The 142,928-nt window shown below is 42.1% G+C and overlaps 2 protein-coding genes and 1 long non-coding RNA gene across 3 annotated transcripts; 2 read left to right on the plus strand and 1 right to left on the minus strand.

Annotated features, from left to right (window-relative positions):
• Window positions 1-29,003: 29,003 nt before the first annotated feature.
• LOC121279118 (antizyme inhibitor 1-like) lies at window positions 29,004-70,859 on the plus strand. The gene is made up of 12 exons (XM_041190067.1): window positions 29,004-29,204; window positions 45,518-45,658; window positions 47,839-48,043; window positions 55,906-56,082; window positions 56,235-56,407; window positions 62,248-62,382; window positions 66,476-66,557; window positions 67,128-67,208; window positions 67,754-67,919; window positions 69,133-69,251; window positions 69,664-69,875; window positions 70,146-70,859. The coding sequence occupies exons 3-12, from the start codon at window positions 47,936-47,938 to the stop codon at window positions 70,273-70,275; spliced, it is 1,383 nt and encodes a 460-aa protein (XP_041046001.1). The 5' UTR covers window positions 29,004-29,204; window positions 45,518-45,658; window positions 47,839-47,935; the 3' UTR covers window positions 70,276-70,859.
• A 29,072-nt stretch (window positions 70,860-99,931) lies between these two features.
• On the minus strand, window positions 99,932-109,795 carry LOC121279285. Its single transcript, XR_005943356.1, has 3 exons — window positions 109,764-109,795; window positions 100,797-100,855; window positions 99,932-100,032 (listed from the first exon to the last, which is right to left on the minus strand). It is a non-coding gene; the product is annotated as an uncharacterized LOC121279285 (long non-coding RNA).
• On the plus strand, window positions 108,174-119,068 carry LOC121279284 (Krueppel-like factor 10). Its single transcript, XM_041190407.1, has 4 exons — window positions 108,174-108,329; window positions 114,650-114,889; window positions 115,744-116,689; window positions 117,251-119,068. The coding sequence occupies exons 2-4, from the start codon at window positions 114,659-114,661 to the stop codon at window positions 117,499-117,501; spliced, it is 1,428 nt and encodes a 475-aa protein (XP_041046341.1). The 5' UTR covers window positions 108,174-108,329; window positions 114,650-114,658; the 3' UTR covers window positions 117,502-119,068.
• The last annotated feature ends 23,860 nt before the right edge of the window (window positions 119,069-142,928 follow it).

The following is a 142,928-nucleotide window of genomic DNA, read 5'->3' on the forward strand; positions in this document are numbered from 1 at the left end:
TTAAAAATTTACTTAAACATGTCCCCTCATGTGTTTGTGTCACATGAGATGGGACGTTTTATATTTAGGAAAAATGTTTTATTGAATTAATAAAAGCTTTAGGAAACATCATCCTGCTCGTGGATGAGATTTCCTAAAGAACATGAAGGCTGTTTGGTCTTTTCGCCTGTCTGCCAACCTTAATAGGCCATTTACATATCAGCAGGCATGCAGCTGATTCCAGAGCATGCCCGGCATGTCGGGCCCGACCCTGCACGCCAACTGAAAAATCCTGCCCCTGGAGAACATTGGGATAGTCAAATCCAGAGGTAATAAAGGCATGAATGAGGGTTTTTGCAGAGAATGAGCTGAGGTAGAGGCAGTGATGAGTGATGTTACGGAGGTGGTAGTAGGCGGCCTTGTTGTTGGAGAAGATATATAGTTGGAAGCTCAACTCAGGGTCAAATAGGACGGCAAGATGGTGAACAGTCTTGTATGGCCTCAGACAGTACTTTTCCACTGAGGCAACAAGATGACGCAGCAAACGTTGAAAATGAATCTCCAACCCATTCGTATTTATCTGTGCTATATTTTCAAAATAAACACTGAAGTGCTCTGCCAACATTGCAAGATGAATAATGATCTCCTCCTTCACACACTCAACTGTTATTGTGTTTGTGTCCAGAAACTATCAAACTCCATTGCTCAGTCTAATTTTCCAAACCTCAATTTTCTTCCTAAATGTTGCAATCTTGTCACTCACTTCAAGTACGATTGTATTGCCCCCTTGTATTGATGGATTCAGTGTACTTTAACAGGTTAAAAATGGCAGAAGTTATGCAAGTTTCATAATCCATCATTGGTCTGGGAAGTTTCAGCTAATGCAGGATTGTGCACAGAAAGAAAAGCCAGTAGGTTTTTACGAATCCTTTTTTAGAACTGCTGTGAGACAGTGACTCTTAAAAGTAAGTTAGTTCTTGTGGGTGCAAGGCAATTTTTAAAAGCTTTTGAGTGTATTTATTTTTAATTTAACAAGTAACTGATTACTGTACTCCAGTATAACCAAGAAAGGTTCCTATATATTTTTTAAAACTTTTTCATAATTTAAACGACTGCGATGTTGGAAATCTGAAAGAAAATAAAGGTCATCAACTTGAAATGTGTTAACTTCCTTTCTGTCTCCAAAGATACTGCCTGATCTGCTGAGGATTTCTAACATTTTCTGTTTTATTTCAGTAACTTAAAATCGGATTACACACAGGTGATGGATTACACTGTGATAAATTTTTTTTGTTGAGCTTATTTTCAGCTGTATGCATCAAAGGCACCAAGATGCCACTCCTAAAGTAATGTTTTTTGAAGCGGAAGTACATTTTAAACACCGCCTGATTGTGTTGGTTCATGGCTGATTTTGCTTTCAGCAGAATGCAGATAAGTGAGCAGAAACTCAAGGAAAATATATTTCTCAAAATGGGCACAATTTTGGCTGTAATTTGGGTTCAGCTTGCTAATTGTGTCTAAAGTAGAAACTCCACACATATAACTTATGTACTTAAACCAGCGGTTCTGAAACTGCGGCCTTTGGATCACAGGCACTCCTTAGGAGAAGAAGTGGGGATGGGGGATGTTGGGGACGTGGCTGTGCTGAAGAGCAAGCGAATGAGCCAGAGGTAGACTTGATGCAAAGGGAGAAACCAGTAAGACTGGTACCAGGTTTGACCAATATACCATAGGATTTGGCCACCAGTTTCTACCTGGTGGAAGAGGGGGTGCAAACCAGTGGGACTGGTCTTAGATGGCTGTGGCCCAGAAGTACTGATCAGAGTCTAAGGGCATGGCACCAGTATTACTGGTCATGTCACCAGTACAGCTGGCATGGTAGGCTGGGCCACTGCCATGAATACAGCTACGAACTGGTCAGTACAGGTTATTTCCCAGTTCCCTACTGTATCGATCTAATGGTGCCCATATTATTTATTGCTTTATAATTCCATTTATAAATTTATATTTATGTTTACTTATATTTAAATGTTGTGAATATATCATAATTAAGATGGTTATATTTAATTAAAAGTGCACAAAGGTGCTTCCAGTGTTTGTGTGGGTGAAGGAGCTGAGGGCTGTGACTCTTAGTAACATATTGAGGCAGAGGAGTGATTACATTTTTAAACACTGTTTCTTCAAGGATCCTTGAAGACCTTGAAGCAAATGGGCATAATTCTTAGAAACTCCCAATGCTGATTAATCAGTTCCAGGGGTGTAGCCAGGTTCTCAAGCAATTTTTTTTTATCATGTGCAAAAAATCACGGTAACTTGAGCTAAACCAATTTTGCACTTAAAATGTGCAATCTTTCACATGGGTTACTCTGATTTTTGGTGAATTACACCAAAAGACGTATTTTCAGGAAGAACCTATACTTTTTTTATTCATATATGACACAAAATAGTTCTTCCCAATTTCAATTTCTCCCCATCTATACAATCAAAAAATCTATTATATTCCAACAAAATAAACTTCACAGAGGTACAGCCATTATGGAAATTCCATTCTAATTCTCTTGCTAAAACCAACGTTAATGGCTTTGCAATAAAATTCAACAACTCAAAATAAAACCACAAACATACCCATCAATCTTCTAGTTTCACTAACAAATTCACTCTCTTCTCAATGCACATGCCAATCACACCTTATCAGTTCCCTGGAACACTTGGTCTCAGGTAAGCTTACACCCCAGTAAACTGAGGCCAGATGTTTCAAGCCTATCCCATGCTAATGTAATGAGCACAAGATTGATGTGACACAACCAAGCAACCAGGTAACAATTTTGACACCCCAGGCCCTAGACTTCTCGACTCTCTCCCATCCCACTACAACCAAAATAATACCCAGTCTCAACCCAACCTGCTCCTAAGCCTGCTCCCTCAATTTACAGGCCTTGTTTGTTCCCTTCTCACCTCTAAATGAACTGTGCTCTCATCTTTCCTTCAAGGCACTGTTCCATCCTCAACTACAAACCTCTCTCAATTCCTAAGCTTTGCTGCCACCTCAGTCTATGGCCCCACGCCTGTCCTGAACTTTGTCATGCTCTCATTTCCTTTCTCTTCTTCCTATTCCTCTGTGTGCTTCAATTTTCCTGCTCACCTTTTCTGTCTTTTTTCTATATACAGATTGGACATAATAACAAATGCTTAATAACAAAAATTTAAGACAGTCACAATTCATATTAGCAAGATACATAATTTAAAAATAAACACAGCCAAATGCAAACTAATTTTGCACAAATAAACATTTTAAAATACAATGAGCCAAGAACAAAGAACTAGTTTGAGTTAAAAAGTAAACAGCAAGCCAAATATTAGAAAAGGAGTAAATCTTAAAAGTAATTTGTAATGGAGAGCAAGCAAAATGCAAATGATTTGGACATAATTAATAGATTTTTTTAACATTCTGTTTAATATTTTTGTCTGTAAGCATCAGCTGAGAGACAGCTACACAGACAGTTAGTGAGCCTGAGGAATTGCCAAGGGTGGCACACAGGTTAAAGTGGACAAGAGGAAATGGGGATGGAAGATGAGGCAACAGACTTTGCTGTCAGGAGATGTTCACCCTCAACTGAAAAGCCTTAGTATTCACACCTTATGGATCCCGATTTTTAAAAAAAGATACTTGTAGGGCATCAAACATTTAGAGACTGAATAAAGTGTTCCAAATGTTTTGCAGATGGTGGCTCATTTGGAGGAGTCCATGACCTATATGAGCAATACCATGATGAATGTGTGCAGCACTGCATTCAACTAGAGTATGTGCCAATTCTAGAATGATATGCACAAGAAGCCTCCCCAGCAAAGAAGTTGAGAAGTTGAACCTTTTGACATGGAATTATGGCCGTTGCCATCAATGTCTTGTTGCTGGAGTGACTCCTGGAGAAATGCTGTAGCCAGGCAGTTAATACCCTCCTGCCATTGAGGAAACAAAGAGTGGTGGGTTGTTCTGCCACAAAATTAAGGGATCATGGTAGCTGCCAGGAAAGAAAGTATTAACCTCCATGATCTGAAACAAACTGAAAATTGCACAAATAGTACCCTTTCCTGCTGGGGGTTGTTAATGGTATTATGAAAATCTGCATGTATGTTAGCCATATGCTGCAGCCTATGACACCTTAGACTTTGGGGGAATGCTGTCATACACTCAAAGCATGGAGATGTGTCATTCTGTGGTGGAAGATCATGGGGGAGCAAATGTAATTAAGAGTTTCAGCAAACTTGACTTGCTTGATCTGTGCATCATTATAGACTAATATTAGAAATATTCCCAAAGACATGCTGACATAACCTTCTAGTAAAGAAATTGATGGCAATGGTGACACTTACCACCACTGGCAGTGCAGTCAGAGCATGTGGTGGAAGCAATGACTAGATCCAGTGTTACAGCTGTCATTACTCATTTTGTTCCAAAACGGGAAGCGAAATGGAGGAGATGGATGGGTGGCTAGCACAAGCAAATAAGGTCCCTTGACAAATTTCACGTTCTTTTGCCAAGGTCTCAACCAGCTCTTACACTACCTTAAATCGATACTGGCATTGCTTGATCAGGCAAACTGAAGTTGGATTCTTAAAGCTAGGTTACTATTGCAAGGGTGCTTTTATCTTCACTGAGCATTGATATTTGGTTGTTCTTTTCTCCTTTGACTTTATTCTTGTTGCTGTGTTGTGCACCAATTTTACTATACTTAACTGCGGTATTGTTGGCTTATGTTGCAGTTCAACTTGCAGCACAGTGCAGGGAATGGGAATTGCTTTGGGGGTTCCTGTAACATTGGGTTATTTAGTTGACAAAGATGAGGTCATGAGGAGATATCAAATTTAGCTGCAATGACACGCAAGGCATTATTCCTGCACCAATCAGTATTCCTGAATCCTGCCTGTTAGAGCTACCTTTCCAACTGTTCCGATAGGAGCAAAGGCTGCCAAAACACTAAGCTTTTATGCAATTTGATTATTCCAAGCCACTGCAGGGCACATCTTTCAAATCAGACAGTTTGCAGTTCTCCAACGTATAAAATGACAGATCCAATATTTACAAAGGGGTATGCACATTACTTTCCATGTGAAAAGGAGGCATTAGCAAGATAGGCTCATGATTTAACATACATAGTATTATAAATTTGTAGCACAGGAATGGGCTATTTGGCCTGATAGGTCCTTGCTAGTGTTTGTGCCCACCAGCCTCCTCTTATCCTTTTTCATTTGACCCCATCAACTTATCCTATTATTTGTATCTTTTTCATGTGTTTCATTTAGCTTTCCTTTAAATGCATCTATGCTTTTTAGCTCAACTACTCCTTGTGGTAGTGAGTTTCACAGTCTATCTACTCAATGGGAAAATAAGTTTCCCCTGAATTCTCCAGCGGATGTATTAGTGACTATCTTCTATTTATGGTCCCTTGTTCTGGTCGCATCTGCAAGTGGAAACATCTTCTTTACATCTATCCTATCAAACCCTTTCATAATCTTAAAAACCTCTGTCAGGGCATTCCTCAGTGTTCTCTTTTCTAGAGAAAACAGCCCCAAGTCTGTTCAATTTCCATGATAGGTATATTGATGTCAGGTTAACCGGCTTATAGTTTCCTGCTTTCTCATTCCTCCTTTCTTGAACAGCAGCATTACCTTTGCTGCCTTAAAATTCACAGGATCTAAGGAATTCTAGAGGTTTGGAACCAATGCATCCACTATTTCTGCAACCCTGGGATGTAGGCCATTGGGTCCAGGGAATTTGTTAGCTTTCAGCTCAGGTTCCTCATATTCATTAGACACAATTTCCAGTATGTTCTTTTTGTCTTCTACTGTGAACACAGGTAAAAAAAATTAACGTCTCTGCTATTTCCTTATTCCCATTAAGATTTCTCCTGTCTCTACCTCTAAGGGACCCACATTTACTTCTGCTAATCTGTTCCTTTTAAAATACTTATAAGAGATCTTAGTATCTGTTTTTATATTTCTTGCAACCTACCAATCCATATCCTACAGGATCAGCCAGCATTTGGGACATGACAGGAGAAGGGACAGATCCGTCTCAGGCTGGTCAACCCTCAAAGGATTTAAGAAGCTTTCCTAATTGCTCACTGTACCTGCATAATAGCCTTTTGTGATTCATGCACCAGGACACCTGCATCTCAGAACTCTGCAATCTCTCATCGTTTAGATAATATGCTTCTTTTTTATTTTTCCAGTCAAAATGGACAATTTCACACTTTCCCACATTATTCTCCATTTGCCAGATCTTTTCCCACTCATTTAATCTATCTATATCCCTTTGTAGCCTCCTTGTATCCTCTACACATTACTATCCTAACTATCTTTGTGTCATCAGCAAATTTAGCAACCATACCTTCGGTCCCTTCATCCAAATCATTTATATAAATTGTAAAAAGTTGAGACCCCAGCGCTGATCCCTATGGCACACCACTCATTACTTCTTGCCAACCAGAAAAAGACCCATTTATGCCTACTCTCTGGTTTCTGTTACTGCATCAATCTTCCATCCATGCCAATATGATACCCCCTACACTATGAGCTTTTACTTTTTGCAATAAACTTTGATGTGGCACCTTATGAAATGCCTGTACATCTACCGGTTCCCCTTTATCAACAGCATATGTTACTTCTTCAAAGAACTCCAATAAATTGGTTGAGCATGATTTCCCTTTCACAAAACCATGTTGACTCTGCCTGATTACCCTGAATTTTTCCACGTGCCCTGTTATAACATCTTTAATAATAACTTGTAACATTTTCCCTATGACAGATGTTAAGCTAACTGGCCTTAGTTTCCTGCTTTCTGTCTCCCTCTCTTTTTGAATAAAGGAGTTACATTCACTATTTTCCAATCTATTTGAACCATCCCTGAATCTAGGGAATTTTGTACAATGAAAACCAACGCACCAACTATCTCACTAGCCACTTCTTTCAAGACTTTAGGATGAAGTCCGTCACACCTGGCGACTTGTCAGCCTGCAGCTTCAACAATTTCTCAGTGCCACTTCCCTGGTGACTGTAATCTTCCCGAGTTCTGCCCTCCCTTCCATTTCCTGATTTACAACTATTTCTGCGATGTTAATTGTATCCTCTGTGATGAAGACTGATGCAAAATATCTGTTTAATTCAACTGCCATCTCCTTATTTTCCATTATTAATGTCCCAGACTCACTTTCTATAGGACCAACACTCACTTTGTTACTTCTTTTCTTTTTAAAATATATAGAAACTCTTACTATCTGTCTTTATATTTCTAGCGAGCTTTCTCGTACTCTAATTTTTCCTTCCTTATAAATTTTTTGGTCAATCTTTGCTGTTTTTTTGTATTCTGTCCAATCTTCTGACCTGCCACCCATTCTTATGCAAGTATATACTTTTTCCTTAAGTCTGATACTTTTTTTTTAGTTATCCATGGATGGTTGGTCCTGCCTTTGGAGTTTTTCTTTCTCACTAGAACGTATCTACTCTGTGAATTTTGAAAGATCCCCTTAAATGTCCGCCACCGCATCTCTATTGACCTATCCCTTAACCTAATTTGCCAGTCCAGCTGGCTGTGCTTTCATGCCCTCATAATTGCCCGTATTTAAGTTTAAAATATTAGTCTTGGATCCACTCTTCACCCTCAAACTGAATGTAAAATTCAATCATATTATGATCACTGCTGCCTGGGGGTGCCTTCACTATGAAGTCATTAATTAATCTGATCTCATTGCACAATACCAGGTCTAGTATCTAGTCCTGCTCTCTGGTTGGTGCCAGAACATGCTGTTCTAAGAAACTATCCCAAAAGCATTCTATGAATTCCTCATCTAGGCTACCTTTGCCCATCTGATTTTCCCGGTCTACATGCAGATTAAAATCCCCCTTGATTATTGCCGTACCATTCTAACAAGCTTCCATTATTTCTTCGTTTATATACCTTCCTACTGTATGGTTACTGTTAGGGGGCCTGTACACCATTCCCACAAGTGACTTCTTGCCTTTATCATTTCTCATCTCTATCCAAACTGTTTCTACATTCTGGTTTCCTGAACTTGGGTCATCTCTCTCCAATGTGCTAATGCTATCATTAACTAACAGAGCCACCCCTCCCCTTTTTCCCAACTTTCTGTCCTTCCTAAATGTCACGTACCCTTCAATATTCAGGTCCCAATCTATGTCATCCTGCAACCATGTCTCTGTAACGACCAGCAGTTCAAACTTATTTATTTCTATTTGCACTATCAGTTCATCTGTTTTGTTTTGAATGCCACATGCAGAGCTTTTAATTTTGTCCTTGTATTATTTTTGAAACCTCTAGTTTTATCTGCTGATTTACTCTTTGATTTATACTCTCTGTCCCTTCCTGTAATGGTCTGTTTACCATTTCCCACATTAATACCTTTCTCTCTTGCCTTTCCTGTATTCTTTGATTTACCATATCTTCACAAATTTGATCACTTGCTCCCACCTATTTAGTTTAAAACTCTCTCAATTCCCTAGTCACGCAGGTTGCTAGAACACTGGTCCCAGCATGGTACAGGTGTAGAGCATCTCAAAGGTACAGCCCCTGCTTTCCCCAGTCCTGGTGCCTGTACCCCACAAACCAGAATCCACTTCTCCCACAGCAGTCTTTGAGCCACGTATTCATCTCTTTAACTTTATGTACCTTCTGCCAATGTGCACTCAGGTAATAATCCGGAGATTATTAACTTTGAGGTTCTGCTTTATAATTTAGTGCCTAGTTCCTCATACTCTCTATGCAGAACCTTTTTCCTAGTTCTACATGTGTCATTGGTACCTACATGGATCACGACAACTAGATCCTCCCCCTCCCATTGAAAGTTCCTCTCCAGCTTCAGATGTCCCAAACCCTGACACCGGGCAGGCAACACAGTTGTCTGGACTCTCGGTCTTTGCTGCAGAGCATGGTGTCAATCCCCCTACTGTCCCCTATTACCACAATATTCCTTTTTGCTCCTCCCACTTGAATGGATTCCTGTACCACCCAGCGTAGTTCATGACTCCCGTGGATAGTGAGAGTGGATGGGTAGCAGCAGGCACGCTCAGACCGCTGGGTCCAATGGCAATCCGACAGCCTGTATAAATGAAGGTCTGGCAGCCTTGGAAAGGCTGCTCACAATGGCTGGTAGAAGGGCTCAGCAGAGGGGCAACATTGGTGATGCACGTCCGGAAGATAGGCCATCGGGGCAGGCCAGGCCGGAGGGTAGGCCATCGGGTCACTGTGCCCCTCATTTTTCCGACGAGTGCCTAGCTGCTCTCCTGGAGGAGGTGGCAGCACATTGGGAGGTCCTTCTTCTGAAGGACGGAAGGCGGAGGCCTCTCTACCTGACCAAACATGCGTGGAAGGAGGTGGCTGACAATGTGAGCTCCCATGATGTGGTGCAGCGCACAAGGGTCCAGTGCCACAAAAGGTTCAATGAACTTCTGTGCTTGGGAAGGGTGAATACCATGTTGCCTCAAGTCATTTAATGCAGCCGTCACCCTTTCCCCCAAACCAACGCCACCCCACCCCCCAACTCTCGGCAAACCTGAGTACAGTAACGTCATTAAATCCCTCAAGGCATGTATCCCTCGCTGGGTGTGACAGCAGAGATTGCCCATGCCCAGTTGACCCTAAGAGAGTTGAGCTCGGATGTGTTCTGCATCCGCAGCATGTGTGACACTGACACCCAGAGTATAGAATGGGTTTGAAAGTCAAGGATCTGCACCTAGGCAGAGTGCTGGAACTGCAAAGCATATCCAAGTCAGGGTGCTAACATGCTGGGAGAGGAGCTTCCGGTTGGCGGGGCACAACTCCATCTGCTGGTCTTTACATTACATGTGTTTGTGCCTCCTAGCAAAGTGACACCTTGTGATGCCATGTGAAGGACACAGCATTTGGGCAATGGGCAGTGGGGGAGATGGTCAGCCCTGGCTTGTTTGGGTGAGTGTGCAGCAGCTGTGGGGTAACGAAGAACTGGAGTCCTGCAATGTCCCACTCTGGCTGGGGTGGCAGGGATGCGAGGGGAATTCAGGTGCAAGCTGGACTAATCAATGCTCTTCTCTCCTTTCCAGGAGCAGACTGCGCACAATGCGTCGGAACAAAGGTGGACTGGCGGAGGGCAGGCCCAGTTGGCAACCCTAATGGCTTTTGAGCAGCAAGCCATGGATCTGGAGAGGTGCCATGCCCCTAGGTCCACCAGTGGCAGTGAGGCTGGGGTGGCATGGGGAGGTATGTTTGGCGAGCACTCAGGTCACCATATGTGTCACAAAAGCCATAGCACTGCTAAATGCTCAGTGATTGAAGTTAGCAACATGGATTTAGTGTTGATTATGGAAGGATGAGCTCATAGTGATCTGGGGGAGCGGCATGCAAATTGACATCGTCTGCACTGTAACTAATCAAATGTCCTTTTTCCTCCTTTCAGCATCACCTGAGCAGAGCTGGGAGGAAGAGACAGAGGGGCCACCTCTCACCCCTAAAGCCTCTGAGCAAATGCATTCGCCAGTGTCACACCATCTCTGCCAGGCAGGCACCAGCGCAGATACTAGCACCTCGGTGGGAATTAGATCTTCAGCTAGTGTCCCGGGGCATGGCGGTGAGGGCACTTCACACTCACTTGAGGTGCGGGCAGAGACAGAGAGTGCCCAAGTCAGAAGACTGCTGGGAACCAGGTACATACTCAGTCAGTAGCTTATGATGTGCCCCTGGAGTTTTCTGTGAGGCAGCGAACGTTGGAAGTGCAGCAGCGTATGCGGGATGATCTGGTGGAGATACATGAGGCAATGCGTGCCATGGTACCTGTTCTGGATAAATCCACATGGAGCATCACCGGTGCAATGAGCCTCATGGCTGAGTGCCATGCTTCCTCCATGGAGAGAGTGGCAACTCTAATGGACAGGCACCTCCAGGAGAACAATCAGGGCCTCCTGGGGTTGCACTCGGACCTGCAAGCCCTCATAGCAGCATTGACCTCAGCTGGTCAGTGCCAGTGTAGGAGATGGTTTGGGCACCAAGTATCCCAGCTCGGTGCCAATCCATCTACAGTGAGCAGAGATGTCCAAAGCGACCTCATGTCGGTGCAGCAGCTGCCTGTCGACTCTGTGGGCTCCTCTCAGGGCACTGCGGATGAGGGCCGCAGCTCCTCTGCCCCTCTGCCAGTGACTGTGGCATCCGATGAAGCTGCGCTGACTTGGGGAGAAGCCAACTGTGGAACTGGCCACTACCTCCCAGGTGGGGTCATCAAATGCTCCGCGGGCCAGAGGACATCCGCCAAGGTCATCGAGGCCAACAGGACAGCACAGTGAGCAGGCTGTCTCAGATGCCAGTGCCAGTGAGGGGACAGCACCTAGACATAGCACCCATAAGTGCAAATTTAAGACACCTTAGGCACACCATGGGTTTCTCGCTGGTGCTTTTATGTTGGCCCATATTACTTTGTGGAAGACTTAGTGTGATGTCCAACACCGTTTTTGTTTTGCTTTATGAAGTTACATTTGTTCACTCAATAAATTTTGACATGTTGCCATGCCTCAGAGTGATTCCTTACTTCTGCATGTGCACGGGAAGCCATGATATTAGGAGTGAGTTGTTTGACATTGAGCTTTATTGACAAGGGCCTTAGTTAATGTTAGTATCCAAGCTTATTTTGCACTCAGGTATCGAGTATGGAGCCTGCAGCCATGGCGTGTGTTGAAGGTCCATCTGTGGTGGGCTAGCTAAAGGTTCTTTGGATTAAAGCCTCCCTGGTGTCCCTGCCTCCCTGGAGTGTGCCCGGGTCAGCTGCTACCCCTTCAGCGTTCTCTTGTGCATGCTCATCCTTGGACTCACTGCTGGACTCATCGTGTGCATCCGGAGCAACTGAGTCTATGTCTTCTTTGTCCATTGCATCGCTCCTTTCCAGCGCCAGATTGTGTGGAGATGCATGGAGTAAAGTTATGGATTATTGATAATATATTGAAGAGGCATCCCATTAGCCTATGCAAATAAGGCAGCTTGTTAGTGTGGGACATGTTCAGATCACAAGGCGCCTGTGAAGAAATAACATCCAAATTGCAGTTGTACCGGGGGGGTTAACATCCACAGTTCAACCTTTCGATTTGTGTCTCAAAAAGCCATTCCAGGATTGTTGTCATGCCAAATGGAATACATGGATGGTTGATGGAGAAAAGAAACCATTGATGTTTTGTGTGGTTTTGTCATCAAATCATGGGATGTTGTTAGTGCACAAACTATCATCAGATCGTTCAAAAAAATTAGGAATATCAAATTCAATAGATGGAGAGAAAGATGATTTGTTGCGGAGGGATGATTCTGGAAACTGAAAGCGCCAAATCTGATGCAGCGTGGAATCGTTACGATGATGCCATAGCCAAAGTGACTCAGAGTGAATTTGACAACCACATTGCGTTGGATGCTGAAGGCAATGAATTTGATGGTTTTAAAAATGTTTTGATTGTGGGTAAACTTTTAGTTTTATAATGAATTCAGTCAATAAATGTGTCACATTGATTTAATTTGAATTATTAGCTTTATGTTTTTTCCACATTTCAAAATGGCGACCACCTGCCCCAACACCTATGGTTCACATTTTATATGCAGCATATGTGTCGACCCCTATTTTTGGAAGGACCGTAATCTACGGTGTGTTCAATATGTCAGTCAATCAGAGGCCACTTTGAGTGGAGACGGGTATCCGTAGAAGCATATGAAGATAGCACTAAATATAAAACTACGCTTACAGCACATGCTAATTCACGGTATGTTACCAATTTTTTTTGGTAAGGTTGAGACAACACAGACTTGACTGTATACGAAACTACATATGAAAAACTGATGATAAAGGGATTTGAAAACAAGGTTGAGAATTTTAATGATGCCATTGCTGGAATGAGAGCCATTGTAGGTCTGTGAACACAGGAGTAATGGGTGAATGGGACTTGGTATCAGTTAGGATGCGAGCATCAGGGTTTTGTTTGAGCTCAAGTATACAGAGGGGGTTAGAGCCTGGCTGCAGGAAAACATTGGAATAGGTGAGGCAATTTCATTATAAAAGTGAGCATAGGAATCTTAATGGCAAAAAAAGGTGACAAACATGTGACAATAGGAAGTAAGACCAGGTTTTTAATAGAATATATTTGTACATATTTTATAGAAAGTACTATGATACAAACATGTCTGGTAGGACAAAGCTTCCATTTTCCTCACAATCAGATCCACCAAATTAACACGTAAAACAATTGTATTTTAGAATGCTAATACTCAAAGCATTATTATTCTGAACCAACGGATTTCCTGATATCAAAATTCCACTGTAATGTTATAACCACTATCACAGTTTTTAAAATACTGGGTCCTCTGTTAATACCTCGGACCAGCCAAAGATTTTGGTACATGCGGTACAGACATCATCATGTTGAGTTAATTGCTAGCAAAATTTCGCATAACACAGAAACTAATCTGAAATGGGTGTTTGCGGTCATGATCAATTATTAGTGTCTGAATCACACTGTAACCATTGTGCTATGCAATAACATTTTGAAAAAGTAGTAGCTTTCAGAAGAGAGTGTAATTAATTTTAACTATTCTACTCACCTGAAGACAAGCAGCTGTAAATTAAATGGAAGCTAGGGACATCTATCTGTAGGAGTCTCTGGAGCAGGTTCCATGCATGTCACATGGAACAATGAGAGCACATTGAAATTAAGCTTCAGTCATTGTACTTAACTACGCAAATATACATAAATAGGCTTCATCAGAAGTCATAAAATCATAAAGTAAAATGACTCAAATAAAATTCCAAAAGGTCACCTTGACACAGACAGCAATTGCATTTTATCAGTAATATGACAAATCATCAAATAAGCCATCATCTGAAGTTCAACAACCCAACAATTAAATGTAATATGCTATAACAAAAAAAGTCAAAATTATATTTAAAACAAATGTATCAACTATTTTACATGCTATAGTTACACTGGAGCAAACAGGGTGTTAATTGTTCATGTTCCAATCAAATTATAATTCAGCTATTTTAGTACTGTGGAAAGGCACATCTTTATTCATTAACTTCTGAGACACTTTGTACTCATTGACACAAGTCAGTTCTGGGTCCATTCGTTCATTTTCCACTTTTCAGATCCCATGTTGGATCTAGTACCTCTATGTCCAGTATAGCAGGGATAAGACATTCTACCTAAATTCACCCTAAATTATTCCGGTTAACCCAACTTCAGAAGGCACTCTCTAATGCATCAGTGCCATTCATTTTCCCAAATGATACTGCCAATTTACAGCCTTTGAATGTTGTAAACCTACTGAGATACTGAGAACTGGAATTAGAATTCCTTACAGCTGTTAGAAAGGCTTTTCTCTTCTATCAGTATAGGTTGGATTCAAAATTAGGTCCCAGAGATGAAAGTCCAGTGCTCTAACCCAGTGCACCACCCAATTTTCTCCACCAACACTTCATAATCATAACCTCTGCCTCTAATCACAAGCAGACCATACACTGTCCCATTCCACAACATTGGAACTGTTTCCTGTTGATAGGTCTAACATCAAACCCCAGCAGGAGAAGCATAAATCTATAACATCTACCAGCTAAGATTAAAAACTTAAAATGCAGATCTAAAATTCAATTATAGAACACCTTTGAAAGGATCCCTACTGAATAATGTTCTTTTAATGGGTCAACGTTAAAACATTCACAAGAATTAAACACAATGACCTTCGATGCAAAAGCACACGGGAACAGGTCTAGACTGATTGAGGCTCAAATAATTGAGAAGCATGCAGTCATCAATATATGCAGATAATTAATTTGCATATGTAATTGATCTTATGCTTACCAAGTTCACAATGCATAACTGTACACTCTAGTTCCAGGAGATGCTATTCAAATTAGTCACAGTATTTGGAGTAGACACAATAAACACTAATGGTAAATTTAATCTTGCAAATCATTCAGAGATCAGGTTCATTGACAGGTGAAGTGAATGGGAAGAACAATGTCAGATTGAGTTCAATGTGGGACAGTGAGAGGTAACCACTTTGGACCAAAGAAAAATAGATGAGTATTTTATAAAAAATGAGAAACTAAAAACTGTTTCAACTTTGATATCATAACTGAATCCAAGATGGCCTTTCAACCATGTATCTGCATCATCACGAAGACTACCTATTCCCACCTCTGTAATATCTCCCGACTCCACCCCTACACCTGCACTGACGCCAGGTCAAGCAGCATTTCAATGTCAAAATTCTTATCTTGTTTTCAAGTTGATTTGTGGCCTCATCCCCTCCTTATCTCTATAATCTCTTTCAACCCTACAATCCCCACCTTCCTGGATCTTTGTGCTCCACAAATTCTGGTCTGTTCAGCATTCCTAATTTTAATCATACCACCACTTGCATGAATGACTTCATCTGATAGCCTGATAGGCCTGACACTGTGTAATTCTCTCCCTAAACCTCTCTGCCTTCTTTAAGTTGCTCCTTAAAGCCTACCTCTTTTTGTAAGATTTTGGTCATCTGGCTTAATATCTCATAGGGCAGAATTTTTCGCTGATCGGGCAGGCATGCGCCCAACTCAGTTAAGCGTAAAATAGTCCATCATAACGTCGGGTGAGTGTCCTGATGTCATCACGCACTCGCACAATATTTTGGTCGGCAGGCACCAGCAGGAGTCAGAGCCGCGCCTGCCATTATTTAAGAGGCCAGTAAAGGCCATTAAAAAGGCAATTGACGCTGAATTTACATTGCCAGTGCAATTGTGCATTTGTCGCATGGGCAAAAGGGCAGGCGGCCAGTCCACAGGCAGGATAAAAAGGGTCAGCATCATTGCCAGTGTGAGTAGTGAGGAGTTTGGTAGATAGTTTGCTACTGGTGACTTGTTAGTACTTGGCAGCTTCACCTCTGTTTGGGGCTTCATTCCTAGCATTTCCAGGCTTCATTTCAGGTCTCCTTGGTGTCTCCAAGTACCCCCGGAGGATTCAGACTGTGTGGCCCCTCCCAGGTATCAGACAGCCTTCTGTAACCCGGGTATTGGGGATTATGGTCTTTGCTGGAGGCACCTCCTCTGAGGAGGAAGAGTGGAGCAGAAGGGAGAGGAGGCCAGGTGTCCCAATGCAGCTTGCAGGGGATTGACCTGTGGGAGGAGAGGTGCAGGCACAAGGGGCACAGAGCCAACAGGTAGTCCAAGGCATTAGGATCCACAGATGATGCCACCACCCTGCTGCCAGGGTTTACAGGTGGCAATGCAGCTACCTCAATATGTCAGAGGTGCAATGCCAAAGGAGCCTCTGCCTCTCAAGAGAGACAGTGACCTCCATTCGGCAGATGATTGGGCCTAAAATCACCTCCAACTGTGTGGGTGGACGCCCATGCCAGTGGCTCTGAAGGTCACAGTAGTCCTCAACTTCTATGCCTCCAGCTCTTTCCAGGAGTCAGTGAGGGATCCGTGTGGAGTGTCCCAATCAGCTGTCCACAGTTGCATCAAGCCGGTGCCATAAGCTCTGTTCAGATGGGTATTGACTTTCATTCATTTCCGTATGGACGAGGCCAGCCAGGCTGAGCGAGCCAGAGACTTTGCTGCGATTGCTGGGTTCCCCCGCATCCAAGGTGCAATCGACTGCACACATGTGGCCAGAAAGGCACCAGCAGGTCAGCCAGCTGCCTTCATTAACAAAAAGGGATTCCACTCCATGAATGTGCAGATGGTGTATGACCATGGGAAGCAGATTCTGCATGTCTGTGCAAGATACCCTGGCAGTTCCCAAGATGCTTACATCCTGAGACACTCCCAGGTATTGAGGCTTTTCAGTGCTCCAATTGGATGGATGACTGCTGAGTGACAAGGGCTATCCCTTGAAAAGGTGGCTCATGGCGCCTCTCTGTCCCTCCAGAACAGAGGCAGAGCAGCAGTATAACAGGAGCCATGCCTCCATTAAGGCAGTGATAGAGAGAACCAGAGGTCTTCTTAAGATTCGCTTCCGATGCCTGGACCGTCCAGGGGGAGCTTTACAGTACGCCCCCCCAGAGCGGGTGTCACCGATCGTGGTTGCATGCAGTGTTCTCCATAATCTGCCACTGGCAAAGGGGGGACCCACTGGAGGAAGAGGATCTTTACGCAGCTCCACAGGCCACAGATGATGAATCCAGTAGTGAGTCCAAAGAGGAGCACAGTGAGGAGAATGCTGAGGGCAGGGAGGCAGACCTCTGTAACCTCCAGGGAGGCAGGGATACTAGGGACGCCTTGGTTAGTCTGCCAGATAAGTGCTACCATCTCATGCCAAGGCTGCCTCCTCCATCCCGGATCTCTGAAATGACCCTTTCCTTTGACCCCAAAATCCACTCAGTGCCTGTACAATAAAGTTTAGAGCCACCCATGTTCAGCATTACATACCAGCATACCCTGCATCACATTAAATAAAAAAGGTGAAGCATACTCAGACCATTACGGCAAAAGAAAATTTATCTCATTTTGACAGTCCAAACAAATTAACAGAACATTCTCTGGTCTTCAACCCCAGACCAGTACACATAAACAAAACATTGCACAACAGAATATCACCCTTGACCAGTCTCTCTTGTGCTCATGGTGCCTTAAACTTACGTTTGCGAGTGCGACATCGTGGTATCCCCCATCTCGCTGGCACAAGCATTGGAGACAGCCCGCTGTCCTGTTGGCCTTGATGACCTTGGCCGTTGTCCTCTGGCCAGTGGAGCCTGTGCTGGCCCTATCTTGGAGGGAGCGGCCAGTGCCCCAGTTGGCACAGCCTCATCAGATGCCACGGTCACTGGCAGAGGGGCGGAGGAGATGCTATCATCATCCAGAATGCCCTGAAAGGAGCCCGCAGAGATGGCAGGCAGTTAATGCGCCAACGTGAGGTTGCTCTGGACCTCCCTGCTCACCATTGATGGACAGGCACCTAGCTGGGATACTGGGTGACTCATCCATCTCCCACACTGACACTGACCACCTGAGGTCAGCACCTGTGTGAAGACTTGCGGATCTGAGCACAAATCCAAGAACCCCTGATTCTGTTCCTAGAGCTGCCTCTCCATGAGAGTCACCACTCTCTCAACAGAGGAGGCAGTGCGCTTGGCCATGAGTGTCAACGGAGCGCTGATGGTCCACATCAACTCCTCCATAACTGAGACCATGACATACTCTCATGGATTTCCACCAGATCCTCCCGCACATCTTGCTGGACATCCAGCATCTGCTGCCTAATGGACGACTCCAGAGGCTCATCATCTGCCATTGACTCAGCATTGTCCTGGTCTCCTGCAGCCCTCTGACTGCCGGTGCCCTGGGAACTCTCTGTCTTCGCTTGCACCTCAAGCTAGTGTGAAGTGCCCCTGCTGCTGTGCACCAACATTTTAGCTGTCAATCTAATGCCCATCGAGGTGCTGTTATCTGCACTGAAGCCTGGTTTAGAGAGCATCTAGGTGCAGCTAGAGCCTGGCGGTCTTCTGGTGTCCAGGGTGGATCTTCGGGGTCCTGCAATTGGGTGCATGGTGGCAAATCTAGGGGAGAACAACAACATGTCATTAATTTAAGTCATCACACTGTCATTGTGCATGCCAGGCACCCTGGTGAGACAATGGAGGTCTGCATCATGGTGCCATCACCATTTAATGATCAAAGAGGAATCCAGTTTTGAGGCTCCCATCAATGATGGAACTACACAAGAATGCTTGCACTATCCGAAACTCTCACATCTGTGCACCGTACTCTTACCTTCGTCTGACACCCCAGCCTCTCTGCGGCTGGTTGACCGAGGTGCATGCCGGCTCTCCATTTCCAAGTCATCCTGCTCATACCTCATGAGGATTAGGAGGCTTTGGGGGCCTCCGCTGGTCCGTGACCTTTCAATGTTGTAATGGGCCGCCTTCTCCTGAAGGGACAGAGGCGTATTGATTAGTCCACTCTCTACCTGCAGCGCCATTGCAGCCTAACCTGAGGAGCACCACACAGGGCACATCTGAATCGTGGCCCTCAAGCCACAAGGCACTCAGTCCAAGCAGCCAGGGCTCAGCCCCTTGGCCAGCTCTGGCATCATTGTCGGTTGGCACGCAGACTCTAAAACTTCTGAGCTCCAAGGGGGGATGGCAAGACCTTAACACTTCAACACACTGATCCATGCCAACATGGTACACAGCCCTCCTGAGGACAGCAAGTCATAAAAGCTCTTGTGGCACTGGACCCAGGTGCAGCACACAACATCATGGCTGCTGACCAGCACTGTCACCTCCTCCCAAGTTCTTTTTGTAAGATGCGGTGCTCCTCCTTCCATCCCTGGGGTGTCCCTCCTGGCAGCCACCTTCTCCAGAAGGACTACAAGGCACTTATCAGAAAACAGGGGTGAGGAGGGGGGTGGGGGCAAGTGCCCACCTGACCTGCTCTCCTGCACTGGAAGACTTAATTTCCTGTTGACAACACCGTAGATGTCTTCTTCACTGGCAGCCTTCCAGCGGCTGCCTGGGTCTTTTTTAAACCAGCCGCTGGGTCACCATTGGACTCAACCGGCCAACAGGCCCCCGCCTCCACTCTGCCCTTCCAGACCTGTGAGGAGCAGCATTTCATGCTTGGCGAGCCTTAATTGGCCCGCCAGTGTGAAATTGCAGTTGAGGGCCGATTTCCGGTTTCCCCAGCTACTCCCAGGTCTGTTGAACTCAAAATTCTGCCTATGATGTGGCTTGGTGACCAATTTTGCTCCAAATGCTCCTGTGAAGCGCCTTGGGGTGTTTTATTACATTAAATGCACTATATTAATCCAAATTGTAGCTGTTGTTCCTGGGCCAATTTGCATGTGGCTCACATAACAATCCAGAGATTATTAACTGTGAGGTTCTGCATTTTAACTTTGACCCTAGCTCTTAGCATAACCTCAGTCCTAGTTCTACCTATCTTTCCCATCTATTCCAAATTCTTCTTCAGCCGCAAGGAGATGTCTTTAACCCTGGCAGGAGGCAACACAGCTTCTGGAACTCTCAGTCATGACTACAGAGAACAGTATCTATCCTTGTTATACCTTCCCTTACCACATTCTGTTTTACTCCCGCAACTTGAATGGCCTCTTGTTATCTGTTACCTCGGTGTCATGGTCAATTTGCTCATCCACCTGCAGTCATTGCCCTCATCATACTGGTAATGATAACCTCGAATAAGTTAGACCAGAGAAAAGGCATGCCTTAACCACCTACCTATCTGACCAAGCTTTTAACCATTGTCCTAATATTTCCTATGTGGCCCGTGGTCAAATTTTGTTTGATAACACTCCTGTAAAGTGCCTTGGCCTGCCACTTTATTACATTAAAGACACTGTATAGCCACAAACTGTTGAAAATCAAAATACTGCAGATGTTGGAAATCTAAAATAAAAACAGGAAATGTTGGAAATACTCAGACCCAGCTGTGGAGAGAGAAATCGAGCTAACATTTTGGGTAGATGACCTTCAGTTGGAACTGGAAACATTTAGAGATATAACAAGTTTTGAGCAAACACAGACACGGAAAGCAAGGGGGGAGGAACAAATGAAAGGGAAGGTCTGTGATCGGGTGGAAAACATGAGAGATTAAATGACAAAAGGGATTTTTTTTGGCAAAAGTCATTGTTGCTAAACAGAAAGATTTAAGGTTCAAGCGCAAAATCACAAACAGACATGGACAAAAAAAAATTATTAAAATGACTAACAAAATATTGGACTTTACCTCAAAAAGGGTGAAAGTTATTCTTACTATACGGAGTTCTGATTAGACCCCGACTGGAATACCTCATTCAGTTCTGGACACCACATCTCAGGAAGGATATGTTGGCCATGGAAGGGGTGCAGCACAAATTCACCACAATTATAAAATGGTTAAGTTATACGGACAGGTTGCATAGACCAGGCTTGCATTTTCTTGATTATTAAGGGGTCATCTAATTGAAGTGTTTAATATGTTTAAAGGATTTCATAGGGTAGACAGAGATAAATTATTTCCTCTGATGAGACACCAGAACAAGGGGCCATAACCTTAAAACTAGGTCATTTAGGTATGAGATCAAGAAGGACCTCTTCTCACAAAATGTAGTGGAAATTTGGAACTTTCTCCTCCAAAAATCTGTTGAGGCTAGATGAATTGAAAATTTCAAAACAGAGTTTGATATGTTTTTGTTAGGTAAGGATATTCAGAGTTACAGAATTAAGTCTGGTAGACAAAACCCAGATCAGTGGCAGAGTTAGATAAATCAGCCATGATCTAACCGAATGATAGAGCATGCTTGAGGGGCTGAACAGTCAACTTCTATTGCTCCTTCCTATGGTCAAACTAAACAGACATACAGCTCTGTTAGTCTTATTCTTTAAAATTATATCAAGTAGTTATGATTAAAAACCATATCACACTTTTCTTTCTTGAATATGAACCAGTCTGGACAGCATTAGTAATTTCAAGCAATGTCCATTGCTTCCAAGTGCACTTAAAGGAGAATATCTTCAGTAAGTGAAGTAATCAAGTTTTGTTTTGTATGTAGAAAGGGTACCCATGATAAACCTGAAAAAGCCATAGACGCATTTACCTAATAAATCAGGATACTGGTGGCCAACCAGGTCCAGCCTGGACACAGCCTATGGAGGTGGTCACAATTGTTGCGTGCATTTGTTTTGCCAGCTTTGTCCACTCCTTTGAGAAGGAGCACAAGGTATGCTTGAGGACTTCTATGATCTTCCTTCAGTGGGCTCTGCAAGGACTGAAATGTACAGTGGATAAAGAGAATAAGATTATTTAATTTGCTAAGTTTCCATAGTTAGGCTTTTTAAGACTTGGATTTTATTTGTTTTTCCCATTTTTAAAAGGGGTACCTTTATTAGATTTCTTTTATTTGGATTGTTGACATTGGGAATGCCCAATGCCTCCTGTTACAAAAATGTAATATTTTCATAATATTATTCTGATTTGTTGTAAAGTAGGGTTATGGGTGTGAGTGTAGATGGTTCTGTCTGTGTGAGTTAATTACTTTTGGAGTCAAGTAAACTGCAAGCTTGAAATTATCGAAAGAAGCTATGTGTAGAAATGTTGAAATGCTAATGAGTAAACATGGGTGCCATCTTAGCAAGTAAGGAATGAAGGAAATTTGCATTTTTAGATAAGTGAAGGGATTGTTTGGATTTCAAAGGGATGTTAGTCTGTTTACAACTAGCCAGATAAGTAAGGCTAAGCAGTGTGTTTATTTTTCCCAAAGGTTATTGACAATATTGGGAACATGAAAGTTTTTATGTTATGGGAAAGGTACAGTTCCAAAGATATACGGAACAATGGAATGTACATATTAAAGAGAGAGAAACATATATAAAGGAGAATGAAAGGCTTTGTGGTGGGGACCATTTAAGATCTAACAGGAATGTGTGAAACAGCCTTGAAGAAGCCTCCAGCCATTTGTGCATAAGTTTGTTGTGTCCAGTAACTAAAGTTGGAGAAAGCCATTTGGAATTCCACTGTCAAGTGAGTAATGTGTTAACTTGCTGTTTTTTTAAATCTAAAATCTATTTTGGACTGTTGTCTAAAAGGGGGTGTGAAACTGGGAGTCGGGTTAATCAGGAATTTTCGGATTAATATAGTAGTAAGTTTAGTGGTAGTAGTAAGGTTAATATAGTAGTAGGAATTGTAGTCTTATGTATGTACTTGAAATCTTTTCTTTTGTTAATAAATATTTTAATTTAATTTTTAAAATCTCTAAAGGACTTAGTGGACTCATTGCTTTTGAATTCAGTGAACATATCTTTTTGTAATAAATATAAATTGCAAAATCATTGTGATAGTGTAGCCAAGTTTCCCTTGTGGATTTAGTCTGGCCGGCACATATCATCTGTCATGTCATTGTAAAACTGGGGGCTTTTTGCAGGGATTTTGAAATTCCTTGATTGGTTTGGAGTTGGTGAATCGGAAGGCTATGAGTACGAGAAACATATTGAAGTTACAAGTTGGTAGGAGGGATTTTATAATGGTGAGACTCCAAAAATGGCTTTATCCATAGCTAAAGCTTTGTTGGAAGTAGAAGATTTAACTCCAGTTGGGTTACAAAAAGTATCTAAGTGTCAGTTAACAGAATTGGTGGATAAGATGCAGTTGAGGTTACATAGTTGAAGTGATAGCACAGCATTTGAAGTTGAAAGGGATAGCTGACCCTAGTGAGTCATAGTTGGAGGTAGTGAACAAATAATGGAATGCAAAAAAACTGGAATTGGAGGCAGAGGAATAGGAAAGAGAAAGGACATTTCAAAGGGAGCAAGCAGAAAGGAAGGAGAGAGAGAAAGGAAACAGGAGAGGGAATTGGAACTGGAGAAATTAACAAGGGAGGAAAGAGAAAAGAAGAGAGAGAAAGAATATCAACTTAGAAAGCTGGAAGTTAAAAAAGAGATCTCAGATGCTGAGAAAGATTCTGATGTGGAAACAAATGCTACTAGTCTAAAGCCCAGTGGGGAGATGTTTAAATTTGTACAAGCTCCTCCAAAGTTTGAAGAAAGGGATGTAGAGGCATTCTTTATTTCATTTTGAGAAGGTGGCTAAGCAGAAGAAGTGGCCACAAGAAATAAGGACATTGCTTAGTCTAAGTTAGTAGGTAGAGCTCTTGAGGTTTATGCTCCACTGTCAGAAGTATTGGTGGATTATGATGCAGTAAAAAGGCTATTTTGAGTGTATATGAGTTGGTTCCTGAGGCATACAGGCAGAAGTTTAGCAATATTAGGAAAAAGCCTGGGCAAATCTGTATTGAGTTTGAGAGAGTAAAACAAAGTAATTTTGACCGGTTAATATGGACTTTGAAGGTAGAGACAACATATGCAGCTCTTAGAGAAGCAATTCTTTTGGAAGAATTTTAAGATCCAGTTCCTTCAGTAGTGAGAATTCATGTGGACGAACAGAGGGTTAAAACATCAAGCCAAGCAGCAGAGATGGCTGGTGATTATGAGTTAGTTCATAGATCTAAACCTTTTTTTCATCACCCTTTTAAATCAGAGAAGGATAGAAATTGGGAAGGCAAAAGGAAGGTAGCCAGTCAGGGAAGAGAAGGAGTAGTTGGAAATTCTCAGGAAGTATTTTCTCAGACTAAAAAGGAAGGTGCTGAGGGTAGAATTGACACTTGAAAATTGAGGTGTTTCATTGTAATAAAGTTGGGCACATGAAGTCAATGTGTTGGAAGTTACAGGGAAAATATGTTGCATTAATTGGAATGCTGAAAAGTTCTGGAAGTAAGAGTACTCTGGGTTCTGAAGTCCAGACACAGGAAAAAAACAATGGTTTGTGTAGACATAAAGCAGGAAGAATTAGTGATAGGCAAAGAAGTGGGAATGTGTTCACAATTTACCCAAGGGAGTTCTGAAGACCAGTTTGCAGAAAAGTTTCAAGATTTTGTATGCGGAGTGGGAGTACGCATCTTTCCATGCGTACAGGGTGGAGCAGGTAAAGATATTAAAATTTTAAGATACACAGGGGCTAGTCAATCCGTAATGTTATGGGATAGTGATATTTGTTGTTCAGATGGAGTATTTCAGGAAAAAGTGATAATACGTGAGGTTCATGGACATGCTAAACCATTATGGAAAGTGAATTTAAAGAGTAAGTGGAAAACAGGTGAGGTGATTGTTGGAGTAGTAGAAAATTTCCCATTGCAGGGGTTCAATTTATTTTAGGTAATGATACAGCTGGGACACAGATGTAGATGATGCCTACGGTAGTCGAGGAGCCAGTGGAGGTGCATTCAAGAAAGGTTTTGCAGAAAGAGTATCCTGGATTGTTTCTAGGTTGAGATCACAAACTTACAGGTTGAAACAGGAAGAGGAGGAAGTCAGAGGCCGGACAAAGTTGCTGAAGTTCAATTAGCTGACACTATCTTTGATAAGATTGTTCAGGGATAGAGAATGGAGGAGAATGAAGCTGAAGTGTTTAGTTCAAGGAAGTTGGTAGAATTACAACAAAATGATCCATAAGTAAAGCAGCTATACCAGACAACTTACTCAGAAACAGAGGCAGACTGCATTCCAGAATGTTAATACCTTAAAGGCAATGTGTTAATGAGGAAGTGGAAGCCATATCAGGTTTCAGCAGATGAAAAATGGATGGAAGTGCAACAGGTTGTTATTTCATCTGGATACAGAAATGAGATATTGCGAATAGCTCATGAAATTCTAATAGGGAGACATTTAGGAATTAGGTAGACTTAGGCGAAAATACAAAAAAATTTCCATTGGTCTGGATTGCATAAAGATGTAGTCAAATTCTGTATAACGTGTCACACATGTCAGGTGACAGGGAAACAACAAGCAGTGATTAAACCGGAACCTTTAATTCCAATTCAAGCATTTGAGGAACCTTTCACTAGGGTCCTGATTGATTGCGTAGGAACCCTCCCTAAGACTATAAGTGGAAATCAGTACTTGCTGACAATAATGGATGTGTCTACAAGGTTTCCGGAAGTGATACCTTTGTGAAATATTACAGCAAAGAGAATTCTGGAAGAGCAGATTAATTTTTTTACAAGATATGGTTTGCCAAGAGAAAGATAATCACATAAGGGTTCAAATTTCATTTTGCAGCTGTTTAAGGAGGTAATGAACAGACTCATAGACATTTACATCACAGAAGGAGAGCATTTGGCCCATCACGTCCATGCTGGTCAACAAAGATCTGACTACACTAAACCCATTTTCCAGCACTTGGTCCATCGCCTTGGAGGTCAAGGCAAGGCAAGTGAATATCTAAATAATTCTTAAATGTTATGAGAGTTTCTGACTCAACCACTCTTTCAGGCAGTAAGTTCCAGTCTCCCACCACCCCCTGGGTGAAAATATTCTCCTCAACTCCCCTTTTAGCCTTCTACCTCTGACCTTAAATCTATGCCACCTGGTTATTGACTCCTCTACTAATGGAAAAAGTGCTTTCCTATTCACCCTATCCATGGCCCTCATAATCTTATACACCTCATCAGGTCCCCTCTCAAATTTCGCTGCTCAATAAAACAACCCCAACCTTTCCAATCTTTCCTCGTGGTTCAGAACCTCCAGCCCAGGCAGCATCCTGGTAAATCTCCTCTGCACACTCTCAAGCTTGGGGTTAAAACAGTTTAAGTTAACAGCTTACCATCTTGAATCACAAGGTGCTTTGGAAAGGTGGCATCAAACTTTAAAAACCATGGTGAGGGCTTATAATCAAGACCATCCACAGGATTGGTCCAGGGGAATTTCATTCTTGTTATTTGCTATTAGGGATGCTCCTAATGCATTGACCAGATTTAGTCCTTCTGAGCTAGTCTATTGTCATGAAGTAAGGGGACAACTGAGGTTGATTCATGAGAAATTAGTGGGTCAAAATTCTGAAAGTACTTTCCTGGATTATGGAACAAACTTCAGAGAAAGATTGAACAGAGCATATGAGTTAGCTAAGGAGCATTTAAAGATATCACAGCAGGTGATGAAAGTGAAGGCAGATAGGAGATCCAAAGCTCATAGTTTTGTTGCTGGGGGAACTGTGTTAGTTTTGTTAACAATACTGGGTGAATCATTAAAGGCAAGGTTTAGTGGGCCTTACCAAATTGAAAAGAAACTGAGTAGAGTAAATTATTTAATAAATACTCCAGGTAAAAGAAAGAAGCAAAGGGTCTGTCGTGTAAATATGCTTAAAAAGTACTTTGACAGGAAAGATAACAAAAGGAGATATTAGAGGTGGTAGACAAGGAGAAAGAGGTAGAAATGAAGGATTCTGAAACTGATTTCCTCTAATCAAATTGGATAATGAGGGGGTACTTAAACATTTAAGTGTAATATTGAGTTACCTTCCAGACAAGTGTCAAAGTGATTTGGAGAAGCTATTGCAGACACACAAAGCTATTTGGGAGAGGACAAATTTAGCTGCACATGATGTAAATGTGGAGGATTTAGTTTCAATAAGGTAACATATCAATTAAGTCCAGCAAAATTATCACAAGTACAGAAAGAAATTGAATTCATGCTCCAAAATTGAGTCTAGTTGCAGTAACTAGAGTTCACCTATCATGATGGTACCAAAACCAGATGGAACACAAAGAGTGTGTGTGGATTATTGGAAGGTGAATGCAGTGACAAAAGTGGATTCATATCCTATGGAAGATTACATTAGAAAGTGGGACAATCAAAGTTTATCACAAAGATTGACTTGCTGAGAGGATATTGGCAAGTACCATTATCAGAGAAAGCAAAGGAGACATTGGCTTTTTTGCGCCAGATGGAGTATACCAGTTTAAAGTTATTTACACTGGTATGAAAAATGCACCAGCAACATTTCAAACACTGAGAAGGTGGTGGTGAGCTGCCTTCTTGAACAGCTGCAGTCCATGCAGTGTAGGTACACCGTCAGTGCTGTTAGGGAGGGAGTTCCAGGATCTTGACCCAGCAACAGTGAAGGAACGCCGATATATTTCCAAGTCAGGATGTGAGTGACTTGGAATGGAACTTGCATGAGGTGGTGTTCCCATCCATCTGCTGCCTTTGTCCTTCTAGGTGGACATGTATTGTTTATACAGACCAATCTTTTAAAATTTCTGGACAAATTTCAAGACAAAAGTGCAAGACATTTCTGATGGAGTTTATTACTGCAACCATTTAATTTACAGCTTACACATGTGGCTGGATGAGAAAATCTAATTGCAGATAAATTATCAAGAGTTTAAAGCTCAAAGGAAATTGGACATTTAAAACATGGACATTGGACTGAAATGACCTCTGTTGATACAAAGAATTTCTATATATAGTTACGTTAATGCATGCGCCTAGTAATGTAATGGTTTGGGTATATAGATAAGTATAGTAAGTAGTGTAAGATGGGTTGAGAAAATGATGCCATCATTTAAAATTATGATGGTTCATTTTTTCATAAGGATGGATGTGTTACAAAAATACAATAAATATAGGAAGTTGTGTGGAGGACCAAATCTAAATGAAACAGTACCAAATGCAGATTAAAATGATTGATTATGAGTTACTAAAAATTAGGCTAATCTAAAGTCTGCTGCGATGGAGGCATACATATTTACACACAGACAAAAATTACCCTCAGGTTGCTTAATCTCACTCAGAACTGTGCACGGGACAGAACCAAAAACTAATTGGCAAACAAAACAGCATCTCTTATCCTCCCCCTAACACAGAGATTTGAAGAAAGCATAAAAGCAAAATATTGCAGATGCTGGAAACCTGATAAAACATAAAATGCTGGAAAAACTCAGGTCAGACAGCATCTGTGGAGAGAGAAACAGAGTTAACGCTTCAAGTCTGTATGACTCTTCAGAGCCAAAGAGAAGTAGAAATGTGACAAAATTTATACTATTTATTGACTGATTAACATTGTCAATCTCTCCTTAGCCCCGATCTATGCTGGTCTTATATCTAGCTTCACCTGCTCCACAACCACACCGCCCCCCACCCCCGCAAACAGTATAAATTTCGTCCCATTTCTACTCTAGCTCTGAAGAAGGGTCATACGGACTTGAAGCGTTAACTCTGTTTCGCTCTCCACAGATGTTGTCAGACCTGCTGGGAGTTTCCAGCATTTTATATTTGAAGAAAGCATCTTATTTTATTATAATTAAATATCATATATTATTTATAAATCGTATTATTTTTATTCACCGTGTTAGCTGAAGCAACCTTTGCTCCATCCCCTAAATACCATCTTCAGCCCACAGATAGATGCCAACAGAGTAAACGTGATGGCGTGGGCACGCCGTGAAGACCGAGAAGGAAAGTGTTGACAGACTTAGTCATCCTGCCTTTGGCACCAATCCTGCTAAGTGAGACTCCACACAATTAAAGTTGACCGTCTCCTGCCCAGGACGGGGGCCGTGCGAGATCGACGGCTCCAGTTGTACCACCCGCTCTTCGAGCGGTTGTTGTGGTAACCAGGACCTGCCTGAGGTGGGGGGGGGGAAGGAGTGGCGGAAACATCAGCATCCGGGTCCCCGACCGAGGCTATAAAAGCGTGCGCCAGGCGGACGGCTGCTCCTTTTCTATACTGTCTGCTGCTTGTACTGGATCTTACGTGAGTGGCTCCTTCCACCTTCGACTCGGACCAGCTTTTTATGGCAAAAGGCGGTCGTCGTCTTTCTCTTGTGCGTCCCCCTATTACTTTTTAAAAATTCCGCCTAAAAAGAGAAGACGCTTTACCAAATCTTTTGGGCCGTTATCTCACGTAAGTACATTTTTTTCTCTGTCTTTTCAGCATCGAGTTGGGGGGGGGGGGTGCCATGTTGCTGAGATCTGTATCTGTAATCCGTCCATTCAATGAGATGAACAGTGGTGACAAAAAAGGTCTCGGGCTGTGATCAACGAGAGGGATTGACGTTTAAATCATGTGAGGGTGTGATGAGGAGCAGGACGCGATGGTGGTGTTTGAGGAAGCTTAGTGTGAACAGCTGGTTCCAGTCCGGCCTTCGTCCCCTCAGATCGAAGGCGAAATGGGCTATCCCAGTATTCCCTGCGGCGGGGCTCCGCCCCTTCCCCCCGCCCTGCCGATCATCCTGCACGCGGATTGGCGGAATGGGAAGTCCCACATCCTTGCCGTATGGCCGGAGCTGCTGTCAATCAAAAAGGCGTCAGCACGCTGTGACGTCTGACCGAATGCTGAATGGAAGTGACGGTTGAGGATGGAAATTTATTTCAAATTTTGAAAAAAATAACCGCCCGGGCGGGGTGAAATTTTTCTGTTTGGCGGCGCAGTGTTCACACAAAGTCTGCTGTGCTGCATTGGATATGAAGGAATGGCGCACCAACGCCTCATTGTACATTTTATATTCACCAGTTCAAACTAGAAGCTTCTAACCAAGAGGCGCGTTTTTATATTTCCTGTCCAGAATGGGGCCCAGCCGTATTTTCGCCATATATATATGTATATGATGTATAATACATTAGCTTCTGGTGATGCTGACTGCGCTGTCAGCTACGTTATAATCAGCAAGTGGTGCAATAATGGCTGCCATGCATGTGGCAGTACCTGTTCGCCGAACTTGCAGGGAAGGCAGTGAGAATTCAACCTCTTCCCCCAGGTTTTGGTGGGGGGGGGGGGGGGGGGGGGGGGAAGGCTCCAATGAGTTTGGAGCCGGCTGGCAACTCACAACCCCCCCACCCCCCACACACTATCACTTGAAAAGCAAAACACTGCGCATACTGGAAATGAAAACGAAGCGCTCAGCGAGTCTGGCAGCATCTGTGGATAGATGGAGAGACGAGAGTTTAACGTGTTTGAAGAGAAGAGCCATATTGCACTCTTGTTTCCCTGTCCACGGATGCCGCCCAGACCGGCTGAGCTTTTCCAGCGCTTTGTTTTTATTGCAAAATCCATCCTTGTCATTGCAAAGCACTGTTCCCCGCGCCCTCTTTCTCTCCCCCCCCCAAAAAAAGACCCAAAATAACTGGAAACTCTGACACGCTTCCAAAATAACGAGAATGATGTAAACTTGGAGGCGTGGTTTTTATTTGGTGGGGGGGGGGGGGGGGGGGGGGGGGCGCGTATAACTTTCCTACTCCGGTTCTGTTTGTTTTGGCCACGAGAAACTTTCCAAGGATTGTCGCCAGATCTTTAATAGGGAAAGACCAACAGATTATTTCCACCGCCGCACATCAAACTTTTGAATCCCTCACGTTGACGCGTTTCCATCCATGTTTATTTTGAAGTTAAGCTTGTTAACCCCATCGGTCCACAATGGGATCGAACACCATGCTGCCCTTTTCCCCCCCTTTTAAGTAAAGCTTTCTGCTCCAGTGAGCTGAAACAAAACAACATTATGGAGTTTTTGATTGTGTGTTTTGTCTGGATTGCCCCACCACGCCCCCCCCCGCCCATCCGTTTCTGGTTTTAAAAAGGCGCGCCGGGCCGAGGAGAAAGTGGGAAAGGTGTGTGTGTGAGCGTGCGTGCGCGGGGTGCCGGTTATTATTGTTTTTAAATAGTCGGCAGTGGTAATGTTCCGGTTGGGGCCGGCACAGGCCAGATTGATGCTATTGTTGCGTGTGGACAATAGCGCCGGCTGCGCCTGCGGTAATAAATAGAGAGTGTGAAGCGGAGACAGCTGGAGCCGGGGCATGCAGGATTGTGCAGACAGCAAATCAGACAACAGCTGATTTTAAACATTGTCGAGGAGTGAAGTCGGTCAGAGCTTTCGTAAATGTTTCAGGTAACATTGTGGGTTTTTATTTTTAAGTTCTGGCGGGTAAAGTCTTTGTGTCGTGTTGAAAGAACGTCTTGTTTACATATCACACACCCCCCCCCCCCCCCCCCCCCCCCCCACTCCGCCGTTAAATTTATCCAGTTATACCCTTCGAGGGAGATTGGATTGCCTTTGGTCGCTGGTGAAATTGGTAGATAATCTGTGTCACCAACACCGGACCTGAGGCTCAGTTAACAGCTGAAAAAGACCAACGCCAAATTCAATCTAATTCCTGCCCTAAGGGATTCTGTGTAAGAGTGAGTTTTGTATGGTGCAGCAAATAGGCACGGTGTGCTTGGAAGTTTAAAGTGCACATAATATCCACCCTGATGTTCCAGGCTGTTGGAAGCCCTGACTCCCATTGGTCCAGTTCACATATAATTGCAAACACTGATCAAAGGAAAGCTGATAATTGGGGTGTTATTGCATTTCAAATCGAGTTAATAGCTGTACAGTAGAATGTAGTACTTGAATTTCTTTGAACTATTTTCTCAATTTTATTACTGGGAATGCATGTAGAACCAACAAAAATTATTTTGAAGATATTTCTTATGTTTAGGAACCTACTGTTTCAAAACTTGACTTCCTGTTAAAAGTATCTTTATTCTAAAATGCCCTGATACTAGCACTGGCAGTGGGAATTCAATAAATGTCATCTGGTGAGCAAAGGAAATGTTCTAAAAATGTCCTTTAGAACTGTGAATAATACTCAAAGCTGTAAATGTCATTTGAGTGTATGGCAAAGCTTTTGAGTTACACAGTACAATGAATGCTGATGAGGACAAACTGGGATGGTTCTGAGTGTCAATTTTTACCTTTTTTATGGTCTGAGTTTAGCCTGATGACCAAACATGCATTATTAGAACAGCTGAGTGAAACACAGCAGGGGGTGCTGGAGGGACAAACAGTACAGTCAGTTGTGATACTCATTTGATTGTTATATATAACTGTCATAGCGCATTGCATTTCAATCAGCAGTGAGATTCACCTGTTTACTGGCACAAAAATAGATGCATATATTTTACCTAACTCTACTACCAGAAAATTACCCTAATCTTTACCATATCTTCTGTGTCCATTTTGGCAAACACGCCTTTAATTGTATTATTAAGGTTAAGCATGCATAAATGGAGAGTATGGATGGATTAAGTACCTTGAGCACATATAAAGAGAGACTTCTAGGGCACTGACCAGATAGGAGGCAGACATTTGTAATGTTGTATATAATTCTAGTATTAAGTAAAAGATTAGCACCTGGTTTCCTATTTCACTAACAGGCTTCAGAGTGAATTACCACTCTGCCCATAACTTACATTTTCCATTTTCTTCTTAATCCTCCTTTTCCCCTGCCATCATACTTCCTTTCGTTGCTTCCTCCTCTTGGGTACTCTGCCAGCTCTGCAGCTAAATCCCAACCTCAATGCTTCGCTTCTGCTCAAGTTTCCTACTCTTGTGCTGCTGTCTCAGGCTTGATTGTCTTGGGTAGTTCCACAACTTTCTTCTGAGTCTCACCATCTTCCAAAGGACCTAGCGAGGCACTCATCATGTCCTTAAATGAAGCACTCCCAGCCTCCCCTCTCTTTGACTTTCTTCTCACTGGGAGCAAGTGTCTGACCTTTTGCATGGCCACAAACATGTTGTAATTTAAAGGGGCCAGGAGGTGCACGGCCTGGGCATGGACTTTCAGGTTGCCATGTGGCCGCACAACTTAGAGAAGACATTGGCCACAACCTTGTAGATGATTGTATCATCATGGCCTTGATGAAAATTTTGTGATGCTACCTTCCCCTTTACTGAATCCTCCCTGCTTGGCTATAGCTTCCACAACCTGCCCTTGCCATACTGCAGTGATGGTGTGATCCTCATCGCTAAGTCCCATCATGTTCCCTGTGCTTACTCCCTCAATACCTTCCCCACCTTTGAAAATCTCACCCCTACTTTTAAAATACTTATTTACTGCTCACACAAGCACCAACAGCAGCTTTTTCACAGAGAGATAATCACTGCTTCCCTCCCTGTACCTCAGCATCATCTTTTCCTTGAATGTTCAATCTTCATCTCAACTCACAACGTCTTTCCTTTTCGTTCACTGCCCTTTCTTAATCTCTCTCTCTCCATATAAGCTTTCATAATGTTGTTTGGTAAGGAATTTTGGAATTGTGAACTGCTGTACATGCCTAAACCAGAATGGTGTGTGATTTGCAAGAAATGGTGTTCCTGTGCACCTGCTGCCCATGTTCTTTTTAGGTGATAGAGGTCAAGGCTTTTGGAGGTGCTGCTGAAGAAACCTTGAGCGTTTTTGTAGTCTATCCTATAGAAAGGACACACTGCAGCCACAGTGGTGGAGGGGACAGATGGTTGAGGATGTACTGTGGGTTAAGTGAACTGCTTTTTATTGAATAATGTTTATCGTCTTGAGTGTTATTACAGCTTTCCCATCCAAGTGACCAGAGGGTATTCCGTCACAATTCTGACTTTTGTCTTGTAGGTCATGGTGAAGCTTTGGGGAGTCTGAGGTTGAGCCATAGGCTGTATAATATGCAGCCTCTGACCTGATTGGGTAGCCACAACATTTATGTGACATGTTTTTCTGGTCAGTAGTAGCCCCCAAGATGTTGATGGTGGAGGATTCCATGGTAATGCCATTGAATGCTGTGGTGAGGCAATTGGACTCTGTTGGAAATGGCACAAATGCTACTTCTCATTTATCAGCCCAAGCCTCATTATTGTTTAGGCCTTTTGCATATGGGTTGCTTCATAGGATGTAGGAGCAAAAGTAGGCCAAGTCCCCCATTACCTAAGGAATGACAAATGGAGCTGAGCGCTGAAATCATCAGTAAACAGTCTCCACTTTTGACCATTTGTTAGAAGGAAAGTCATTGCAGATAACTGGGCCTATGATGCACACAGTGGAGCTGGACTGATACCATAAAACTGAGATAATTTGCCTCCAAAACCCACTGTCGCCATCTTTCATGCTAGTTAAGACCCCAGCCACTCGAGTTTCTCCCTGGTCCCCATTGACATAATTTTTAATGAACTGCACTTGATTGACTCTTGCCTTGATGTCTAGAACAGTCACTGAATGGCCCTGGTAGAACCAAAGTGAACAAGTGGCACTTGACAGCAGCACTGATGACTCCTTCCAGTATTTTGAGCGTAGGATGATGGAATGCATACTTAGCGTAGACCCATTAGCTCTTCAAGATTGTCCTGCAAGGCACAGTAACTGCCCAGCTTCTTGTGAAGGAATATACATGAGCAATTTTATACATAATTGAGTGGCTGTCAATGTTTTTGCTTTACTGGAACAGCACAGGTCTTCAGAACTGTAACCAGAAGTTATTGGGACCTGTAGCCTTGGCTATGTCTAGTCATTTTTTGAAATAACGTCGCATGCCCACATGTCCGTCCTTGGCCTGCTGCATTGTTCCAGTGAAGCTCAATGCAAACTGGAGGAACAGCATTTTATCTTCCGACTGGGCACTTTACAGCCTTCCGGACTGAATATTGAGTTCAACAATTTTAGATCATGAATTCTCTCCTCCATCCCCACCCCCTTTCCGATTTCTCCCCCCCCCCCCCCCCCCACTTTTTCCCCCAATAATTTATATAGATTTTTCCTTTCCCACCTATTTCCATTATTTTTAAATGTATTTCCATCATTGTTTTATCTCTACCTTATGGCCTATTTCGATCCCTTCCCTTCACACCACCCCACCCCCACTAAGGCTATCTGTACCTTGCTTGTGCTGCTTTCTACCCTTAATTAGCACATTCCTTAGATAATATCACCACCTTCAACACCTCTTTGTCCTTTTGTCTATGACATCTTTTGGCTATCTCCACCTATCACTGGCCCTCTATCCAGCTCTACCCCCCTACCCCAAACCAGCTTATATTTCACATTTCTATTTTTACTTAGTTCTGTTGAAGAGTCATACGGACTCGAAATGTTAACTGTATTCCTCTCTGCAAATGCTGCCAGACCTGCTGAGTTTTCCAGGTATTTTTATTTTTGTTTTGGATTTCCAGCATCTGCAGTTTTTTGCTTTTATCTTAGAGTGAATTGAATTGGCTAAAGACTGACATCTCTGATGGTGAGGACATCAGGAGGAGTTAGAGAAAGAACATCCATTCAGCACTTTTAGCAGAAGATATTTGCAAACACTTCAAACTCTCGTCTTTTGCACTGATGTGCTAAACTCTGGCATCGTTGAGGATGGGAATGTTAATTTAGCTGCCACCTCGAGTTAGTTGCTTGCTTATCTGTGTAGTCCTTTATTGTAGCTCCATCAGGTTAGCATCCCATTTTCAGGCATGCCTAAATCTCCTTGTGCTTTTCTACACTCTTCATTGAACTAGGATTGGTCATTTTATTTGGTGATGGTGGAGTGAGGGATATGTGGGGCCATGAGATGATCGATTGTGATGGAATAAAATACTGCTAAAGGCCCTCTGCCTCATAGATGTCCAGTTTTGACTGTTAAATCTGTTCTTAATCAGTAGTGTTTAACAAAAAGAATCTTACAATATATAAGGAGCCAATACTGCATGTTGTGCCTGTACCAGCTCTTTGCAAGAGCTATCCTATTTGCTTCCTCACCCCAGATTTTCCCTATAATCCTGCAAATTAGCCCACTTCAAATACACGTTCAATTGCCTTTTGAAAACTCCTTAGGAATCTGATTGCACCACCCTTTTAGGCAGTGTCTTTCAGATCTTTGACCCTCTGGAAAAATATTCTCATTTCTCCTCTTGTTCTTTTGCCAAGTGTTTTAAATCTATAACCTCTGTTTAGCAATCCACCTGCCAAAGGAAATGGTTTATCCTTCTCTGTTCTATCAAAACCCCTCAGAATTTTGCATATTTCTTTGGTCACCCCTTAGCCTTATCTAAGAACAATAATCGCAGCTTCTCAATCTCTTCACATAACTGAAGTCCCTCATCCCTGTATCACCCTAGTAAACCATTAGTATTCAATGCCCTATTTACACTGCCAAGTATCCCATATGCTTTCTAAACTGTCATATCAACTTGCTCTGTCACCTTCAAAGCTTTGTGAATATGCAGTCGCACTCGCCACAAAGACCTTTCTGGTTTTGCATCCCTTTCAGAATAGTATGATTTAGGTTATGTTGTATTTCTATATTCCTTCTGGAATGAAACACTTCACATTTATCCGAGTTAAGTTGCATCTACCATGTGTCTACTCATTTCACTAGTCTGTCTGTGTCTTCCCTGAAGATTTCTACAATCCTGTTCACTATTTACTCCATTGCCAAGTTTTGTATCATCTGAATACTTTGAAATTGTGCTCCCTACACACAGATCCAGGTCATTTATTTTTATCTTTATTCTTGTATCACAATGGCCCTAATAGCGATCTCTGGGGGAACCCACTTAATACTTCTTTCCAATCAGAAAAAAACTGCCACTCAATGTCACTCTCTGCCTCTATGCCTTAGCCAATTTTGTATCCGGTGAAGGATGTCTTGAGTGTTGACTAGACTTTGTGTCCACAAGGACTGTATCATGATTGCTCATGCAAACAGTCATGGTCAAATGAATCTGCAACGGGTAGAATGAGGATGAAATCAGTAGGTTATTCCCTCTTGATGTTTCCTCCTGCTGCAAGTATGCCCTTCAGCACGGTCAGCGGGAATACTATCGAACTGTACGTGTTGATGGACATTGAAGCCCTCACCCAGAGTAAGTTCTGTGCTCTTGCTGCCCCTCAGTGCTTCCTCCAAGTGGTATTCAATATGGAGAAATGCTGAGAGCCAGAAGGTGATAATCAACAGGAATATATCATAGGTCTTCGGGGTTAATTTTGAGGACTTTCAGTGCCGTTTCCACCTAATTCTACCACTGTACCTTGGGTACAACAGGATAACAGATATTTGCTGATTTTGTTATTCTGAGTGTATAACCATTCTTAATTAGTCTGTGGGACAGCCCTCTCAATTTTGGCACTTGATCTCGGATATTTGTGAGGGCTGGATTTGCTTTTTCATGTCCTTGGTCACATTTGTCAGATTTTATTATCCTTTTACAGGCTCTGAGATTGGCTAACAGAGCCTGTAAATTGAACTCCACTACTTGGGAAAAACAATCCACAAGTACAGCCTCTGTCATCAAGGAACCTTAACACTTGAGGAGGACAGTCAAGTCCAGACAGGACAAGTGAGTAGGTCACAAAACCATGCCTTCACCCACCCCTCCAACGGTGGCTTCAGGTGTAATTATTTGCGACCTGATCTGCAAATTAAGATTTGGTTTAACATGTGAGATGGCACCAACCTAAATATTATTATCCTTTTATGTAGCAGGCCTATACAACTGAATGGTCTGCCATGTAATTTTAAAGGGCAGTTACGAGTCAGCTACATTCGCTGTAGGAGATTATTGAACCATTTGCATTTTCCAACAATCCGACAGCCGATATCAGTTTTATATTCCAGATTTATTTAGTTTTTCTTTAACTGAATTTGACTTCACTAACTGCTTTGGTGGGATTTGAATTTATATTGTATGGATTATTGGTCTAGGCTTCCAGATTACTAATGCAGACACATATCCGCTATGCTACTGTGAGATACCAAGTTGACTAAATAGCAAATAAACCTCAGGACAATAATGGATAATAAAGAAATGTCTGACTTGCTAACTTAGTATTTTGAATTTCCTTTCATAGTTGAGGAAGAGGACAAAATACCAGAAGTACAAAGGAACCTAAAAAAAGTCACAGGAAGATTTTAGTGGATTTAATATTTTAAAAATAGTAATTGATAAAATAATATGACTTAAAATAGCTGAGTTTTCATCCCAGGTTATTAAGAAAAAAGTAGGTAAGGAAGTTGCAGATTTGTTGGTCAATAATAGATTTAAAGTGATTAGTAGAAGGATTAGAGGGGACACCAAAAGGTGGTGGGTGTTTAGAATCTGTTGCTTGGTTTGGTGGTAGAGGCAGAAACCCTCAACTCATTTAAAAGGTACTTGGATCTGCTCCTGAAGTGCTGTAACCTGCAAGGCTACGGACCGGGTGCTGGAAGGTGGGATTAGAATGGGCGGGCAGTTTGGTTTTTTTATGGCCGGCACAGACACAATGGGTTGAATGGCCTCTTTCTTTGCAGTAACTTTTCTATGATTCTGTAATTCAGGAATGGTTCCATTGGATTCAGGAATGGATCCTTTGGATTGGAAAACTACAAATTTCACCCCATTCAAGAAAGGAGAGAGGAATCGGGTAATTCCGGACTGGTCAATTTAGCAGCAATTATGGGGAAGTTAACTGGAATCCATAATCTGAGACAGTGACTGTGCATCTGGACAAGTAATAACTGATCACAATCAGCATAGATTTGTGAAGTACAGGTCATGTCTGACCAGCCTAGTTGAATTTTTTGAGGCCTTGGCATGTTGGATAGCCAAAACTCTCTGAATATTGTCTGTATGGACTTCCAGAAGGTATCTGCCCAATGCAGCACAAGAGATTATTGGAAAACTTGTGGGGGTAACCTTGTGACATTGTTTTGGAGCCGAAGGAAAGAAGGGAACCCTCTGGTTGGCCGGATGTGATTGGTCATGTTTTCCAGTGACCTCTAGGACCTGAGTTCCCCCCCCCACCCCATACATTAATTATTTGGATGAAGGAATAATGGAGTCTTATATCCAAGTTTGCAGACGATACCAAGTTAAGAGGTTCCACAAGAACGGCAGCAGGAAGTTAGAGAGACAGGGAGAGAGACAGACTTCAGTATGGCGGCAAAACTGTAGATGTAAAATATTAGAAATTGGGAGGTTATCCACTTTAGATCTGATGAAAACTAATTGGAATACTTTTTCATGGTGAGACACTGGGCTGCAAAGCAGCAGATAATTCAGGCATCATAAGATTACAGCTAGGCCATTTAGGAATAAAATCATGTTGCATTGTTTCACACACAAGGCAGTGGAAATTTTGAATTCTCTCCTCAAAAAGTTGTTGGATGCTGTGTCAGTTAACATTTTCCAGCCTGTGATTGATAGATTTTTCTTGGGTAAGGGTAGCAAGGAATATGGGACAGAAGGTTAATAAAGGAGCACATGCACAGATCAGTCATGATTTTATGAATGATAGAACAGACTTGATGGGATGAATGGCCTACTCCTGTTGAATGCTCTTTAAAAAAAAAAATTGTCACGGAGATTTTGGAAAAATTCTGTTTAGGCCAGCCCCAATTAGACCTGGGAGTTTATGGTTCTCATGGATGCCTCAAAGGCAATATTGGAACAATGCTGATTTGGGTAAAAATCCAAGTGATCTCTTACCTGACCTAGAAGCTACTGCCAATAGAAGTGGAATACCCTCTGAATACATCTGTGTTTGGGCATTACAAAGGCTCCACTTCTATTGGTATGGTTTGCATTTACAGTATATTTTGGTTGCAATTTTCTTCTCATATGGCTCAGCTGAACAATAAATAGCTGCTATGCTTACATTTCGAATGCATGTGTATAATGGTGTGGCAAATTATTCAGACAGGTTATTTCGATGAAAGAAGCACCTGTAATAAACTTAGTGATGTCACAAATGTTGAAATTTCTTGTTTCATGGATTTTAAATTTTAATAGAAAATCAAGCATCTGATCAAGTAGATCTGCGAGTTAGAAGATCCCCCTTTGACCCTGGAGCACTTAGTTTGCTGAGTATAAGCTGCTAATACATAATTCCGATTACCTGTTTTCCATAAACAGTTATTTTGTTTCATTGTAAAATTAATAACTGAGCTAAGAACTGGGTAGCCCTAGATAGCTTTGGCGATACGAATGAGCTTTTAATTGTATGGATATGGCCACCTGCAGACTCACACCAAAGGAATGTTCAGTGTCTCCTGTGCAACAAAATAATAAATTTTGCTAACAACATGAAGCTTTCTCATTATCCCTTTTTATTCTTTAGGGGATGGGAATGTTGCAGGTAAGGCCAGCACTTATTGTCCATCCCTAATTGTCTTTGAGAAACTAGTGTGCTGCCTTTTTAAACTACTGCAGTCTATGCAATGTAAATATGTGTAGAATTCAAGTATTTTGACCCAGTAACAGTGAAGGAAATTGCTATATGGTTCCAAGTCACAATGCTGCTTGACTTGGAGGGGAACTTGCAGGCGGTGGTGTTCCCAAGACCTTTTGCCCTTGTCCTTCTAGGGTAGGGTTTGGGGGATCTTGTCAATGGAGTCATAGTGAGTTGCTGGAGTACATCTTGGTGATATACATTGCAACCACAGTGCATGATGGTGGAGGGAGTAAAGGTTTTTTAAGGTGGTGGATAGGGTGTCAGCCAAGCAGGCTGCTTTGTCCTGGATAGTGTCGAGCTTCTTGAATGTTTCTGGAGCCAGGCAAGTGGCGAGTATTCCATCAGCCTTTTGATTTAGGCTTTGCAGATGGTGGAAAGTTTTTATGGAGGCAAGTGATGCCATTCAGCTCCTCAAGCCTGTTCTGCAATTCAGTAAGACAATGGCTGATCTACCTCAGCTATACTTTCCCATATCCCATGATTCCTTTAGTATCCAATATCTGTTGATCTGTCTGAGGTACTTGAAGACTAGCATCCACAATTCTCTGGAGAATTCTAAAGGTTCATAACCCTTTAAGTGAAGAAATCCTTCTTCATCTCAGTCCTGAATGACTGACCATTTATTGTGAAATGGTGACCCCTAATTCTGGACTCCCAAGCCAGGGAAGCCATGTCAAGCCCCTTAATTATTTTATGTTTAAATGAGATCCCCTCTTATTCTTCTAACCTCTAGAGAATATATGCCTAGCTCTACTTAATATTTCTCCTCCATAGAACAATCCCCTCATCCCAGTAGTCAGTCTAGTCAATCTTTGTTGCATCCCTTCTATGACAAGTGCCTCCTTCCTTGGGCAAGGAGAGAAAACCTGTACACAGTACAGGGGAGACTGTTACTGTCTTTTGGTCATAGGCTGGAATTTGTGTGGCATGAAAGTTTATTTCCACTTGTTAGCCAAAGTTGATGTCCAGATCATGCTTCATGAAGGTATCGGGTTGTTTCTGAAGGAAGCAACTTTCAATTATACAGCATCTTTCAGGATGTCTTCAAAATGTTTCACAGTTGATGAGGCAGAAGAATTCCTCAGTTTTTTTTTAAAAGAGTGCTGTTGGGTCAATTTTATGTCCCCTGAACAGGCAGATGGGCCCTCACTTTAATGTTTCACCAATTAAAAAAAAAAGGTGCTTCCAACAGTGCAGCATTCCTTCTGTACTGTCTGGACTGTGAGCTCAGGTCTCTACAGTAGCATTTGAACTCAACTTTATGACTCATCATTGCTGACACACGTGGTTGGTGTGAACCCCTTGTTGAGCTAAAATTTGCATCTGAGTATTTGAGTTTCAATCTCACCACATTTGGGTGGAATAAAAATAAATGCTAGAAATTCACAGCTGGTTCATAAGATTATGCAAAGAGTCAAGACACATGTTTCAAAGACAAAAGCAAAATACTGCAGATGCTGGAAAAATGTGGAAAAACTCAGCAGGTCCGACAGCATCTGGAGAGAGAAAAACAAAGTTAATGTTTCAAGTCCATATGACCCTTCAGAGCTGAAGAGAAGTGGAAATGTGATGAAATTTATAATTTGTAAGGGGGATGGGGCAGTTGGAGCTGGATAGAAGGCCAGCGTTAGGTGGGGGGCAAAGGAGGGACTGACAAAGATGCATGAACTAAAGGCTACCACTACCATTAACAATCCCTTTGTCCTTTAGTTCATGCCATCTTTGTCAATCCCTCCTTTGCCCCCACCTATCGCTGGCCTTCTATCCAGCTCCATCTGCCCCACCCATCTTAAACAGTGTAAATTTAATCACATTTCCACTTCTCATCAGCTCTGAAGAAGGGTCATACAGACTCGAAATGTTAACTTTGTATTTCTCTTTCCACTGATGCTGTCAGACCTGCGTTTTTTGAACATTTTCTATTTTTGTTTCAAAGACGTGTTTGTTTTAATATAGGCCCTTTGTCAGAAGTTTCATTAACAACATTTCCTGATGTTTTCAGGTTTTTATTTGTAGAGTTCAAACGGAAATATGGCTTCAGTGAAAATTAATGGAATAACATTAGGAATCTGCAATTCTGCAGCTCAAATTTGGAATCAGGGGCTTTAACATGAGGATTGCTTTATCAATGTCATCATTTAAGTCACACTGCACACTAAAGACCAAACATGCATCAGTAAAATGTGCAAACTGTTCCAACATTGAAAGCTCTGTTAATTTCGAAAGTCATTTTGTAATCAGCCAGTCATAGACTCTTTCTTGTGATGCATATCACTTGGTGTTCACTGAATTGCTTTTCATTTTATTTGTAAATGTTCTAATTTAGCATATACAAATTATGGTCTTGATTTTGAAGAGTTATATTACAGCACAAGACTTCATCTAATTTAAGAGGCAGATAGTCTCAAATAGGCTAACTGTGAATACCACAGACACGCAAATTATAAAAAAGATAGTCTTATTGATCCCAGGACAAAAATGGTCATAGTACAGTACTGTCATATGAATTGCAGTAAAACTGTTGTTGAGAGGAGTTGTGTAATTGCCCAAAATTGTAATAATGTCACACAGATATGATTAAACTTCAGTGGTCTTTGTGGGGGGAATGATCTTTCTTCGTTTGGTTAAGAGGACTGCTATGGAACAAGGTACAAGTAAGCGTGCTATTTAATAAACTAATGCAAGGTAGAAAATGGAGTGGTTTTAGTTTCTATCAAAACAGGTTTTTGTACTCTAGGATTTTTTTGTGTGTGTGTATTCTTACAGTTGTGACCACAATATTTTCCTTTCATGATCAGAGGGAAGATACTTCCTTTATCCTGAAAGTTGATTGTTCTTATACATAAAAAACATAAATATTTTTCCATAGCTTAGCTTTTTAGTAACCAAAAATTAATTTAACTTTCATTATGGTAAGCTTCATCCTAAAATGAATAAATTATTTGGAGGAGTTACCAAGCTGTGCAAAGTGACAGGCCATTAAAGATAAAATAGAGAAAATAAATTGTAATGATTGGCAGTGAAAGTCTCATCAGTACTATTACTTGCAAACTAATTGCTTAGCTTACCTTGTACATTTCTATCCTGATTAAATGAAAAGAAAAACTTGCTATTCTATTCTAGTGGTGGCTCTAAAGTTGGGATCTGTTGCTGGGTATTCAGTTATTAATGGTATACATGACAAGCACACATCATTGACAGATTTTATCCAGAACTTCAAGTACCACATTAGCTGGTAGCTTTGTTGGTGGTGTTTTAAACCAATGAGAAACGAGTTGAATGGTTATGACAGCTTTATACTGCTGCAATTTTAACACCTGATTTGTTTTGTTAAACCTGTGTATGGTGTCATTTTTCAATATAATTTGATTACTCCATTTAGAAGTCTCTTTTGTAATGGGCATGAGTGATTTACAAAATTGGGCATGGGTGATTCATGTTAAAGTAATAGGAGAATAGACTTAGAATGAAGGGTAACTTTGAGTATGCGATATTTATGTCCAATTATTCACAGGATAGATAAAGCATTTATTAAATGTAAAGTTTTCTGTACCTAATATTCGCACCTGTGAAATTTTTCACCATTTTTGTGATCCTTTTTGAATAAAATTTTCAATATATTACCGAATTGTAAGTTGTATTGTGTTGCCAAACATATTAGGATTGGGTTGAGACTACCTAAATTAATTTTGTTCAAGACAAAAAGACGACAGGAGACTTAACTGCCCAAGGACAAATGAGCAGTGAGTTAAACCACAATGCCACTATAATTACAAGAAATATCTAATAATCCATTTTCAAAGGATGACAAAATGTTTCTGGGGCCAAACCATGCTTTTTTTCCATATGAATTCCTAGTGTTACGCTTTTAATACAAATGAGACACTACTTGGTAATATTCCACCGTTGGCCATAATGAATACAACAAGAAAATTAGTTGCTAGATAACAACATTGGAATGTGTTGTTAGGAATACGAGTAGGTCATTCAAATTTTCGAGCCTGTTGGATCATGGCTGATCTATGCTGCAACTCCACTTACCATCATTACTGTCTATCCCCTGATACTCTGGCCCAACAGAAATCTTTGTACCTTGGGCAATTGACCCAGCGTATACAACCTTTTTGGGATTAAAGATTTCCAGATTTACACTATCCTCGGTGTGGAAAATAGTTTCCTTCTTAATCTAGCTCTTATTTTAAGATGATGCTCAGTTCTTGAATTCCCCACCGAGAAAAACCTTTCTCTCTAACCAATTTGAATCCCTTTATTGTTTTTAAGACCTCACCCAGATCACCCTTTAATCTTCTAAACTTGAGAATACAAATCAAGTTAATGGCATCTACCCTAGTAATTTAGTTGAGTCTGCACTGTGCATCTTCCAAAGTCAATTTGTCTTTCAGTGCCTGTTCTATACAGCTAAACTAACACTTCCTCACTTTTGAATTCCAAACCCCTTGAGTTAATGGCCAACGTTCCTTTACATTGTTTTAATTACTTAATACCTGTGTACAAGTTTTGCATACCCAAATCCCTTTGCTCCTCTGTTGCCTAAAATCTCACCATGAAGAAAATATTCAATTGTTCTTAGATGACCTTAGATGAAAATAAATTACCTCACATTTCTCACATTGAATACCATCTGCCATAGTTTTGCCTATTCAGTCTCTCGTCCTTTTTGTAATTTTCTGGTCCCATCTACACTATCTATGGTACTTCCTAACTTAATGTCACCTGCAGATATGCTAGTCCATCATTTCATTCAAGTCATTAATACGTTGAAGGTTCAGAGCCCTGGGGAACAGCATTGGTCACATTACTACCAGTCAGGTCAGCATCCTGTAGTTTACATTGTAGCTATCAGCACCCATATTTTAATCTAAGTGAATGACAACAGGTGAGTCACCAAGAAGATAAATTAAACTGCTTTCTTTATGCCAAAGCAGATTGAGTGAAAATAGATTTAACATAATGGACTTTATCTGCCTGGCAATGGAGAAGTATACTTGTTTCTCATTCTGACCAACCAACCAAAAAAAATCTGGGAGAAAAAAAAATTAAATTTAAAGTATAACAACTGTTCACTCTGTACCCATTTGTTTAATTGTGGGGATGACTAGAACTTGTAGCCTCTGTTAGGATACTGGTTTTGGACTATGGAAGGATTTTTTTTTTTTTTTTGGTAATTTCATTGTATTTAGTTGTTTGCTTCTATGTTGACATTGTTTTAAATCACTTTTACAGGGCAGAATTTCTGTTCGGGTGTATAACAATTATCCAGAAGGTCTGGGAGTAACACTCTACCGAGAGCAGTTCGACTTTAACGCCGAGCCACCTTGGGACCCCAGCTGATAGTGGTGGTGTTCCATCTCCCGACTTGTCCATGTAAGTGTAGCCTGTTAGTTGGAATATATAGAAATGGTTGCTTTTCCTTATTTGCTGTTACTGCATTGATTGACCAGAAAAATACATTTTTCTGGATCAGTAAATGAGCTACTATATGGACCACCAAAAAATAGCTAGCTAAAATAAATACTTGCCATGTGATTAGGTTGTCATCTAGCAGTGTTTGCAAAGTGCTTCATAATACATTCCATGCAGAAAGCTGGTTGAAATGGAAATAATTCATGTATTGAATAAATAGGTGAATTGTAATTCACTTATTCCACCAAAAGCTTATGCTGGTGACAAACAGCCCTACTTTGCCACCTCTTTAACTCCTCCACTGATGCTAAATTATCAGACTGCTTTTCAGACATCCAGTACTGGGCGAGTAGAAATTTCCTCCAGTTAAACATTAGGAAGACTGAAGCTATTGCTTTTGGTCCCTGCTTCAGACTCTGTTCCCTATCTGCCCTGGCAACAGTCTGATACTGAGCCATGTTGCATGCAACGTTGGTGTTAGTAACCTTGAGGTGAGCATGCAACCACATATTCACAACATCACCTTATTTCCACCTCAAAGACTTGGACTCTACCTCAGCTCATCTCTGCTGAAACCCACATTCATACCGTTGTTACCCTGAGACTTGACTATTCCAGTGCACTCTTTGATGCCCCATATTCTACCCTTTATAAACTTCAGGTCGTCCAAAGTTGCTGTACATATCCTTGCCTGCCAAGTTCCATTCATCTATTTTCCCCCTGTATTCGCTGACCTACACTGACTCCTGGTCAAGCAACAACTTCTTTTCAAATACCTCCATGGACTTGGCTCTATCTTAGTGATATCCTCCAGACCCACAACCGTCCAAGGTAATTATGCTTATCTAATTCTGATCCCTTGAGAATCCCAATTTTAATCGCTCTGCCATTGGTGGCCTTGCCTTCAGTGCCTAGTCTCTGAATTCCCTCCCTACACCTCGCTACCTCGCTTCTTTCATAAAGACACTCCTAACATACTTTGATCAAGCTTTTGGTCAGTTGACCTAGTATCCCTTTGTGACATAATGTCATACTTTATAATGCTGTGAATGGAACATTTTATATCCTTAAATGTGCTACATAAAGATAAGTTATAATTCAGGTTGTTTTAAAATAATTCAAACTTCATTACTAAAACAACTTGTTTCTTTTCAGCCAAGAGGTCATGGTAGACGTTGTCACTATAGTAATTTGCATGCAATTGGCCACCCTGTTGACAGGATAATATTTTGGGTTAAAGCTGTCTTTGCGGTTTGCCATTGAGCTGTCTTCCTCGTGCTCTTTATTCTTTTCCCTAGTCATATTGCTCATTGAAAATAGGAGGTTCTTACAAGCAGCTGAATAAGAAAGCACAAGACTACAAGGCATGAAGAAATGAACAGAGGCCATGCCATTAGGCAAATCAATACTACTACTGCTATGTTTGAGACTTGAGTCAAATCAGAATTTCAGGCACAGTGGTATTGTACCCTATATTGTCATTCAGATCTGTTGATCTGCAGATAGAGGGACTGAGTTACTATCTAATGAGTTTTAGATTGTTAGACTTTATAACATTTGAAAGCTCTTAGCTTGAGGGCTGGAAAGACCTTTTAATTTGGCGTGGCATGCCAAAGGCAAGCAGGCTGTTGGAACTCAAACATGTGAATCCTGGCTATAAGTTTCAAATGTGAGCATAAATTTTTTTTTTAAATTGGACCAATTTATATTCCATCTAGCATATGGCTGAAAATATGAAAACTCACTCTAAATTTTTGTTTTTAAAAAAGAAGCCACCAATTGTTAACGATTTGCACTTGTACATAACACACCTTGTGCAAGGTAATGTCTCTGAACAATAAGGAGGAGAAGGAAAGAGAGCAGTGGCTTTTGAGGAAAGGGGGAAGCTGTATGTGGGATTTTATAAATTGGGGAACAAGTTGATATGCTGGAAAGAACTGGACCGAGAGCAGGAGCATGGTGGCTGAACAATGGTCGGCACAGGTGTGAAGTCTGCTTTTAGAGGCATACAAGATGTATATGGGGCAGTACCGCAAGACTTGATATTTTTGTAGGTTTTCTAGAAAATTGTTTAGGTGCAGTCCCCTTGTTTGGAGAGGATATAAAATCTTTTTCTAATATAAGACTGTTTTCTTTTGCAGTTTGTTGCATATTTTAAGAACCCCGATATTGAAGGCTCTGTGAGAACCTTCACTTGGTGTTTGGTTTAGGACTGTTGGCTTTGTGGATCACTGAAAGATGAAAGGTTTTGTTGAACTAGAAGAGAGCTACCCCTTTGACCTTCTGGAGGAAAAAACTACCCTTAACGATGTTATTGACAACCATATCCGTGAGCATACGCTTGAGGTAAGCATATTTTGTTGTACATAGTTTAATAATGCTAAAGATAGCAAAGATTCATGGAGTTTGATGCTAAACTAATCTGTGATAGTTGCATGCAGCGGCAACACTACACTGCAGCTTAAAATAATCTCCCAATGGCTCTAATTTTGACATTCAATGGGAATTCATTGTTCAGGCAAACTTCAGTATGAGTATGTGCATTGACCAGGCTATCAATATTAAAACTGATAATGATCAAACAGTACAAAGTTTACCAGAGCTCCCATGCTTGAAAAATTATTGAAACTCTTAGTTTTCAGACAACTTTGTTAATTCCAGTTGCTTTTATCCCAACTATTACAAGGTCACTTCGTGAGTTAAAGTCAAACTTATTCGCTTTTGGTATATGAATTTACATGTTTTCATTTTATCTAATATGCCCAAGTAATTGCATCCTCTGTAGCTGCAACCTTAGGGTAAATTTAGTATTGAAGGATTTGTATTTACATATTACCTTATCACATCTCAGAAGTATGTCAAATTACTTCATTTTGAAGTACGCTGTTTTATTGGCTCAGCACAAGATTGCATAAGCAAAAATGAGATGTGAGCAGTTAATTTGTGTATGGTAGTGTTAGTTCTTCCCCCAGAGAGGGGTTTGAATGTGGAACTTGCTGCTAAATCGATTAGTTGAGATGAATAGCATAAATGCATTTAAGGGGAATCTAGATCACTACATGAGGGAGATAAGAATAGAAGAGCATGCTGATAAAGTTAAATTAAGTAGGTTGAGGAGCATGAACACTGCATAGCCTAGTTGGCCTGAATGGCCTATTTGTGTTATACATTCTATGTAATTTCTGGAACAGGTTGAGCCCACAACCTTGTAACTCTTAAGACGAACATACTACAGTGGTGCGAAGGGAATACTTGGTGACAAGTGGTTAAATTGAAATTTATAGGAAAAATCATTCTCCCTCATGCAAATGTTAAGAGTGCATTCAAAATAGTGTTTCTTGGAGTGCTATATTTTAGAAACAAGAGATCAGGCCATGCTCCATTTAGTAATGAGCCAGACTTGGATAAGTGTTCTCTTAGTGTTAAATTATCTCCTAATCAGGATCATAATAACAAATTCAATGCTAAGATTAAAAAGGAGAAACTTAACAGTAGCTAAGATTAATGGGATGAGTTTGAGACTGGCAACAACACACTGGTCAGTACTGTTATTGGGTAAAACTACAGACAGAGTGGAAGGTGTTCAAAAAACAATTTAGTTAAATACAGGACCAATATATAAGGGAAAAGAGCTCTATTTAATAAATAAAGCAGCTGTCATTGATCAATAGAGGTAAATGCAAATAATATTGTAAATCCAGGAATTGGGGAAGACGTAACAAAAGAGTAAAGGAAGACAAAAAAGATAGTAAGACTGCAAAAAGGGAATACCAAAAGAAACTTGAGGGCTATCAAGATTAACACTTTATCTTGGGAAAATAGTAATGCAGGGCAGTGTGGGGCCCTTTAAAAACAAATGGGGGTAATATAAGTGAAACAAGGGGGACGATAGACTTGCTGAATACTTATTTTGTGTCAGTCCTCTTGGTAGATAAAGAGAATAATATACCTGACATTCCAGGGAACCTAATAATGAACCAAGAACTGGAGCACACTAAAGCTAAACAAGAAAATAGTACAGTGAAGATATATTGGCACTAAAAACTGGCAAATCCCAGGTTCTAAAAGAAGTAGGTGAGGAAATCGCACCCGCTCGACTCAATCTCCCAAAACACTGTCAGTTCAAGTATTGTTCCATTAAAATGGAAATTGCAAATGTAAATCCATTATTTAAGGTATGAAACAGAAACTAGGAAGATATAGACCTATATACCTATTATGGGAAGTTATTGGAATCTATAATTAAGGACACTGCGCACTTGGAAATTTGAGTTGATTAGAGAACCAACGTGGATTTGTAACAAAAACAAAATGGTGGGAATAGCTCAGCAATTCTGCCAGCTTCTGTGGAGAATGTAACATTTAGAAATATACTTTTTGAGCAAGTTAAAAAGGGGAGGATGGGGAGATGAGCAAAGGGGAAGGTCTGTGATGGGGCGGAGAAATTAAACGACAAAAGATTTAATGACACAAGGCCAAAGGCTATCTAGAAAAAAGGAAATGAGAGAAAAGACTAAACTAGCAAAAGAAAGGGTTGAGGGCAGAGGTTATAACCTAAAATTGTTGAACTCAATGTTGAGTCCAGAAGGCTGCCTACCCAGGTAAGCAGCATAGTCATAAATAAGGGAGTGCCTGAGTGTAGTTTATATGAACTTCCAGAAGGCGCTCAGTAATGTTTCACACAAGACTGTTAGCTAAAAATAAAGCTCATGAAATCAAAGGCAAATTATTGGCTTGGTTAGGTGATAGAAGACAGAGTAGGGATAAAATGGGTATGTACTCAAATTGGAAGGAAGTGATTAGTGGGTATCCCAAAATGATCTTTGCTGGACTCTCAACTATTCACCCATTATTAATGACTTGGGTACCACAATAGAAAATCGCATATCCAAGTTTGGTGATGACGTAGTGATAGTAAGTAGTGCAGACTGGAACATAAAACTGCAAAGAGATGTTGATTAAGTGAGTGCGGCAAAACTGTAGCTGATGCATTTCAATGCAGCTAAGTGTGAGGTCATCCATTTTGGACCAAAAAGGGATATCTTTGAGTATTTAAATGATAAGCTAGAAACAGTGGTGGCCCAAAGAGATTTATGGGTCTGTGTATGTAGATCCCTGTGTAACAGTGTGGTATAAAAAAAATCAAAAGGGCTAATGGAATGTTCACTTTTATAACTAGAGGGCTGGAATATAAAGAGAAGGAACTTTGCCAAACTAATCAAATCACTGGTTAGCACATATCTAGAATACTGCATGTAGCTTGAGCACTGCACATTAGAAAGGGCACAATATCCTTGGAATGAGTGCTGTGCAAATTGACCAGCATGTTACCAGGGGCTTTAAGGGTTAAACTAAAAGGAAAATTTACTAGTGCACACTGCACACCGCCTATATCCAAAACATTGTGATTGATTCCAAAATGTATGCTTATGATTGCCCATTGAGTTAGCACCATCTTCAAAACTTGTACCAACAGAGTGAGTGCAGAGGCAATTTACCATCATGATAATAGGGACTTCAGTTATATGGAGAGATTAAAGAAACTGGGATTATTCAGAACAGAGGAAGAGGGAGATAAAATAAAGATGTTGAAAATTATGATGGGTTTCAGTAAATGAGAATAAATTGTTTCCACCAGTAACCAAGAGGGCTCAAAAAATTTAAGGTAATTGGCAAAAGACCCAGCAGCTTCAGTAGTAACTTTCAAAAAGGAATTGGATTTATACTTCAAGGAAAAACATCACAGAGCAGGGGAGTAAAACTAATTGTATAAATCTTTCAGAAGCAGCATAGGTATGATGGTCTGAATGCCCTCCTGTACTGAGTGTTTGGAACTGTTACTGGATCTTCTTGGCTGTTGGCTGATATAATATCAGTTTTCTTTCCATTATGTGAAAACCGCTTAATTTGTTCACTGGATGAAATGGAACCACATTAGCCCAGAATGAGGTTAAGGTAGATGGGTGTTGTCAAAATCAAAGAACTCCAGCGCTTATATGCCTTGTTTAATTTCAGCAGGCTAAATACTCTCCTCATTGGCAGGTGTACAGGTCAGACTAGGACAAATCAAACACATATTAGTTTGCCAAGATCCACTATTGGTAAATAAACCCTTCAAATATCATGGCTTTTTTTTTTACTGGTGCTGAGTTGTGCAAAATGTAACCTATCTGCTAATCATTATCATCTTAATTGCAGAATATAGAACTAAATTAACAAAAGGAGTTCTTTCTAGTACCACAGTCTCCATGGCAAGAGCATTTCACTTCTCTGAATGTGGCACTCTGAGAGCTGACCACTCTGTCAGCACTGGTGAGGCGCTGGAACAAACATCTATTAAAGATTAGTACTTGTCATGACCATGTGGATAATTGCTACCTTCCATGATGCAAACAACAGCCATAAATTTTGTGCACTGAATTGAGAGCCTGCAAGACTGATTAACCACAAAGCGCAATCTCAGTTTTCTTCCTGCTCCCCTAAAGTAGGGATTTGGCAAAGAATGAGATAGTGAGGAGAACTGTTTTTTAAAAAAAACTTAAGGATTTCAGATTAGTAAAAGGGAAAGGCGGGTAGCATATGCAAGCTAGTGTGAAGAAGTGTGAAGTTAAACATTTTGGGAGGAAAAGCAAGGAATGAGAACATAACACTCAGTGGATAGAAATCAAAGGCTGTGTATGAATGCCGGCACCTAGAAGTTTAAATATATCAATCCTTGAAATTATGAATGCAATTACATCTAAAAAAACAAAAAGACAAATAGCAATAGTTATCAAGGACCAAAGTGGAAAAATAATAGATTTCTACAGAACGTTGGTTAGGCCACAGTTTGTTTACTGGGTGCAATTTTGCATGTCCCATTATATTGCAGCATTAAAGCTGAAAAAAGTGCTTGTAGCATAGATTCAACAGGATAATGTAATGAGCCGAAACTTCAGATGAAGAGACTTGAGATACTTGGGATGATTTCCATAGGACCGAGAAGGCTGAGAAAATTTGATGATGGCTTTTAAAATAATGGCAAGTTTTAGTAAAGTGACTAGTCAAGATTATTTCCTGGTTTAAGAGTCAGTAATAAGGTTATTGATTTAAAATGATTAAAGTGAGAAGAGATGTTGCAGGAAATGCCTTCACTCAAAGTGTGTGGGATGCTTTGAGTGAGTGGGTGAGGCAGAGACCATTGCAGCCTTTGAGGGGAAAAAACTAGAATAATATTTGAAATCAAGTTTATGGGTGCAAGTGGAATTAGTTCTGAATTGCTCTACCAAAGAGCTAGCATAAAACGGTGAACTGAATTACTTCCTTCTGTGCTTTTATGGTCCTACAAAAGGACATTTGGGGGTGGGGCGGTGGTGGGAGGGAAGGGACATTCTGAATTTAGGTTCATAATGCTCCTTGGTCAGATTTTATTGTTCTATTCATATTAATGCTGTTATGACGTGGCAGATGATGTGTGCCAGGCAGACCAAATCCACAAGGGCCACTCTATCACAATGGTTTTGCAATTTGTATTACAAGAAGTGTGCAATGAATTCAGAAGTAATGAGTCCAATAAGACCTTGAAAGATTTTAAAAATTAAATTAAAATATGTATTAACAAAAGAAAAAATTCAAGCACGTACTAAAGACCACGATTACTTAATACTATAACAACTCCTAAAATTCCTAATTAACCTGACTTCCAATTACACACCCCCTTTAAGGCAACATTCCAAAATAGATTTTAGATTTTAAAAAAGCCAGGTTGTTAATACAGTACCCTCTTGACAGTGGAATTCCAAATGGTTTTCTCCTACTTTAGTTACTAGACATAACAGACTTATGCACAAATGGCTGGAGGCTTCTTCAAGGCTGTTTCAGACGCACTGTTAGATCTTACATGGCCCCCACCTCATTCTCCTTTATGTATGTTTCTCTCCCTTTGATATGTAAATTCCATTGTTCCATACCTTCCCCATAACAAAAAATTCCTTGTTGCCAATATTGTCAGTCAACTTTGGGGGACAAATAAACACACTCCTTAGCCTTGCTTATCTGGCTAGTTGTAAACAGACTAACGCCCCTTTAAAATCCAAACGATCCCCTCACTTATCTAAAAATGCAAATTCCCTTCACACCTTACATGGTAAGACTGCATCCATGTTTACTCATTAGCATTTCAAGTACATTTCTACACCTAATTTCTTTTGATTATTTCAAGTTTGCAGCCTACCTGACACCAAATGTAATTAAATCAAACAGAACAATCTTGCATTCACACCCATAAACCTACTTTACAATAAACTGGAAAAATATTATGAAAATTATTAAACTTTAGTAGCTATGCGCAGTTGACATTTACGCTTGAAATTCCAAAGACCATTGCCATTTTTTTTTTCAGTAATCAAATTTAAGGGTGAGTTCATATTGCCAGTATGTTTACTGAAGCAGATCTGAAATGTTGACTTCCATTCCTGATGCTTTAGAAACTATAACGTTTATATTATTCTAATTTGTAGATGTGATTCTTTTTTTAAAAGCATCCCTGTGATGATTAGAACATTACATACAGCCAGTAAGAGATGAGGCATTTCTAAATTCACTGCCTGACTTGAGCTTTTGATGCTTTAATAATATATAACTCCTGTCCTCCATTCTGAAAAACGCACTTACATGAGTAAATACAGTTGGACATCCAAAATTCGTTTGTCCATAAACCAGACGTTTTTGAAAATATTCCATTTTGAAATATTCAGTTAAATCACATTTGGACTACCTATCCAAATACTGGGACAGTTTGGCTAGGCGCTAGTTCTCAGTGATGCGTCAGACAAGTTTTCAGCTTCATCACTTTTACAATGGTGCACCAATCTAGTTCCCGTGCTCCAAGGCAATCCAAACGACACCACTGGATGTAGAAGTCCAAAATTGGGAAAAATTCAAAATCCAGCACTGCCTTGCTCCAGAGGGTACTGGATTTTGAAAGTCCAGCCTGTACTGTTTGTTAAAGCAAACATTTGAATTTGTTCACCCATTTAAAGTTATTTCAGTATAGGATATTTTTATGTGACAGTTATAAAAGAAACTTGTGTGCAACAGAGGAGCCCTATGTCTAGACAATGTAGTGGCATGTTGATTTGATTGTTCAGTGCTGCATTTGTGAGAACCTTGCAATGGAGATAGTATGTTTCCTCAGCCTGTTTCTAAACATGTCCATCCAAATTATTAATAGTTTATGGGTGATGTTTTATTACCTGCCACACAGTTGGAAATCTTTAAAGGTAAATTTGTATTATTTATAACTTTAACAATTAAAGTATACTTGTGTATGTTGTAACTGTTAAATTCACAAGTGAATTTGAGCTTAATTTGATTCTTGAATCAACAAGCTGTGTTCAATAATACATTGTGCCCAGGCTCATTAGTTGAGAAGATTTGTATTGTTCAGTTTTCTATTCAGAATCAGTAATTTGTTGAATATACCCAGGTTAGGAGTTTTTAAACAAGCTTCCAAATTCTGTTGATTTTGTTTTCTTTCCTCTCTTTCCTTGGATAGAAGAATAGATATTTGGAGGCTCTATTCTTTGTGCATTATTAATAGATGGAAAATTGGGAACACTCAACCTAAAACACTGACCTCCTGCTTAGTTATTTGGCTTGCACTGCTGTCAAGTGACACTGCACTGGGAGCAGTGGCTGCTCTTTAAGACTTCCTAATTGGAGGAACTTTAATGTGTAAACCACCTCATGCTTCTCTGTGAATGCTGGTGTACTATTTGACTACATGGAGGATCGTAATTTGTTCTCATCTGGCTGGCATTCATGGAATCGTAAAATGGCTATAGCACAGGAGGCTCAGCTCATCGAATCCCTTCCAGCTCTCATTAAGCATAATCCAGCTAGTGTCACTCCCAAACTTTCTCTATAACCTTGCAAATTTTTCTCCTTTGTGCATTTGTTTCCAAAGAATTGCCCGCAGTACTAAATTGGCTAGCTGAAACCAACTAATTCAGCAGATTGGACATCAAACCTATGTGGGATCTTCCTGTTTACAGCTGAGCAGCACATTACGTAGATCAGTTGAGCCATCAAAGTTTTATTTCTGTAGTCACTGTTCTAAACAGTAACCATAAAGAGTAATGTTTCAGGTAACTGAAGCCAGATTAGCATAAAGTTCTTCCTAATTTTAATTAGAAACTAATATTTTTCTTCTAATTTCTCAATTATAGCAAACTGAAAGGAATGCATTCTTTGTTGCTGATCTTGGGAATGTTGTAAAGAAGAACATTCGATGGAAGAATGTGATGACACATGTGAAACCATTTTACACTGTTAAGTGTAACAGCAGTCAATCTGTAATTGAAGTTCTGGCAGCTCTTGGAACTGGTTTTGCTTGTGCAAACAAGGTGACCATTGCTATAGTTTATATTTATGTTGTCTTGCATTAATTTTAGGGAAATTTGTATTACACAGCTCTTTAAATTCTTAACTAAAATTATGCAGAGAATTGGCGGATATTAGCTCATATGTCTGAAAACTTATGTATTTCCTCACACAGAATGAAATAACACTTGTGCAAAGCTTGGGTGTAACATCTGAAAATATCATCTACACAAACCCATGCAAGCAAGTCTCCCAGATTAAGTATGCAGCCAAAAAAGGAATAAACATCATGAGTTGTGATAACAATGTTGAACTTCTGAAAATTGCACGTAACCATCACAGTGCCAAGTAAGTGTGTAAAGCTAACAAAAATTTATGGTATAGCTTGTTTAACTGGAATATTGTTCACCTCCACTGTGGTGCTGTGATTGGACAGTATATTTCATTGTTCAAGTTATCAACTTAACTAAACTCTATTGGTTTTAACCAAAAATTAATTTGTTCATTTAAGACGTGGGCTGCCTTTGAATATGGCATGAATGGATTTGTCTGTTGAAGGGCAGTGTCACTAGAAGATATCCCCCATTTTCTCCTTCAGAGTTGTGATTCAAAGTGAAAAGACAAACCCTACCAAGCAACGTTGTTTTTTTAAAAAAAATTGGGCCCCTCCAAACATTTGCCATGCATGTACTTGCAGAATTTTTGTAGGTACTTAAAATACTGACAAAGAAGTGAAACACAAGTGGATAGTAAGTTCTTTTGCAATAAAATAATTGCCCCAAACTCATGTTTCTGGTTTTAATGTGAAAGTCTATGAATTGATGCGCTGTCTGTAGGAGTGATCATTTCATTTTTTTTAACAATAATAGGTAAAAGGATATCTAATCTTAGCTTGTGCCTTAAATTTTTAAAACCCAAACCACCTTTATATTCTGGCATGAAATTATAACAACTGAAGTTGTTATAAATTATTGTAATGCTTAGAGTAAGTAGCCTCTCTGGTAAATTATTTATACCTTGTGTAAATGCAAATGTTACCTGGTAGATTAATTAGCCATTTCGTGTTCATGAAAGAAAGCCAGAAGAGTGGACCAGGTATCGCACTAAGGCAGGTTTTGGAAAGAAGTGTAATTTCCTGTATATTCTCCAAAGTGACTGTATTCTAGCCTATTCTAGGGATGTTACCTTGCCTTCATGGTTAGTCGTGACAGGCAGTAAAAAAATAATTATGGTGTTTAGTGCCTGAGTTTGCAGAAAACCTGAACCACCTGGTGCATTACAAAGCAAAATACTGCAGATGCTGGAAACCCGAAATAACGTAAAATGCTGGAAATATTCAGACGGTCAAGCAGTATTTATAGAGAGTGAAACAGTAACCTTTTAGGCCAATGGCTTTTTTCAGTGCTAGAAAAAGTTAGAAATGTACCGGGTTCTAAGCAAGTATGAAGGCAGTGAAATTTAAGTAGGATAGAACAAAAGGGGAGGTCTGTGATAGGGTGAAAGGCTTAAGAACATAAGAAATAGGAGCAGGAGTAGACCATACAACCATGTCCTGCCATTCAAAATGATCATGGCTGATCTTTGGCTTCACCTCCACATTCCCACCCACTCCCCATATCCCTTGGTTCCCTGAGACACCAAAAATTTGTCTACCCCAGCCTTAAATGTATTGAACATTGAAGTATCCACAACCCTCAGGGGTAGAGAATTACTGAGACACTGCCCCATGTTCTTGATTCCCCAGTTGAGGAAACAACCTCTGTGTCAACTCTGTCAAGCCCCTCCAGAATCTTGTTTGTTTCAATGAGATCACCTCTCATTCTTCTGAACCCCAGAAAATATAGACCCAATTTGCTTGACCTTTCATTGGCCAACCCCCTCATCTGAGGAGCCAATCCATAATGCCTCCAATGCAAGTGAAAATTTCCTTAAATATGCATACCAAAACTGCAGTTTTCCAAGTCCCCTCCAAATGCCTGTACAACTTTAGCACAACAACTTTATTTTTATACTCCAATAAAGGCCTTGCAATAAAGGCCAACATGCCATTTGCTTTCTCTCCTGCTAGTCGTACTGAGGACAGTTGTAGCTTTCTAGCTCATGTTAAACACAGAATTTATTATTTTTGAATGGCTTAGGATGATGTGGTGGTATATTTACCCAGTAAGCCACTTGGGCATGTTTTCCTTGTTTAACTACCTTTAGGTATATATGTAGTATCCCCCGGTGATGCAATGTTGGAGAAAATGTTGGGTTTCAATGATCTTGCATTCTATTTGCTTTGGCTACATTCATGTCTGAATATGATTTCAACTCCTGAAAGAAACTGAGTTGATTTGGAAATTATTGGACCACTATTACAGTGGCAAAGTTAATCAGTGAGTTGAGTATGAAGTCTTGATAACTTGGAACATGAACAGATGTTATGCAGTATGCAGTGGAGCAATTGGTTGTGCATTTTCCTGGAAAGTTAAGCACCATAGAAGATGCCAAAGCCAGCACTGTTGCCTGAATGAGTTTTGCAAACAATTTTTGTGATATAAAATTGATATCACTCCAGCAGAAGGCAAGTTGTCAATTATTTAATAGTAATTGGGTTTGTACAGCCCTACCTTTTTGTCTTTGTTCTTAAGGATGGGATTAAGATTGCTTTTCCCCCCTCTATATGGTTGTATTCCTCTTCAGAAAAAATTGCTCTCAGGCTTGTTATACTAAAATATGTGACTAGGCATTATACAAAAAACTCCTATAAATGTAGGCTTTGGCATGCCATAAACAACTTTTCTGAGCTAACACTTGGCAACTACACTTGGGTGTTAAGCATTTGAGGACTGTAACAAGAGACAGCATATAATGTTACATCATCCACACAGTCTATATATCATATCAAATGGGAAGACTCCCTTCATTCTCTCCAGACAGGCCATAAAACTGTGGTATAGCTAAGTTCAAGTTTTACCTATAAAAACTCATGACTAGGTTCTTCAAAAATGGATGCTTGCCTGTGCATCTGTTCAAGTGAAAAGTTGTCTCTAATTTGAAATTACTTCAGTTTTAATTAGATTTTATTTGAATTTCTAAAATTCCTTTGCATTTTGTTTCCAATAATAGTAGATCTTCTAAAAAGAAGTTGGAAACATTTTCTTGTTCAGTGATATAGTCTCTTTAAATCCTTAGTGTGTATGTACCTCTCTGCTTGTCCTCTTTTATGATATTCCTTAAAGCCTATCATCTGTCCAAGCTTTTGGTCAACTATCCTCCTTTATGTAGCTCAGTGTCACATTTTGTTTAACCTTCTTTTGAAGCACTTTGGGACATGTCACTGTGTTTAAGATGCTATAAAGTAAAAGTTGCTGATACAGCACATGATCTCTTTTATGATCATTCTGTTATGTATACCATAAAATTTTTATCCAACTGCAGAAATGGAAAAGTTAAAGGATGCTCATCCCTCAAAAGAAAACATCACTGAAATGATATTTTTCAATGACAAAACTTAAAATTAAAGTCAAAAAAATTTTGGAACCCCCCCCAAAAAAAAAACACTGGTTTAAATTGAGTGTTGAAAATAAAAATTGGCCAGTTGAACCTGTAATTTTTTTAAATGTATCTCAGTTCACAACTTCTCCAAAACCACAGCCAAACAGAAAACAAAATCACCATTTGAATCTTAGACTGTGCAGCACAGTTTTGCTGTTTATCACTTCTCTTGTTACTATACTCCTTTATTGATTTGATACAATAGCTTGGGTGACAGTAAGTAGCTGTTATCTCTGTGTTGTAGAGTCTAGATTCTGTGGTTGAGATTACGCAGTCAGACAGGCTGGTCTTTGTGTTTAGCATTCAGATGTTAACTGTCCATTATAAAAATAATCCAAATGAAGAAAATGTCATAAATATTTTATTTTTAAATCACAACTTGAAAATTATTTGAACCTCATTTAAAAAATGGGTATGCTCTAAGAAACTCCTGTGCCGGTTTTACACTGGAAGGGGTTACATCCGTTTTTTTTGGTTTTCTTATTGAATGGGTGACCAATCATTGTATGTGAAACATTGCTAAATTAATAGAATGAGGACTATCCACACCTTTTGCAACACTAACTTTTTACCATTGATACCCTGTGTACAGTATTATGTCTGTATTTTAATATTTTGTTAATTCACCACTTCCTGTAAATTCTGCATTTTTAATGAGGACGAATACTCTCAGATGGTGTTAATTTAAATGAGCTGCTTAACAGAAAATGCTAGATGACATTCATTTTAATACTGTTTAAAAATAGTTTGTTGCAACATTCCAGATATGACTTGATTTTAAAAATGAATACTTTTTAACCTGATTTATTTTAAAATCTTTTCAGCAGTTTTGTTCTCTACCTCTTATTGTTACAAGAATCACATCTTCTCTAAGAATGATAAAGGTGGCAAAAACCCCATGATCTGCTCAAGACTTTGTTACACTACATGACAACCAATAGGAAAAGTTTGAAATTGCATTTGTAAGTGGACATTTGCTAGAAATGTCATGTTAGCCACAGATACCCTTGAACCTTTAATACTAGTGCTGGCATAGAATGGAGCATTCATCCTCAGGGCATACAAAGTGCAAATATATGATCCAAATTAAGGGAAGGAAAAATATCTAGAAATTGGATTTGCATTGCCTGTTTTTCAGGCAGAAAATGGCACTGCAAGTACCACTACAGCTTGCACAAGCTCAGTTTGTGCAGGAGAGTGCAGCATGCCAAGTTGATCAGAGCACCCCCAGAATCATGCAGGTTACCTGCTTGAAGCTAGACTAAGCTCATTACCTTTAGAGGGCTGAATGTTCATTTCAGGTCCCTTTAGGAAACTGGATCAGGATGCACCATGCATGCTGCACTCAGTTTTCTCCAGTTAAAGCAGCCAAACCAGCAGACCTTATGGGACCACTGGAGGCTGTCATCAAAAAGGTAAAGGTAAGCAAAAATATTTTGAACACCTGAATATGGAGCCAGGGGAGCAGGAGTCTGATTTTCTGATAATGGCTTTCTTGAAGTATTTTGATTGCACCCCAATGAAAATGTTATTTTCTTTTTCAGTTTGAAGTTAATCATTAGCGTTACTCAGTCTGCTTTATGATACCCAAAGCTGGCTGCACTGTAAAGTTCTGCAGTTTCACTGGATGTCCTTGACACTTCTTAGTAAAACTATTTGTAACTGTGGCCTGTTTGTAGCAGATAAATGTTTCAGAATTGGATAGTGAGTTGCTAGGTAATACTGAAAACCTAATGTGTATTGTAATATTGTAAAATAATTATACTTCCAAAGCCAACAAAACAATCTTGGATGAGAAGCGATCTGTCAAATTTTCTTTTAGAAGTTACATTTTGGCTAAGACTTTCAAAGCATATTCAATGAAAGTATTATAAAGAAGTGTGGAAAAGAAACGACTTGCTTTCCTCTCCTGAAGGTATGGCTTGTGCTGAGATACAGTTCTAGAAGTGAGGTACCGGAAGGCTATTAGCTACTCATTCTGTGGGTAGAGCCTGTACAATATCCATTGGCATGTTGTTCTGCCATTGGTGGGAAACCCAGAGGCTTCAGCCATGTCTATATTAGATATTCATAAAATCGCACTTTCCATCAGTTGTGTAGGCAGTTGCTAGGAACGATGGAACATTCTGTCCTGCCAAAACTTTGAGACCCTAATGACCTGTTGTCGACCCACCTCAGCTGAGATAAGCAGGAGAAGTCTTAATTGCAGGGGAGGGGTGTGAGTAATTAGTTAGCAATAATGTTACAGTATTACCAAAAAAGTGTTTGTCATAGTAGCTAGAAACAATTGTATTCCAAGCATAAGTTTTTTTTTAAATAATTGTCTAATTGAATGACTTAAATGTACCAGTGTTCTTCATTGGTCTTTTGTTACAGCACCTAGTCAACTCTATTGATGAAACAATTGAGTCTTGGCTTGCTGCATTTTTTGCTCCCCATCATGTCCTTTGCAACATATGTAGCTACACATCTAGGCCCTAATCACCAGTTTTCTCTCCTGTGCAGGATTTTCTTTTTATTTAGATTCACATTCCAAGCTTGGAAGTGGGAGCTCCTGCCACCATAATCTTCATGCTACTGACAGTCTTCAAGCTGCACATGTGATGATGATGTAAACCAACTGTGCCCCAATCATCTTCCTCTTTTAGGCTCTTGGTAGACATTGCAACTGCTGATTCATGTGAAGAAAATGAGATGAGTCTGAAGTTTGGAGCTACTTTGAAGGACTGCAGACATCTGTTGGAATCTGCAAAAGAACTAGGGGTTCAGGTGGTTGGTGTCAGGTGAGCAGCGTAATTATTTTTCTAGTTCAATAATATTAACCTTGGATGGGATGTAATAAAACTAAGCAATGTGATATGTTTCCTTACTGAAAGCTATACACTAAACTTCTACCATTAAAATTTGGTACAAGCACACATAATTGATTTTTATGATCTGTGCAACTTGCCCATTGGTGCAATTTTAGCATTTAGCTGGTGTGAAAATTCCAGTGTGTTTTTTTTTCCATTGAGCATTAAGTGCCCAGCGCACTTTTTTCAGGCAATTCAAACCTGAGAAATTGGATGGAACAGCAATGTGAGAGAGAGAAGGGGTGTACAAATGGTGACTCATAGGCTCCTGTTGAACTGTTCTTGGGCTCTTTTTCTGTTTTCCATGAAGCTCCTGATCCTGGGGGATTAGGAAGGCTGCTCTCCAATTGACCACAAACTACTTTTTCCAGTCCCAGGACCCTGAAAAGGCCGTATCTTCCAAGTTTATTGGTTTCATGGGACTGGGAAATCTGAATTTGCAGGCATGGGTATCTCCTGTAAATGTGGGTTGGCTTTTGCATTCATGCATTTTATTTTTGTGTTTATGCAGCTCTCACTATTGGGATTCACTTGTTCTGTGGAAGAAATTCTTGAATTTCTGTGTAAAGGGCATTGCATTATTGCCCACCCACTCTTGTCTCTTGCTATAAAAGATTGGATAGTCCTGCTATTTAAAACAAAAACTTGGTTTTGTGACCATGACTTCACGCAGAAGTAATTTAGCTTGAGATTGGAAAATACAAAGTGGAAGCCAAATAATTGCCCACACAAATGGAAATAGAGTGTTCTCCTTGGCCCACTTAAAAACTCCTTAGGTTCTGGTTTGAGACAGCATTGATAGAAAATGAAGAGCATGTATTCTTGATTTGGTAAATGGCCACATATCAGCAAACAGAAAATACCTAAAGTGACTTTCTGTCCAAAGGATGGAGAAAGCATAGGCTCTACATAATGTTATGATTGTTTAGAATGCTCAGTTTTGCTTCTTATGGTCCACAAAAAACATGTAATTTAAACTTACTTTTCCTGTATAGGTCAGTTGCTAAAAATGTAACACTAGAGATTTTTATTGTTGGAACTTAGACGGTCTAATTTAAACCTTTTGTCTCCTGTTAGAAAGCTGTCTTTAGCTTTTATATAAAGTGAGATGTATTTTACTTGTTTTTCCTGTCATGATTTCTTGGGTGGATGGGGGGTTGTTGAGCTAGTCAGGAAGTGATGCTTAATTATATGTCCATTAGAGAATTAATTACACATTGAAGCGTACATTAATAATGTGGTCAAATGCTATATAATTGTATTCTTCAACGCCAAAATTCTTGTTACTGTGCACCCTCTATATAAGCAGTATGAAATCTAGGATGGAAAATATTGTCAGCAATTATGTGCAATCAATTGGACATGATCTTTGGGGAAATTGATTGCACATGCTCTTTGGGGGAAAAAACAACTTTGGAAATGGTCCCTAAAGGTAATTAAATGTTGAGATTCAATTAGCTAGCAACTGTTTGTTTGAAAATTTATATTGGGATTCTTTGTCACTGGGTCCATATAGCAGCAATTTTTAAAAACATTTTAGCATTTTTGTGGTCTATTTTGAGAGATAATAGATTCTTACGTCCAAAAGAAGGCTATTCAGCCCATCATGCCTATGCTGACTCTGAAAGAGCTATGCAATTAGTCTCACACTACTGCTCTTTGACCAAAGCAATTTTTTTCCTTTTAGCTATATATCCAATTCCTGTTTGAAAATAACTATTGAGGCTGATTTCACCACCCTTTCAGGCATTGTATTTGAGATTACAAAAGAAAATTCTCATCTCTCTGTTGGTCTTTTCTTGTTAACCCAAGAAATAAGAGTAGACCAGACATCCTTCAAGCCTTTTCCACCATTCAATGTGATCGTGGGCTTCAACTCCACATTCCCACCTGCTACCCATTCCGTCTTAGATACCAAAAATCTGTCTTTCCCAGCCTTAAATATATTCAATGATGAGCATCCACAATCCTCTGGGACAGAGAATTCCAAAGATTTGCAATCCATTGCGTGAAGAAATTCCTTACTTCCCATCTCAGTTCTAATGATTGTCCCCTTACTCTGAAACTGCCCCATGTTCTAGATTCCCCAGCCAGCAGAGCCAACCTCTCAGCTACTCTTTAAAGCTACGTCATATGAATGTCTCTTTGAGATCACCTCTCATTCTTATAAACTCCAGAGAATATTGGCTTGATTTATTCGGGCTTCTCATTGTAGGATAACCCTGTCATTCCAGGGACCAATCTAGTGAACCTTTACTATTATTCTTAAATATGGAGACCAAAACCACAGACAGTATTCTAGATGTATTGTAACTGAAGCCCTGTACAATTGTAGCTAGACTTTTTTATTCCTGTACTCCAACCCTCTTGTAATAAAGGCCACATACCATTTGTCTTCTAATTACTTGCTATACCTGCATGCTAGCTTTGTGTTCCTTGTATGAGCATACTCAAGTGCCTCCTGAACATCAATATTTTGAAGATTCACAGTTTTTTTAAAACAAAAAATATTGCTTTTCTATCCTTGACTAAAGTGAACAACCTCACACTTAGCCACATTTTCTCCATCTGCCATCTTGTTTCCCAGTTACTTAACCTGCCTGTATCTCTTTGCAGCCTCTGTGTTCTCACAGCTTACAATTTCCACCTAGCTTTGTGTTGTCAGCAAACTTAGATACATTACTCTGCCTCTTCATATGAATCGTTAAACTGGTAACTAGCTGAGGCCCCAGCACTGACCCTTGCAGCACTCCACCCATCGCAGCCTGTTAACTTGAAAACACCCCACTTGTACCTACTCTTTGTCTCGGTTATATTTGTATCCTGTGATTAACTGACCCACCCATCAGTGGAAAGTTTTTCCTTAGTTACTCTTAAAACGCATCAAAATTTTCAACATTTCTATTATATCTCCCTTTAATTTCCTCTGCTGTAAATAATTCCTGCTTCTTTGTGGATAACATACAGAAACCTGTTTTTAATTTAAGGTGCCTTTTTATTTGCATTCACACCATTCCAAAATATGCTGAGGATAGAAACAAAAGCTATGGAACCTGGCATGGTGAGGGAAGTTAGAATCATTAAATGGATATTTGGAGCCTGTAGAATTGCACAGGTTGTTTTCTTCAGGTCTAGTGTACAAAAGTCTTAAAGTTACAATGGTCAAACCATTACAGAAAATCCAAATCTTACTGTTCGTAGACTGGAAAATTAAGAGACCTATAAACATTTCTACAAATCAATATTAATAACTTGTCTATCAATTAATTGTAGCTTCCACATTTAGCGCACAAATTAAAATTGTAAGCCTGTATGGTTCTGCTTTAGGTTCTGAAGGCTCTGTTTCATAATATTTGGCTTTGAGGGGTACAGTTTCGGTGTTAGCATCAATGTTCCCTCTAAGTTGCACAGTCCCACAACAGCCCAAAAGTTCTTGTGCAGGCCATGTATGAGTAAAGGGGCTGCACAATTAAAGAAATTGCCTGTGCTCTCCCCAAAAAAAAATTAAGAGGCAATGTTGCTCAGCACCTATATCATTTCTATGTAGATGACTTATGTTCTATGTTTCCAGTACCTTTTTATCTAATTATTACTAGCAGTGATAATTAAAGTGTGTCTACTCTAATCACTTAATTATTGGAGGAAATTGCTACAAATATTAAACATAAACAGCTCTTAATTTTGTTCTTTTCTCCCCACACTTGATTCTAAAATCGCTAGAAATTCTATCTGCAGTCTGCCAATGAAATTAGCTAACTTTAGATATTTTTATGATGGAATTAAACCACAATTATTCAAGATTAATAAGTTACTATGTTGAATTGCATAGAAAGTTTTGCAACATGTAAGCTGATGAATGAGTAAACTAAGTTGTAATTCTGTGAATCCACAATAAAGAAGTAGACTTGGATGTGGTTAAGTTTAGAGAAGACGGGCTTGCAAAATCTTATAGACTAGTAAATAAATAATTGATGCTAACTTATCTCAAATAGCATTTATCTTTTTTTTTAAACCTCTTTATCAGGTTTCATGTTCCAAGCTCAAACAGCAATACGGAGGCATATTTACATGCTTTGGCTGATGCTCGATGTGTCTTTGATATGGCTGTAAGTATCTTGAGCTTTAATGAAATCATGTGATTTACTATAATAGTTTGAAGTTAGAATTTGTTTGCATAAGAATACATAAATTATCCAATAGAGGGTGCTGCTCTCAAGTTGATTTCTGTTGGTTTACTGAATTTCACAATTGTCAGTTGGTGTTAATGGGTCATCTCAGATATCAAAGCCTCTGTCAATGATTACTTTGCCCAAATTAAGTGCAACATAGAGTATAGCAGGCAGGTCTTGTGATATGTTGGAATTCCTGCTGTTAACAACTGAGCATCTGTTTTGAAAGTTTTTCACTCCTAACACCGATAAACAACCTGAGCTAAATCAATGCATGATGCTGTAAACGACTGCCAAGCAACCCATGTTAAAACATGTCTTTCAGTTTTTATTGTGCTAAAAGATGTGTTAACCACCTTTCTTCACATGTTTAATTTAATAGTTTATCCATGTTTAATCTTTTACCCTTGCATGTCATTTTACAGGAAAATGCAATTCACAAAGTATGGTAATTGTTTCAGAGCAAAATTGAATAAAACTCCCTGATTTCCACTGTTCTTTGTTTAGGCAGAGCTTGGTTTCAACATGAATCTGCTTGACATTGGAGGTGGATTTTCTGGAACAGATGGGGAATTACAGCTTGAAAAGGTATGGGAAAGGCTTTGTTCTAATTTATACTAAGTATAAAGTAAAATATTCAGTGTACCATGTCAAAGAATAATAGGATGTGGGGGATTTCCCTGTAACGTGAATCTCTACTCCATGGTCAAGTGGTAAGCATAGGAGAGAATGCAATAAGAACTACTGTTGCACACACAATGGCAGGTTGCAGAGCTTCACTGGCAAAGGTCTGGCAACAAGTTGTCTCTTCTGCATTTCTTCTCACCAAATGTTCATCTGGAGGTTTATGATTTCTTTCAGAATAGGAAAGATTCATAAGCTGCTTACAAAATATACTTTTTTTCAAAAAAGATTTGATCATTTGAATTTGATTTTTAAACAATAACCTGGACATATTTGAAATGATTCATATTATTTTCACTATATGCAGATATTGGTGGGTTTGTTCTTAAATTGGACTAACTATGCGAAGTGGGCTTCTATTCCATGAGTTTAAAAAGTGTTGCTTTATATAAAAAACAAATATATGAATATGGTTGGTATTTTAGTAATGAATTTGTCTCCTATTCTAGGTTTGTGACACCATTAATCCACTGCTTGATATTTACTTCCCTTCTGAAAGTGGCATTAAAATTATTGCTGAACCTGGTAGCTACTATGTGAATTCTGCATTCACTCTTGCAGTTAACATTGTAGCCAAGAAAGCTGTTGCAAGAGATTCACAGAATCAGTCTGAAGGTAATTCCAAGTGTTCTCATTGAGTTTCATTACTAGTAGAATATTATGCTATTGATACCTATCTACAGCATTCATATGATGGCTATTCATAGGATATTTATATTGCTAGCCCAGTAATTGTTTCCAGGGTTAAATTTTAATGACTTCTTATACTTGTGTGCCTTCGCTTCTTTATAGTTGAAAAAAATTGATCTTCTCCACTTTCAATGGCTCACTGATGCCATGAAGCATTTTCTAGATCAGATGTAACAATTCGAGTTCTTTTATTCTGGCCCAGTAACATACTTATATTATCAACCTTAAAGGAATAACCCCAATTTCTATTGGTTCAGTGCCATCATCCTCATCCTCCACCCTAGATTTACATTGTTGTAGTTTCCCTGAATGAGAGTGCTACATTATAGGTGGGTTTATACCATGGATTTTTGACTCACTTGAGACTGGATTGACTACTAGAAACTCTCAAACATGATGGTGGCGATTTTGCTGATCTAGTTCATCTTGCCATAGAAACCTATGGTTTATTTTGTAACAGCATCCAGTATACCTCAAATGAGTTGGGAGTGTGTGCATCCATAAACTAATTAGAAGACAATCCAAGATATTAAGCACTCTGGTAAAAGCAGTTCCTGGCCTCATTCCAGAATTCCCCTATTACTAGTTTGTATCTCATGTCCCCTTATCATGTATTTATGGTTATCGTGAAAAAGTGCCTGGGATTAACCTTATTTTTATTCCATGTAATATCTTGCAAATCTCAAAAGTTTCTTGTACTTTTAAGGGATGGTGAGTTTTTCTAACCTTTCCTTTTAAAATTCACCTTCCATTGAATCCTTCAACTGTTGACATCCCATCAGTCTGGGCTGAAATGGACAATCTAAAATGAAATGTAAAAATCCATTGAGCATCCAGTATATTGATGGCCATTTTTATAATTATACTAAATTCTATTTAATGCGGCAAATGTGTGCTTATGCTAGGAAAGCCAGCTGACTATTATAAACAGCTCAGTAGGGCATCCCTCTTGCAAAGGCATTATGTGTGTGACAATATTTACAGGATTGGGGAAATGAGACCAATTGGACAGCTCTTTCAAAAGAGCTGGAACAAGCACAGTGGGCTGAATGGCCTGCTTCTCTGTTGCATGATTCTATAAATAGGAATTTAACAAAAACTGAATTCTGAAAAGTAATGGTTTCCTTATCCCCCTCAGTGGTTGTGTCCTCCGTGAATGATGAACCATTCTTCATGTATTACATCAGTGATGGTGTTTATGGCTCCTTTGCAAACAACTTGTATGGAACTGTGAATGCCATTCCAATTCTTCACAAGGTGAGATTATTATTGTGTGGCAGGCATTAGAGAGAGGAACTCTATTGTAAAGTCAAACTTATTTGATTTTAAGTTGCAAGTTTGTTTGGTACAGTTAAGCATTTAAATCAAGTGAAAGTGTGATTTTGCATGTCAACCTAAGAAAACCTGAACTGATGATGGGGCAATTGTTACTATAAACAAATTTATAGAAGTTGTATTTTATTCCTCAGGCAAGATATCTTGCTTTTGGAAGTGAAAACTAACACAAGCCATCTCCTCAATGTTTCTGAAACTAAAAATATGTTTGCAGATTGCTGCTATTTGAAACCCCCGAGAACTTTTTTTTTAAGATTCTTAGTTGCCTTCTCCCTGTGCAAATGTGTGAATGCAGCTGAAGAATCATTTTGACTTGTTTCTTTTTTGCCTTTAGAAACCTAATTCAGGAGAGCCTGTGTTTGCCAGCAGCCTGTGGGGACCATCCTGTGATGGGCTTGATCAAGTTGTGGAACACTGTCTCCTACCTGAACTAAGTGTTGGTGATTGGGTCATCTTTGAAAACATGGGTGCGTACACATTGGAGCAGTCTGCTTTCAGTGAGTTCCAGAGGCTACCAGTTTACTGTGTGATGTCAATCAGTGATTGGTAAGTAACCCAAAACTTAATTAGAGTGAATAAAATATAATGACTTATATAATAAAATATATATTTTATAATTAAAAATAATTATAAAATTTGGTATTCTATCTATCCTGATGAGTGCAAGACAAAAAGTTTCAACAGCATGTCTTTTTTTCAGCAATACTCAATATAATGGCTTCATTTTAATAGCCACTTGATTTGACAAAAGTAGGTGAAAAGTTAGATGCCTTTTATGCATTCATTATTTAATTGTTTTTTTTTAATTTTTGTCAGGTATTGGATGCAGGAAGTTGGTTTAACCTTGGAAACATCTGTGAAGAACTTCTCTTGTGTGCCTTCTTGTTTTCAGCTGAGCCAAGAAGGTGGCTTTCCAGCTGCAAGTTTGTCTGGCATCAGTGCTTAAGTTACTGAATTTTGCAGTTCTGTTCAATCGCATGTCTGGTTGACATTCCAACATGGAAGAAAACCAGTGGAACAATCCTGCTTTGTTTTTATTTTTTTTGGTTAAATTTTAACTCGAACACTTGAAATAGTTAATCGGGACCAGGCAGAAATCAGCTAGAATAACTACAAGTGGTCATGTGGAAAAATTAACATTTTAACCATCTGAAATGAAGCCTGCGAGTTGATGTAACTTTTTACTTTCTCTTTCTCCCTCCCCACCCCCCCGCCCCACCTTCCCCCACAAACCAACAATAAAATATGCAACAAAATGGATGACTTGGAAGAGGTGGAAACCTATCACTGGGTTCCCTGCTTAAACAGTTTACATGTTCACAATTTTTATACAGATATTCTTATTATAGATGTCTTGAGGTTTTTTTTGCCCATTTAACAGAATAACCAGAGCAGTTTGACTTGATGTGTAAAATGTTTAGGATGTGTAAAATATGTGCTTTGTTCTGTAGTTAATAAATGTAAAATTGCAGCAAACTTTATATGATCTATTGTCCCTGTTTTGATTTCCAATAAAATTATATAGCTTCATTTTGGCTTTTTACATTAATTGAGCATCACATTGAAAACAAAATGCAGAGCACACTGAAGCTTGTTAAAGATGAGATATAATACTAGTTACAGTTACACATCCATTCAAGGTAAAATATATTGCTATGCAAGGCATTACTTGATATTTGTTGTAAAATGTTGGTTGCTTCTTGTGAATATTGCTAGTCACTTAAATTTTCTTTGCAGGCAATATCAGTGTAGTTGGTTTCACTTTTAGTTACCGTACGTTTATTAGTAAATGTTAAAAGTTCAGTCGGGTAAATTTCAAGCAGTCGGAAAAGGAAGAGGAGAACACAAATTGGCTAACCCATCCTACTTGCACCAAATACTTGCAGTGACAAAGCACCATATTACATCAAAACATCTCAAAAGTGTTGTTTTTTGTAGGCAAAATAGGTTCCACTTGGTTTCAAATTGCTTTATCTGAAACTTTAATTGAATTGCAGTATTTAAAAGCTATAATTTCCATGGCTGCTTTTTCATGAAATTATTTGTTCTGTTATTCACATGCACAACTATTGAGTTGGCTGCAGATGAAGAAGAATCGACCTTCTCCATACTAAAAATCCCAGCCTCAAAACACAAATTTCTGTCCTCCACCCACACTAGAAATCTACAGCCACTCTATTTACATAATCACCCCATTCAAGATCCAAACCTCTGTACAAAAATTCTAAGCTTGACAGTGCAGTAAAACAAATGTACTAGCACAAAAACTGTACCTCACTTTTTGCTTTTCCATGCTTGGTTTGGTCCTTTTCATCTTAAGTAAACTAATCAAGGCTGGGGTGCTTGAACTGCTCAGCATACATAAACAGAAAGAAGTGGACTTTTGAGGGAATTATCAGACCGCATCCTGTACAGCACTGCATTACCCAAATGGGGAAAGAGATAAGAGACTTGGCACTTTCAAGACTTCAAGCCATGATTTTACAATTTGGGCTTGCTTCCAATACAGTTCGGCAGTAATAGACAGCTTTCATAGGCAGGGCCGCACATTCTGTGATTGAAAACTTAACTATATGTACTTCACATGAGATCTAACATGCTGTGGGGCAGGTAATTCTCCCTTTATTGTAAATTTGTTTTTGAAGTTGTATTATCAATTCAGAAGACGTGTAATATCTAATACTCCAAATACATTTTGCAGCCAGCTAAATTTCTTTACAGAACTTGAAATATTGTACTCCAAAGCAAATGGTCGTTTGTTTCTCAACAAAAATAGCTTAGAATCTTCAAATAGTTATTTAAGTGTATACAAAGTTGCATCCTATCCCTGTGCCATCTCATTGCAACTAATTCCCAGCAGTCAATCCTGATCAGATTTACAAGATGACTAAGATTTGCAAAATAATCTTGGGTAATGAGCTTTTAATCTCTCATTGAACAACATAATTTGCAATAATAGTTAACAGGAATTGTTCTAGTTTGGCATCAGCTCCAACAACTAACTGATGCTCTTGTTAACCTTTTGTCACCTTCAAAGGGCCCTTAGTCACCTTTGGTCAATGTTCTAACTATTCACATAATATTTTTAAGACAATCCTCTATGCCCTTATTATTTAACTCACTAAGAACAAAGCTGGTTCGTGGCAGCCAAGACCATGCTGTTGAGCCATGGTTTATGAAACCTGACCCTGAACTTGTTGAACTCGGGTACGATAAGGTACATGCAACTACTAGAATCCCAGAACATACCATAGGCACATTAAAGCAACATTTCAGAAACCTTGGTTGTTCACATACATCAACAACAACTTGTATTTATATGGTGCTTTTAACAGTTAAATGTTAACAAGATGCTTCGTAAGAACTTTTATCAGACAAAATTTGAACTGAGCTACAAAAGGTCTTGAGACAGATATTCAGAAACTTGGTCAAAGAGTTAGGTTTTGGGAAGCATCTTAAAGGTAGGGAATTTTCACAGCCAAAGACAGAGCTATCATAGGTGCACCGAAGGGAATCAGCCCTCAATATCCATGTTGGATATTGATGATGGAAGCCCTTCCCATTCTTAAACATCAAGGGCCATAATTGGATGAATACAGAAATCTGACTGCTGCAGGAGTTTAGTGAGATAGGGAGTGGCAGGTCCATGAAAGGATTTGAACACATGAGAATTTTTAATTTGGCAGTACAGTCCAAAGCCTTCAATTTGTAACAGCATGCTGCTGTCTTTGGCATCTAATGAAGTAACTCGTGTTTGCAGGAAGATGACCAGTAAGAGTAAACTTTGCAAGGTTCCACTCCTGTAATGACTGTCACTTGATGGTGAAAATTGGATGGAGAATTGTGCACAAGAATCAGTGTTTCATTTTGCAGTGATTATTTTTGGTGAGAATTGGGGTGCTGAGAGTTGTGTGCGTGCTGTCTTTTCTCAGATCTATGCTGCCTTTTCAACTCTGCTAGGAACAAAGCCTGACAAAAAACAAACAATCCAACACTGCCAAGTACACTTTATGGATGTATAGTCTCACTTTCCAACAGCCACATTCTATTCCCCCTAAACGTAATATGTATCTCTAACATTTTTTACCACAGTGCTTGACCTGTCTGATCATGTATAATTTGGTAGATCTAGAATCCATCATATGCTCCCTCAATGGGAAGAGGACGTGTTATAGCTGTGCTACAGGAAGTGTAGTTCAGCCTCCCTGCACCTCCTATCCCTCCCTGAGCTACCCTCTGCACCTGCTTGGATAACTGCATCATATGGCACATCATTATTATTGGAGATCTTGCTAGGGCTTCAAAGCAGGATGCTCTCCACCCTATCCTGATAGGGTTTCAGCATAACTATTGCTCTATTTGTATCTTCGTGGAGTCATGCACCTTGGATTTTATTTCTTGAATTCCATACTCAGTCATCAGCAACAACCCCAGAAGGTAATTCTGTTTGCTCGAGATTTATTAAGGACAGAAATGCCTTGAAGTAACGATGGAGCTATTGACTGGTATAAATAAGAGCATTGTAAATTCTATGGCTCCTGGCAACCACTGCCATCACATATTGGATATTGATGATGGAAGCCCATTCCATTCTTAAACATCAAGTTGCTGAAAGTTAACCATATGAGCACATGGGACGTATTAATGCAGCAATCTTGGGAAGCCAGTAACTTTAAAAAATGAGACAAGCTCCTTCGTTTTGTTGATAGTTGTCCATAGGGTGAAGTCCCTTATTCTGGCAAACAAGTGACTTGATTTATTCAGAAGTGCACTGCAGACTGGCTAATTTGATAGTTGGTACCCAAGATGGCTTGAAAGGAGCCTGCAACAGAAGTTGAATGCAGTAGTAACTTTCACCATGACTGACAAAACAGCCGGTTGTGAACAAGGTTTTGAGATCTGTTTGCAAAGTCTTGAGTCTGCTTCTCTTGGCGAAGTACGGTGGAAAAAGACCGTAATCCTTTGACCTGTCCAGAAATTGTGGCATAATCTGTACATATGAATCTGAGCATTAGCAGGTTGCTGATCCCTCTTTATGTCTGTAGAACTCCTCATCCTCAAGCTCCCTGAGACAAGAGGAATTACTGAAGGCTTAACTGTCTCATTTTGCATGGCTATTTCTGGGCAGGGGTCAGCTCCCTGGAACAGGAGAGATGGATACAAACAATAAGCAAAAACAAAAACAGCAGTAAAGTAAAACCCAGAAAGGCAGCAAGAACTAATATAAATGCTTTTCGTAAAATGTTAGCTCCCTAATACTTCGAACTGGCATAGGATTGTGCTGCAGACCAAAAAGCTCGTTTCTCTTGGTGCACCATGTAATACTAAAGTAGCCTATTTTGTTAGGCACACAGCAATTACATCATGCTGGTGCAGTGATTGAACAGGAAATGTGGGGCACGAAAGCACCTCCCTCACTTAATCGCTCTTTGAAGGTTTAATAAAACCCATTCACTCCAACAACATTGCTTTCCAGTCAGAAATAATGAGCAGCACACTGTCATCTTTCTGATGCTTGAATTCCACGCCCCATTTCCCATCTCGCCTTGCATTAACAAGAGTGCTTGAGAGCAAAATGTTTCTCATAATTTAAAACAATCCTGCTCTATGATCCTTCACATGACTTTCCCTTGTTAAGGATTTTAGTCAGTGTTATTACTGTGATAATGACTGGAACAGCATCTATTGTTTCTTGCACCAAAATTGTGGGGGGATGCCTAACTGGTGTCTCATTGCCTGTGTTGAACTTTGGACCAAGTCTCACATAATCAGCTGCCCCTGATGACAGTGGCTGGATGTGTGCAGGCTTTGCCAATGGCTGCTTGAACTTGTTTTGACCACTGTTAGTCATACCATGAGAAGTTTGCTCTTTTCCCAGTTAACACACTAAATACCTAAAGTCTTGTATCCTTCCCTTGAGTAGGTAAGACACATCAAGCACAGATGAAATGATCTTGTGCTGTATTGACAGATTGGCCGATTCATCTTCCTTTCTGCCCCTCAAGTTAATTCATGGAATCATAGATAATTACAGTACAGAAAGTGGCCATTTGGCCCATCATGTCTGCTGCCTGGAAAAACAGCTATCCCACCTAATCCTACCTTCCAGCTCTTGGTCCATAGCCCTGTAGGTTACAGCCCCTCAAGCGCATGTCCAAGTTTTTTTTTTAAATGCATTGAGGGTTTCTGCCTCTACCAACATTTCAGGTAGAGTTCCAGACTCCCACACCCTCGAGCTGAAAAAGTTTCTCCACAACTCTTATTCTACCAATTAGCTTACATCTGCGGTCTATAGTTATTGATATTTGCTAAGGGAAATGGGCCCATTCTATCTAGGCCCCTCATAATTTTATGCACCTCAATTAAATTTCCTCTCTGTTCCAAACAAAGCAACCTCAGCCTATCCAAAAGCAAAATGCTGGAACTCTGAAATAAAAGTAGAAAATGCTGGAACTATTCAGCAGGTCAGATAGCATATGTGAAACCAAGAAACCTTTTGTCATTTAATCCCTCACCCTCTGACCTATCACAGATTTTAATTTTTGACCTCCTCCCTTCAACCCTTTCATTTGCTCAAAACTTATTATATTTCTGACTTTTCTTGGTTCTGATGAAAGGTCACAGACCTGAAATGTTATCTCTGTTTTTCTCTCCACAAATGTTGCCTAACCTGCCAGATAATTCAATCAGGTTTTTATCCTAGCCTACCTGATCTTTCTTCATAGCTTAAAATTCTTTATTCCTGTCAACATGCTCCTTTGTGATCTCTGGTGTGATCACATCCTTCCTGTAATGTGATGACCAGAATTGTATACAACACTCTAGCGGTGGCCTAGATAGTGTTTTATAATGTTCTAGCCTAACCTCCCTGCTCTTTTATTCTTTGCCTCAGCTAAAAAAGGAAAGTATAATGCATGCTGCCTTAACCACCTTGTCTACCTGTCCAGTTACCTTCTAGGATCTGTAGACATACATACCAAGGTCCTACTGTTTCTTTGCACTTCCCTTGCCTGCCCTTTCCAAATACATTACCTCATACTTCTCCAATTGAATTCCATTTGCCACTTCTCTGACCTCTTGAGCAGTCCATTGGTATTTTCCTGGAGTCTACATCCCTCTTCCTCACTGTCAACCACGTAGCCAATTTTTGTAACATCTGCAAAATTTTCAATCATTCCTCCAACATTTAAGTCTAAATCATTGACACATATCACAAAAAGCAAGGGGGCTAATACTGGTCTCTGCAGAATCCCACCGGAAAACGCCTTCTAGTCTCAAAAAGACTCGTCATTACCCTTCGCTCCTGCCACTGAACCAATTTTGGATCCAGCTTGCCCTTGGATCCAATGGGCTTTTATTTTTCTGACAATTCTATTAAAAGTCTTGCTAAAATCTAAGTATACTACATCAAATGCTTCCACCCATCAACTCTCCTTGTTATCTTAAAATATTTCAATCAAGTTAGTAAGACAAGGCCTTCCACAATAAATTCTTGCTGACTCTCCTTGAGCAATCCATGCCTTTCTAAGTGAAAATGTATGCTGCCCTCAGAATTCTTTATCCTTTCCAATAATTTGCCCACTTTTGAGCGTAGGCTGACTGGCTGGCCTGCAGTCACTCAGTCTGCTTCTCTCTTTTTAAACAGTGCAGTCCTCTAGTCCTCCAGCACCACGCCTGTAGCAAGAGAGGATTAAAAATGATCAGAAACTCCACTATTTCCTCTGCTTCTTTCAACAGCCTGGGATACATTTCATTCAGACTTGATGTTTTATCTACTTTGAAAGATACTAAACCCCTTAATATTTCTACCCTCATTCTATTTACTCCTTCCAATATTTCACATTCCTCTTACTTAACTACAGTGTATCCATCTTTTATAATCACAGACTTGAAGTGTTCATAAAGGACTGTGCCTATGTTTTCCACCTCCACATACACATTACCTTTTTGACTTCAAATAGGCCCTACTCTTTCCTTAGTTATTCTTTTGCCCTTTAAGTTTGGGGTTTTACTTGCCAATATTTTTTCACACTTTCTCTTTGCTTTTCTAATTTCCTTTTTATTTCACCCCTACACTTTCTATACTTCTCTAGCTTGCTGCAGTGTTGCGCTCCAGGTACCTAAACATAAGTTTCCCTTTTGTGCCACCTCCCCCCACCCACCCCATGCTCCTTGACATCCAGAGGATCTAGATTTGGGAGTCCCTTTTTTTGTGGGAGCCTATCTTTCCTGAGTCTTCACTATCTCCACCTTGAATGCCTCCCACTGCTCTGCCAATGATTTACCTTCAAGTAGCCATTTTCAATTCACTTTTGCAAAATCACATCTCAGCTTAGTAACATTGGCTTTTTCCCAGTTGAGAACTTTTACTCCAAGTCTATCCCTGTCCTCCATAACAACACTAAATCTAATTAAATGATGATCACTGCCACTGAAAATGCTCTCCTGCAGATACTCCTTCCGCCTGCCCCATTTCATTCCTTAAAACGAACTCACTTAGGTCCACACTCTGTCTCTCTCTCTCTTTCTCTCTTTCTCTCTTACTCTTTTCCAATGATTTATATTTTCAGGGTCATCACTTCTTCTCCTGCACTGCTCAGGTCTCCTGCTCCACAATTCAATTAGTTCATGGCTGATCTGTATCTTAACTACATCTGCCTAGTTTGCTTCGTAATCCTTACCCTCGCATACCAAATTGTTTATCAACCCAGGAAGATATTTTTACCCATTCCAAATGAACTACATGACTCCAATTTGGTATAATGGTATTTTGTTAGGTTCTGAGCGCCTATATATGGCTCAACAATGGCTTACAGTCCAGAGCGAGAATTATATCGTCCGTTCTGTACAGGGTGGAGATCATGCCCACTTGGTAGGAGGCTTGAAGGAAGCATTTCACCACTTCAAGCTGCTGTTTGTTGGTCAAACCTGCTAGGATATCCTTTGTTCAGATCCAAATCCAGACCCTCTAATGTATCTGCTCACCAGTTCTCTTCCAGGGTCAGCCCTTGCTCCTGTCCTGCTGGGTCTACGGTCTAACTCTGCAACTGGTCTCTCTTTTATGCTACTTCTGAGGGCGGGTAGAAGGGTTGATATTAACACAAGTATCTACCCCATTGAAGTTTCTCAAAGGGTGTTGTGGCCAATGAAACATTGAGTACCTTCCAGTCAAAGGAAAGGGCGTCAGCCCGCCCCTTATCTCCAATGTTTCAGGGTAAGGGTGAGGCGAGGGGGTGGGCGGATCATGGCGAGGAGGCAGAGCTTGAGCGGTCTTCAAGAGGTTATACCCCTTTGGTTGACCAATCATCAGCCTACGATACTAAAAAGAGGCTGTTTCCCATCTCATCTCCTTATGCTTCTTTCAAAGCTCAAGTCAGGATCTTTGAGCCCGTTATCTCATATTCCTGGACTCAAGCCTGTTATCTCACAATTCTTGCTTGGTTTCAGGCTAATAGTTCTCAGGATACTATTGGCAGTTGAGATGGTTACTTATCTTGTGGCCGCAATTGAAGAACTTGTTAGTGTGGCTGTAGTTAAATGCGCTCTCAGGGGGTGTAGTTAATTGCATTCAGGACAGAATACTACTTTTACCTAATAGTTTTATAAAGCTTGGCAGTTTTTAGGTTATTCTCCCTCGGTGGAGTTGACCAGGCCGTACCAAATTCCTTAAGATAAAAGCAAAATACTGTGGATGCTGGAAACCTGAAACAAAAACAGAAAATGCTGGAAAAATTCAGAAGATCTGACAGCATCTGTGGAGGGAGAGAAACAGAGTTAAAATTTCGAGTCCATATGACCCTTCTTCAGAGCTGAAGAGAAGTAGAAATGTGATGGAATTTATACTGTTTTGGGGGGGGGGGGGAGCGTGGGGATGGAGCAGGTGAAGCTGGATAGAAGGTCAACGATAGGTGGGGTTAAGGAGAGATTGACAAAGATGTCATGAACAAAAGGACAAAGGGAGTGTTAATGGTGGTGGTAAAGGCTAAAAAAGGTGCTGACGGTGGCAAAGATAACAAATCAGAATGTGATAACAGCAGAACAAGGGTAAGCATTCTGAAAAGAACAACGTGAACAAGTAACTGGGGTGAGGAGAGGAAAAACGGATCGAAAGTGGGATAAAAAAGGGGGTAAAACAATGAATAAATGAATAAAAATAAGTGGATAAAAATAAGAATGAATTTTGAAAAAAAGAGGATAAAAAAGGGGTGAAGATAGAGAAGAAATTTCTTGGTCTGAAGTTGTTGAACTCAATGTTAAGTCCGGAAGGCTGTAAAGTGCCAAATCGGAAGATGAGGTGCTGTTCCTCCAGTTTGCGTTGGGCTTCACTGGAACATTACAGCAGGCCAAGGACGGACATGTGGGCATGAGGGTAGAGTGGTGTGTTGAAATGGCAAGCAACAGGAAGGTCTGGGTCACATTTGCAGACAGATCGAAGGTGTTCCGCAAAGCAGTCACCCAGTCTATGTTTGGTCTCTCCAATGTAGAGGAGACCGCATTGGGACCAACAAATGCAGTAGACTTGATTGAAGGAGGTGCAAAGTGAAGTGCTGCTTCACCCGAAAGGAGTGTCTGGGCCCTTGGAAAGTGAGGAGGGAGGAGGTAACGGGGCAGGTGTTGCACCTTCTGTGACTGCTTGGGAAGGTGCCATAGGAAGGGGATGAGGTTTTGTGGGTGATGGAGGAGTGGACCAGGGTGTCCTGGAGGGAACAGTCCCTGCGGAATGCTGAGACAGGGTGGGTGAGGGGAATGTGTTTGGCAGTGGCATCATGCTGGAGTTGACGGAAATGGCGGAGGACAATCATGTGACTGCAGAGGCTGGTGAGGTAAAAAGTGAGGACCAGGGGAACCCTATCATAGTTCTGGGAGGAAGAGGAGGAGGTGAGGGCAGAGGCATGGAAGATGGGTTGGACATGGTTGAGAGCCCTGTCAACCACAGTGAGTGGGAAACCTCAGTTAAGGAAGAAGGAAGACATGCCAGGAGTGCTGTTTTGAAAAGTGGCATCATCGGAACAGATGTGACAGAGGTGAAGGAATTAAGAGAATGGGATGGAGTCCTTGCAGGAAGCAGGGTGTGAGGAGCTGTAGTCAAGGTAGCTGCAGGAGTTGGTGGGCTTGTAATGAATATTAGTGGACAGTCTATTACCAGAAGTGAAGACAGACAGGTCAAGGAAGGGAAGGGAAGTGTCGGAGATGGACCATGTGAAGGTGATAGAGGGGTGGAAATTGGAAGCAAAATTGATAAATCTTTCCAGTTCCAGAAGAGAGCATGAAGCGGCACCGAAACAGTCATCGATGTATTGAAAAAAAGTTGCCAACTTCCTTGACTGCCTGTAGAAACAGTGGTGTCCTATGATTTCTGTTCCCAATTATACCATTTCTGCTGCTGGTCAGGCCAACTCATTTCCAAAATTTGGCAATACTCCAAAACTTTGGTTCCGATCGGCAACTTATGATCTCATCCTTGGTATTCCCTTTTTTAAAAAAAAGACAGGGTTTCCTGTGACACAATTCGTCTATTTCCTGCTGATAATCAACCTCAAGAATGCAAGCCTTTCACACCTCTGATTCTTGTATTTACACCGCATCGAAGCTGATTTCTTTCCATTGTCTTTTTTGAGGCCATTAGATATCTCTTTCCTCTTTGTAGGTGAGGGACACATATGTTTATAGTACCTTAATTCCCAATTAAGGTATGTAATTGCTCCCGTCGAAATTTGTAACTCCAGCAGAAGCTCAAACTTAATTCATTGTTATCCTTCATAGCCTCTATAGTTTTTTTGGGGACTAGGCTTCCAGATTCTTACTTTCCTTTGTGTGAAAAAGTGCTTTCTGACATCTCCCTGATAGGTATAGCTCTAACTTAATGGTTATGCTCTCTTCTCTGGACTCCCCATCATAGGAAATAGTTTCTCTCTGTCCTCCTTCAGGCACCATGTCCTTAGAGGGCGTTGGCAACCTTGGACTTTCATTGGATTGATCCATAATTACACTTGGCGAAGCACTGCAGTGGCTTGCTGTTGCCTTCTGCAGTATGGCTGACCAGGAAACTGTTCCACTCTTACCACCTGTCATCATGTATATTTGAAAGGATTTATAGGCTGATAATCAACCCATTTGGCCGCATGAATGCACCTTCCGTGACCATCAAGTTCTGAAGTGGGACTTAAACCTGGAGCTTCTGGCCCAGAGGTAGGGAAGATACCCATTGTGCCACAAGACCTCCTCTCTCTTGCTACCTTGTTAATTCTTCTAATCATCTCAAACACGTCAATTGGATCGCCTCTTACTTTCCCACACTCAAGGGAATACAAGCCTTATCTCTGTAACCTGTCCTCATAATTTAATCTTTTTAGCCCTGGTGTCATTCTAGTGAATTTGGACTGCACCACCTTCAAGGCTAATGTATCCTTCCACAGGAACATAGGAACAGGAGCCCTCAAGCCTGTTCCAGGTTCAATGAGATCGTGGCTGACCTGGGACCAAACTCCACGTACCTGCATTTAGCGAATACTCATTAATACTTTTGTCTAACAAAACCTAACAATCTCAGTTTTAAATTTAACAATTGATCTAGATCTTGCCAGTGGGGGAAGAGAGTTAAAGGCTTCCACCAGCCTTCATGTGAAGGCCAATTTCACTCCTGAAAGGCCTAACTCTAATTTTCTGACACTGCCTCCATTCCTAGCTCCTCAACCAGCAGAAATAGGGTGAATTGGGAGAACTTATTTGTTGCTCTTAATACCTTGAAAGCTTTGATCAAGTCACCCCTTAACCTTCTAAATTCCAAGGAATAAAACATTAATTTGAATAATCTTTTGTTTAGCCAGTAGTTGCGGTTTTTGGAAAACAGTAGCAGTGCATGAGCAATGGACAGCACTGCATAGCTGTCAATGACGATCAAAATGTGCAAGCCAGGCTGGTGCTACAATATCCAAATATCTTCCTCTTAATCAATATGTTGAAATGAGCAATTGAGAGGAATAGTGCACTATTGGCGTAAAAGGAGAAATTACAGGAGATTGGCCATGAGGCAAACGTCTATTACCTGTTCAGACATAGTGTTCAGAAATGGCAGATGACATCAATTCTGATAAAATAGACATTGTTTACTCTTGAAGAAATATGAATTTTTGAAATAAACTGGAGTACACCGTCAGGAGCAGAACACCTCAGTTAACAGATTGCCAACACACTTTGAGAGTGTATACAGCAGACTTGCTTTGTGAAACAGTTGTATTGCAAATCCCTTTTGAAGCTATTCTCCTGACTCTGGCAGTGGATATATCAGTCTTGATTGCTGAAAGTTTAAAACCTCAAGCCTATTTTCAAAAGACTGGGCATTTGTTTTATTAATATTGCATATATGTTTTATCACATGTTGAATATGATGACCTCGTCGCCACAAGTTTGGCGAGCACTGAAATTCTAATTAGACTACACAGGTCCAACCAGGGCTCTAAACAAGTTTAAGATAACTTCTCTGCTTTTGAATTCTATTGTATCACATTGAACTCCAGTGCTCGACCTGTATTTCTTATGGCCTTCTTAATCTGAGTTTTGTACTGCACCCATAGATCTCTTTGCATCTCTAACCCATTTAGACTCTTAGCACTGGATTTTCACTCTGAATGTGCCATGAGGTCAATGCTTTTATTTCATTTTCAGGGAGAATATGCTGACTGAACTCTACTGAGATATGTTCAGCTCACTGTGCCCAACTTGCTCCAGACAACCACGTACTGAGTCAATCCCTATTGGTAGCTTGCTGCCACTCCATGTGCCTCTGTGATTGAATTAGTTGACCAATGAATGGACTGGCCACATTACACTTTCAAGGTGAGTAAAGCATCTGCTCCTATACAATGTCATTAGCAACCATTATACCTGATGCATTGCGTGTAGCATTGGCTGGGCTGGGCTCCCTTTCCAGACCTAGTTCCCTTCTTATTAAGTAAGTTGGCCATACCCTTCCTTATGTTGAAAACCACTGCTTCTTATACCTTCATCCAGAAATGGTATTCGAGTAATACCGGGGCTAGGACATTTCTGTTAGCCCCCACCACCCCACCCCCCTAAGTCTAACCCCACAAACATGAACACAATCCTTCCCCTTCACATCCCGATCATTCCGCATCAAATACAGCAGTTTGGGCACACTGTGCTGTTGAGGTGGTCTGAACCCTTGGTGTTGATCTGTTTTTCCTTCTAACAGGCTCCTGGGTCACTTGTGCTTGCTCCGTTTTGCCAGTTTTTCATGCCACAGGCTGCTGATTCACTTTCACTCATTTTGTGCCACCTCTGAAGATCAATTTTATCCTTTTTTAAAATTTATTCATTCATGGGATGTGGGTGTCGCTGGTTAGGCCAGCATTTATTGCCCATCCTTAATTGCCCTTGAGAAGGTGATGGTGAGCTGCCTTCTTGAACCGCTGCAGTCGACGTGGTGTAGGTACACGCACAGTGCTGTAAGGAAGGGAGTTCCAGAATTTTGACTCAGCGACAGTGAAGGCATGGCAATATATTTCCAAGTCAGAATAGTGGGTTGCTTGAAGGGGAAATTGCAGTTAGTGATGTTCCCATGTATCTTCTGCTCTTGATCTTTTTGGTGGTAGAGGTCAGGGGTTTGGAAGGTGCTGTCAAAGGATCCTTGGTGAGTTGCCCTGGTGAGTTTGCATGCTTTTAGTTTGCATTTCTCATGTTCATATACCATATCCTCTATGCCCAGAGATACACCGCAGTTTCATTCAGCCTTCCTGACAATGTTGCTGACTGTGATCCAGAGCAGTGACTTACTACTTCCTTTCCCATCTTATTATTGCACATCAAACATTTAAGTTCATTAACATTGTGTCTATGTGATCTCCTTGGCCATACCAATGCAAGTACATGGTGTGCCAGGCTGAGCACTTGACTCAAAGTGTTGCTGAGGGTTGGTCAGCATGGACAATGTTGAGCCCTTTTCCTGCACTCATGATCTATGCATCCTTAAAACTTCAGAATTACTCTAGTAAATTGCCGTAACCTGGTGTTACATTTACCCCTGATAATAAAAACTTCCAAATACATTCCAGTGAAGTTACCAATTCTCTATAGACGTTGCCTGGAACTTCCTGTGACTTCTTAATATTTTTGCCTGTGTGCTTCATGGATTGTTACAAAATGTGAATGAGCATTGCTTGCTTTACAGTTTTATAGTTAGCATTGCCCAAACTTCTTTGTCCTGTTTATGTTGATTTGCCAATACTCCCAAGCACCATTATGGGTCCAATTACGTTGTTTCCTTCTATAAAATGTTGTACAAGTTTGGATTTAGTTAAATTATCCCAACCAAATGGTTAGCCAAGGCAACTGAAGCCTCACTGGACCCACTATCATTAAGTCTTATTCTGCCGTTTCAAGTGTTCATCAGTGCTGCTTATTTTACTTCGTTGCAAACTGTGGAGAGCCTTCACACGAAGTAATTTCCTTCTCTTCATGTTTTTAACATCTCTTTTCCACCTCACACTTTCGCTGCTCTTTGGCGACCTCCAGTTTAAGCACTCCTGGTTACCTCCATTTTTGACTTTTGCATCACCATACCAAGTCCTGCTCACCTAGTATTCTTGATCTAGCTAACTACCAATCCCTCAAGCCTCCTATTTAAAATTCTCATCCTCATGTTTAAAATCCCTTCAAGTTACACTCCAATCTATGTAACCTCATCTGGTCCTAAAGTCCCCGACACACCCCACAACTCTCAAGTCCTCTGATTTAGGCCTTTTCTGCTTCACCCCTCCATTTCTGCACTTCAGCTGTCCAGATCCTATGGTATAGAAATCTCTGTCTAAGCTCCTTTGCCTCTTTGCCTCCCTTAAAGCTAATCATCAAAAACCATCTCTTTAAGCCAGCATTAGTTACCCATCTTAAATAACTCCATCACTGACTCAGGGTCCATTTACTTCTGATTACACCTATGAAGCACTGAGGTACATTGTTACAGATAGGAGGAGGGTTAATTTAAACAGCGCTAATTTCTCCTCTCACCAGCCATCCGTAAACAGAAAGCTGTTTTTGATTTGCTTCCCCCTTTATAGGTGGTGGCGTCTTTCCCAACCCCTGGGTTTTGGTATAATCCAATTCTCCATTAATATCACCACACCAAACTCGAGATGGAATGAACGCAAAGGATTTGTTTATTTGTACACACTCAAAACATGGGAGGAGAGTACACAATGTCGCCTCCCTTGCATTCATACAGTAAAAAAAGGGATTGAGAAACGATAGATTTACAGTGCAGAGATTACAGAGAAAAGAAATATTGTTTCATATTGGTTCCAGAGTCCAGAATCAAAGTCCAATGAAGTATTCCTTCATGGAAGTCAATGAGCTGAAAACCAATGCTGGATAATTCACTTTTTCAGTGGTATTGACATGATGAGATAGGCATGCCAAGGTTACTCAGTCTTGGAGGTGATTGTACAGAGTTTCCAGGAGAAGCAATGTGGATGGGGCCAGGTGTCCAACCTGAGCCAGAGCTCCTTGTCTGTGAGGCTGTTAGTCAGACGATAAGAAAGCAGACTGAGACTTTGTAGTTCAGCAAGGCAATATTACCAGAGGGCCACATCAAATGACTCCCACCTCTCCATACAGTTTTTAACAAAGGATGTGTATCCCTCATCTGGGTCCATGAGATTGTTGAACGTTTCAATCATTAAGACTTGAAAGGAAGGCCCTTTGTCTTGGCAGATGAGCATACTCCTGTTGTCCAGTCTGGATTATGAAATGCTTTGTCTCGCTCTCTTTGAATTTGGTCTGTGCATCCCAAAGGGGGTTCATTAGTGGCTCTTCAGGGATAACGAGGTGGGGGGAGTGGTTTGGGTTTCCAACACTGAGGTCTGAGTGGCCCCTACATCCCAGAGTAGTGCAACGGACTCGGTCACATCCAGGGACAGGAATGGAGATGCTGCCTCTAAAAGGACAAAACTCTCGAAGCTCTTTGGCTGTTTGCCTGGCTCAGACACACAGAGTGCCATGGCCTCCAAAGGGTAAGTTTCAGTAGCAAGAATCCCTGCCCCCTCTGCTGTGCTACTTACAGGGGTAACCTTTTGGCAGCTACTTATATGGGGCCCTATTAGACCTACAGGCTTCCCTTGCATTCTCCAGTACTCAGGCCTGAGATGGCTTATTTTATTGCAAGGAGAACACACCAGTCTCCAGGGGTTGCCCTGCCAGGCTGCAGGGGGGCTTCTCGCACCCTCTTCTGTGTTTTCTATCTAGGTCACCCTGCTTATCTTTCCTTTGCTCATGGGAATAGTTTGGAAAGGGTCTGCCTGAGTTTCAAGGCCTATGGGTGAGATCATGGCTGTCTGCTGTCACAGCTGTATCCCAGGCTGTGAGGATTCTCTGCTCCTCCAAATGCATCCTCAGGCCGGAGGGTAAGCAGTTTTTAAATTCCTCTAACAATACCAACTCACACCACCCCTCATAGGTGCATGGGAGTTTTAGGGACCTCACCCATTGGTCGAACATGATTTGTTTCAGCTGTTTGAACTTGATGTGAGTTTATGCGGGTTTCTTATGAGCGTTCCAGAATTGCTGGAAATGTGCCTCCAGTAGGCACTTAGGATAGCAGCCTTGGTCTGCTCAGAATTCATGGAAACACGGAGTCAGCATGAAGTAGACCTCTTGGGCTCTCCCTGACAGCTGCCCTTGAATTAAACATGTTCAGATATCCAATGGCCATTTTAACTGTCCTGTTACTTTCACACAAGTAGCAGAAAATGACTCCATCTCACTGCCTTCGAATTTGGGAATAAATCTAGCATCCATGAAGGCCTCAGAGTGTGCTTCTGTGTTAGAGCGATAGGAGGTGCTACCAGGTAGTGACCGATGTTCCTTCACAGCTTCCAGCTGGTCTCTCCCTCTCTCCCTTTGAGCTGCTAGCTCCATTTCCAATTTTCAAAGCTAGAATTCTCTTTCTCTTTCCTGTTCCTTTGCTCTCTCTCTCTTTCGCTATCCCTTTCTCTCTCTTTGGTTGGAAATTTATGGCCACGTTGGCGTCGGGTGTCATGTTGGGGGGGGGGGGTGGTGGGTTGGGTGGGGGGATGAAGGTGTGAGGGGAGATGAGGTTGGGACGGGGAAGAGGGAGTATGGGGAGGAGAGTGTAGTGGGGAGAATGTGGCATTGGGAGGTAGGTGTAAAGGGAAGGAAGTTGTAAGAGAAGGAGTTCAGACGGGAAGGAGTTCAGGGGGAAGGAGTCGGGGAGGAGGAAGGAGTTCGGAGGGGGGAAGGAGTAAGGGTGGAAGAGAGAGTAAGAGTGGAGGAGGGGGTAAGGATGATGTCTAGGTGAACATGCAAGGAAAGGGCCTGTGGAGTCAATGACTGCCTTCTGGGGAATGAACTGAGGGTGGGCATGGTATGAGGGAATGGAGGGGGGGTGCAGAGTGAGCCAGAAGAGTGGGAGGGTGAGGGTGCGACTGAACGGTGGAAGGGACGTTGAGGGTGTTTGGTGGGGACTTGGAGGCAGACATGGGCTCTGACGGTGGGAAGGAGGAGGTTGGGGAGGTCATTGTGGGATGAGGGTGGGATTCTTCAGAAGGTAAGGAATGTGCACGTTCACCTGGACATCCTGGAAAGAAAAGAGTTCTGCTTGGTAGTTGATGGTGGGGAGGTGGAAGGTGATGCCAGGGTATCAACAGTGATGGGGGAAAGGAAATGGGTGGCTGGGGGATATGTGATGACTACCATTTTTCTTAAATTGAAAGTGAGCGAAGCAGCGTGTTGTACGGGCGCAGGTGCTGCATGGGAGTGTGACCAGTGGGTGAGCGGACATGCAGGTCAGCTCAAATGGACAACTGAAAGAGAAGCCCAGCAGGCAGCATTGAAAAAGCTCCGGACATTGAGATGAATGTGATTGAGGAAGACTCCACATACGTGGGAGAGTGCTTGCATGACGCTTCGAAAGTTCCTGCCACAAACACCACACTTCTCCTTCCAGAATCACTCATGGTCCGGCAGCGTCAGCTGAACTACTAGTGGGTGTGGGTGGGGGGAGTGGAATGCAGGGGGAGGACTCACAAAGCCTATAAATGAAGCTGAAAGACACCATTACATGTTATTCAGTGAAAGTGAATAAATCTTCAGATTATAAAGTGACAAAATGTATTCACCCATGCAATCACTTGTGATCAGAAATTCTTAACTTTTCTAGGCCTACCACTTCTTCTAGGTGCCGCTCTGACATCCACAGGAGGGGTGGAGACAATCTGTGCAATGGTTGGCCCTGTTGCCTCTGATGATCTTGGTGAGTGTTCACTGGAGAGCCGAGACCTTGAGGGCCCCGGCTTGTTTTGGCTGTCCTCCTGTCGGCCAGCTGCTCCCTCTGCAGTGACAGGATGAAATTGAGGGGGTCACAGGCAAAGGGGACTCGGAGGGAGTGGACAACATCTGGGATTCCTGAATGGATGTCCCAGGGCTGACCAGCTGCCGCTCCTCCACCCTTCAGGTGCCCTGACTGGCCTGACTCCTTGAAGGGAAGGAACACCTGGAGGGCCATCAGGGTGCCCCATTTCACTTTCGTGTTACCACTGCAGGAACTTACCCATGGTTACTGTGATGGACTGCCATCCCGCGTTCTGCTGGACCAGGGTGTCCGTGACGTCCGCCATCTTTCCCAGGGAGACCTCCATGCATGCACATGTGGGCACCACTTCATCAGAGAACAGGTGGATGCACACCTCCGACTCACGTGCCATTCTGTTAAGGGCTTTCAACAGCTCTGTGTGATGTCCCCCCACCTTCTGCTGACTCTCCAGGATGAGTTGGAAGGCCAAATCCAGAGACTCGTCATCCGTCTCGGACCTCACAGGTGCATCTTCCTCAGCAACCCTCCGAGTGGCCGGGAGCTCAGCTGAACCTGCCTCCCCCTGCTGTGGACACATGTCCATGCAGTGACCACCAAATTGTGAACCTGAGCCTGCTGTAGATCTAGGTCCCACCAAGGTGCATGTCTCTGCGCTTGGTGGAGGGTGTGGGTAAGCGCTGTGACGGATCTTCCAGGCTACTTATTTCCAGCTCTTCAGTGGAAGAGGTGTCCTCTTGGCTGGAAGTGAGGACTTGGATGGAGCTGAGGGATTGGCTGGCTGAGGGTTTTTGTCACTTCTTTCCCTGTGAACCAAATTAGTGCATGGCAGCAGGGTGAAAAGCAGGAGAGAGAGCACTCACAGTTGTGTTGGGAGAGGGATGATGCAGTGCAGGATTCTCACATTGGTGTTTGCTGCTGACCTCACCATCGCCGTAGGCATGGTCCATGTCCTCACCAGTCACAGTGATGGCACGCTCCTCAAAGTGAGTGAGGGGCCTAATGTCCTATCCATGGGCCTATCCACACCCAGTCTGGCACCTCTCCCTGCTGTTGTGAGCCAGCTCCTCCTGCATGAGAACAGATGGTGAGAGTGTAAGCAGGACACTTGACACTGCGTGGTGTGTGGAGCCATGAACGAGGTGAGGACATGAGCTCCAAAGGATGTGAACCTGATGGAGATGTGAGGGTGTGTGTGAGAGTTAGTGGTGTTGTCCCTTGAGGTGTGAGATCCCTGTGGGTGTGTGATGGGTTTGTGAGTGGGAGTTGAGTGTGATGAGGTGGCTAACTTACCTTGGCGGAATGGATAAGAGCATTCATTCTCTTCCTGCACTGGATGGCTGACCTCATCTATGCTCCGGTGGTGCTGACTGCTGCCACCACCACCTCCCAGGCTGGATCGGTGACTCTGGTGGACCTCCTACAGTCAGAGTGGGGGCAGAGGACATCGTGGCGGCCTTCCACTGCATCCTGCAGGTGCCCCAGAATGGCGTCACTAAATTTAGGGGCAGCCATTTTCTTTGCTTTCAGGACCATCTGTTGCCTGGAGCAGTCCTGGACTGTAGACATGGGGCAGAATTTTGCCCTGGGATAGCATGTGGGCCCCACCGGCTCGGTGGCGGGCGGACAGCCAACCACTGAAACGGGGCCCGCCACCATTTTGATTGGCCGGGCCAATTAAGGCCCACCCGGCGGGCTGCCCGACAGGAAATGCTGTACGCTTCCTATGTGGGGGGTGGAGGGAATCCCCATCATTCAAAGTGCGCACTGCTCCCTGAGGCAAAGTCCTGTCTCAGGGAGAGTCGTGACAATAAGTAAGGTCTAAAAATAGATAAATATTAAAATTATTAACATGTCCCCCTCATGTGACAATGTCACACGAGATGTGACACGTTAATAATAAACACATAAAATTAATACATTTTTAAAAAACGGGCATGAAACCTCATCCCGCCAGTGGATGATGTTTTATGTATTATCGGGAGCCCGCTGGGGCTCCTGGCCTGCCCGCCAGCCTTAAGGTTGGATGGGCAGCTCTTTAATTATCTTAATTAGCCTGTCAAAGGCCTCAATTGGCCATTGACAGGTCGGCGGGCGGACAGCTGATTTCGCTGTCCGCCCACCTTCCTAAAAATGGCCCGGGATGACGTTGGGGATTCCTCCCGACGTCAACCCGCATCATTTTCCCCTCAGCGAGCGGGCCCCGCCCCCAAATCGCTGAGGGGAAAATCCTGCCCATGAAGTAAGCTGCGCTTTAAATATGGTGCCCAGAACGAGGAAGCGCTGAGGTCACGGAGAGGTGGGCGAATCCGAACCCATCAGTTAGCAATCCGGCATGTTCCTCGTGAAAGTATAATTAATGGTGCAAAAGGTGCCAGGAATGTGATGATACGGCGCAAAAAGCCAAGTTGCCGCCAGTGGGTAAAGCATCATTTTTCCCGCTCACCACCGCACTTTGTGCAAATCTGGGATAATTCTGCCCTTTTTCTTTCTCCTGATCTTTCCTTTCTCTCTCTCTCTTTCCCACTCCTTAAATTCTAGCTGCAATGTGGGCTGTTCCAGCTTGAACTTGGCTGGGTTGATCTTTACATCTAACTGCTCTACTGGGAACGTGAGATCCAAATGTTCTACCAACAACCGGGTCAGCTCATTTCCTTTCACCTTACTGGGCAATTTTAACCGAACTTGCCTAGCCACAGCTTTCAGCTGTTCTGTGCTAAGGACGCTAATGCTTCACCTTTCATATTTCCTTGCTTGACCCACACCTGAGTATCAAAAGTTGCTATTTTCTTAGTGTTAGGAAAAGGGAATTTGCTCAGGCAAGTTACTTGTGTTTTACAATTCGTTCCAGCCACTGAGATTTTTTCCTTTTTGGTTTCCAGTTGGCTCTTTTACATCAGATTTGGCTTGTGTCTTAGCTTGGACCCTAGTCAAATTCCAATGGTTGATCCCTGATTTCAGCTCCCAATTTCTGTTACAGATAGGAGGGGGGTTAATTTAAATATCACTAATTTCTCCTCTCACCAGCCATCCATAAACAGAAAGGTGTTTTTGATTTGCTTCCCCCTTTATATTGGTGGCATATTTCCCAACCCTTCAATTTTGGTGTGATCCAATTTTCTACTAATAACCCCACAGCAAACACGAGATGGGATGAACTCAAAGGGTTAGTTTATTTGTACACACTGAAAACATGGGAGGAGGGTCACAACGTTGCCTCCTTTGCATTCATACAGTAAAAGAGGGATAGAGAAAGTAAAGATTTACAGTGCAGAGACCACAGAGAAAATAAATATTGTTTCAAGTGGGTTCCGGAGTCCAGAATCAAAGTTCAATGAGGTATTCCTTTACGGAAGTTGGTGAGCTGAAAAATCAATGCTGGATAATTCACTTTTCCAGTGGTATTGTCTTCACATGATGAGATAGGCACACATTGATGAATCAGTCTTGTAGGTGATTGTACAGAGTTTCCAGTAGAAGCAGTGTAGATGGGGCCAGGTGTCAACTTGTCCTTGTCCAATAGGCTGTTAGTCAGATGGTAAGAAAGCAGACTGAGACTTTGCAGTTCAGTGAGGCAATATTTCTGGTTCTACAAGCCAGAGGTCCACATTATACATCGTCTTTAACAAAGGGTGTATCCCTCATCTGGGTCCCCGAGATTGTTGAAAGTCTCAAAACGTTCTGAGTTGAAAGGAAACTTGAGGGGCCCTTTGTCTTAGCATATGAACAGACTCCTGTTGGCCAGCCTGCGTTATGAAATTCAGGTGGCCTTTGTATATCTCTCTTTGAATTTGGCCTGTGCAGCCCACAAGGAGTTCATTAGTGGCTCTTCAGGAATAAGGAGGTGTGAGTTTCTCTGATACCGCCAGGTAGCTTCTTTTGTTTGGGGTCACAGAGAGACATAGATTCAGCCATTTTAGGTCTTTGACCAGTTTGAAATTTTTAGAGATAGCAATGAGCATATCTCTTAATATTTTACCAAAATATATACAGGGTGAGGTCTTAGTCCATCACACACATCTTTCAGTTAAAAGCACTATATTAATGCAACTTGTTGTTTTTCTTAGTTTATTTTGAAATGGCTCTAGGAGTATCATTTTGATTCCCAAATTTTCTTATTTTCTGCCTGCTCTTTTCCCTGCTCAATCCCCGATCTCTCTCTTGAGGCTTGGTTTTGATTATTTGATTATTATTTAAATTGAAACAGCGGAAAGTCTGGGGCCTAGTTATCTAATCGAACTTTGTTTAAACTAATAATTCATTTTGTTTCCTCTCCACCTCAAAGAACAGGAAAGGTTTCTGCTCAATGTGCACGTCTGTGCCAATTTCCACATTGGACATTTAACACAGTGTAACAAATATTTCAGGACATTGTATGGAGCTACTCATTCATTATGCTATTATATGGCAAGTGGTAACTGCTGAGCTGACCAAATCCCAACGGGAAACTTGGTCAAGCTATCACAATGATTTGCAGTTTGTATTTATTATGAGAAGGTATGTGTATTGAAGTCAGAAGTAAAGATTCCACTACCACTTTTGAAGATTTTAAGTATTAAATTAAAACCTTTATTAACAAAAGAAGAGAAAACTTAAATGCACAATATTACAGTTATACGGTTAAATTTCATCTTACAACATTTCCCAAAAGGTTTCTACTTAGCTAGGCTCACCAATAAACACCCTTTTCCAGACAACAGTCCCTAGAGATTCTTAATCTATATGAAATCCAGTAATATTCCCGTAAGGCACCCACTGTTGCTATAGGGGAGGTACTTCACAGGCTTCTTTCTCCCTCTCACTCGACAAAGGAAATCGAAGTCTTGTCATAAAACCTTGCTTTCTGGAACAAACAAACACTTCTCTGGTGTGTCTAAGAGGCTGCTTACTTCACAGGTCTGTCCTCGCACAGCACACTCTTCAAGATATCAAATGGCCACACACCCCCCCATACAGCTTTCAATCTTTCTTAAATATGTTTTTTCTCTTTCATCTTTAAACCCATGTTTTTAATTTTCTTTGCAAGTTACCTTACCCAGAATATAAAAATCTTTCATGTTGTCTTTATGGCCACTACTTTCAGAAAACTTCCCATTTTGTTGTAGGCACTGGGAAATTCACAATGACTTTCACATCCCATGGGGCCACCTGACCATGTCCAATCGTGTGGCCTAAATATGTGACTTGACCTTTCGTATGTTCACTGCCAAATTAGCTTCTTGCAGTCGATCAAACAGTTCTTTTAGGTGCTGTACATGCTTCTCCCACATTTGATTGAAAACTACCAAGTCGTCAATATAAACAATTGCACAGTCCTGCAATTACTTTGCTTGTCAGTCTTTGAAATGTTGCTGTTGCATTCTTCTTACCAAATGGCATAACTTTGAACTGATATAACCCATCTGGCATTACAAAAGCTGATACCTCTTTCGCTCTTTCCGATAAGGGTACTTGCCAAAATCCTGCAAAATCAATCTTTGTGATAAACTCTGATTTTCCCACTTTCTCAATACAATCTTCCAACCGTGGAATGAGATATGAATCCACTTTTGTCACTGCATTCACCTTCCAATAATCCATACACAGTCTTTGTGTTCCATCTGGTTTCGGTACCATCACAATGGGTGAACTCCAATTACTGCAACTGAACTCTGTGATGTCATTCTGAAGCATGAATTCAATTTCTTTTTGCATTTGAGCTAATTTTACTGGATTTAATCTATAAGTATGTTGCCTTATTGAAACTGAATCCCTCATATCTACATCATGTATAGCCAAACTTGGTTTTCCCAGCTTATTCCCACAATAGCTTTGTGTGACTACAATAGCTTTCCCAAATCACTTGTCTGGAAGATAATTCAGCATCACATTTAGATTCAAAGCACTTCCTTATCATCCAATTTAATTAGAGGAAAGTCAATTTCAGAATCCTTCATTTCTACCTCCTTTTCTTTATCTACCACTACTAACACCACCTTGTGGTTATCTTCCCTGTCAAAGTACTTATTAAACATATTTACATGACACACCCTCTGGTCCTTTCTTTTACCTGGGATATTTATTAAATAATTTACTTCACCCAGTCTCTTTTCAATCAGGTAAGGCTCACTAAAACTTGCCTTTAATGGTTCATCTGGCAACAAGACTAACACATTAAGCAACAAAATTATGAGCTTTTGCCCTCTTTTCTGCATTTGTCTTCTTTATATCTTCTTGGTATCTTTAAATGTTCCTTAGCTAACTCACAAGGTCTGTTCAATCTTGCTCTGCATTTTGTCACATAATCCAGCAGAGTAGTTTCCAAACTTGGACCCATTAGTTAATCCTGAATCAACTTGAGTGGTCCCCTTACTTCATGACCATAAACTAATTCAAAAGGACTAAACCCTATTGATTCATGAGGGCATCCCTAATAGCAAATAACAAGAATGGAATCCCTTGATCCCAGTCCTATGGGTAGTCTTGACTATATGTTCTCGTCATAGACTTTAAAGTTTGATGCCATCTCTCTAAAGCACCTTGTGATTCAGGGTGAGAGGCTAAGGACTTAAACTGCTTTATTCGTAGGCTGTTATTACTTCCTTAAACAGTTGTGACATGAAATTCAAACCCTGATCCGACTGTATTTCTTTTGGTAACCCATATCTTGTAAAGAATTTGGTCAACTCCTCTGCAACCATCTGTGCTTAATATTTCTTAAAGGTATAGTTTCCGGAAATCTATTGGACACATCCATCATTGTCAGCATGCACAGATTTCCATTTTTGATCTTAGGGAGGGGCCCTATGCAATCAATCAGGATTCTGGTAAAAGGTTCCTCAAATGCTGGAATTGGAATTAAAGGTGCAGGTTCAATCACTGCTTGAGGTTTTCTGTGGTTAATATGACCTCTCTGAAACACAATCTTTTGATAAGAACTTGCACACATGCATGCCTGTGTCCCTGTATAAATGAATGAGTGCACAGTATAGCTTATTCTTAATGTTTCCCAAGTAAATATGTCCCAGGTTTCAGACAATATTCTCATTATATCATAATCTAACATTTGGGATTTTTGATGACACAATAGTGGAAGGCAGTATTTAAATCAGTGGGAAAAGTGATAGATAATGGTTCATTATTATTTTACTTACCTGCACGCTCCATGGGTTTAATTTTAACTTGCCAGTGGCAGGTGGAGACGTGAGATACAAATATTCTACCAACAACTGGATCAGTTCACTTCTCTTTACTTTACTGGGCAATTTTAACTGAACCTCCCTAGCCACAGCTTTCGGGTGCTCTGTCTTAAGGACGCTAATGTTTCACCATTCAAATTTCCTTACTTGACCCATGTCTGGGCATTAAATGTGTTAGGGAAAAGGAATTTGCTGTGGTAAGTTACTTGTGTTTTAAAATTCGTTCCAGCCACTGAGTTTTTTTTCCCCCTCTTGGTGAATGCAGAATGTTAAAGAAACAAAAAATGCTGGCATGTTGGAAAGTGGCAGGAACCTGCCAACATCCGCATTTAACTTGTACATGTTTTTTAACATGCGGGCAATCCGCAGGGGTAGGTTGGTCTTTGCTCAACATATGTTCAAAGCAATTGACTGCATCATTAACCTGGGACCCTGGCTTTAACTGCCAGTGCTAGGGTTGTCTGAAACTGGCCAAGTTGAACAAGGCAAGAGGACAAAGGGGATCGATGGGGTTGAACAATGGGCAACTTGAGAAGCTTTTAAATACTCAAATCTGACAGCTGATTCCTTGCCTAGTAAAAGGCCCCTGCTCTCAGAACTTGTTCTAAAAGTGTGCTTTCACTGCTTTGGAGGTGATTGCTAAGACTTGGAGGCCATTCCTGCTATCTTGGATTTATTTTGCCTTTGACCTGCACTTCCCAGCTCTCAGTGGCATGTCAGCTGCTTATTCAGCTCTATCTAAGGTGTCTGATGAGGTGCAAGAGGATCAGTAGCAGGAGCAAAGGCTGCATTCCATTTGGCCACAAGCAGGGAGCTCCATATCGCAGGAGGCAACTCCCCCAACACAGGCAATACAGGCAGAGAATGAGCTTTGGGGACATTCCTGAGCATCAGTGCCTCAGGAAGCTCAGTCTTTCATGTCAGGCTATTGCTGGTATTTGCAACCTCTGGGAACAAGGCCACCTGTCAAGTGGACATGCATTGCAGTCAAGGGCATTACAGTCCTGAATTTCTTCGCCTCCTTCTCTTTCCAAGGATGTACATGTGATACCCGTAGGATTTCACAATCTGCTGTGCACGAGTCCATCTCTCAAATGCCTGCTGCCTTCTTTGCCCTGACTGCCACTTACATCTGCTTTACTACTGATGAAGCCAACTAGTCAAAAATAGAAGGCGCTGGGATTTGCTGTTCTGATGGATGCCCAAAGGTACAAGGAGTCAGAGTTTCACCCAGGTGTCACTTAAGGTGCCCTCAGATCAGCCAGCAGTATTCATCGACTGAAAGGGATTGCACTTCAGCTATTATGCAACCACTGAAAGATTATCAGGCATGTCTGAGCAAGATATCCAGGAAGCTGCCAAACTTCATTCTTTACGAGCCAGTGTTCCCACAGATATTTGCATCTGTGAACAGGGTCATCGGATGGCTTTTTTGGAGACAAGGCCTAACCCCTAAAGGCGTGGCTGATGACACCCATGAGGGACTCTACCAGTGAAGCAAAGGAGAAGGACAACAGAGACCACTTGAACACAAGTGGTCATTGAGCAGGCCATCAGGATGTGATTTCAGTGCCAGAGCAGATCTGGGGGTGTCCAGAATGATAGTGGTCTGCAATGTTTCCTTCTAAACCGTACAGCCAACATGGCCATGCAGCAACCTGTAAGCTCCCGCGCAGGCCACAGACAGATCAGTTGCTTAAAGTTACTCTGCACCTGAAGCTGTGGAAAAGAATTTAAAGGGCGGGCGCATTTAAACAAATTGTCTGGGCACTACATTAAAAGATTAGAGGGCAAGTTAAAGGTGTGCTGCGCCTTGCACAACATAAGTACAACAGACAGGACTGGAGCTGCAGGAGGAGGAAGGTGAGGATTGTTCACTATTTTCATTGTGGGAGGAACAATAGAAGGAACAGGAGGAGGAGGTGGGACCTGCTGAGGCCAGAGTACTTGCAGCTGCAAACTTTACTGCCAGGCATGCTTCAGCTGATCTGAGGCAGGAGCCATCTGGCAAATCAATGCTGAACCCACAGTGCCCACCGCAGCCCCCCGGCACTAAGCAGTCCCACAGTCAACAGTCCATCCTCCTCACTCGCCTTCTAAACTGATTGTACCATTTTTCCCAGGGTTCAAAGCCCCTTGGCAGGTGACCGGCAACAATGAGGATGACTGGACAATCCAGCTTTGAAATAAAGTTTGTGATATTTAAACACTGACAATAAAAGTGACAATTTAACGACCTTTTAAATGTCAAATTAATTTCCCTTGTGACATTATAATGTTTTTCTCTTTCTTTTCCTTTTACGCCGTGTGGCGCTACTCTTGTGACTTCACCTAAATTAGAGGCAGGATGCTCACTTCCCTGCTCTGACTGCTGATGTGCTCACTGTTGACGTTCTTTGGCTTTTTGGAGCCCATGAAGACCCTGCAATGACTGCGTCACCAGCCCCTGTGCAGAGGCAGACTCAGCCATCGGGGTAGGATGCATCATGTGGGGCTCTGACTGAATAGGGAGGGAGGCAAGGGGGAAGAGTGGGGACACTTTGAACATAATCCTTATTGTTCTGATACCTGTAGAGACCTATAACTTTAAAAAAGAGATTCAAACTTTCAGTTGATAGCTGAAAGAATGACAAAACAAGATTTCATATCTTAAAACTTTTAATGTAACCAATGACTAAAAGTACTATTGATTAAATACTATTTCCTTTCTGTAGGCAACTTATACTTTAAGTTAAAGGAGGAAAATTCCTCTTTTATACTTTCTGCATATTGCACTCTCCATGGAATTACTGTCCTTTTAGCAACAGTTCACAGTTGCTCCCAGCTTCCAATAGGTTCCCTTATCTCTGTTTTGCCAAGTAATAACTTTGATTGACTGTCTCCAGGTGCTTTCTTCAATTTTCATAGAGTTTCTTAAATCCATCACCAGCTGTAAATCCATCGCCAGGACAAATCTTCTAAATCCTTAAATAGCAGCAAGAATGTGTCTCTTCGGCTAGAGACTGCCTCCCTCCCCTATTTGGCTGTGGTATGTTGCAAAGCCAAGCAGCCTCTCCTTCCTGCTGACCACACAATACTGTTGTCTGTCTGTGATATTCATTGATTTGTAGGGAAGTCTGTAACCTGATCTCAAAAATGGTTTTGTCTGCCCTCTTCCCCAAGGCTACTTGAAACACACTAACCTTGCATCCAGGTAGAAGTGCTAAGTAGCTATTTGTGACTCCAACTCCCTTTCATCTTAGAACCTGATACCTTCTGGGACTTTGGGAGACTCAGACTCTACTCATTGTAAACTCAGAGACAGCTGCCATTGTCACCAAGTGCAAATACTTTGCACTTTCCTCTAAGTAAAACAATCTAAGCCTTCCTTTGATCTCTAACAATCAAACCACCCAGGCCTACTGTCAGCTACACTGCAGAAGAAGTCACATGACCTTCTTCAATTACCCTAAATTTAAAGCCACAGTCCCAAAATATAGTAATCCTATAAACCTCATAATTGTAACATCACTTTCATGTCCCCTTTCACCATCTTCCCTCAATGGCCCGCCCTACAGTTCCCTACTAGCCAACAGCTGGAGAGTACTTTGTTGCACTTCAATGAGGCACTGAACTGCCAAGGTGAGGCTTTTCTCCATCCTCATTTAAAGTGGCAGGCTGACTTGGCAGGGCATTGGTGAGGGTCAGGGTGCACTCAGCTGCCTGCTGTGTCTGATTCCTCATGCAGTTGGCCATTATTTCCATGTAGGTAGCCATCAGCACAAAAACCTGAGCCATCATGGTACTCATGGTGGAGATGGATTCCTCCAATCTTTCTACAATCATGCACAGTGCCTCTGGAAAGGCTGACAGACCCTGATGCATTTTCTGCTGCTGTTCCAGCCCACTTCATCAATAACCCCGAGGCCCAGCAGCTGCAGTCAACTGAGCAGAGTTTGAAGGTTCTTGTTTCCTAAGATGGGGATTTTCCACTGCTGCCCCTGTCCACAATTCTTGCTCTTGCTCACTTGTGATGTTTAGCTCACCATGCGATAACCCAGCTATCTCCCTTGGCGGTCTCACTGAGGTGTGTATATCTGATCCGGTGGAGGGTGTGAATGAGTCATGTAACAGTGCTTCTTCAAACTCCTCTGAGGAACCGTCCTCCTCCTTTTCCAGCTTCAGTTCCTGGGTGATACTCAAGGGCCTGTGGGAGATACAATGTATGAATTAGAATTGATAAGGAGAAAGGGTTCAAAGTCAGCATTGCTGATTTTCATATTCCAATGACTGTTGACATTAAAAAGAAAGACTTGTGGATATATTGCACCTTTCATGACCGCAGCTTACAGCATTCGGTGCGTTTGAAGTGTAGTCACTGTTGTAATATAGGAAATCCAGTAGCCAATTTATGCAAAGTAAGCTCCCACAAACAGCAACGTGTTAATGATCAGATTATCTATTTTTGTGACATTAATTGAGGGATAAGTATTGGCCAGGACAATGAGAAGAACTCTCCCGTTTTTCTTCAAGGTAGTGACGAGGGGACTTTCACACCCTGAATGGGCAAATTAGGCCTCAGTTTCTCATCCAAAACTTCCAACAGTACACCACTCCCTCAGTATGGCACTAAAGTGTCAGCCTTTTCATGCTCAGGCCCTGGAGTGGGACTTGAACCCTCATCCTCCCGCCTCAGGGGTGAGAGTGCTACCAACTAACCCACAGTTGATACCTAAGATAACATGAGTGAGTGTTATTTGCCGTGGGGTTTAGAGATATTCTGACACCAGGGTGGAATTTTACGGCTCCCATCGTGACGGGGGTGGGGCCGTAAAATGCAGTGAGCCATTCAAAAGTCCATTGACTTCAGCGGGACTGTAAAATCCCACCGGCATAAAATTCTGCCCCAGGAATGTGTAAGAAACCCCTCTCTCTATCACCAATGGCCATGCATTCTGTGACTCTGCTTACCTCCACAGTGGTCAGGGTGGCTATGACTGCCTCTCCCTGGTATTCTGCGCCTTCTTCTCCTGCAAGGAAAGAAAGAAGAGAATTATGAGCGTGAGAAATGGAATGTATTGGGAGATGCCTTTCCTCTTTGAGACTCCACCACTCCAGTTATCTCTCAGTTGCCAATTGTGGCAAGTTTCCATTCTGTCCCTCGATGGGGTCTCTTTAAACACTGAGGCTTCAACAGTCAGGTGTGAGTCGTGATCATGCCTCTGTGCTCCAGGTAGATTAAAGAGCCACTGTGAAACCATCTCCATGAGCTTCTGAGTTCCCAATCTCCTGCCGGCCTACCCAGCTGCGAGCACCTTATACTTCGAATAGAAAAGTCTCAAAGAGCTTCATATACAACGAATGGCTTTGACGTGCAGTAACTGTTGTTTTTTGGACAAATGGTGGGACTCATTTTTTTAGCCAGAGCTGAGAAACTCTGTCTGCATCTCACTGTTTGAGTTTCCAGGGCATCTGGACAGCAGCCAATTTGGAGGCTTTTTTGGAACAAACATGACTTATGATTTATTAACCTTGCACATCACATTTGGAACTATTTATGAATCTTACAATAAATGTACCATTTCCTCCCCACTTACCAACAAGATGAAAGGGAAACAGATTATTTGTGGCTATTTTGTGTCCTGTCAACTTATTATTCTCTTGTATTATGAACTGATAAACATTTGAGCAGTGATGGAGAGGTAAGAACAACCTGGTCCATCCAGTTTGTCCCACACAATGACAATGCCTTGTGTATCACAATATTTACACTCTCCACCCCAAGCGAAACTATGTGACCAACTGGGAGATGTAGAAAGGCTTATTTGGGGGAAAAATTCTAGGAAATTCCTTTCTGACTGGTTAAGGCAAATAAAACCAATCCGGGACATCATTCTAGCTTGAATTCCCTGAAGTACCTACAACCTCAGGCAGAAATAGATCATCTCTCCCTTAAAGGAACCCTTGAACGGACATCTACCACACAAGATGACAGCCTGTTGCGGAAGCCCACTCTTCTCTGTGAGAAGAACCAACTCCTGTTATCTAACCTGGATCTGGTCCTATACAACTTCAAATAATGACCGCCTGGTCCTCCCTGACCTACTTGTTTCATTATTTTTATCAACCTCAATCATATCATCCCTAATTCCTGGGATGGCAGAGATTGGGCTGACTAGGCCTGTACTCACTGGAGTTTAGAAGAATGAGAGGAGATCTCATTGAAACATTTAAAATTCTGACAGGACTGGACAGATTGGACACAGGGATGATGTTTCCTGTGGCTGGGGGGGTCTAGCACAAGGGGTCACAGTCTCAGGGTATGGGGTAGGCCACTTAGGACTGAGATGAGGAGAAACCTCTTCACTCAGGAGGGTGGTGAGCCTATGAAATTCTCTACCACAGAAGGCTGTGGAGACCAAGTCACTGAATATACTTAAGAAGGAAATAGAGAGATTTCTGGACTCTAAAGACAACAAGGGGTATGGGGAGAGCATGGAAGTATGACGTTGAGATAGAGGATCAGCCATGATCATATTGAATGGTGGAGCAGGCTCAAAGGGCCAAATGACCTACTCCTGCTTCTATTTTCAATGTTTCTAAGTTTATGCTTGTCTAAAGTGTAGAGTCCCAGATCAAATAGCCTATCTTGATAACTAAGTTGCTTTATATTGGGAAATAGCCTGGTGGCCTTCCTCTGCATTATTTTCAGAGCCTTAATATCACGCACCATGTTAGGAGACCAAAACTAAACCCACTATTCCAACTGAGACCTGACCAAGATCTTCTACAAGGACAAAATAGTATATCTCATCTTATCATCAATCATCTGTGCTATAATCAGCACTCCAATAACTTATTCACTCTATCACTTCACAGAATTGCTCATGTTCCTTTACAGATGTATGCACTAGAATGGTGAAAACTGTTTCTTTCTCCACCTTCTTTCCCTAAGGATGTGTGTGTGTTGAGCATTCACCCTGTCCAGTTGAATACACTGCACTATTTCAAATTAAATTTCAGTTCTCAGTCATGAGCCCAATTTCCCAACACATCAACATCCGCCTGAAGCTGTTGTGCTTCAACTTGAAACTCAGACAGATCTTGATGTGATCTGCTGAATGTACACCCAACACTTACATCTAGGTAATTAATTAAAATAGTAAAGAGCAATGTTCCCTGAAAAACAGCATTGGTAACTAGTCTCCCAACAGATCGGTCTATCCAAATTCTTCTCTGACTACTTTTTGGTCATATCCTTCCAATCAGCTTTCAATCCTACTCAATATATTACCACCCATATTTTAGTCCTCAGCCTGAAAATAGGCCTAACTCATGTTGCCACAACCTCCAACATGGGTAGGTCCCAAATCCACAACTGGATTGAAACCCATGCTGTTGGCACCAATGTGATCCACACCAGCCACCCAGACAACTGAGCAATCTGCACTGCTCCCCCCCACCACAAGGAGTCTGAGTTACTGTGGCAACATGCATGTTGTAGCCATGGTAGGGGCTCCAATTTATTCCCATCACATGGCTGACCAGGAATCTCTCCTACTTGCCTACCATTGGTGTATGTTGGAAGGATTTACAAGTTGATCTTCAACCTGTTTGGCCATATTATGAACACATGCCCATGGCCATCAATCCCTTGAGTGGGACTTGAACTCAGAGCTTCTGCCTCAAAGGCAGAGATACTACCCACTGCACCACAAGACCTCCTCAACCACTAATACCAGAGGCTTCAGTCTTGAAAAGAAGCCTCTTGTGCAGTGCCTTATCAACTCCTTTTAGAAGTCTAAGTTGACAATGTCTGCTCGGCTTTCCTCATCCACCATATTGGCGACTTTTTCAAAAAGTACAATCAGACTTGTAAGACATGACATTCTTTTCATGAAGCCATGTTGGGTGTCCTTAATATGTTCCTCTCTATCCAAACAAATGTTTATCACATCTCTATTGATTCCCTCAAGAATCTTTCCCACTATTGATGTCAATCTAATGGGCTATTGTTATCCTGTGTCTGTTTTGTCAACATTTGTAAGGATGGAGACTACATTAGCCTTCTTTGTGAATTATCACAAAATGCAGTGAGTTATTAAAATTCTGGGCTAGGGGCTCACACAGCACATGTTCCATCTCCATGAGGATCTTCAGGTGAATACCATTTGATCCAGCTGTTCTATCAATTTTCAAGTTAGTAATTCTATCCAAAACAACATGTTCATTATTTTAATATTACCAGCGTTATTATTAATTGTTTAATTCTAATAGTTTTAAGAGTGAAGGCTAATGCAAAGTGCACATTTAATATTTCCGTCATACCCAGTGAATCCTTTGAAATCTGTCCTTGAATGGATCAATGCAGTCATTAACAGCTTTATGCCTCATCACATAACTGAAAAAACTTTTCCAAATACTTCCTCAATTGTCTTAACTCTGTTTGTTGAGTATTAAATGTCTTTCATTTATAGAAACATTTGAGTTTCCATTGTACTTGTCTTTGTAAATAACCAGTGTGCTAACTTGGCTTTTCTTTACCACATACATGTTCTGCTTTTGACTTAGTATTCATTGTGTGTTTTTCAGGAGTTTTTTCATTTCCACGTGTGGTGTGTCTTCCTCAGTTCCTCTTTTTTTCTACCTACTGCTTCAATCTACTTTCAAATGCTGAATGAGACTCAACAGCATTGACTTCTGAAAGACTATTTACAGCATAAATGACAACAATTATACCTCTTCCATGGAACATAGAAAATAATAAAATGTAGCAAAACAGAAACAATATTTTAATCATTTAATCCACAAATATAAAAAAAAACAAATACAAGAAATATCAGGGAAGTACAGAAAACAAAGCAATTATATAAGGTCAACAGAATGCAAGACATGGAGTTTTAAAAATCCCAAAATTAGAACTTGTTCCAAATATGTCCATTCCATTATTGACTACTACCCATTCAATCTCTAAGAAAAGGCTCCACAAAATCTCAGATAAAAGCAAAAAACTGTGGATGCTGGAAATCTGAAACAAAAACAAAAATAGCTGGAAAAACTCAGCAGGTGTAACAGCATCTGCGGAGAGGGACACAGTTAACTTTTTGAGTCCATATGACTCTTCATCAGATCTAAGGAAATATAGAAATCTGGTGAAATATAAGCTGGTTGAGGAGGGTGGGACAGGTAGAGCTGGATAGAGGGCCAGTGATAGGTGGAGGCAAAGAAGAGATTGCCAAAGATGTCACAGACAAAAGGACAAAGAGGTGTTGACGGTGGTGATATTATCTAAGGAATGTGCTAATGGTGCAATTAAGGGTATAAAGCAGGCCAAGCAAGTGACAGATGGCCCTGGTGGGGTGGGGTGGGGGGAAGGGATCTAAATGGGCTAAAAGGTGGAGGTAAAATGATAGATCAAAATAAATTTAAAAATAGGTGGGAAAAGAAAAATATATTTCAAAAATTATAAATTATTGGAAAAGGGGGGATCAGAAAGAGGGTGGGGAAGGAGGAGAGAGTTCATGATCTGAAGTTGTTGAACTCAGTATTAAGTCTGGAAGGCTGTAGAGTGCCTAGTCGGAAGATGAGGTGCTGTTCCTTCAGTTTGCATTGAGCTTCACTGGAACATTGCAGCAGGCCAAGGATGGACATGTGGGTGGAGTGTTGGAATGGCAAGCAACAGGGGGTTCTGGGTCATGCTTGTGGACAGACCAAAGGTGTTCCGCAAAGCGGTTACCCAGTCTGTGTTTGGTCTCTCCAATGTAGAGGACACTGCATTGGGAGCAGTGAATGGAGTAGACTAAATAGAGGGAAGTGCAAGTGAAGTGCTGATTCACTTAAAAGGAGGAGTGTTTGGGCCCTTGGACGGTGAGGAGGGGGCAAGTAAAGGAGCAGGTGTTACACCTTCTGCGGTTGCATGGGAAGGTGCGATGGGAGGGGGTTGAGGTGTAGGGGGTGATGGAGGAGTGGACCAGGGTGTCCAGGAGGGAATGATCCCTGCGGAATGCCGCTGGCGGGGTGAAGGGAAGATGTGTTTGGTGGTGGCATCATGCTGGAGTTGGCGGAAATGGCGGATGATGATCCTTTGAATGTGGAGGCTGGTGGGATGATAAGTGAGGATGAGGGGGACCCTATCATGGTTCTGGGAGGGAGAGGAAGGAGTGAGGGCGGACGCGCGGGAGATGGGCCGGACACAGTTGAGGGCCCTGTCAACGACCGTGGGTGGAAAACCTCGGTTATGGAAGAAGGGAGACATGTGAGAGGAACTGTTTTGGAAAGTGGCATCATCAGAACAGATGCGATGGAGGAGAAGGAACTGAGAGAATGGGACGGAGTCTTTACAGGAAATGGGGTGTGAGGAGCTGTAGTCGAGGTAGCTGTGGGAGTCAGTAGGCTTGTAATGAATATTGGCGGTCAGCCTATCTTCAGAAATTGAGACAGAGAGGTCAAGGAAGGGAAGGGAAGTGTCAGTGATGGACCATGTGAAAATGATGGAGGGTTGGAAATTGGAAGCAAAATTAATAAATTTTTCCAGGTCCAAATGAGAGCATGAAGCAGCCCCAAAGCAGTCATTGATGTACCAGAGAAAGAGTTGTGGGAGGGGACCTGAGTAGGAATGGAACAAGGAATGCTCCACATATGCCAACTCCAGCATGATGAGAATAAAATGTCAGAAGATTGCCCCCCCCCCCCCACCCACCCGCCACAAAACACAATTTAGCTTCCAAACTACATTTCCTCAAATGTTACTTCCCACTCTCATTGGGCAGGTGGGAGGTAATCATTTTCTTCCCACCACCCTGTCGCTCGTTTTATTCAAATTCCTTTATTTAGGTCTGTCACTTATCATTCCAACATTATTGTTCTTTTTATCTTTTCCTCACAAATTTCTCCCATTTACTCTCTTCAAGGAATTGACTATGTTTGAGCTCAGTCCTATTTCCAAGACCCATCCTCCAGTCCAAAACAAAAACAGAATTACCTGGAAAAACTCAGCAAGTCTGGCAGCATCGGCGAAGAAAAGAGTTGACGTTTCGAGTCCTCATGACCCTTCAACAGAACTGAACCCATCCTCCAGTGCCTGCTCTATTATGATGTGCATTGGGTGGAAATTCAAGGGCATCTCAGAAAGCCTAAATCAGTGATGTCCCAACATTCACACATGTACACTTCTGTTTGGGATTGTTAGCCATCAGTCAGAAGTGGTAATCCAAGCCGATTTGTTGTTCTGTGCAGTGAGACAAATTTATTCCTGTACCCACTGAGCTGAGATCGACATTTCAGCATAAACTGATGATCATCCCTGGAAGCCAGCTGAACCATGAGTGAGTACCATCCCGTTGTATCATTATCAGAATCTGTTATCCTTAGTAACTTCGAATCACTTTTGAATGACGCATTAACCCAAGTTTCTTTTAAAGGTATTAACTATTTTAACTGGAAGTATTTTCATATATCAACATCTCTGAGAAAACACGTTCTTAATCCCAAATCTTTCTATAGACTTGTTTATGTTATGTATCGCAAGCACTGCGGTAGGCAAACCGCTACGAGGTTTGGTTATTTTTCCATATTCAACTCCTTCTCAATTTTTATTTCTTTGACATGCATACTCCTGTAATACCTAATCCTGTGATTGTGGACTTCGAATGTAAATAAACACTGTACAAAACCATGTTTGCTAGTTTGAATGTGGGATTTGTTTTGCCCACACTGTAATGAACCGTGAAGCGCCCTACGTGACCACCCCACTCTCCCAGGGAGGCAAGTGTCTGTTTTCTTTTTAACATTAATCTTTGTTATTTTAACATTAATCTTTGTGAGCAGGCTTCCCATTTTCTCAACTCTCCCAAATCAATCTGCACCCAATTCACGTGAAAGTAAAAGAATTGAAGGGAAAACAAAATGACCAAAAAGTTCTGATCAGATTTCCTCGGGCTTTTAAATGTTCACCAGGCTTCAGTATTGGGTATTTTGATTTATATATATATATATTATACGTTTGTTACTTTCCAAGGCTGCATCGTGACTGATGAGTCACTGCAAAGTGCAGTAAGTGTGAGTGCGTGACTCAGGAAAAGGGAAGGTTTTTGTTTGTGTGTCAGATTGGAGTCAGTGCAGCCTCACCCACACAGAGATAGAGGGTGAGCCCGTTCTTACTGTGTGCTCCACGCTGCAGACAGAACCCAATCATGCCAACCACCAGCCGCTGATCACGCAGCCCGCGCCCTCCCATTCGCCAGAGGGCCAACACACCTTTGTGCCTGATTGGTTGGAGCTAGGGTTTCGGCCCACCCCCTCCCTCCCCACACACACACACACACACACACACACGCTCACTCTGGCTCCGCCCCCTCCTCCTCGCGGACGCTCCACCTGAATGGAGCGCGGGTGGGCGGGGCTGGCTGTCCTGAACTGGTAGCAATAATTGCAAAGTGGCTAACAGTGTGGCGGAGCTCCCTTTGTGTGCCTGCACCTAATTCACTGCTGAAAGGGAAGCCAAGAGTGAGTATCTGTGTTTTTACATGCATACATAATTTGCATTTTGTTTTGAGGCAAGGCTACAGAATAAAACGTCTTCCCTCCCTCTTAATCCCATTCAGTTGATGCATTTTGTGATTATATGTGAAACAAATTAATGGCTGTACATCAATGGATTTATTCTGTACTTTTAAAGTCCTGCCTGTATGTCTTCTCGAAACCTTTTCGTTCAGCCCCTCCCCGGGAATTAATTTCAACAAATGCTGTTAATTCCAGTTCATGCAGGAAAATCCTGTCTGATCTAACTGCGTTTGGTGAACTAATAAGCCAATATGTCATTTTAAGCAAATTGGTTGTCAGTGATGGTTCCTCTGAACAGGAACATCCTTCGGTGAAATACTACTGTAATTTCAACCCTCCTTCCACCCCCCCACCACCCCCAATCTTAATGGTGGTAAACAGCATGTTTCTGTTGTTGGATAGAATACTATCGAATAACGTTACAAGCAGAAAGGTAGAAGTTTAGCATTCCTGCATTGGTAGCTTTTTTAAATTTTTGCACCGTCCTGTCTCGGGTTTTCTCTTTCTTGTACTGACACCAGTGCTTACTTTCTGTATCCTCTGCCTGTTTGTCGGGGCTGGAGAGAGAAGGCTCTGTATGTGTGTGTTAGAGCTTGTTTTGGAAATTGGGGGAAAGGTCGCTGCAGTGACTAGTTCAAGTTCGTGCAGCAGCTCAGCATGCAGCCTTCACATGGGGAGAGTCTGCACCAATCCACTAGCTTGTAGGCGGGGTCGGGGCTGAGCAGAGCCGGTCCGGAGCAATAAATGTAGCCCGGGGAATAGGGAGGACACAGATGGGATGTTCTTCCTTGACCCCCACATTTGATTTTCCTTCTAGGGTCCTAAATGTACCACGTACACGTAAGACCCCGAACGGAAATTTAAAAAATCTCAGTGTCTATGTGCAGACACTGAAAAGGAAGCTTGTTTAAGGACTCTCAATATCCCATTGCCTGTGAAAGTGAAACACGACTAGATGCTTGTAATGCATGTAAAGTAAACTAGGCAATGTTTAGCAAATGAGTGTGATAGATTTTATACAGATTATTTTGTGTATAGGAATGGTGCGTGAATTATTTAGGATTGCTAGAAAATCGAGGCAAAAAAGGTAGAAACATGCACCCATCAATTTTTCATTTGTGGGGAGAATTTGATGCTTCAAAACTTTACGTGTTTAGCAATTAAATATTTAATGAATGTTGTTATTATCCTTTGTGACTGTGGTGGTTTATTCCTTGCCTGTTCTCATTGACCTTGACACATTTGGCACATTTGGCCAACTATTTTGTGATACCATTCCTATCTGTATGAATGTAGACACTGCATCCCTAGCAATGGCTTCTTTACTGACCTTGTTGATTTGGTTTTCATTTAAAAGATTATCACTGCTGGACTCACCTAAGAATCCATCCTTGGCCCAGCTCCTCCTGTCCTGTCCCATTGACATCATTCACAGACACAGGTTCAAATTCTATATGTATCCTGGTGACACACTACTTCTCTGTTGCTTATTTCAATCCTATTACCACCCGTGCTGTGTGATGAGCTCGTGCATGAGTCACAGTTTCCTCCAGTTAGCTGTGGTGAGGACTGAAGTCAGTGTCTTAAGGCCCTGTCACAAACTCAGCTCACTTATTCATGACTCACCCTTCCTCCCCAGCCATTCCCGACCAGAGCATGGAGAGCCTTGGTATCATGTTCAACCTGGAGCTGATCTTCAAACCCCACACATGATTCATCATCTACATCCTCAAATTCGAATTCTTCAACTGCCTCAGGCCTTCTGCTGCTGAAACAATGCTTCTTCCAACCTCTAGAGCCATTTTCCCAAACATACTCCTCATTGGCCCATAAACTCCCAAATGGTCAAAAACTCACCTGCCCTTACTCCTGTGTGCACTAAGTTTGCCCTGCTCATCATCCCTTCAATCCACATTAGCTTTCATTTCCCAACAAATTACATGAAAACTTTCATCTCATTTTCAGCTCCCAGGCCCTACCCCTGTTCCTGCAATGTTATGCAGCATTTTTTTCTCTCATGTTCTTTGGTCCTCCATGGCTAAACTCCATATTTGATCCCATTCATTTATACTTCCACTACCACCCCATGTGAAGCACATTGGGATGATTTCCAAGTGAGATAAAATGCAACAAGGGCTGACTAACTAATTATTTGATTAACTAACATGTTCTTGGTACCTAACTTGAATTCAGGTTAGGACAAAATTGAATAGCCTCAGACAAATGTATCTTTGTAATAAAATAAAAATAATCCTTTGAAGGGTTCAGAATAAAACTGAATAAACACACCATATTATTTTTTTATTTGTTCTTGGGGTGTGAGCATTGCTGACGAGGCCAGCCTTTGTTGCCCTGTCCCTAATTGCCTTCTGTACATAACCATTCTGATTCTTGAATTGCTGCAGCCCATGTGGTGCAGGTACTGCCACAGTGCTGCTAGGGAGGGAGTTTGTGAGTTTTGACGTAAGGACAGTGAAGCAATGGTGAGATAGTTCCAAGTCAGGATGGTGTGTGACTTGGAGGGAATTGGAGGTGTTTCCATATATCTGCTGCCCTTGACCTTCTAGGTGGCAGAGGTGCAGGTTTGGAGGGTGCTGCTGAAGGAGGCTGTTTCACTGTATGTGTGTAGATGCTCCAAGAATTTTTGCCAGTGGGCATGCTTCCAATTGTTATGTTTTTTGAAGGGTTTTGGATGACAAAGATTTGCATTTATTCTTTGCTTACTTTTGGGTCAAGGTAAAACTGTCTTGATCGTAATTTCCCTCTCCTGGTTCTGCCTAATGGCTGTGTACTGTTGGTAAATATCCCAGTAACATGAAAGCTTGTCCACCCTTGTAACTTGCATAACTGCTGGGCTCCCACCCTCCTTTGGCTTTCAACCTCATGTGTTTTCTTATCTATTGTGGGATTTGTTTCAAAATGGCTGCTGGCTGTCTCCCCATAGAGCCGGGAATGGCAGGGCCTGGGGAATTTGATTGAGTCTTTGTTAAATTGCTCTGCTGGGCTTTCTAACAATAAGGCCAAAGAGCAGGTCAGTATGATTTCATGTTATTCCTGTGGGGTGAGTAAGGAAGAGAATAATTCTTAAATGCAAAAGGATTTTGTTCAAGCTCACGTAACTTACACGTATCCTTTCTCTGAACTTAAGATTTTAGGCATTTTATCAACATCAGACTATTGGTTACTTTAGTTTGGACTTGCCAGAAGCTGCCCACAACCTGTGCCTCCAAAAGATTAAACTAGTGACTCACTGCCACAGGGTTTTTGCTTTGTGGTTTTTTTTACAAAAAGTGCCATGAGAGGCAGTTCATGGGTCAGAAACACACGTGCATAATTGACAAGTTGGACGTGTTTTTCCTCCATGTACAGGCTGGGAGGTAGCCATACCAGAAGTGTGCCACTTTTACAGAGCCAGGTGGTGCCCAGTCAGGGCTATTGCTGAGGGTCATTCGTGAATTAGGGAAAGTTGAGCTCTGTGTAGGCACACAATGATTTATGGCACTGAGTGCGGCTCGCAGGCTTCTAACTGACAGCAAGGTTTCTAAGTTTAGAGAAGGGATAACAATCCCATCGTTTTATGTCGAGACAGAACTGTGAATGACTTGAGTTCTCTCTTAATCTTTAAAGATGTGCATTTGGCTTCACAATGGAGTGTGCAGAATACCTAGAATATCAAATCCAATATTGTCATTGACCTATTTCTAGCAACACAGCTTATGTATTTGAATTTCAATTAAAATGGTGGGGGAGTGGAGCTGTATGTTAGTAAATTTACTAGCTTGTATTCTGTATTTAAATTTAAAATTTTAAATTTAAAATATAATTAGAGCAAGGAAAGCCTTCAGTTACTTATCCTGGAAACCAGGCACTTTTTAACCATTGTCTTGTAACATATCAGCATATATTTGTAATCTTGCATCAGCATGCATTTCCTGTTGCTCTACGTATCACATTTTGATGTCAACTTTTTCCCATTATACCTACATTAACTTGTCATCATGTAATTATATCTTTCTCCCAGTTGTGTGCATGTAGCAGCCCCCCACTACCCCCTCTTCCCCTTGAAACATTCAGCCCCTCAGCATGTAGAGCAGAGAAACTCCTAAGCTCCAGCAAAACATGTGTCCCAAATTGCCATAAACTTTGGTATTTAACCGTATCATTTTTGGACACTTTGATTTTAGAGTATTTGATGTGTGATCTTAAAATGGAGATTGAATTACATTTGCACATCTTGGTCCAATTATTCCTCACGATCTAAGGCTATTCACCTGAAGAATGCACTTGGTCCTTGCTCACCTTGCGCAAAGTCATGTAACCGGAAATTATTTTTTCTATAAAAGAAGTATAGCTATTCAGATTTTGGTAGGATGTAAGAGTGCAAACATTCTGCAAGTTAACGATGCCCTCTTGAACTATGAAAAATTCTAAAGACTAGGATTGTAAATCAGGCTGTTGTGGCTGGAGGGATTAACTTCAGGGTGAAGAACTAGTGGTCAGAGTTTTAACAATGTCCCTAATAGTGCTGGAAGCAATTTGTACACACAGTATTGTACAAGAAGAACATTGTATTTCACTGACAAATGTTACATTTCCTGTAGCATAATTGTATAGATACAGCAGCATTTTGACAACAACAGAGACAAAATAGATATTAACCAATAGTGAAAGGATTAGGAAATGTCCAAAAGTATTGTCAAATAGACATTTTTTGAAGAGGTTATAAAGGTTAAGGACAGAAGTAGCAAAGGCAGAGGTCTTGGGAAGGAAAAAGTGACAGCCATTCGCTGACTCATTCCTCAGGGCAGTGCCTTGACAATCAGGGTCAAGCTGCCTGGTTTAAATTTCAAACAATGCTTGGCAATTAACTGTCAGTCAGCAACACTGCTGCATTCTCCATGGCAACGCCTCTATCAATCAGAGTCCACTTGCCAACCAATCAGCATTGTCTTCTCATACTGTATAAAATTGTTGTTTTCCCCCTATATTGGTATTCTTGTGAGGTGACCTGATGAGTGCAAGATGAAAAGCTTCGACATGTCTCTTTTTTTTCAGCTATACTCAAGTTCTGTACTAACAAATGACTAAATAGTCCAAATTACATTTACCCATCATCGTCATCCCACAAGACTTCATCTCCTTTTTGTTCATCCAGCTATCTACTCTAATCTTGAACTTTGATATCATTTCTGCCTCTACCACCTAGCCACAAAATAAATTATGTAGCCCCCTCAACTCTGTGCAAAGGACTTTCTCTTGCCCTCCATTCTAAGTCTCCTATATATGGCTTTAGTCTTCCCAGTGTTCAAAAGGAGGAATTTCTGACTCATCCACAATTTGATGTCAAATAGTTTGATATAACCAAGAATATAGAGTTGAGGGTGGTTGAGGAGAGTTAACCTTGTTAACACTGGCTGCCTACAGATTATATAATTTAGGTGTGGTGTGTAAGAAGATGAAAGGTGGTCACCAAGGGCAAAACCATGGGGAATGCTGGACATGACTGCTTGGCATGGAAGAAGGAGCCTTATCTAGAGATGCGCTGGCTAGAATTTGGAGAGTTAAGAATGGTCTGATTAACAGTAATTCTATAGAGTTGGAGCATGAAGCGAGAGAGGATGGAGTTGGATTGTTTGACTGAGAGCTCAGCAGGGACAAAAGTTTGCATTCACAACCTCAAAGGTAGCTTTGAGCTAGTCAGCCAGCAGTTGTGGTTAGGGTGGCTGAAGATTCAAGAAATTCAAACAGGCTTGTCAAACTGTGGAGCATGAAACTAAGTGTTAACAAGGACCTTGGAGAGGACAGGAAAGTTCAATGGGGTAGTAGTTGTAGAGAGAGGACGGGACCTGTTTAGTTTTTGAGGTGCGGTGGGGGGTGGTGGGGGAGGGTGGGGGGGTGGGGTGGTGATGGATGTTTTGTAGAGATGAATGACATTTTTACAAATGGGCTTATTAAAATTTCTGTGAGCATTGGGGTAAGGAAAGGTAATTGACTGAGACAGGGTGAATGTAGCAAGAAGTGGGTCTTAAAGATAAACCTGGCAATAGCTGGAGGGTTAGTCAGGGAGGAAAGCTTCACTGTTTAAGATGTTCTGACGGGGTGCTCAAAAAGGCCTACATTGTATTAAAGCTTGGGACGAATCAGTAAAATCTTGACATTTAGTAATTTATTTGCATTGCTGGAGTCAGGGGAGGAAGGAAGTAGTCTGACCTATCAAACTGCATCTATAATTAATCAGCATTTTTGTGTTTTTCTCTCAATAGGTGGAAATAATGGAGACCGAGTTCACAACATGCTGGGACAATGAGCGTTCCTGGAGTGGCAGAACAGAACAAGGTGACATTGAGGCCGTTGAAGCACTCATGTCAATGAGCTGCAGTTGGAAACCAGACAACAGACGTTATACCGAGCTGAGACCACTGACACCGATGTCTGATGAATCTGAAGAAGCTGAAGATAGTTTACTGCCCAGTTCTAAAGATTCCCACACATTTCCTCTGTTTGTAAGTACCTATCGAAGGTGATGCAATACCGAGAATTAAGCAATGAACCCAATTTATAGCTCAAGGCATTAAAGAACAGCCTTCCTCAATGGCTCACTGTGTAAATGCAGTAGGTGATGTAGTGAGCTGTCAAACCATTGAAGACCAAGGTTTGATCTGTGGTGTTTTAGCTCATTTTGGCCAAGGCTGCTGTAGAGTGGTTTAAAGTTGGCTTCTCTGTCCCAATGCTGAGGTAATGGAAAACCAACCAGCTTGTGGATGGAGCTCTGTTGCAAGTGTTACATCGGGATCAGGCTTGGCTGTGATGTCCTCGTGGTTAAATAAAACCAGTTAGGCCCACATGTGAAGATTGCTACTTGGCAAAGGCTTTAGAAAGCAGCTTGCTCCTGCAGAACTGTACCCCAGCAATGGTTGGTATGCTCAGAAAAGGAAAAAGGCATAGCACGGATTTGAGGGATTAGCAATCAATGAAAAAAAAATTTCATTCTTAAAGCACCTTCAGGAAGTTCCACAACCGATAAATTGCTCTTGGGTACAGTCACTGTTGTAATATAGGCAAGCTCCCACAGACCATCTTCAGTAAGATGTGTTAATATTTGTGATGTTGGTTGAGAGATCCATACTGGTTGGGAGACCAGGAGAAGTCAGTTGCTCTTTCTTGAATAGTACCATGGTTCTTTACCTGATAGGGACAGTGCCTCAGTTTAACAGCTCATCTGAAAGATTGCATTGCTAACCATGTAGCACTCCTTCAATACTGTACTGAAACCTCTTGCTCTGTTTTTAAATGTACATCTTATCTTTCACAGCAATTTTTCAATTTGGAACCAAACCCTTTCTTCTTTTGTTTCTAGTGTCTAACTCCACCGTATAGTCCACCTAACTTTGAGGCGTCTCAAATGGTTCATCATGCAATGCCGGTTTCTTCCACTGTATTGCCTAAAGTGGAGCTCCCTTTATCCAGACAAACCAGCAAAGACATTGATGCAACATTGCCACTGTCTGTAGGTGTAAAACTCACACCGAGCACAAAACCAGCAGATGTATCTACAAGACAACGATCCCAAGCCACAAGTGTGATTCGTCATACTGCAGACATATTGCCCTGTACAAATGGTTCTTGCTCAGTTAAGGTGGCCCAGATCTTTGCCGATCAGAAATTAATACACTCGACAAATTCAGTGGGCAGAAATGAAGAGAAAAGATTGGAAAGTAATGGCAGTAGAATGAAAAATTGTGCATCACATGAACTAATTTCTTCAATCAAACCAGTAAATGAAAGCAATAAAGGACCAATGGTAGAACAACATCAGAGCCAATATTTAGCACCAACTGTGAATTCCATGTCATTGTTGGGACAAACTCTCTTTTCAAGTTCCCAGCGTCCTGTCATCCCTCAGAGTCAGCAAGGCTCAATGTTGGTTTCGTCACCAATCTCTTCCAGTGTGCCATCAATGCCCATCATCTGCCAAATGCTACCAGTCAGTACAAACAGCCCTGCTACGAAGCACCCGACCCTGAGTCCACCTGTTGTCTTCATGGGAGCTCCAGTTTCCAAAGGTGCCCTAATGTTCATTATGCCACAGCCTGCAGTCAAGTATACAAAACCGCTAGTTAATGGCCTAAACGGCAGCAAACTTTCTCCTATTGCTCCGGCCCCAGGCTTCACACCACCTGTCCAGAAGATTGTTGCCCAGGTCAATGTAACTCGACACCGCAGTCACATCTGTGATCACCCAGGCTGTGGAAAAACTTACTTCAAAAGTTCTCACCTGAAGGCCCACATAAGGACTCACACAGGTACAGTATTTGTAATTTGGGACTTCTTACGGTGCCCCCCCCACCCCAGAGGCTAAATGTAGGTTGGTCAGGTTCAAGGTTTTGCTAACACCTATTTAGGCAGCCAGAGATGCTAAAGGACATACAGCTAAATGTCCTTCTGATTCACTCTCCATTTACACAGTGGAAGATGAGCATCTTCTCTGCAGTAACTGGAGGTGGCCATGCCTACAGCTTCTTTTACACTCTTTTCTTCCAAATTCTGAAAGATTCGCAGAGTATTCAGCACATTTTTCAGTAGGAGCAACATGGCATTTTTTTCAAACCAACTACTACTCCTGTACTCTCATGAGAAGAATGATAATTATGGGTTGCTCCAAACTAGATCTAAATGGGATAATACACAATCTTATTGAAATATTTGTCTTTGAAGGGGAAAATTGACATATTTTGATTCAGTATGGGGACAAATTAATTGATGTAATTTTCAATGGAATGTGCCCAAATGACGAATGCAAATCGTGCATATTTGTGATTCTTTTCAAAAATGTAACGAGTTTAATGCTGTGCATCCCATTCCAGGTGAGAAGCCCTTTAGTTGCAATTGGGAAGACTGTGACAGGAAGTTTGCCCGTTCTGATGAGCTGTCCCGGCATCGCAGGACCCACACAGGCGAAAAGAAGTTTGTGTGCCCGATGTGTGAGCGTCGGTTCATGAGGAGTGATCACCTGACCAAACACACTCAGCGGCACCTGTCTGCTAAGAAGCTTCCTAACTGGAAGATGGAAGTGAGCAAGCTGAGTGACGTTGTCCCGCCAGTATCGACTCCCTAATCCAGGCAGCCTCCAGACCGCATTCACTCTGACCACACAGCCAAACACTTTCTTGATGGGCGCAGTACTTCGCTTCTGCAAAATGTTGGAGAGGATATGAGAATGGCAGGATTTTATGTATTATAAATATATCTTGGAAAGGATTATGGATTATGCATTAGTGCTGAACTGAGATCACTGCAATACAGGAGAGTTCCGTGGACAGTTTGGTTCACAATCGGGAACCTGTGATTTACTGCACTGAAAGAAAACTGTACTCATTTTTGTCACAGTTCATGCATGTGTGACAGCATAGCTTTGAGAATTGGGAACCCTTTAGTAACCCTTTAACTGGGAGAATGTGTGAAACAGTTTTTCCCTACCTCTCTCCATGTGTAGGGGGCAGTTAGTTGCTAGTCAGCTCACCGACACCGAAGCTTGTTTGAGGTGCCAATGAACGGACGATAGCAGCAGTTGGTTACTGCGCCAGCATGGTAGCGCATCCATGGTCTGTGAGCATAAGGAAAGCAGGGCTAGAGCATCTCTCACGTGCCGCTGATCACAGTTCATGTTGGTGAATAGAGGAAATGATGGAACCATTGTGGAGCATCTAGGACTCCGGCGGAAAGGAGCAGAGAGACTCAGCAGGAATGAGCACCATCATATTGTACAGTTACCTTTGTCACTGATGCTGGGATAGAAATTCGTCTTGGGTGTTAGTGTAAAACAGGCGGGATCACATTAGCTGCCCAGCCCAATATTCGGGAGCTGAATATTGGCTGGAGCCTATAACAAGCCAAAGCAATACCACCAGCTTCCTGCAAATGCCCCAAATGAATTTCTGCTCCATTATCTCTGCCTTAGGAAACTATGGTGATTGAGCATAAAGGTTGCTCAGCATATATAAAAGCTTAAAAATGTACGAAGGTGAATCCTGTAAAACCAATTGTTTGTCCTGTTTTTATGGGACTGCTGAATTTACAAAAATACAGTAAGTTAAGTTTTTGTAACTTTTTTTTTTCTCCTGGAGGAATAGTGGAAGTTTGTCATAGAATTTCCACAGTCACTGGGGTAAGACTATTGCTAGACTTTAAGTTTATAAATCTTACTGCAGTTTATTGCCTATTTTGTGGTATTATTTATTTCATACATTCTCCACGGACTGTTCTTTCAAAATCTACTTTTTTATTGAACTTGTTCCTTGTCTTCTGGATGTACTCCTCCATTAGCAGTGCATCCTCCTTTGCCACAGGCAGCATGCTGACTGTGAGGCAAATGTTTATATCTGCATCAGTATTTTCCTATCTTCTACAGAATGAAATGTTTGTATGTCTTATCTTTCCATTCACTGTGGCAGTGTTTTTTTTGAATAGGATATCCCTTCTTTAAAGACACTGTCATGTTCTGTTAACTGTGCAATCCTTTTTATCCAATGGGGTTAAGGGTTTGAAAGCTTAATTGTTGCTTGATTTAAAAGTATTTAAGAGCACCTTTTTATGATTCAACTGCAAGAATTTTTCTTTCATTGATAAACATTGTTTACAGATTTGTTAAATACTCAAGGCAATAAATTTTCTATTGTACATTATTTTTGTCTCCAGTTTACATAAATGTTTTATTAATGCAAAGGGTCAGTGCAGCACTTCTTTCCACAAGATATAGTGGATACTTAACAGCGATCTCACAGTCCGGCCTCATTTGTATCAATCTGGAACCAACAATGAGCTTGTTTTTTTTGCAGGCAGTATAACTAATGCACGCCTCTCACTATTTTTGCTACAACTGGTGGATCACCAGCGGCATTGCACATGAGTTGAGATCAAGGGTGGTGCATGGGCTGAGCAGCATTAGGTGAAGAGAGGGTGAAGGAGTCAGAGGAAGGAGAGAAAAGCAATCTGCGTCGGTGTGATTCATTTTTCCCTGCTCCGAAGAGATGTGGATGTTCAGTCCACTGGAGCAGAAATGCAGTTCAGTTTTGTTTTTTAACTGGCAGGGCTAGCATGTGTTGCCCATCCCCAGTTGCCCTTGAGAAGGTGGTGGTGAGCTGCCTTCTTGAACCGCTGCATGTGGTGTAGGAACACCCACAGTGCAGTGAGGCAGGATTTTGACTCAGCAACAGTGAAGGAATGGCAATTTATTCCCAAATCAGGGTGGTGTGTGTGACTTGGAGGGAAATTTGCAGGTGGTGGTGGAGTTTTCATGCGTCTGCTACCTTTCTAGGTGGTAGGGGTTGCAGGTTTGGAAGGTGCTGTCGATGGAGCTTTGGCGAGTTGCAGTGCATCTTGTAGATGGTACACACTGCTGCCATTGTGCATCAGTGGCGGAGGGAGTGAATGTTGAAGGTGGTGGATAAGGTGCCAATCAAGTTGGCTGTCTTGTCTTGGATGGTGTCGAGCTTCTTGAGTGTTGTTGGAGCTACACTTGCACAGGCATATGGAGGGTATTCTATCACACTCCTGACTTGTGCCTTGTAGATGCCTTGTGGACAGGCTTTGGGGAGTCAGGAGGTGAGTTACTTGCCCAGTGGTGGGGAGGGGGCTGATTTTTGGTGGTTCGGAAGGAGGGGTGGGTCACTATGCCGAAAGCAGGTTTTTTTGCCTGAGATGGGGATGGTGGAGGGGAGAGCTGGGCTGGTATATGGGGACAAGTTTATGTTCTTCGGGAAAGAGTACTGGGGCTTTTACCATTGCTCACTGAGGAGATGTTAATGAGTGGTTAGTTAGGGTTCTTGAGGTTGGGTCACTAAGTCACGATTGATGCGTTGCAGGCAAAAAGTAAGCAGCTATGAGCAAGATGCAGCAAGATTAGGGCTGGAATCTTCCAGCCCCTCATGCCGGCGGGATCTTCCGGTCCCGCCAATGTGAATGGAGATTTCAATGCCTCACTGGCCCCACCGTGGGGAAACTGCTGAGGGATTGGGGGAGGGGGAGCTGGAAAATTCTGGCCTAGGTGTCCTTTGGAGGCTGGAATTCTTGAGAGGAATGGTTATTTAAATGTACCCCAGATTGAGAATCGGGCTTATTTTTAATAGTCTAGTACATATGAAATAGGAGCAGAAGTAGGCCATTCGCTTCTCGAGCCTGCTCTGCCATTCAATAAGATCTTGGCTTATCTGTTCGTGCTTCACATTCCACATTCCTATCTACCTCCGATAATCTTTGATTCCCTTGCCTAATGAGAATTTATCTACCTCTGCCTTAAAAACATTCAATGACCCCGACTCCACTGCCTTCGGAGGCAGAGAATTCCAAAGTCGCACAACCCACTGAGAGAAAAAAAATTCTCCTCATCTCTGTCCTAAAAGGGCAGCCCTTCATTTTAAAACAGTGCCCCCTAGTTCTGCAAGAGGAAAGTTCCTTTCGACATCCACCTTGTCAATGCCGTTCAGAATCTTATACACTTCAATTAGGTCACCCCTCACTCTTCTAAACTCCAGTGGAAACAAGCCCAGTTTGTCTAACGTTTCCTCATAAGACAATCCACTCATTCCAGGTATTAATCTAGTAAACCTCCTCTGAACAGCCTCCAACGCATTTACGTCCTTCATTAAACAAGGAGACAAAACTGCACACACTATTCAAGATGTGGTCTAAACAATGCCCTGTATAACTAAAGCATAACATCCTTAATTTTATGTTCAATTCCCCTCATAATAAAGGATGGCATTCCATTAGCCTTCTTAATTACTTGCTGTACCTGCATAATAACTTTTTATGACTCATGCATTAGAACACCTAGATTCCTTTGCACCTCAGAATTCTGCAGCCGTTCTTAGTTTAAGTAATGCTTTTTATTCTTCCTGCCAAAGTGAACAACTTCACATTTTCCTATATTATGCTCCATTTGTCAGATTTTTGCCCACTCTTTCAACCTATCTATATCCACCTGCAACCTCCTTATGTCCTCTTCACAACTTACTTTTCTATCTATCTTTGTGTCATCCGCAAATTTAGCTTCCATATCTTCACTCCCCTCATCTAAGTCATTGATATAAATTGTTAGACGTTGAGGGCCCAGAACAGCCCCCTGTGGGACTCCACTCATCACATCCTGCGAATCAGAAAAGGGCCTATTTATGCATACTCTGCTTTCTGCCAGCCAGCCAATCTTCTATCCATGCTAATATGTTACCCACTACACCATGAGCTTTTATTTTCCACAATAACCTTTGATGTGGCATCTTATCAAATACATTCTGGAAATCCAAGTACAGTACTTCTACAGGCTTGCCTTTATCCGCAGTGCATGTTACTCCTTCAAAGAATTCCAATAAATTGGTTAAACATGATTTACCTTGCACAAAACCAAGCTGACTCTTCCCAATTACCTTGAGTTCTCTTAGGTGCCCAGCTATAACCTCAATGATCGATTCTAACACCTTCCCCATGGACATCAAGCTAACTGGCCTATAGTTTCTGTTTACAGCTTCCCTCCCTTTTTGAATAGAAGGGTTATATTTGCCACATTTCCATCTGATGGAACCTTGCAGCGTCTAGTGAATTTTGGAAAATTAACACCAATGCATCTACTACTTCATTAGCCGCCTCTTTTAAGACTCTAGGATGAAGTCCATCAGGACCCAGAGACTTGTCAGCCTGAAGCTCCATCAGTTTGCTCAGTACCGCATCCCTAGTGATTGTAATTTCACCAAGTTCCCCTCTCCCTTCCACCTCCTGATTTACAGCTATTACTGCAATGCTTTTTGTATTCTCTATAGTGAAGACCAGAAGCAAAATATTTGATCATTTCATTTGCCATTTCCTTATTATCTATTAACTCCCTATTCTCACTCTCCAGAGGACCAACACTCACTTTACCTACTCTTTTCCTGTTTAAGTACCTGTCGGAACTCTTGCTATCTGTTTTTACATTTCTAGCTAGCTTCTCTAAGTTCTTTCTCCTGATTAATCTTTTAGTCATTCTCTGCTGTTCTTTATATTCTGACCTGCCACTCATCTTCATGCAGTTGTATGCTTTTTCCTTAAATTTGATGCTTTCCTTAACTACTTTCATTAACCATGGATAGTGGGTCTTCCCTTAAGAATTTTTCTTCATAGTAGGAATATACTTGAGTAATCTGAAATATCCCCTTAACTGCCTGCCACTGCTTCTCTATTGATCTGTCCCCTAGCCTAGTATATCCCCGTTCACTTGAGCTTGCTCAGCTTTCATGTCCACAGAGTTACCCTTATTTATGTTTAAAATACTAGCCTTAGACCCACTCTTCTCCCTTTCAAACTGGATGTAAAATTCAATTCAATCATATTGTGGTTGCTGCTACCTAGGGCTGCCTTCACTCTGAGTTTATTAATTAATCCTGTAACAATACACAATACCAAATCTAATGTAACCTGCTCTCTGGTTGGTTCCAGAATGTGCTGCTCTAAAAAACTGTTTCAAACATTCTATGAACTCCTCATCTAGGCTACTACTGCCAATCTGATTTTTCCAGTTTATAAATAGATTAAAATCATCCATGATTATTGCTGTCCCTTTATCACAAGCACCCAATATTTCCTCTTTTATTCTTTGTCCTACACTGTGGTTATTGTTAGGGGTTCTGTAGACCACTCCTACTAGTGACTTCTTTCACCTACTATTCCTGATTCCCACCCAAAACAATTCTACATCCTGATCTTCCGAACCAAGGCCATCTCCAACTATGCCATCTTTGATCAACAGTGCTACCCCTCCATTTTTACATAGCTTCCTATTCTTCTTAAATATCATATACCCCTCAATATTCAGGACCCAATCCTTGTCATCCTGCGGCCATGTCTCCGTAATGGCAATTAGATCATATCTATTTACTTCAATGTGCGCTATCAATTCATTTACTTTGTTATGAATGCTATGCGCTTTCAGATACAGAGCCTTTAGTTTTGTCTTTTTGTTATCTTTGTAACACTTAATTTTGACTATTGGTGTATTCTTAGGTTTTATCTCTGTCCCTTCCTGTTATTCTATGATCCTCATTTCCCATATTACTATTATGATGTCCTCCCTTGATTTGTAACATCTACCCTCATATCCTTTGTTTAGTTTAAAGCCCTCTTTACTTCCCTAGTTATGCGATTCACAAGAACACACATCCCAGCATTGTTCCGGTGTAGACCATCCCAATGGTACAGCCCCAACTTTCCCCAGTACTGATGCCAGTGCCCCACGATCCGGAACCTACTTCTCCCACACCAGTCTTTGAGCCACGCATTCATCGCTCCAATCTTATTTCCCCTACGCCAATTTGCATGTGGCACAGGTAATAATCCAGCAATTATTACCTTTGAGGTTCTGATTCTTAATTTGGTATCTGTTTTCTCATACTGAACTATGCAGAACCTCCTTCCTTATACTGCCTATGTTGTTGGTACCTACATGGACCACAATGACTGGATCCTCCCCCTCCCCGTGCAAGTTCCTCTCCAGCCCTGAGCAGATGTCCCGAACCCTGGCACTGGATAGGCAACACAGCCATCTGGACTCTTGCTCTTTGCTGCAGAGAACAGTGTCAATCCCACACACTATACTATCCCCTACGATCACTATATTCCTGTTTGCTCACCCCGCTTGAACAGCTTCCTGTACCTTGGTGCCATGGTCAGCCTTGCAGACCTTGCTTTCACCCATACAGGTTGATAGCACCGCAAACCTGTTTGACAACTGCAAAGTCTGCTACTGTCTGCTCGGCTTCATTACCTGTCTCACTGATGGTCACATCCTCCTGTCCCTCACTGCTGACCAAAACAGGCATGACTGTCTTCTGGAACAAAGGGTCCAGGTATTTCTCCCCCTCCCTTATGTTGCGCAGTGTCTGCAGTTCAGCTTCCAGATCAATAATCCTGATCAGGATTTCCCCTAGCTGCTTATACTTTCTGTCGACATGTTTGTCATGGATCGCCTTGGAGTCCAAAAGCTCCCACATTCCACAGCTGCAACATACCACCTGTCCTGCCAGTGTTACTTGTGTTACTTAGTTAACTTAATTTAATTAAGTGAGTAATTAACCTAGAATTAACCTAGGCATACTATACCTCTTTCCCCTGTGCACCAAATTCCCACATGAACCTAATTCGTTACTCACTCTGTCTCCGTCTCCTAATCAAGGTGCAAGTTATTCCTGTGATTGGCAGATGGGTTATTATATTGAAGGTGGGGGTAGGATAAAAAGAATGGTGCGATATGTACCTGTATTCAGTGAAACCAGAGTTCAAAGCAACAATCAGAGTTTAGAATGGAGAAGATCTGTTCGAAGGGGAGCTGCGAAGTTCACCCTACACTGGGGCTGTCACTAATGTTAGATGAGTGGAGGAGTTCATTCTGTACACGGGGACCGTCACAACTGTGTTTGATGAGCCCCATTATTATTAAAGAGTCAGCAATTGCATCAATCTTGCCACTGTGGCTACTTGCCATTTTTAGCGGTATGTTGATGAATTAAAATTGTGTTACTGATGCCAGAAAGTTTGTTTATTGCAATTAAGTCTGAACAATAACAACCATTCAGATTTGACAGTAAAATTGACAACGAGGCTAATGGTACTCACCGTTATTTAAGGGTAAATGGTATAGCGACTTCAAGCGAGGGACAGATAGTGTAGTGAAATGCTAATATCCAGATGTTGCTGTTTGAGCTGTGCCATTGCACCAATAGTTTCATGATTAAAGCATTTCGCTGTCTGCACCACTGTTGAAATGTTTTAAATACTGCTAAGCTTCGACATTTATGTGGTAGATGCCAACCAGACTCATCACAGAAAATTATATCTTGTTAGCTCAAGCGTATTTAACAATGTGATAAATGTTAATTACTGCCTGTCAAACTCTTTGATACTGAAAATGAAAAATTACAAGTCTTTCCTTCCAGTATTGTTCAAGATATTAAAAAATCAAACTTTTAACTTTCCTTTATGTCTTTATTCCCTCTCTCTCTTAATCCAATCTCTCTTTCCCACCTATCTATTTCTCTTTCTGTACCTGATTTGACATTGAGTTCATTCACTATAATTTTGCAGTCTGTCATTCTGGCTAAGTAGATATACAGCTATTAGTCCTGTTCACTCATACCCCAGGTACGCACTTTCCCTCAGTGTGGCATTATCATTTCGCACCTCCAGCAACTTGCTGTGCAAAAAATAAAGGCACCTAAACGTGCAAGGGCAAGTATAAGTGGCAGCAGATGCTATTCGATGCCCTGCAGCAGTAAATTCTGGTCTTTGGCATCCTGTCAAATTGTCTTCCTTTTAATTGAACATGATACAAAATTTTAAAATGTTTGTCAATGTTGCTACTGCATAATCCAAGCTCTGCTGAGTGACCCTTTTATGACTGTAGCAGTTTTTTTTTGGAAGCACTCGTAATAAGTTTGGAATATCAAGTTGGGGCATTTCACAGTACTATATAAAAAAAAACACTGCACTGCTGCTTCCAAATGTGAAGTACAGTGGGAGTATCAATTTACCAATCATATTAGATTACTGTTTCATGAAGGCTTTCTGAACCTCGCACGTGTGGCCATTCTTTATGTGCGAGTCTTCGTGCTGATGGGTTATTCAAGTGTGGGGCCCATTTCAGGCAAGTCCCACCCAGTCTGGGCACCACCAGCAGCTGGTGGAATGAGTCAGGGTCCGTTCCTCTTCATCTCCGTGCACTGATTCACAGGCTGCAAATGGAAATGTATCCATGAGGTCCCTCATACCATTTTCTACCCATTAAGAAATTGAGCTTGGAAAATCCCAATAAGGGAGACGGGTCTGGCATGCACTCCTAGTGTGCAAGGCTCTGCGCCAGGAATGCTAAAGGGAAAAACATAACCTTTTTCCTCTACTGGGTGTGGAGGGAGGCCGGTTTGGTTTCCTCCACACCCCACAGCACAACCCTTTCCTGACTTCAGCTAAATCAGCACAAACCAGACCTTGCCTTAGTGCCACATCAGAACTGGGCAGGGATACATCCGATGTATTTCTAAATATGTCCAACTCTGTAACTGGTGTTTTTTTATTGCACTCAGTATGGAACAACTGGGCTAATTGCTTGCAGACAGGTTTTATAGGTTAGTGGCGCCACCAAGTGGTCAAATACTTGGGCAGCAACTTCAAATTATTTTAATTCATTCAAGGGATGTGGGCTTTGTTGGCTGGGCCAGCATTTATTGCCCATCCTAAGTCAGTTCAGCTGTTAATTGAAATTTAAGGTTTACTTTCTAGAATTATAGAATGTAAAATCCAAGAGGTAATGCTGAGCCACTATAAACCCTCAGTTAAAGCACTATGTGCAGTATTAAGCTCCACATTATTGGAATGATATTGAGCTTTCAGATGGAGTACAGCATAGATTGACAGGGGGGAAACCTGGTTTGAGAAAATGCAGATACAAAGAAAAATCTGAAAACCTGGTGCTTCTCTCATTAGAAAATTGCAGATGACAGGAAGATGTGACAGAAGGAGTCGACTTTCCGCTCATTACATTGGCACAATCCCACTAAACCAACACAACATTTTTGGGGAATTTGAAATGCAAATTCCATCCAAGTTACATTCAAAATCACTGGTGTTGGTGTTTCCCCTGGTTCAAGATCCAATTCATCCATTTCGAGTGAAGGAATTTCTCCTCATCTCAACCCTAAATGGCCATTATTCTGTGTTCTAGATTCCCCCAGCCAGTGGAAATGTTTTGTCAGTATCTATCCTGTCATCCTTAAGACTTATATATGTTTCCATTAGATGACCTCTCATTCTTCTAAACATCAGCGAATGTAGGTCTAGTCTACTCGATCTCTCCTCATAGGACAATTCTCTCTCCCCAGGAACCAGTCAAGTGAATCTTCCTTATATACCTTCTTGGACAAATGAGACCAAAACTACACACAGTACTCCAGGTGTGGCCTTACCTATGTCCTGTATAATTGTCGTGAGAATTCTTTATTCTTATACTACAATGTCTTTGTAATGAGAGCTAATTGCTTGCCAAGCCCGCATGTTTACTTCTTATGATTCATATTACAAAGACAACCAGGTCCCTCTAATTAGAAACATTTTCCAGTCAGTAACCATTCAAAAAATAATCTACGTTTTATTTTTCCTACCAAAGTGAATAACTTCACACTTCCCCACATTGCATACCATCTGCCATGTTCTTGCCCACTTCCCCAACTGTCTATTTCCCTCTGCAGCCTCTTGCACCACTTACTTTCCCACCAAACTTTATATCATCAGAAAACTTCGATAGGTCACACTCAGTCTCCTCATCTAAGTCATTAATATAGATTATAAATAGCTGAGGCCCCAGCACTGATCTTTGCAATACCCCCGCTGGTAACAGGTATTACTAGGGGAAAATGTCCCATTTATTCCAAATCTGTTTTCTGTCTATTAACCAATCCTCAATCTAAATTATATTACCCCCAACCCATGAGTCCTAGTTTTGTGTAATAACCTTTTGTGTGGACCTTATTGACTACTTCTTGAAAATCCAAACTGACTGGTTCCTCCTTTCCATTTTATTAGTTACATCCTAAAAAAGACTCTAACAGATTTGACAAACACCATTTCCTTTTCATAGATCAGTACTGACTCTGCTTAATCATGTTTTAATTTTCTAACTGTCCTGGTAGTACATTCTAACATTTTGCCTACTACTGATATTAAGATAACTGGCCTATAGATTCCTGTTTTCTCTCTTATTCATTTCTTAAACAGTGGGATTATGTTTGCTACCTACCAATCCTTGGGAACTGTTCCAGAATTTAAGGAATTCAGGAAGATCAAAGCTAATGCACGATGGGCGGGATTGTCCGGTCAAGTTGGCATCGGGCATCATGGCGGGCACGAGTGGACAATATGGCGAGAAGGCCAAAAATCAGTTTTACGCCGTTGTGGAGCCAGTTCACGGTCGTCAATGGTGGGCCGCATTTCCTGTCACCGCGTGGTCGGGAACTTAAGTTTAATACTCTAGCACCTCATTAAAGCCCTGCTCGCCGGAATCACCCCAACGTCAAATTTGCCGCCCACATCGGCGTGACTTCAGAACGGCTTCACGACCGCCTTTAAATGGCGTGCACCTGGCGACCTGAACTCCAAGGGGAATGTAGAGGTGAGTGCACACAAACTTGAGAAGCGCTCACAAGCATCTCCTCTAGGACATCAATGAAGAGGCATTCTGGGGGACACAGGCAAGTCGCTTTTTCCTGGCAGGCTTTCAGTGCAGTGCCACAAGCGTGGGTGAGGCCAGGGGCAAGGCAGCACAGACTGGAGGACACAAGCATGTGCCGGGGGGAGGGGGAGGTGTTGGCGGGGGTGAGGGAAGAGGCCACGCGCTTGGAAAAGCTTGTCAAAAGCTTGTTGTTCTTCCGCAGCTGAGACCGTTCAGCTGCAGCTCCATTGAGATGCTTGGAGTCGGGCCTCCACTCTGCCCACTCAAGCAATGCAAAAGCCTGAAAGTGTCACTTAATGCACCAGAATGTTTTGGCCCTTGGGTGCAGACTGCAAAGTAATATGCACTTTAGGGGGCAGCAGAACAATTGGCTGACTGGGCAAGTTGTACAATCTCCTTGCTAAAGCTGACCATGGAGCAGTCACTGGTGGAGACGCTCACAGCCCCTTGTAATGTCATCATCCCAGTTTGGACCAATCTCCCCCATGGTTCAAGCTAACAGCCTTGCAGCGCGGGTCAGGAGAATGCCTGTGCCTGAGCTGAGAGCGCAAATGGGCATAACTGCTGCTAATCGGTCAGGATGAGTGGGGCAGAGCTGGGTGGGGTTTCTGACAGCCGTGAAGCACATTACACACTGGCCATCCAAGTGTGTCCAGCACTGTCCATCATGTGTTAAGGGGCCTTATAGGCTTAACCAAGAGAGGTTCTTACGACACCTATGCAAACCCATGCATCTCTCTCTTTGATCCTGCAGGAGGAGAACATCAGGATCATGGAGCCTGGTGATTTAGCGGTGTGCCTCATGGCTTACAGAGAGCGGAGAAGAAGAAGAAGAGAGCAGCGGAGGCACCTGGCTCGGCAAACGGAGGAGCCCCCACCTCAAGATGAAGGGGCGGCAGGGCCTTCTGCACACGCAGCTGAAGATCCACAGCGAGCCGTCACTCATAGGTGCTTTGCTAGACCCAGGGTCTATAGTTGGCGCTTGTCATTCCTGCAGAGGACTGAGAACCAGCGTCACCGAAGACTGCACATGTCTAGGGAACTGGTCGGTCACATAGCCAGCTGCTGCAGGATATGGCACCACGGGGACATGGATGGCATCCTCTGCCAGTGACTGTGAAAGTGACCGTGGTGCTCAATTTTTTCACCAGTGGCTCCTTCTGGAGCTCCACATGTGACCTCTGTGGGATCTCACAACCCTCCACTCACAAGTGTATCTAGGAGGTCACAGACCCCAGGAAGTAAGAGTGCTGGGATTTACACTGATCTCAGGTTTGCCACAGGTGCAGGGCGCCATTGACTGCATTCATGAGGTGCTTCGATCTGCAGGGCAACAAGTGGTCAACTATGTCAACTGCAAGATCTTCCACTCACTGAATGTTCAGCTGGTGTGCAACCACCACAGACGCATCCTAAAGGTCTGCACATGATTCCTAGGGAACGTCCATGACTCCTGCGTCCTTAGCAGGTCTCAGATCCCTGACATCTTCCACGGTCCAGAGAAGCTGCAAGGTTGGCTCCTCGGGGTCAAGGGCTACCCGCAGAGGCCATGGCTGATGACACCGTGTGGCAGCCTCAGACTGCAGCAGAGCGACGCTATAATGAGGCTCATGTTGCGACCTGGACTTTGGTGGAATGTACAATAGGCAGCTTGAAAATGAGATTCCAGTGCCTTGACAAGTCCGGGGAAGCACAGTCCACCAAGGGTGTTGCGCATCACCGTTGCTTGCTGTGCGCTACACCACTTGGCACTGCAACGGGTGGGGGGGACCCTGGCTGAGGAGAAGATGGAAGAGCTGCACATCTCCGACGAGGAGGACATCGAAGGGGATGTGAGTGAGGAGGTCCTCGAAGGTGAGGAGGCCAGCAATGAGCCCATCGCACTGGCCAGATGAGACTGGCGCACTCGAAAGGCCCTCATAGCTGCAAGATTCATGGAGGATGATGACGAGATGCTGTGAGGACAGTCCTGATATCCTCACCCTGCATCTGTGAATGTTTGAACGTGTGGCTGATGGCCGCGCACATACACTCAGTGCTCAGGCTCCTGTCAGGGAGACACAGCAGAGGCTCTAATAGTCAATGGATTCCAGGGCAATGATGACGACATGCAGTAAGGACACTCCATAGATCTCCAAATCGCCTCTGTGAATGTCTGACTCCTGTCTGGCCGAGAGCAGATCGCTTGCGCTCTGTGATCAGGGTCATATGATGAAGATGCAGCCATGAAACTTTAAATACATCTGTTCCTATGTCCGCCTTCAGCACCTGACCCCTTCAGGAGCACAACATTGCTGGTCACAGAGGCTGAAGAGATGGGGGCCAGCCCCACCCCAAAGGTGCTGGGAGCACATAGAGAGAATGATGGAACTCTGTAATGCCAGCCCACGACATTCTGGCAGCAATGACCAGCACCATTGAGGTGCAGCCATCAGTAATGTGTCCAGGGAGAGTGAGGCCGGACTGTCACTTTGGTCTGAAGGTTACACACTGCACAGGGAAGAGGCCCTGGACTGAGACACCTGCCTTTACCTTGTGCAGGAACCAATGTTTCACATCTGAGTGACACAAACACTGCTCAGCAGAACAAGGAGTCAAAGGCAGAGAGACATTCTGGGGAGTTTATTGACAATTCGTGAACATTATGTACAAGTGATTAACAGCCATGCCTAGGCTGTGCAACCACGTCTTCTTAACCTTCCTAATTCTGCCACTATGTCTTACTGCTCCCCGGACATCTACAGTGAAGGTGGAGGTAGCCTGCTGACTTTGTGGTGACTTTGGCGTGTGTCCTCTGGAAGTTCGAGGCCTGGAAGGCCCCAACTTGCTTCGGATGTCCTGTCGTGGGCCAGCTGCATCATTCTCAGCCTGTGGAGCTAGAGCTGTTGGAGTCACAGGAAGAGGGGATTTAGATTAGCTGAACATTCCTGGGGTCACCTGGGTGGATGGCCCTGAGGTGTGCACCTATCCTCCTCCCTTTGGGTACCTGAGGGCCCCTAGCTGACTCCTTGAGGAGAAGAGGAAGCTGGAGTGAGATTTGAGCTCCCCATACCCCTCTCATGTTGACACTTTGGATACAAACTAAGGCATCAGTGAGGAGTTCAGCCCAAGTCACAGTGCAGGACTGATGTCCTGGACCAAGGTCTCCATTGCGGCCACCCTCCTGCCAATGTTGACCTCGGGTCGGCATGCTGGTGCTATCATCTTGGAATAGAGGCAGATGGACTCCCCTGTCATCCCTTGCCATCTGAGGAGTGCACCAGACATCCCTTCCTGATGTTCCCGTGATTGTCTTTGCAGCTCCACCAACTGAATGGGGTCTGAGTCCAGAGGCTCATCATCTGACTCAGCCTCAGCAGATTTCTTGCCTCCAGCAGTCCTCTGAGTGCCAGCAACCACAGATGCCCCTGCCTCCACCTACTGTGAACAGATTGTGTGGTGTGCTCACCAGATTGTGATCCTGAGGCTGCTCTACATTTAGATTGCAACAAGGTGTGTGTCACCACGCTGGTGGAGGGTGTGGGTGAGCGCCGTGACGAATCTTCAATGGTGCTGCCCTCAGGGTCCTCATCTGAAGTGCTCTTGGTGCTGGGGTCGAGGTCAATGTTGCCTGAGGGCGACATGACAGATGTGCCTAGGAGAGAAATTGGAGATTATTAATGTTTGGCAGCCGCGTTGAGGACTCAGAGTAGCAGTGCCAGAGGGATGATCTGGTGCAGGATCCTCATGTGGTTGTTTACCGCCGACCTCACCACCGCCGCAGGAATGGTCAATGTCCTCTCCAGCCAGCTCCAATGCACAACTCTCGAATGGAGTGAGGACCTTGATGTCCAGCACTCCTTCCCCAGTCCGGGTGAGGATCGTTCTATTCTAACATGCCAGGTAAAATCAAGCAAGTGCAAAATGGGCATCTGACCCAACCCCAGTTGGGTTTGGTTAAGATTGGGTCTTATGTGAACATTTAAGATTAGGTTGGGCAGATAGGTGAAGGGATAAAGAGGCATGGGTACAGGATGGGTAAATATGATTGGATGCACTTGCCCATATGAAGGGTAAACACCAACATGCACTGAAGGCCAAACGGACTGTTTCTGTGTTGTAACTTCTATGTATAAGCTGATTGTTGACTTTTTCTCATACCATCTTCCGCAGTGAGACACTGTTTCTCTTCAGCATGACATTCTGTCCATGCAAAGGCAGATTGTGCTCTGGGGGAGGGGGAGGGGGGGTGGGGGTGGTAGTGGTGGTGAGCACACATCCACCTTAAAGCGGAAATGATCTTTTCTGAAAGCGTTTTAACATTTTAGTTTTCCCAGCACCTTTGTTCTTTTGTGTACTTTTTCTGAATTTGGAAAACTTCATGTTCAAGTGCTTAAAAGAAGGGATTTTTGGGAGAGCGATGAAAGCAGTGGGGCATATTTATATTAAACCAAAAAAAAAATGGAGCTGTGACATTGATCAAAAGTCCACATTGTATCTTTATTGAAACGGAGCAGATATGAAAGTATATAAAGGGCAGGATTTTCCGCTCAGCACGCAGGGGTGGGACTGAAAAATGACGTGCGATGAAGTAGGGCGTGCGTCCCAACATCATCGCGCTCAGTAGCAATGTTTCATTTGGTGGGCACCGGGGTGGGCTGCGCGCGCACCAATATCTAAACAGCCTATTAAGGCCATGAAGGATCTACTTAAAGTTATAGTAAACGCTGCCTGTCCAACCTTAAGGGCCAAGCGGCCTTCTTGTTTGTTCAGGAAACCTCATCCACGAGCGGGATGAGGTTTCCTAAAGCGTTTATTAAATAAATAAGAAGTTTTTCATAAATGTAAAAACATGTCCCAACTCATGTGACACACCTTTTATTTAATAATTTTATTATTGATTCAATCTCCCTGAGGCACAGAGCTGCCTCAGGGAGATTGAAGCGCTCTTTCGCACACGCGTGAAAGAGCACAGGCCCAGACTCTTCCTCCTCCCCCCGCCCACACAGGTGCCACACAGGTCCTGAACGCTACCGGCCGCGTATTTCACTGGGCAGGCCTTAATTGGCCCGCCCGCGTAAGATAGTGGCGCGGACCCAATCACAGGCAGCGATCAGTTCCGCGCCCGCCCCCGCCCACTCCTGCCGAGCCCGCCCACCATACGAAAAATCCTGCCCCATGTTGTGCGTTTTACCTTGTCACTGTTACAATAGCTTCTGGTATTTTGAGTTTATCTTCCTTAACAAATTGCGGGCTGGAGGTACAAGGTAGAAGAAAAAATTGAGGCATTTGGACTGACTGTCAGGAAGATATAATAATTTTCATAATGTTATTGGAATTTATTGTAAAATAGAGTAATAGTAGTGTGTGTTTGTGTGTGTGTGTGTGTGTGTGTGTGTGTGTGTGTAACTTAATTGGATTAAAGGCAGCTGGTCTGAAGGCTTTGAAGTAAACATGGGGGAAGTTTAGAATGTAAGGTATTAAAGGATATTTGCATTTTTAAATAAACCAGGCTAGGTTGTTTTCAAAGGAGGGGTGAAATGTATCACGTAGCCAGGTAAAGTTTAGAAACAGTGTGTTTATTTTTCCCAAAGATTACTGGTAAAACTTAGTGCTGAGAGATTTTTATTATCAGGAAGGTAACGTCCAAAGACATAGTGAAACAATGGGTATTTGCATTCAAAGGGGAAAATATGAATAAAGGAGCAAAGGCTGAGTGTAAGGGAAGGCAGACTAAGATTCAACAAATGTGAAACGCCTTCAGCCTGTATGTACCAAACTGCTGCCTCCAGGGACTGAAGTTAAGAGAACTCACTTTGAATTTGACTGTTCAGGGTATTGTTTACTTTGCCTGGGTCTTTTAAAATCTGTGTGTTTTACTGTTGCCTTAACAAAGGTGTAACTGGGAATCAGATTAACTAGAGGATTTAAACATTATTGTAGCAGTAATTTGTGGATATCTGTATGTGCTTATAATCTTTTCTTTTATTAGTAAATGTTTAATTTAATTTTATAGAAACCTCCTAAGACTCAGTGGTCTTATTATTACTGAATTCAAAGCCTGCATCTCAAAACATACAAATTGAAAATTAATTGTGACAGTTGTTTCAAATTTACTGTGGGGATTTGAACTGCTCAACATTTACTACCTGCTGTGTCATAACTCTGACTGAAGCACAAAGATAAATATGTTGGATCAGTTTCATAGCTTCTATTCTTTTGAGTCACCTTTGGCGAGGTCCACACCGAATGGGCAACCAGCTTGATGTCTGTTCTCCCTGCCTTCAAACTCCAAGGCTACATGAAATTCACAGCCAAAAATCAGGAACCCTAAACTCACTGTTCTTGACATCCATAGCAGTTCATTGTATCGCAGTATCACGGTATCTTTATAGTGCAGAAGGAGGCCATTCGGCCCATCGAGTCTGCACAGGCTCTCTGAAAGAGCATTCCACCTAGTCCCACTCCCCTGCCTTATCCCCGTAACCTTGCACATTCTCTCTTTTCAGGTAGCAATCCAATTCCCTTTTGAACACCTCAATCGAACCTGCCTCCACCACCCTTTCAGGAAGTTTGTTCCAGACTCCAACCACCCTCTGGGTGAAAAAAATATTTCCTCACAACACATTTACTCCTTTTACCAATTATTTTGAATCTGTGTCCTCTAGTTCCTGATATTTTCTTGGGTGGGAACAGTTTCTCACTATTTACCCTGTCCATACTCCTCAAGATTTTGAATACCGCTATCAAGTCTCCTCTCGGTCTTCTTTTCTCCAAAGCAAAAAAATCCCAACCTCTTCACTCTATCCTCATAGCTACAGTTCATCATTTCAAAAATCATTCTTGTAAATCTCCTCTGTATTCTCTTCAATGCCTTCAAATCCAGGGATCGTGAAGCTCCGTGGGGTGCTTCTAAAGAGACGCAGAAAAGGTACTGTATAAAAACAAGTCTTTATTTGAAAAGTCAACATTAAGGAGAGACTTAGGAGAGATCAGTTTTCAGGTTACGGTGGCCAGTGATACTCAACTGGAGTGGTTGATTGAGATGGAAGGGAGGTGATTCTTGCCAAATCTGTGCTCCACTGTGTGGCATGTGTGATTTTTCAGCCTGTGCTGCCCTCTCACACGAAATGTGGAAAAGAGTAACTTTCCTCTTCCAGTTCGATGGAGTGCAGAAGGACGACCTGTGTATGAGGTCCCTACAACAGGGATGGGTGTAGGGGAAACCTCCACATGCGTTGATTGTTTTGCAATCATTTTTAAAACATTCACTTCCCTAGTACCTTTTTAATGCTGATTTTCTTTTACTATTTTGTGTATTTTCTCCAAATGGTTTTGGGCGTGACTCACTTCTGTGATCTTTTGCGCTATTTTAGTTGAGTCTGCCCAGATACTTGGACGGAGACCATGTGCAAATGCCAGACCAAGCTGTAGCCTTGGCTGCCACTATTCGCTCTCCTGCTTACGAATGAGGAGGTGGGTGAATGGCACTAAGTGAACTGCTCATTTGGAGAGCCAGTGTTGACACAAAGAAGCCGAATGGCCTCCTTCTGCGCTTTAACAATTCCGTGATTCTCTGTGTTTATAACATTTGCTCTTTTTGTGGTACTTTAAAAATATGCTTTGAATTGGGCTGGTTTCAGGAACCTGTTTGGTGAACTTTAAAAAAAATTTACCCTTCTCCACACTGTGAAATTACAGATACTGGACTCTGTATCCTGGAAGCTGGGGACTGGACATGTACAGGGATTTTCTAGATTTTGTGTCCGGGGGTGAGGGTGGGGGGAGCAGATAGGCTGACTGAAGACAGGACAGGGAATGGAAGGGATGAGGGGCAGTCCTGAACCCAAAGAGCAGGGGATCAGTGCACCATAAACCAGATATGACGGAGAGCAAGGCCTGGTGGGAATTGTAGGTTCCAGGGCAGGATCCGATTTTCGGGTCTCTCTGGATTTTGGGATGCCGGATGAGGGGTCCAGTACCCGTACTCTGGTCGTTGATTCTTTTTATGGGTTATACCTTTGTGGCGCTGATTTTTCTTACTTTTTCTGAATTTTTAAAATCAGCAATGTCTTTTTAAACTGGTTAAAGCCGCTTGCTCTGTTCGCCTGCCCTGCTGCAGTGATTTTTGGTGCAAGAGGCCAAGTACCTGCAAGAGTTAAGTGTGGTTAAAATCATTTGTTTTTTAATTCAGTCATGGGACGTGGGTATTGCCGGCAAGGCCAGCATTTAAGAAATAGGAACAGGAGTAGGCCATTCAGCCCCTTGAGCCTGCTCTATCTTTGTGGCCTTAACTCTACTTTCCTGTCTGTCCCCCGTGACCCTTGACTCCCTTGACAATCAAACATCTGAATATATTCAATGGCCCAAACTCCACTGCTCTCTGGGGGCAGAGAATTCCAGAGACTAGAGACCCTCTGAGGGAAGAAATTCCTCTTCATCTCTGTCTTAAATGGCAGACCTTTTATTTTAAAAATGTGCCCCCTAGTTCTGGATTCCCCCACAGTAAACTGAGAGTTTACCCTGTCAAGCCGCCTCAGGATCTTATATGTTTCCGGAATTCTTCTAAACTCCAACCTGCTCAACCTCTACCGATAAGATAAGCCCCTCATCCCAGGAATCAACCTAATGGACCTTCTCTGAACTGCTTCCGTTTCTCTCCTATTTATTGCCCATCCCTAATTGAAGCTGGTGATGACTCACATTCTTGAATACAACTAAGTTGCCATTTCAAGGGGTAGTTAAGGGTCAACCACATTGCTGTGGGTCTGGCATCACATGTAGGCCAGACTGGATAAGGATGGCAGGTTTCCTTTCCTTACAGGCCTCAGTGAACCAGGTTGCTCTATAAGGCAATCAAGTAGTTTAACTGATACTGTACTGATACAAACTTTTTTTATTAATCCAGATTTATGTATTTAATTGAATTTAAATTCCCCGGCCTCCATGGTGGGATCATGTCTGCAAGCCATTAATCCAGACCTCCTGCATACTAGTCAGTAACATCAGCGCCATTGTTACTGTATCCCAATTAGTTTAAATTACTTACCAGCTTTAGGAGCCCATGGCAATGTTAGGGAATACATGAGCAAAGAGTAGGCACCACAGGGGCCTATTGATGGACAGCACCAGGTTGCAAAGTGCTCAGTTCCAGCAGGCACCTTGGCTAGCGAATTGTCATCTAAGTGGAAATAGCAGGCTTCATTTAGTAAGTAAAATAGGAGCAAAATAAAACATGTCTGCAGGCCAGGATATACAAATAGACACACAATGAGGAAGCAAAGCCAACTCTGATTGAAAATTCACAAGACCACAATGTCATAAATATATGCAGCATGATGGTTGTTCACTTCTTAGTTTCAATGAAAGGTCATTAAATATCTGGAATTCTTGATAGAGGGCTGGCATGGACCCAATGAGCTGAATGGCCCCCTCCCCCTCAACCCCTTTGCCATAATGGCTCCAGGACTCTGTAACTGATTAGAAGCAGTTGGAATGTAATGATATCCCTGTATTACCATCCAGAGAATTCAATATCCGTGGGCCACACTGTTAGGAAAACATTCACAAGACACTTTATTCAGATGACCAAACCCCTTTAAGCAGGCTCGGTCAGGTGACCAAGCCCTTTAAGCAGGCTCGGTCAGGTGACCAAGCCCTTTAAGCAGGCTCGGTCAGGTGACCAAACTCCTTTAAGCAGGCTTGGTCAGGTGACCAAACCCCTTTAAGCAGGCTCGGTCAGGTGACCAAGCCCCTTTAAGCAGGCTCAGTCAGGTGACCAAGCCCCTTTAAGCAGGCTCAGTCAGAGGTTGCAAGTTGTAAGAACAAGTCAAGCATTCAAACATAAAAACTGCATTTTGAAAAGTAACTAATCTACCAAGTAAATTACCATTAAATCTGGTTATTTTGGGTCTTATATTTGCCCAGAGCTCTGAGGTAAAGTTATTTTCTTCACATGACTGAATGATAATTGGACGCTAAAGTGCTTTTTGCTTTTAGCCAAATACATAGTTGATCTAATTAAGTGCAACTGAAGAACATAATCTCCAAACTCCTGCTTTTATCAAAGACTTTTGAGACTTAATTGTGTCTCGTTGACCAGCATCAGTCATTCAATAATGTTTTTTTACATTTTCATGTCATCCTTGCTGCAACAATTCACACAGAGAGAACAGTGAAATACCAGCTAATGTTTCAGCTGAAGACCTTTCAGCTTAAACATCTGGGCAGGATTTAATCTTGGCAACAGGAGCCTTGCCCGTCGGCTGGAGAGCCAGCGGGATCACCGCGTTGCCTACTTTGGAGAAGGCCTGCCAGAAATGTGCCCATCAGGCACTTAACTTGCCAGTGGCAGGCCTTCCCTGAGATTTAGGGCCCCGGGACAGAATTCCTGCACCTCCACCCCTCCTGAGAACTGCCAGCCAATTAGAGAACGGCAGCTCTCCATTGCCCGTCAGCGCCACCAGTAGTGGCGGCATCTTCCGGTGGTGCACCTGTCAGAGGGACCTGGGTCACAGATAAGTGAAAGCGGGATTGGGGAGGTCACAGGGAGGGGGTGGGGATCAATGACTAGGACAGGGGAATGGGGGTCAGTAAAAAAGGCACAGCACGGGGGGTGGCTTTCATTGGGCCACAGCCCACTCCCCCTTCTCAATGCCTGACCCTCGGTCAAGAACTGAGTGCCTTTGAACCCCTGATGGGATCCCTCAAGCAAACCCGATGGGGTTTGATTTTCAGGCTCCCTGTGTAGACTCCCCCCCCACCCACCACTGGGTTCATATCAGCGATGTGGGATGAGGCCCTTAAGTGGGTGTTAATTGCCCACTTAAGGGCCTCAATTTGCATCTGGGTGGGAAAGCTGGCCTCCCAGCCTGGACACAATCGAGCAGAGGTGCAAAGAGGGCGGGGCCTCCAACACACATCCTCCTACCCAATTAAAGGCCCCACCTCCCCCACCACTAAACTCACCATCGGGGGTGGGGAGGGGGAATTAAATTCCAGCCCTTCAGTACAAATTTGGAACTAAACCAATGCAGCATTCTGAAATGTTAACCCTGTTTCTCTCTTCACTGATGCTGCCAGATCTGCTGAGTATTTGCATTTTCTGTTTTTAAATTTGTTCACGGGATGTGGGTATCGCTGGCTAGGCCAGCACTTATTACCCATCTGCTCTTGTTCAGAGGGCATTTAAGGGTTAACCACATTGCTGTGGGTCTGGAGTCACATGTAGGCCAGACCAGGTAAGGATGGCAGATTTCCTTCCCTTAAAAGACATTAGTGAACCAGATGAGTTTATCTGGCATTCAGCAATGGTTTCACAGTCATCAACAGACTTATAATTCCACATTTTTATTGAATTCAAATCTCACCATCTGCCATGGCAGGATTCAAACCCAGGTTCCCAGAGCATTACCCTGGGTCTCTAGCACACTGGTCCAGTGACAATACCACTGTGCCACTGTCTGAAAGGAATATTTCTAGTTGTTTTGTACTAAAGCTGAGTTGGGGGTTGAATCTGGAGAATTGTATTACACAGTGAATTAAACACCAGCAATTCACCTCTGAAACTTGGGTTAAAGCCTAACAGAAACACTAATGAGATTAAAGTTTCTTGGCTCAAGCGGCTGAATGGCCAAATCCTGCTCCTAATTCGTATGTTTGTAAGTTCTGCAAGGGTCACCTGTGCTGTGAAAATTGGCCCTGAAATGGCAGTCTCACCCGAAAGGCTAAAGCTTGGCTGGCGAGGAAAATCAAAACATGCCACACGAGGGCAGGCTGTACTTCTGAAGCTGGCTCCGAGGCACATTGTCAGGGCACAGCAACGGACGCTTTACTCTCTTATACCTAACCTGGGGCAGCGTGATGCTGATGGTCAGGTGCCTGAAATGGAAGGTGGTTCATTCCACAGATTTAACATCCCACACGGACCGCAGAAAGTTTAAAGAGAAAAATGAAGAATAAAAACGCAGCAGTGCCAGCAATAACAGAAAGCCTTTGAAAAACAATTTAGGCCTGAATTTTCAAGATATGAATATACCAAAGAGTTGGTGAGGAACGTATCCCCACCAACTCCAGCAGCCCTGATACCATATTACATTCTAATCAGCATTGATTGGCATAAGAAACATAGAAAATAGGAGCAGGAGTAGGCCATTCAGCCCTTCATTATGATCATGACTGATCATCCAACTCAGTAGACTGCTCCCACTTTCTCCCCATATCCTTTGATCCCTTTCAACCCAAGAGCTCTATCTATTTAAGGGGGGACTCTGGCCCTAACTCGGGAAAAAATCCAGCCTTGGAGACCTGCCGGCTGGGAGCTGCCTGGAACTGAGTGCCAGGAACCATGGGATGGGTAAGTGGCAGAGGTCCCAGGGCAGGGAGGGTAGGGAAGGCCCGGGCGGGGCTCGCCAAGGGGCAGATCATGATCCCAGGCAATAGGTCGGTGGGGGAGGGAGGTCTGGAGGTCATCGGGCCTGAAGGGGGAGAGGGCACCCCAAGTCAGAAGGGGGCTTCTGATGGAGGCTCCCCACCCTCCCGCTGAAATCGAGCTTACTTTATATTTGCATTTCCCACCCCCCGACCCCCTATCCCGACCCCCCGGAGCTGTCATCAGCCCACCAGCCTAAAAATTGAGGCTGGGCAGGAAAAAGCCCTCAAGTGGATGTTAAGTGGCCGTTTAAGGGCCTTAATTGGGGCAAGGACGGGATTCCCGCCCCCAAGGCTCCGCCCGCCCCAGCGTAAAATCACTCCCAGATCGGGGCAGGCAGGAACCCGGAGGGAGTCCCATCCAATGCAATTTCACGCTCCTCCCCGCCTTAGACCTCGCCCAGTGGGAGGCGGGTGAAGTGTAAAATTCTGGCATTCTTTTCAAGAATTGATGTTGCTGACAGTCAGATGCAGTTTACACTGTTGTGGGAGGTTAATATGGAAATGTATGTATGCCCCCCCCCCCCCCCCCAACCAGGTGACTCGAATTAACAGTAATAAAAACAGAAGATGCTGGAAAAGCTCAGCAGGTCCGTGGAGAGAGAAACAGGGTAACCAGGCGGATCTCTATGCCGCCCCCCCCCCCCCCCCCCCACTCCTGCGGGCGGGAATCCTCCGATCCCGCCGGAATCAATGGAGCTTTGAACGTCTCGCTGCATTTTCTGGCCCCCGCCGCGACGGGGCCGTGAAATTCCGCCCAACGTTTCGAGTCCGCGGGACTCCACGGACTCAAAAACACTTGAACTCCGTTTCCCTCTCCACGGGAACCTGCTGAGTTCTTCCAGCGTCTTCTGCTTTCATGGCAGATCTCCAGTCTCCGCAGTATTTTTTGGCTTTTACTCAAATTAGCCAACTGACATGAGAGCCCAGGGGTGATTGGGCAGCACCAGAAAGTATCCTAGAAAGACTAGAGCTACGATACAGGGGTTCATCTGTGGGGGTCTCGATAATTAAATTAATGCATCCTTCATCTGCTGCTGTTGCCTGTTTATAGCACCACGGCTAATTGCTTCTGACATGAACTCTTGGCTCGGCTGCTGAACAAATATAACTTCACACTTTCCACGAGAGGGCACCACCCCACACAAAATCGAGCCAGTTCTGGGAAATACTTTATTTTGCTCGGACTGGACAGGTAGTGCACGAAGTGAAGAGTTTGCTGAGCTCTGCTTCTTTGGGTGCACTTGCTGGAACTCATCGGAGCGTTCTTCTCGGGATGCTTTATTCAGGCTGGAATATGTGGGAGGAGGCAATTGTCAAACTCCGATCAAGTTGCACTTCGAATACCCCGAACAGTTCTGGTGTTATTGATAAATCACAGGGAAGTGAGGAGGAATTTCTTTACTCGGAGTGGTTAGGGCATCAAGCTTGGTAGTAGCTGCTTTCAGAAGGCGGTGAGGTTGAGTACACGAGCGAGATTAGAAAGAGACTCTGAAAGGTTGGGATGAGGTAGACGGTTGGAAGGACACTCGTGTTTACTATAAACACCAGCACAGGCTAGATGGGCCGAATGGCCTGTTTCTGTATTGTATATTCTGTATTATTCTTTCTAAAATGAGGCAGCGATTCAAACACTGGTGGCAGTGCAGGGAAGAGCGACAAGGCTGATGCTTAGTAATCAAGGGTACGGGTCCAGAGGGGACGGCAGAAAATTGTGATTTTCAGCCTGAAAGGGAGACATTAAAGAGGTGACATTACAGAGGTATATATGATTGTTAAAAGTAATAAACTACAAGTGGGATATTACTTTGAATTAAACTGCAGGAATAGAACGAGGGGGGCACAGGTGCAAACTATAGAAGGTCACTTTTAAGACCATAAGACATAGGAGC

Source organism: Carcharodon carcharias, chromosome 6, assembly GCF_017639515.1.
Source record: "Carcharodon carcharias isolate sCarCar2 chromosome 6, sCarCar2.pri, whole genome shotgun sequence".
Classification (NCBI taxonomy): Eukaryota; Metazoa; Chordata; class Chondrichthyes; order Lamniformes; family Lamnidae; genus Carcharodon; species Carcharodon carcharias.

What these genes read in the sequence shown, in the direction of transcription:
- LOC121279118 (XM_041190067.1), top strand. Translation starts at nt 47,936, where the DNA reads ATGAAAGGTTTTGTTGAACTAGAAGAGAGCTACCCCTTTGACCTTCTG. An exon ending in TCCGTGAGCATACGCTTGAG is followed by an intron (nt 48,044 to 55,905) that starts GTAAGCATATTT and finishes TCTCAATTATAG; the next exon opens with CAAACTGAAAGGAATGCATT. An exon ending in GTTTTGCTTGTGCAAACAAG is followed by an intron (nt 56,083 to 56,234) that starts GTGACCATTGCT and finishes TTCCTCACACAG; the next exon opens with AATGAAATAACACTTGTGCA.
- LOC121279284 (XM_041190407.1), top strand. Translation starts at nt 114,659, where the DNA reads ATGGAGACCGAGTTCACAACATGCTGGGACAATGAGCGTTCCTGGAGT. An exon ending in CCCACACATTTCCTCTGTTT is followed by an intron (nt 114,890 to 115,743) that starts GTAAGTACCTAT and finishes TTTTGTTTCTAG; the next exon opens with TGTCTAACTCCACCGTATAG. An exon ending in CCACATAAGGACTCACACAG is followed by an intron (nt 116,690 to 117,250) that starts GTACAGTATTTG and finishes ATCCCATTCCAG; the next exon opens with GTGAGAAGCCCTTTAGTTGC.